Raw genomic sequence first — 144179 nt, 5'->3', positions numbered from 1 at the left:
AGTTACATGATGTGTTCCAGCTCACTTCAATAAAACTGAGCGTTGGTCAAAGAACTGAAAAATATCATGAAGTGTTGAAATGTAATCTTGTGAAATGTTGATTTAGAGGGGAAACTTGAATAAATGCGGTTTACAGGAATATAAAACAGATCTTAGAAAAGGATTTATGACCTCTAAAACATCACTAAAACACTAACTAGCTTTTAATACATCATTTAAAATACTAAAGCCAAGATATTTTATTTCCTAATCATTTAAACTTTGTTTTTAATATATATATATATATATATGCAAGACTGTACTGTAAGTTATCCATGACATACTGTAACTGCCGCACACACACACAAGGATGAGTTCAGGTTTCTTAAGCTGAAAGATGTAAAGTAGAGCACAGGGACACTCGGACACTGACTCGGCTTTGTGCTGTGAAAGCCTCGGCTGTAGTCAAGGAGCTGGTGATAAGTGACTATTCTTACTGCGATTCTTTCAGCATATCTGCTTTATCTCTTACAGTATCAGAGGAGTATCTTGACAGCTGCCAGAATTCCCTCTTGTATGACATGAAAGCTTTTTTTTTGGAGGTTTTACATCAGCATGTAGTGGGCTGCCGCACAGTCTTAATAAGACGAGATAAAGACATTTTCCTTTATCATTGAATCTTAGTTGGTATATTGGGACTGGTCCCACACAATCCTGAATAGGGATAAGAATGGATTAATGTAAGAACGACTGAATGCTGTTTTTTTTCTTCTTTTTTTTCAGAAGAAGCCTAATCTCTGCTTTATCTCTGCTTTCACCATTTATACGAAAAACATAAAATATCATGTAAATTGGATTAATGCAATTTGGGTAATGGTGGAGAGTGTGTATTTTTGAAAAAGTCAGCACATTATGGGCCCAATTTAATTATATTACATCATCTATTTCATTCTCTTATATCTTTCGTCGTCTTTTGTATGGACAAAGTTTGTTCAGGGGAGACTTTCCAAATCAACTCTCCCTTTCTCTTCCTCTCTGACAAACAGAGCACTGTCACCTCTGGACCATGATGTCGGCCTCTCGAAGCTGTCTCTAAAGCTCTCACCAACTCTCTTCCTCTAAGTGCAGTTTCTGTTTATTTTTAACTCAAGCAGCTGCAGCTTGTCTTTTCCTTTGCTCTTTTTTCAAACTCGGGCCGATGTTCAGATGGGCTCAGATGGAGGAGGTAAAGCAAACATTGCTCAGCGTAATGCACTCCTCTCCCGAAAGAGCAGTGAAGGAAAATACAGTAAAATATAATGGTCTTGTGTTTGTGTGTGTGGCGGTGGTGGTGCAGGTTATTATTTACAATAAAAGCATTGTATCTTATGTGACTACCACTTATTTCCACACAGTAGGGGAGCTGTTTTCTGCTTATCTAGGGACTTGAGTTACAAAAAAGACCAACGTGAGACTCCTGCGGAAATCATGAGTGCTTGGTGTGGAGTCATGGTTTTACCATAGACAGTTTAAAGGAAGTGGATGTAGTCACTGGGATGTCACCCATTGGTTTGTGGACTGGTGTTTTGAAGCCTTGAGTTTGCCATTTTGGCTGTTGCCATCTTGGTTTTTTGCAACCAGAAGTGACACGAGAGGGTGAAACTAAGTACAACTGAACGCTGCATAAGACATTTTAAGGCGACCAAAACAGCTACAATTAACTTGAACTGATGACACCCTGTGAAAGGGTTGAAGTTGTATCAGCAAAACAACACAAAACAACACTCAGACCAGACGATGTGTTGGTGGCAACCTGTCAATCACAAGGTAGCCACGCCCCCTAAAACATACCCTGGTTTATTGTCTATTTTACTCTAAATGGACCATAAATTACTAAAAGAACATCATGCTGTGTTAAAGAAGACTTGAAACTAGCGATTGAGACCAAGAACTGATTTTTAAAATGTTTCCTGAGGTAATAAATCAAGTGAGAAGTAGGGTCATTTTCTCATAGACTTCTATACAATCAGACTAGTCGCCCCCTGCTGGTCATTAGAAATAATTAAAGTTTAAGGCACTTCCATATTGGCTTCACCTGGAGGTTTAACTTAACGGAAGCTGAACAAATGTAAAATGTTTACCGTACAGAAAACAATAAGTTAAACAATAGATGAAATAATGACAAACCTACACTTACACTAACATATTTCCCTATAGTATACACAGTAGTATACAGTCTGATTAAGTATATTTTAGAAATAAAAGCTTATTCTTTCTGACGCACATAAGCTGCTAGGAGTTCAACTTTGTGTACGTAACTCAACAGTTTTGTTTGCTTTGTTTTAATGTTGTTTGTTCGTATGGAGTGGTTTGCATAAAGTTATTAATAAAATGAAAGCCTTTTTAATCACCTTATGGTGGCACCGTGACTCATTCTGGGAAAGTGTTGCCACATGTCACAATGTGTCTACAGCATTGTAATTAAGTGGTAATACTAATATAAAGTAGAAAACTGCCTGATTCAAATTGACAGATGGCAAAATTGTCCTGCCAATATAAACCCAGACGCCCCCGTCTCTGGAATCTGAAATCTCACCCCACCTGTGGAAAACCAGACTGCCTACTTGGTAAGGAGAAAAGAGGAAAGATCGGTTTTCCCTTGATGGTTTAGCCAGAGGCAGGGCCACATTGCCCTGGTTGGCAGTTCATTTCGCGAAGAGACAGGGCTATATTTTTTGGCATGCAGGGCGATAATACCTGGTCGGCAGGTTGGTAAACCAGATGCAACGCCATATTTCTCCCCTGCTGGGGGATTCTGCCTGGTTGCTACGCTCTTTTTCCAGAGGTAGGGAATATTTCTGCCATGCAAAGGCAACTGGTCAGCAGGTCGGTCTTCCAGAGGCAGAGCAACAGAGCATGAAGGCTGATTCTTTTACAGCTCTATTAAAAAAAATAAGAGCTTGGACACAAAAAGTGGTTCAGCTTTGACACTTACTGTAGCTGCCCTGACATCACGTTCCTGCCTCTCAAGCAATCTCACTTGAAATGGTGGTCAGTGGAGTTGATAATGAATCAGGCGACCTGCAGAAAGAAAGAAAGCCACAGGCAATTAGGAGAGGTGCCAGAGAAGGCTTACTGCACTCAATTATGTGTGAGTGTGATCCAAATTAAAATCTAATTTAAGGTAGCACCGAGATTTAAAAAAAAAAGGAAAATTAAAAAAGTGTTTCATTTATTCAATTTGCACAACTATTCCATTCCATTAGACATGTAATTTCTCCTCAACAGACACCGAGTGAAATAGGTGTCCCAAAGGAGAGCTTTTTTCACTTAAAGTAATTAGTCCTGGAGAACAGGGTTGAGCAAGCATGCATGCATGTGTGCATTTCACTACATGTGGGCAAGTGGAGGAAGATAGGGAGAGAAAAAGAGAGAGAAAAGAGCTGGGGGAAATTGCAATAAGGAGGCACTTTCTATGTAGTGATTGAGTTTTGTATCGATTCCGGTGTAGCATCTTTGAAAATATTGGACAACACAAGACAAAAGTCTCTTGACGAATGATTCATCCTTTTCTATCCACAGCATTGTATTTAGCCGACTAGATGAGCAAAACAATGCAAAATAACCAATGTTTTCATCTTCTTTTTCAAGTTTATACACCTCTCCCCTGCCTTTATTGTTCGCCATGTTCTAATCTCTCACAGCGGACACCAACACAACCTTCAGCTGCCACCGCCAGTGTCCCCATAGAAACACACGGATGAAAAGGTGCTGGTTTGTAGAGCTAAATAAGTGAGATCCTGCTGAGATGACCTGACTGCTGCCTACTCACTTTCAAAGCCTATTAGTCTGACTCACGATGTGGATGACCACGCTCATGCCCATTTACCAGCATCCAGAGGATATCTAGGCAGGGAGACCATGGTGGGTGGTGGACCTGTGATTTTCTTCTTTGTACTCAACCCACCAGCTTCTGACTCTGATTGGACTGATTGTGTTCTACCCCATATGAGGTCTCACTGATCCGGCCCTGTGACTCATGATCTGAAGCAGGAAGAAACAAGTTAAATCCAACTTAAAGCTCATCGCAGAACTAATAGTCTGGCGAAAAGAAAACGGTCAGAGACCACCAAACTGCACAACAGTAAACGGTTCGCTTAAAGCTACACAGTCTGTAACTTGGATATAAATAACTTGGGAGTCCTATTTTGCTTAAACTGTCACTAAATCCTGACAGCAGTGCACGAGGCACATAATCTGTTGAAAACATCAGGTTCCTAGCGCTCCTCATGGCATTTGAAAGAATCAAACCGGAGCAGAGGAGCAGAGGAGCAGAGGTGTCTCTTACGCAGCTGTTAATCTGCTGCTAGTGAGCTCGTGAACTCCGGTCAAACTGTCAAACTAGGCAGCGTTGATCCACTGTGAATTAAGATCGAGTTACTGCGTGGCCTATTTATTGCCTCGAATGTTTTCCAAAACATATTTTAGTTTTTGCCGTTCAGCTGTAAAATGAGAAATTTGGTGACCTGGCCGCCGTGTTGAACTGATGACGTTCAACCAGGACACCGGTGTTAATGTCCAAAAGTGTTTCTGAGTTATTTTCAAGTTACGTTAGTGATTTTTGTGACTACTTCTCCGTAGTGATGTTACGTTATGTTTACGCTTTACTTAGTTGCAGTACTTATTTCAAGCCCAATCGTGATGTTTTTTTTGTTGAGACCTAACTATAAAGGTTTTGTTGCCTCAAGATAAGCTGTAAGTGTTTTTGTTTGATTTCACCACCATGTAACCCAATTCTTTGCTGCGACCAATGCGCGTGGCTACCCAGAAGGTTAGAAAGTGACGCCAAGGGGTCTGGCAAAGTGTCAGCATGTGAGCAGTTGGTATGAGAGCGTGTTGGCTAAACAGCACACTAAAATATATTTCTGAAAACCTTTGAGGCAGGAAATAGTATCGTAGCGCAACTACAAATAGTGGGGTAACATATTTTGGCACCATGATATCAACACAAACTCCTTTGACCTTGGCATTCAGGGAAGAACCAGGCGGTAAGAAGAAAAGAGTCTGCAACTTCTGGGATCTATTGAAACGGCTTTCAAAATCTAAATTACTTTTTTCCCCCAAAAAAGATTGTTCAAAAGGTCAAACTAATGTCAATAGCATTAGTGTTTATAAAAAGATGTTATTGTCAAAGTACCAATTCTGATTCTATTTCTATTCTATTTGTTATTTTGGATCTGGAATCAGAGCTCCCGTCAAAACATACATTTGTGGTTTCTATAACTGTGAGGGAGAGCAGCAGCCCTTCTATTGTGCAGTTTGCTGGACATTGTTGAACGGAAAGAAGAGAAACAATGTACACCTACATCCACGAACAAACCAGCATGGTTACACTGAGCCACGGCTCGTCCTACTTCCTGGCTAGTTTACCACACAGACTATTGTTTCAAAAGTTAAGTCACAGACTAAGGCTACATAACTTAAAAGAAAACTATTCCCACACACATTCCACAGTTCAAAAGGCCGGGAAAAAAAACTGTATTCTCTTACATTCTGAGATGTTTTTTGTTCTGTAGGTTATTTCATATTTGGCAAGGTCAAACTCTGAGATCTGCAATTAGTGAAGGCATGAAAGACTACAACATGTACTGAAGCATATATATATTTCTTTCTTGTTAAGTTCTTTTCACTCTTGAGATTTTTTCTCACGAAAAACTTCGGCATGTCTTTAATCCCCTACGCACTGCAGTGTTTGTCCCTGCTATTGGCCTCGGCCGCCTCCGTGACACATGGTGTTGTCGGCCTTCTATAACCGGGAGGTCGTTATCACTTAGAAGGTGCACGCAGCCTCTTGTGGTAAATGGTAAATGGGCCGTACTTGTTTACCGCTTTTCTAGTCTTCCAACCACTCAAAGCGCTTTAACACTACATGTCATCATATACCCATTCATACTCATTCATACTCTGTAGGCACAGCTACGGGAGCAATTTGGGGTTACGTGTCTTGCCCCCACATCGACATTGAGTAACGGAGCCGGGGATCGAACTGCCGACCCTCTGAATGAAGGGCGACCTCTGCTCTAACACTGAGCCACCGTCGCCCCAACGCCGTGCAGCCACCAAGTGCAGCAACAAGGACGCCCACTTGCAAAACACGGTCTAATGTTTCCGTTGGAACGTACGAGAAGCTGCAGGTAACGCCAGCAGGAATTATGTCATTTTAATACAAGACAAATAAAAGACAAAATGGTAATGGCAGCTATGAAACCATTGTCTACACACCCAAACAGATGAATCGGATGAAATATTCCAGTAATCAACAGATGATTAGTTCAAGATCCTCAGAGTCTTTGTGCTCTCAAGAACATGGGGGGCACAGGAGCGCTGTGGGATTGATGCACCTGCAAAACACGAAACAATCGGTCACTGACCGACTCCCTTGTGGAGGGAAGCAGAGAGTGGGACGGCCAGCCGCAGAGAGCAGCATGCTCATACAGCGCGCCCTGTCAGCGCAGGCCCTGCCAGTTTGATTAAACTATGTACATCAACAGGCCAGCACCCCAGAGGCCCCCCCGGGTAACAGAAGGGCATGGCTCGATGGAGTGGGTAAAGGGTGTACACGGCTGCCTTTTGCCATCACTTTTCACTGCTGGTTTGTGTCAGACAAAAAAGAAAAAAAAAAAAACACAGACACGGGTAGGGACAAGCGGTGAGATCTCAAGTGGAATACTGTGGCATCAGAGCTGCGAGAGCAGGCACCAGCTGGCCTGTGAATGTTTTAGACCCACTGTGCTGCTGATGAATCTCTGCTCAGCTGTCTCTTACCGTGAAGCGTTTTATCTACCACGCCACACCCGCGGAACAAGATATTCTCGAAAGCCATCTCCTTCTCGCCCATGTTGGCGTTAAAGAGCACTACCTGGGGAATCTCGCATGACGCCTGAACCGGGCTGCGAGGCCTGACCCAGATATGGCGTCCCGGCGTCACACACAGCAGCCAGCGGTATCAGCAAAGCTCGACACCTCTCTCTCTCTCTCTCTCTCTCTCTCTCTCTCTCTATCTTTTTCCCGTTTCTCCTACCCAGTTTCCATCTAGAATTTATTTTCTTTTTTTCGACATAGAAAAAGATCTCCAGGGGTCCAAGAACGAGAGGCTTGCTAAAAGACGTCTGAAGAAAAATGTGCAAGCGCCCACTAAACAGTGAGGCAGTGGAGATATTGCTCCAGTTCAGCAAATTTGTTTTTTAGGGTATATATAATTATGGTTATTATAGTAATGTTTGGGGAAAAACCACTGGGAGAATAATAATGTTCATTTGCATAAATGGCAATGCGCTAAAGAGTTTAAGTCTCCTAGGTAAAAATTAGCTGCTCGAGCGTTCCTCACTAAATGCAATAAGCACCTCCAGTACTTTTCCTTTGAACATTTCAGAAGGTTTTCTGCAGACAACAAACCGTTTAAGTGAAATGAAATACCACCAGCACACGAAACACACAAAACATTTCTGAATTTCCTATTGGGGCATGAGTAAAAAAAAACACAAGTAAAAGTGGCACCTTTGGATGTGCAGACTAAAATGTTAGTTACATGGTGAATGACCTTCAATAAAATTGCACTGCCAGAAGCTTTTTGTCCTTTTAACCAATTCCACAAAAAAAAACGGAGAAATATACCATGAAGTAAGCATCCAGAAAATCCAGACGGGCCACTCAGAATGAGGAATGCTGTGGGTGAGAACGGGCTAATTTATCAGCATTAAGTCAAATAAGGAAGAGGCAGAGAGAAGTGGTTGTTGCGGAGGGTGGTGGTGGTGGTGGTGGTGGTGGTGGGGGGGGGGGGGGGGGGGGGGGCTGAGCAGTAGGACAGAAGCATTTAAAAGAGACGTCAGTAGATAATAACAGCATCCCCTCTCATCCTCAGTAAGTGTGCAGCTGTTTGTGGCACCCTGATAGGTCTACATTTACAGTACATGGAAGTATGGTAGACCTTTTTGGCAAACACATGCTTCTTTCAGCCCTTTTCCTTTCATCAAATGGCCGGTATTTTAAAAATCAGATTCAATTCAGGCAATCAAAACAGCAAAGAGGAGTTATTGTGTTATGCTAACACAGATGCATTGCTCTTTCTGCCTCTCTTTCACACATACACTCTCAGATAGATACAGGCTTATTGCCTTTTTCACACGCGCACACACACACACACACGCACTACTTCTCCTCCGCCATGGCGAAGGGATCAACGCTGACAGCGGTCGTGACAGATTCGTCAGTGGGCGGTGTGCGTGGGTGAGTTGATGTAGTGTGCGTGGGCAGACATGATTTAATACACACTGAAGCTAACCGCAGTGAGGCACGATGGCACTGCTGGTGGTACAAAATTGTTTAGGTCTAAAGTCAGTATGAGATTATGGCTCTTCATCCTCAACTGCTCTTTATTCTTGCTTTTGGAATGCTGTTATTCAGCACACTGCAGCTCTTAATCTAGCTATCTCATAATAATCTGTGGCGGACCACCAAGATTAGATTTTGTTGTTGATTGTCAGACTGTTTCTGTTAAGTGAAACTATAACGTGACTTTTATTCCTTTTGCATTATAAATGCTTTAAATCATTTCTCCTTTTACATTGCCTTTTGTGTCTGATATGTGAATGAAGTCGCCTCGTCAGTAAATACAGCCCAATTACTGCAAGAGTTTCTTGAAGAGGTGTGTATGTTATTAAGAGAACTATTGTTTACCATTCATAATGTTAGGACATTAAAATGTAAACTGTCAACAAGGGAAAAAAAAAAGTGAAGTCACAAAATAAAAATCACCAGAATTGGAGTTCCGAGGTGTTCAAATGACAGCTGTGATATGTATAGCTTTGCTTTGATTAAAGGTCGTCACTCCTTTGTGCCTTTGCTACGAGTTTGCTCTGGGCTCCAGCTGGGGTTCCTGACACCATCAAGCCACGGTTTATTCCCTCGCTCAGGAGGACAATCATCTTTCGACCCCGCGGTGCTCCTTGTAGTGAGGACGCAGAGAATAAATCACCGCTGCCCAGCCCAGAGACGAGGGGAAGGCTGTTACCAAGTGCGAGAGGAGCCCGGGGTGCTGTCCAGAGAGGGAGTCAAGGGTCAAAGCGTCACTGCTGGGTTAGTAGGTCAAGTCCTGACCAGGTAGGCGGGCATTTGCTTGAGCACTCTCTGGTTAAATGACGCACAATCCTGAGAGCAAAATACCAGGGCGAGTAAACGGACCGGTACAGACAAAATTACAACACTACCATGTTTCCTAACATGTCACTGGCTATGTCTGCGTTAGCAATTAGCTCACCGGACGCAGTGAGTCACCAAGCTTCAAGAACCAATTATTTTCTTTTTTTTTTGCTGTGTCACTTTGTGATGGAACCAAGCCTTAAAGGGGAACTGCGACCATTTTCTAAATTGCTTAATGTCACTCCTATGGTCTACTATTAGTACGCATGAACAACTCTAAATCCAACTATAATTACTGCCTTGTGGTTGTATGCCTCCTCCAACCAGTCATGTGTGGCAGTCTACATCCACGTCTGTCTAAAATGTCATCTCCTCGTCGTTTTAACTGAGGTTTGTGATGTCATCAAGTATGAAATGTGGAATTATGAATTATGAAATATGTTATATATGACACTGAGAGCAGCCAGGGGAATGTTCTGAGTATTCTAGTATATTGTGTGAACTGAGAACACAACAGTAGAATAAAGCTCATCTGTGGGTCCACAAAATCAGTCTCCCATTGATTGTCTATGGAGCGGCTCCAGAATTCATATTGGATGACATCGCAAGTCTGAGACTTACTGGCTTTGAGAGAGTGTAACTCATGTTCACGAGTACTGATTGAACTTTCCTAGCTCATGGAAATATTGGAATACTTTATTTAGGTGACGTTCGCCTTTAACAAAGACATCCCGACTGTAGTTTGGCCGTCAAAACAAGGTTTGTTGAAATGTTGTCCACCATAAGACCAGGTAAACCTATGAAGAAACAGACCTTTTCACAGCAGACTTTTCAACTTGTAGTAAGAATAAAGGAAAAACACAGGAGTTACTGATAACAGTAACAGTAACATTCTATTGAAGAGTCCCAGAGCGTAATGACCGAACAGTTAAACAAAGCAGTTGAATTTAGGCATCAAAATATACTATTAGGGGAGAATGCCTATGAAGACTTTTATTCAACAACTATGTGTTTGGCCTCTTACTTTTTGTAAAATGCTAATTTGGTAAAAAATACCCACACACAAAAAATAAATAATTATATATTCATTTGTTTACACATAGGAAGAACTGCGTAGAGAGGGAATGAAATGTTTTTCAGTCTAATAGAATTAAGTTCCTGCATGGTTAGCGCTTTCCTGCACTTTAGCTTTGTCAGTGTTTTAGTTCTTTGTTAGGCGAAGCACTTTGTGTCGCCTCATTCAGATTCTTCAAATTACTGTAAAAAAAAAATGATTAACAATGATAGCACAAAAGTTAAGGCTTTATTTTGAAAAATATGAATCTGTGGATTAGTGCCTCCAGTTCCATTTGACCATCACGTTCTGCATTTGGACAAAAGCTAAAAAGCTTTCACAGATAACAGCCACATTTCCACAGATAGTCCAATGATAGTAATCACCAAGGCCTGTTATATATTTATTTATATATATTTATTTTAAAAAGCATGCACTTATCATTTGCAGTCTGAACAATATTCAGCCCCTATGCAGTTACAGTACCAACTCTTCCAAGTCATTTGTTATTAAAGAAAAGAGAAAATCTGCTTTTTCAGCCAAATAAGTTATTTCAATTGCAGGGCTCTAATGAAAGCATTTCAAAAATAATTCCTTTCCTATTGTCTAATACCGGGATTAACCATTTTTGACATGGCATATTTCCCCCCCTTGTAAACATAACACAGTAGGAGATGATTACATGCCATAACACGTCTTCTGGTACTTGTATCAATATCAGTTATGTAGAGATGGATAAATAATTTGCCTGTTTAGAAAATAGGGAGAGGGTCATGGGTGTTACAGCGGGTGGAAACACTATTAATTCCAAACTGTTTAATGAAAACACAGTGGTATGTCTTCATATCAATTTCTAAGCAGTCGGCGGGTCTTGTGGCACCAGGAACATTTTTACCACAACAGTATGTTAATAAGTAACTATGAATCTCTCTCTCTATATAGAAATCTATGAATACGTATGCACACAGATATAGATGAGAATGTGTGCTTCAGAAACCGATCGGAAAGATTTATTCAAGTAACAATAATAAATGATTTTAACGTATCCGGACCTATCTGGTCTGTCTCCTACTTAACCTTTGACCTTCTGACCGGCTGTCTCTCTGGTATTCGTTCCTCGGCGCCGGAAGCCCTCGCTAACTCTTCTGATTCTGAACACATGTTGTCTGATCCTGCTAATACCTTCAGACTGGAGCATAGGACTTTTTGATTAGTGGTGACCTTATTAATTCATGATCAATTTGTTATCTTGCAGCGCGTCTGAACCTGCCGAGCCGACTCAATATCACCTCCCCTCAAAAAGCAATAAAGAGGATGTCAAAGTAGTAAAACATTTTACTTGAAGCCCGGCCAAACACATCTCATCACCTGAACATGAGCCTGTCGCTGAAGCGCCGGAGAACGTGTTGGATGTGCAGCACGCTAATGAATAGTGATGCAGACGCCTCATCTTTCATGGAGTCATTTCATCAGTTTTTGTCACTTGTGACATTGAACTGCGACGAAGTGTTATATTTTTTTTTACTTGCAACTTCTTTCTAGTTATTTCCTTTCTCAACATGCTAGGTGGGAATTTAATGTTTTTGGTGTTATTATTTGTTGGTAGTGTATCATTCTATCACAAATCCATTCATCGCCCCTATATGTTTCCAAGTGCGCCTCAGAATGTGGTTAAAGGCTTGTCTCGTTGAACACTACACCATATTAAATGGAAAATCACCTAGAGCCTAGAGCAGGGGTCGCCAATAGGCGGACCGCGGTCCGGATCCGGACCCAGACGTGTAACTGATGGATAATTGAGAATTATACATTTTGGCGGAGCGCTTCTATTTTAACCTGCACAGCTTTTCCAGCCTTTACGGCACTCGTTCAGCAGTCCAGGAAATACACCGACCAATCACATACGTTGTAAATCATCTCACGTGACGCTACTCAACCAATCAAATATCTTTATTCTGAAACGCATCGTGAGCCGAGTGAGATTTGCACATAGACACGGGAGACGGAGAGAGAGCAGTGGGAGAAGTTAAGTCAGAGAATTTTACACGGTGCTCTAAAAAGAGAAGTGGACCACGAGAACAGAGCTTTTAATAAAGAATGGACGAACTCTTTGTTCATTCTTCCTGCTGGCGCGACTCGTATGTTCAGATACCGTGGCCATTATCAAATGCGCCGATGTGAAACGCCACTACGAGACCAAACACACATCTTTAGACCAAACACTCCAGTCTGAACTGAGGGCAAGATGTTGAGATGTGTAGAGATTGTTTATTATAAAGTTCACTGAGACCGTTATGATTTGAAATGATTTAACAAAAGAGAAGAAAAGAGTTCACTCCAGCCACACAAAAATTCATTTGTGTATTTTATTTGTAGATGGATCCCTTATTTTACTTGAAATGAGGGAACATTTATTTATGTATTTCTATGTATTATTTATAATCCATCCAGTTAAATTTTAAAACGTAATTATATATTATATTTTAAAATGTAATTGATGTGTACTTTCTTTATTTGATTTCACAGTTGTTGACTACACAGATACGTTGTTACTACTACTAGGCTTCTTGAATATATATATTGCACTAAATAGCGCAAGTTAGATATTATTGTAATGTTCCGGACCTTTGCACGAGGAGATTTTCTCAATCTGGACCTTTCGGTATTTTAATTGAATACCCCTGGCCTAGAGTATTACATGTACTCATGTAGCTCCTCTTAAGGTCAGAATCTCCTGTTCCCGTTTCAATTGAACTGGCCGACTGCTTCGATGGGTGGCACAAATTGAAATATGTAATCAGCAAGAGCTTCATTTTAAAATGTTATTCTTATCTAGTACTTATTAGGACCCGCCTTTGTCTACTGTACAAAACAGCCTGAATCCTTCCCGGCCTTCATTTCACAAGATATACTGCAAACATCCAGAGGTTCTCTGTTGGCTTGAGATTGTGGGCCGTGTAGACCACGGGAGTAAAGAAAAGTCACCGCGGTGGTTTTTCACATATGTTTAAGTTAGGCTTTTTCACAACATAGAAGATAGTATCCATCTGACAATGGACGGATCCACTCCGTTAACCTGACCCGCCAGATGGTTTGTTACACGGAACCATCTGAGAAGCAGTCATTGGGAAATGTTTGGAAAAGGGGCAGGTGCTTTAAAAAAATACGTGGCAGGTGATTGTCAATCAAACTCAAGCCGAAGGCGGTCGGAAAAAGAGAAAAAACAACCACTGACGGTACTGCAGCATCTCAGCTAAACTCTTCGGGAGCCGCCATTGGTGTTTTAAATGCACAGTCGCTCCTCCATGTCGTCTCACCGACACCTAAGCCACGCCCATAGCTGCCAGCAGAAGTACGCAAGGACGCCGATTGGTCGGTGCTCTGGCTTACCGGACACAAACCCATTACTTAGAGTCTGACGAGAAGGATTTTTGTATGATGTGCGATCCCCGCTAATCTCGCGCGATCTCGTGCCGTCGCGAGAATCCAGCTGCAGCGCAAGCTAACCACTCTGTCAAATGATGCTCGGTGGTTACAGCCTGGTTTCAGACCCCTGAACTTCCCTGTTGCATTCAGTTGCATCCTGTCGTCTACTGGCGGCCTACATTTAGCTGGAGTGACTCTCCTCTGACTTCTTTCACAACAAAGCAGGACCGCTGCCGACTGGATGTTTCTCTATAAACATCCGAGAAGCATAAGGCCGGAAAATCCCAGGGGTGCTTGTGGTCGCAGGGTTTCTGAGATGCTGGAGGCATATCAGACGCCAGTCAACACGCCAAGTTGGTATCACATCTTGCCTATTTTAACATTTAGTCAAGCAGCAAATGTGCTGGTCAAACCTGTCTGCAAGCTTTATACGTTATTCATAAGGAACTGACTGACTGGAGGAGTGAGCTCCTTGTGTCGAGGGGGGGACCAAAACCAAATTGTAGTCAACTTTCATCACTTCAAAGTCATTTTCATTGCTTAAGACATTAAATTACCTCCATCCAAAGCCTGTGAACACAAACATTTTCAATTGCCCATCATAAGGCAATTACCATCTCATGTCTTGTCCTTGGATGTTCTTATTTTCTGAAATGAATAAATGATGTATTGGATTTGTCACAAGACTGAATGTGAATATCAAATGTGATGAAATTGCAATCAAGTACAAACCTTGCCGGGGAAACACACACACACACACACACACACACACACACACACACACACACACACACACACACACACACACAGAGCACATCTTCATTCAGAGTGGGTATCAAATTATTCAACTGTTTTCTGCGAATACTAAATAGGAGCACAGCATCTGTGGGCATCCAATGTTAAAGGAACACCATATCCCACCAAATCATCCATGTCTCATCAAGCCGTTCTCCACAGAAGAAACCCTGAAACCCAAATACTTTCCTAGTTATATTGACAGATGTAGAGTGTTCTTCTAAAATATCTTTCTCTTTGCAAGCAAACAAAAAAGTACAAGTTGGACAAAAAAATGCGCACAATGACCTTTAGATCTAATAACATGTTGTTGGCACAGGTTTCTAGAAGTTCAAAATGAGTTTCTGTCAAATTAAACCTGGAGGCAGGCACATTAATGTGGGTTTAACCCGCCACGGTCTCCGTAAAACTGCAGTGCTAAGTTTGGAAATTCACAACAGATTGTTCAGATATTCAAGACTTCTGCAAATCAGAGTAGCAATGTACCCATGACCAAGAAATGGAAAGCAGAACTAGTCTGCCAAAGCCCCTTTGGTCCAAAAACACACGCTGCCTTGGTATGGCAAAGCTATTACCATAAACACTGATAATGACTTCTCACTGAGAAACAGGGGCCCACGACGTGTTTTCCACAATAGCTACACCATCCAATTATCTGCAGATGTTAACTTCACAGAATGCTGGTTCGCCACATCTGTTTGTTGGTGGGGGATCTCATTAGAACGAGCCTCTTTTAAACCCCAGCATCAAGCACCGCTTGGCACATTTTATTGCAGCATGTTGAGCATTTACAGCAAACATTCCTCACTGTTGTAAAGGTTTGCATGTTACACTCGATGACTTCCAACAGTCAGTTAAATTCTCCTCATCGCTGCCGATTACGGTTGACAGTTTCCATGTCGACCTTTCCTCCGCGTTGTATCACTCAGTCACAAAGAGTCACAGTGGCTCTTTGTTTACACTGTTTTTCAATGTATCTATTATTCTGGCTGAAATCCAACGCTGCATCTGCATACAAACATTTTTTCCTTCTTCAAAATGTCCAATTATTTTGTTCTCAAATTGGACAAGCTGGGACCACAGACTATTTGTTTTTGCTAACAACTAATCAATTATTAATGAATTAATTTAGTATCCAACCAATCATTTCAGCTCTAAATTAAACCAACTTCCATTAAACAATAAACAGTCTACAGTACAACTACGCCAACGCATTGTGGTGAAACTGAAACTTGTTTTGTCAAGCTTTTTTTGTTAAAACTGAAAATGTCCAGAGGTTCCTCAAAGTCAGTCACACGTAGCGTCGTACGGAACAGAACAATGAGCTGGAAGCGGCTAAAAGCTGCAGGTTGCTTAAGATCAACTCTGGTTTGTTACAACGACATGGCAGTAATTGCTGCTATGTGGGAACACATAGGTGAAAACTAGATGGTAAAAAAACATTTTTTGGAAGAAATACAAAAGGAAGTGGGCGTACTGCAAATGTTAATAAAAATCCCTCACTGCACGGGGAAGCTGTGTGCACACAACATACTCTAAGTATAGGGCTACGTTGAAGCAGGAAGCTGGTCTGTTAACAGTGATGGATGATTATAACAAGATAATCATTTTGATTTCCACCTTCATTCTCTCTTTCAAATAATTCTTGCAGACTTCTCTTTAACAATGTTACCATGTTTCCAGATTCACTTAGGGGGATAAACTGCTGTTATTCTTAACAATAGGATTGATGAACAAATCTCAGAAAATAAGACCCGTGACATGTAACACATAAACTCTAATTATCCTTTAGTATGCGGGATCACTAGTATTGGTATTCCTCTAACAATGCAGCGATTCTTTTGATACAAAAGAATCAAATATGTCCAAACGGAGCTTGAAACGTTATTCAGGTCAATTCAAAAGCAAGTTTCACATTGAAGAACAACTTATTGCCACACCGTTCCCCATGAAAGACTCCCCCGTTGAAAAGGGAGGATGGGGTTGCCTGTCCCCTGTGGAGAACGTTCAACACCATGGTATCTTTGAAAATATACCTCTCACCCAAATTACAGAAATTGCAAAGTAGACATTCTCGCCCGCCAAGGACACAGTGGGAGCACGTGTGTGAAACCTCTTTTATTTCATTATGCCATCAGGACAAGCTATGTCAAGCGGAGGTCCCATGCTGATAATATAATTGGCTCCTTGTATGGCAGAAAGCGAAAGCTTCTGACACCGGGCTCCCCATGAGAAAGACGGGAAAATTGAGAGGGGGGGGGTAGCAAAACCTTGTTGCCGTGCACACTCGCGTACGTTTGTGACAAGTTACAGCGTTGGCGAGTAATTACTCTGCGTCTGCAACGAAAAAAGAAGCAAGAGTACACAACAGTTTGCAGGTTGTACTCAATTACTTCAAAACTTTTCTGATACCTGTAATGTTGGCGTAATCTTCAGAGATCTCTCAACGTCTTAGAGTGCAGATACTACAAACTGGGCCTTAGAGGGGCCACGCTGCATTCTACCCTCAGGTTCACTGCATAAATCACTGTAGAGTTGGAGGTTTGTGATGAATTTACATACACTGTTCGCAAACGGCGCTCTCTATACGGATCTTTGTAGGCACGGAGGCAGCAGAAAACATGACCTTTAAAAGCTGCTTTGTTGAGCAATCCATTGTTGCACGCACTGCAGTACCCGGCCTCCGTGTCCCCTGTAGAATTAGGTAGATTGAGCATGGCCTAAATTGGATCAACTATATCTTGCATGCCGGAACCCGGGGCTCGTTAAATCGCCTGGACTGTAAGGCGGCCAAATACTCGGCTGTTTAGTTGATGGGACGGTCTCCAACCCGAACGCCTGAGAGAGTTATAAACCCAGTGGTCTCTGGGACGACTGCTGTCAAACTGCATTTGCTCGAGAACTCGGTCTGTACCAAACCTACGCTCATCGTCATTGTTTGATCTTACTGTGAACGTCATCAAACTTGCAAAGTATTATAATTAAGTTACTATAATGACAAAGTGGCTATATTTTAAATTGACTGTATTTTGGCCACTCGTCGAACAAATAGTTCCACACACCAGCAGAATTAGCTCGACTTTGTGTCTGTTTTTGAGATTCAAGGAATTACTCATCTCATTAGTATTGGACGTCCACAGGGCAAGTGTATCAAAAGCTCTCAGGCTAACCACCCTTTAGAGTCGCATTACATGAAAGAGAGACAAATTTACAGCCTTACTTGGTGCCGCACTAACAAGTGTCTGCACCAATAAAAAAGACTCTTACCCTCCCTAAATGTAACCGCTGTAGAAGCCATTAGCATCAATCAGATCTCAGTGGAGAAGGCCATTTCAGAGAAAATGAGGCTCAAATCAGCTCTGCATAATAAAATTGATGTGAAGTATCAGGATTTATTGCGACTCTTAACGCCCCGGCCCCACCCTCAAACACACACACCTCCTTCTGTCAGTCGCTTTACGCTCTCGCTCTCTCTCTCTCTCTCTCTCTCTCTCTCTCTCTCTCTCTCTCTCTCTCTCCTTTCCCAAGTGTGCCCCTGCACTGCCTGCTGGTGCCTGGGCTGGGTAGACAGTCGCACAGCTGGGGGCTGGTGCAGAGAGGGGTGGCTGATGATCCGGGCTGCAGATGGAGATGTGCCATGGGAGATTAATCCCCCGCACAGTCAGAGGGGCTCCTGAGATTTTAATTATGCCACGAAAGAAAAAAAAAAGGAGAGAAACAAGAAAACGAAATGTGAGGAACGCTGTCACATGAATTATTCATGAGCAACAACAGATAGATGTATTTTTCTTTCTTTCTCAGTTGAGGGACTGTCGTTTCCCAACTGCATGGGACTTCTGTCAGACCTGTCCTCTCTGTGAGGGTTGCCTGGCGGTGGGTTATGGCGTAGTGGTGGCATTCAGCATATTAATGGGGGGGGGGGGGGGGGGGGAACAGAACATCACAGGAGGAAGTGATTTTGGCGTGTTAGAGGGTAATGGCTTTCCCTCAATGTTACCACTGCCTCGCAATGGTTGTCTGGGTTGCTAAAAGATGACCCATTTTGTAACCTGCCGACAGTAAAGACGGACAATTATGTAGCGCGATATACTGAAGACTTCAAGACATTTTGAAAGAGAATATTAATGTTGACCACTTTTGATCCCGCTTTGTTGAGTGTTCGGATCGGTGGAACTGCTGAGCCCCCGGGCAGGTGTGCAGGCTACTTGTTTAGATCCCTTGTGATTAATAATGGTGGAAAGACCTTCTCAAGAAAAATGTTGCCTTTAGCTGACATTCATTACTATTCAAATTGTCATGTAAAGATAAAGAGGATAAATTTTTGAGACTTATGTTCGGGGGGAAAAAAACGATCCGAACTTAATGACGCATAATATGATTTGCAATGCAAAATTCCATATTACGATGTACAAACAGCTGATGATAGTCATACTAATTGTTTCCAATATATGGTGGCTGATTACATTTCATTATAATAAAATGCTAAATCATTTAAATTGGAAAACACTACATGCCGCAAATCTCATCCCCCTTTCCCACTCTGCTGTTTGGGAAAGGTTCGTGAAAGTAAACTGCCTCTCGGTGAGGGGTAAATGCATGAATAAGTGCTATTTTTACTCCAGCAATTTGTAATATTGTAGAGAGGCTTTCAAGTACAAATGAGCTCATTTGTTTTCCCATTGAAAAGTCACTAAAACTGCTGCTCATAGAAATAATCTTAGCATGCCTCCAGGCTTTGTGAAGCTATTTGAACCTATTTAGTTGTATCTATTTGGTCAATTACCGATAACAATTATCTTTATTGCGTTAATAAACCATCACAATTTAGCCGTTACGTATCGAGGATATTCCTCATTGTACAGTATGCGGGGTTGACTGCTGAGCAGCCTTCTGCATGATGTATTCCAAAGGGCAATCGTGGCAATAATGCTGTAATGGACTGAAGACAAATAGCCAAATAATGAGACAAAGAAATCAATAAATAAGAAACGGGCATGAAATGAGCACATACACGCACAATTAGGGAGACACACACACACACACACACACACACACACACACACACACACACACACACTGGATAAAGAAAACCAGGACTTTAGAGTTAGAGCTGGCAGATTGCCCTGACCTGTATTCAGCAGAGTGACGTGCACACTGACAAAAAAGAAGCTGTTTAGCGCGTCTGACTCATGCAATTACGCATGTCTGCCTAATGAGGGCCGCCATTATTCACCATGAAAGGAGGGTGAGACAAAAGAGCCAGTGTTGGCTTTTAAGATACCATGTGGACAAGTCATCCTCACCGTCATCCTCTAACACAACACTTCTCTGTTTTCAAAAAGAAACATCACTTTTGACTCAGAGTGCGACACTGAAAAAAAAAGAAAAGGTTAGAATGTGTACCGCGAGGGTTTGGAGGTGTTGTGCCTCTAAAAGAGAGTGTGGATGTCAAAGTGGCTTGTGATACATTGGTGTTCTTCTATTTTCCAAAGTGTTGCCTTTGCTACTCGATTCCAAAATATCGAGAATATACAAACATACAAATTCAACTCAAGCGTACAGCGGCTTATGAATTCTTAATTGGTTCATGTGAGCAGCATCAGGCATGTGTGAAAAAGGGATGAACAAGAAATGAAAGTGTTAATGAACATAATGTGAAGCTTAGGTCCACAGAGAAGAGGTGTTTTTTCCTATTTTTTACTCTGCGGCTGACACAGAAGTCAAGTGGCGTAGCTATAGCTTGCGTAGCGGCATCAAAGCGAAGCAGCGGGAGGCACGTCTTTGTCCCTCTTGCCTCGCCGATCCCTCTGATGCTACGTTTAAAAGGTAGAGGCTATTAATTTGACCGGTTGGGATGATAAAAGGCCAAAGGGACTTTGACTTGGTTAAAGCGAGGCTCCAGAATTTAAATTGGCTGAGGGGACAGGATCAGGAGCAAAGCGGTCGGTTGGGGAGATAAGGTAAAGGGCCGCTAGATTGGATAGGATGAGGAGTCTGCAGTCCAGGCTGACGGAGGTGATGGAGTGCTGTGCTGCGTATGATGGGGGTGGATATGTCACCTGCCCCGGCTTCCCTCTCCACAGGGGAAAAGCCATTACTGTGATCGATTCCTCCTCGGTACTGGTGCTCTTATTTTTCCAGTCTCCGAACGGCGGCCGCCGATTGGCTGGGAGGCGGCGAAGGAAGTCGCTGCTTGGCCGGCTTAATGCTCTGTTGTGTAAAAGATACATTTGCTACGAGAACGGCGACGGGACTATTACTGCGTCTCTGTTTAATCATCATCAGACACCGGCGCTGTCGTCATTATCACCCTCTTCATCATTACCATCAAATTCAAAGTCAGCTCATTCTGAAATATCATCGGGGAGCATTGTGTTTTTCTTTTAATGCTGATCGCACCATATTGTGCTACACTTTCCACAGCTAACAAAATAAAATACACATTCCTACTTGAGAACAGTTGAACCTTGAATTCGTGAAGGATAAAAGCCACTGCGCCCAATTGTTGGTGTGCCTCACGGATACCAACGCAGCACTGAATGGTGCCAAGGACCATGTTAAAGCCTTCAAAGCGAGGTATTGTGCGGGGGTTAGTCAAGTCAAGGGCAGCATATTGTTCAGCTGAAAGGGAAAAAGCATTTCTACAACTGCGCTGCCCACCGTCTGCTAACGCTAACTTTAACCACAGCGATTTGAGATTGAATTAGCATGGTGGCTGGAACAGCGTCAGCCGACTCCTGGCCCCTTACAAAAGCACCAAACGTTACATTTCCCTCTTTATCTCCTGCTGCTATATCTTTCATTATTGCCTCAATCAAAACATGAAATAATGGCTTTGCCTCGGTGTTCAAGCACCCACCTCTCCTTTTCATTCTCTGTGAGCTGTGCATCAAATAGCGGGTGTCGTGACGATTCACCGGCTCTCGGGAGGGTTACGTGAACAGATGAAACCCTTACGTTTTGGTGTAAACCCCCCCCCCCCCCCTCCCCCTGCTCATTATCTCTTCTCTTCAGACTCCCGGCACCACTGTCCTGCCTCTGAGGAATGGATGGAAGCGATCCGCGCAGCCCACAAAGACCCGGGGAGATGGGTCTGAACAATAACCCGCTGCTCTCCGCGAGGCCCAGAGAGCTTTGGGTGTGGATGTTTAACACTTCATGTTACACAGCAGCCCACAGGCAGCTCCTTTGAACTGTCAGAAATGCACAGTGCATGGTCGCAGTGTGGAGGCTGTTTGTCTTCTTTCGGTGTTGCCTTTACATTCCCTTCAAAAGGCATTTTGACGTGTTCAAAAATATTTGGGCTTCGTTTCAAAGCAGTTCATTTGTCTAATATATAAATGGGGGGGGGGGGGGGGGGGGGGGAGATGGATGGATTGTTATTGCTTGCGTCCCCCCCCCCCCCCCCCCCCCCGGGTGGAGATAGGCGGACTCTCTGCACATGGCTCCGGCGACAGGTCGGGACCACTGACCAATTTCTCTTTGCTTAATGGAATTTACAAGCGCTGTGTGAGATAATTGCCACAAATGATCTTAAATCACTTCCGCGTGCCACTCCAAAACAAATCCGTTCGGATGAGCGGTTTCGCTTGAGGTCCATTGTCTCTCTAGTCGGGAGATTTTCTCTGCTTATGTGCACCACTGTTTTCACATTCTTTCATCACAGCATGTGGATTCCAGTGGGGCCTCTCTGCTTTATTTTTCTTGGATAAAAAACACAGGTTCGCTGTTTATCTGTACTATCAGCATCTGGCATTTATTATAGAGGGGATGAGAGTGCATGCTTGGATTATTAGGATTACTGGTGGATTGGTGGAAGGACGGGATTCATGGCAAGGTTAATAATAGCAAACTCTCCTTTTACCAACAGCAGATAGGCCGGCCCGCAAGGCTTTCCCTACATTACAAACGTCTGGGCCTGCCCCCACTTTTGGAATACAGTCCATGAGAAAAATCCTCTTGAGGCCTGCTTCGCTACCCGAGCGAACACGCACAATCAAAGACACACACACGAGCATGGTAACACAAAGAAAACGCAGGTGTGTATATAGGTTTTTACATAAACACGAAGATGACTCAATTCACAGCAATTCCCTTTAAAACAGAACACCTCGCCATCTGTTAAGCGCATTTACAGCTTCAACATTCCACGGTTACATTCTTACCATCTTGCTATGCTCTCAGCATGTTTATCAGTGTGTCCGCCATGGTGTGTGTGTGTGTGTGTGTGTGTGTGTGTGTGTGTGTGTGTGTTTAAGGGTGTGTACTGTACGCGCTATTCCTCAAGGCAGATATGAAAGGACCACTAATCCAGACCGACAGAGGAATAAACACAATCCCTAATCTCATTGATCCCTCGCAAAATCATTCAATTATACTCCACCAGCGAGTGTGGCACCGAGCACACAGAGGGAGAGGTAATAAAGGTAACAATCTCCTTCTGTCATTACCCAACGAGAGAGCCGGGACTCGAAGAAGCATGATAATGAAATGCCACACACGAGCAGAAAGACAGGCAGCTCTGCTCAAATCCTGCCATGCTGCTTTGCGATGTGCTGCAAAACCACCGGCAGTCAGACTCGGTGGTATATCACTGGAGAGGAATGTAGTCACCGTTATCAGGAGTGGGGGGGGGATAGTGGGTGGTATAGTTCTAGAGAGGAGTACTGGGGGCGTCGGCGCTCTGCTGGAGGATGAGCCTTTAAAAAAAGAAGATCTATATGAGGAGTGAGAACGAGAGAAGAAAAGAGACAAAAGGATGTGAGAGTCGAGGAGGAAGAATTTAGAGAGCTCCACAGATACATGCGCCACTAAGTGACCCAGTTTAACAGCCGAAAGCCTCCTACCTATTATCACAGGGGAAGACAGTTTTTCCTCCCGCAGTTTTGAGCATGGAGGGCAGACCTGCTCTGATATCAGTGTGACAGCTACAGGGTTGCTGCCGCCTGCTCATTGATTCGGGGGTTGTGTGTGTTTTTTTTTTTATCCCGTTCATTAGAGCTCTCTAAGCGGCTCGAGTGCTTGTAGGTTTGTGACATTTCAGCTAGTCACATCAAAGGCTTTGGCATGTGGGGATGTGTGGAGCAGTTCGGGGGTATGAGGGCTGTGAGCCTTAGGTTGGAACTGGTTTCACACACACACACACACACACACACACACACAAATGGATGAACAAGCATTCCTACGCACTTCTTTTCCCTCGTACTATGTTTCTCCTAAAAGCAAAAATAAGTAGAGTTCAGGGTTGGGAGCTAGTTTTTTACTTTTATATCGCTCAATCGTGCACATCTGATGTAGCTTTGACATTATAGAACCTTTAAGACTTTTGCAAGAAATACAGTGGAAGTACATGAATAAACATTCATAAAAGACTGAACATTTTATTTCAAATATCTAGAGAATTATGTCTTGAATTCCATTAAAATGATGGCTCTGTTTTAAAAGTCTGTGTGTCTGATGTTCGTTTAACATCAGGCCATTATCTTATCTTAGGTATCACAATCCAAATCACATCCAAAGCTAGGGTTGTACCAAATAGTTTTAACTGTTACATAAAGGGACTCCGAGGTCCAGAGGCAGAACAGGTTCTTGTATCTGCTTTTCCAAAGGTCGCTGCCAGTCCAAGAAGTGGACTCACAGAAACAAAGCGTGCAATAGTCCACCTTATCTTCCCCTCTCTCTCTCTCCAACACACACAGTGAGCATCGTGGCGCTCCTCGTCTCTGTAATTGTCTGTCCTACCCCATTTTAATAACATCTTAGTTCTGTATATTAGTTCAAATCCCCTCCGTATTGGTGTAGGAAAAAACATCGTCGATCATCCCTTCAATATGTTTTATACGATCCGATCGCCGAGTACAGTTCCACTTCTTGGACTGGCAGCGACCTTTGGAAAAGCAGGTACAAGAACCTGTTCTGCCTCCGGACCTCGGAGTCCCTTCCCCCCCCCACCAGTAAAGCAAATGTTAGTTTTAGAAGTTGGTTTGATCATTCTATCATTCAGCATGTGGGGCGTGGAACGTGGAGGAGCTAGTTTGATGTATGGCACCAGATGCCCGCTGCCAGATGTTGTACAGGCTGACTTGCAGGTCTGGCACGAGGCTACCTTTCATTGCTGGCCGTGAACTAATTAATCTACTCCCGCCCTGGTTTCACAGAAGGTCACACTAAAAATACGTGAGCTTGTGAATATCTGAATGTCTGAGTGTGCGTGTGTGTGTGAGTGTGTGTGTGTTTAGGAGTCTGGTATGAAATGCATATTTGAGCAAAAAAAGCTTTTGTGTCTGAGAATGCACCCATTCCCCAGCAGGGCTCACTAATAATACGCGATTGTGTCTAGCATATATACCGAGGATCCTCTTTGTGGGAGTATGTTATGGCCAAAGAGCATGTCTGCCAGTGAGAGGATAAATTGAAACAAGATGTGCTGGCCCCTCGCTCCTTTGAAGGTGTTCCACATCATACCTCTGATTCTGTGGAGGGTAGGAGTACTACCATAAAAGGACATTCTGTTTACCTTAACCTGCCAGCATCTGCTTGCCAGATGTTCTCAAAGTTTTTCTTTCATCTCCTCACACGAACCTTGTTTTCTTTTTCCTACAGCTAGTTTGTTACTCTACATTTTGCACCGATGAGAAAGAGGAAAAGTCAACGTTCTCCTGCTGGAGGGAGGAGAGGCTAAATTTGAACATTGTTTCTGTTTGCCTTAGAGAGCTCGCTGAGATTGAAGGATTTGGCTGGAGGGGCCGAGGGGGTCTCTGCTTCAGCCTCCGTGTACCGATGAGGACACCGATACCATAACCTATAAACATCCTCCATTAAGTCCTCTGCTTTGGCGAACTCATTTACACATGTCAGACTTTCTCTCAAAGTCCCTGCTATTCTATCAGAGGTGTTTCCTTTGGCTCGCTCACTAGCTGATTGCTGAGGACTGCTAATAGCTATTTAAAAGTCATTTGTAAATTTAGCACAAGGAACTGAATGGAAGAGGAAGATGAATGGAAATATACTGTATCAGTTCACCCAACCTTGAGTACGTTCTGCTTTAAAATCGCAATTTGTTTTGGAGTGAAAAGAGTAATAGAAAACAGCTTAAAACACATTATCTCTTCAGTTTATTACTTAGCGATGATGACCAATGAGCCTATAAATAAAACGTGGAGTAGATTAACCTTGCATTTGGCGTTATTCTCCTCTAAAGGATTGCATGCTGTCGGCTCTTATTTTACAGCATCTCGTGGAGCTGATGGTTTATGTTATGATGCGAGACCAACGTTATAAAGAGGGGAGTGACATCTTGGTTCAAAACGTACAAAGATTTCTTTTGAAATGAAGAAACATGTGGTTTGAGGTACGGCGCCCTCAATATTTTCCACATACAGAAACACTGGCACAACCCAGGAAAGACAGACGTTGTTTGTGAGCATGTTATTTTACATGTTAACCACTATGGCACACTAACACAAAACGGATATATACCGCATGTACTGGTCAAAGACGCAGTTTTATAGCATTTCTACTCTTATCAGGATGTTTAAATACGTTCAACGAATTCCCTCCGTTTTAATGTAATCAAGAGGAACACTTTTCATGGAACGGGTTTTAATGTAATTATTTATAATGAATTCTTAACCTTGAACCTCCAGTTATTTCGATTTGAAAGAGAGCCATTGAAATGCAGCGGCAGTTAAGACCAGTAATTACGGGGCCCTTAACTGAATAGTGAGGGGGAAAGAAGGAGAATAAGAGTAGAAGGTCAATCACTCGCTCTGCCTCTCTGCCATCAAAAACACTGTCGGAATAAATGTTTGCATGAATGAAGGTCTGACCAGAGAACTTCATCTAAACAGTACAGAGCACATGTTCAGTAGGTGTTATGGATTATGATGTAGCCTTGAGAATGAATGTATGTACTTGCTGCTGAATTCTCCAGATCTCGATATGGAACTGTGTGTTGTTGCAGTGGTGGAATGTAACTAAGTACATTCAGGCTACTCAAGTACTTTTTTGAGGTACTTGTCATGAGAGACTTTTCATTTTATGTATGGTAAATATTGTACTCTTAACTTCACTGCATTTATTTGACATGTAGTATACTTGATAGGCTACTTTACAGATTCAGATTCTTAATAGAAAATATGCATTAGCTAAGAAGCTATAATGTATTATTAAGTAGCATATAGCCTAACCTACATGCATCAATGATTATAATCCAATGATATAGGCTTACAGTAAATATATTTTTTGTAAAGGGCCATTCTGCATAATGAGTAAACTTTTACTTTTGGTACTTTAAGGTTTTTCTTTTTTAATTTGACTGAAGTAACATTCTGTAGGAAGTGCACCACGAGAATGTCAGCCAGCCCACCGGCTGACAAGTGTACAAATATTTTTCGTTTCATTATGAAACTGTGGCTGGACAAAAAAAAAAGAGTTTGGCGGGCCGCCACACTCTAGGTAATGTATAATAACTGAGATGATGTCACGACAGTTTCAAACTGCTTCGCTTTGGTGAGCGGCTGAGGGGCTACCATCTGTAGTGGAGTAGGAAATAGAGAAAAGGAACTTCTGCCAATAATGACTTGAATTCAAGTCGAGCCGAAGCATGCGGTGGAAATGAGGCATTAGTGGTTCCTTTGATGCTCACAGCAATTAATCATCAAGTCCATTATTCTGCAAGACAGCCTGCACCCCTGCTTCCTACGCACTACTGTATTTCGTTCCTTCGCTCCATCCTTTTGCACAACACCTGAAGAGAGGCTCCCTCTTCTTCTTCTTCAAAAAACTAAAATGCAAAATCCTACTCTCCTTTTGTCTTCCTATTGTTTCGGATGACACCTGAAACCCCCCTCTCACCCTGCTCTTTTTGCCGGGATAAAAGTGACGCTTTCAAAAGGCTGCTTGATTAGGCAGAGTGCAGCAGTCGCTGGGCCCTGCGGCTGTTGTCAGGCTCGTCTCTGCTCCGCTGCCTCTGCTGGTGCGATTTATCCTGTTTGTTTTGGTACAGTAGCAACATGTTTCTCTTTCCGTGCAGATAGGCACCTTCGCTCCCTCGAAAGAAAAACAACATTTTCACAGAAGGAGAAGAAGAGAGGCTGTGAGGCGGGTACCTGCGCGTCTTCCAGGAAGGAGTTCTCACCGGCAGATACAGTACACAACACATTAGGTGTTCCTTTTGTCTGCTCTGCTTTGAAGGCGCTTCCACACCTTTGTGTGAACACTGATTCACACAGTAACACCTGCCGTAGGATTGTACAGCACGAGCACAAAACGCTACTGCACATATAAGTCCTGCTCAGGGATCGCAGGGAAGACGGCGCCACAGGAAGTTATTATGTTGTTATGTTGTCAGTGTGTTTGTGTCAGGGGTATTCACACACACACACACACACACACATACAAGTTGTGACCGAACACGTTGTACAGTCGTGCGACTGATGTTCATTCGCGTTCACACAGAATAGTCATTATAATATATTTGCGCCCTGAATAAAGCAGGGAGTGCCGTTAAAGCGTGAATCCAGAGCGCTATGCCTGTCATCTTCTGCAGGGACGACGGGTGATTAAAACAGTGTTTGCATTGTTTGCCGTCGCTCGTTGTGGAGGCTTGTGTGGAAGCCTTCTGTTTATTTAAATCAGCCGTTACATAAAAGTAATTTAGAGAAAATGAGAAGAAGAAAAAAGACGCACCAGCTAGCAAAGCGTGATATTGCTGTGGTCGTGGGGCTTCTTTTGATGCAGGAGAAAACAAACGTGGTTTGAAAGGTGTCACTTTCATTGCGGACTGTATTGTCAACCAGTATGGGTGCAATTTCTCAAAAAAACATCCCAAACCACAATGAAAGTGCTTTTAAACCGTTAAAATTGATATAATAACAATATATCAATTGAACTATATCAATATTTCAGAGACTAGCTTTAAGGACATAATTGGCTGAAAATAAGGAGGTAGTGACCCTGGAGGGCCACAGGACTGGACAGATCATGCATTACCCGTCTGCTTTCTAAATGGATCCACATTTCTCAGAAGAACGACAGATTTAATAAAAAGGTTACAGCTGAATCTGGCACGAGGAGCATTTATGGCCCTATCCGCCATTCTGTGCATTTTTTATAATGACGACGATTTTTGGGGCGATGGAGTAGAACAGATAACTTAAAGGTAAAACGGTTTCACTTGTGACAGTTGCTCCTAAACAGGGAAATGCCTCAAGAGAAACCATCTGTCCAGGGCTTCTCTCGCTTTCCCGTAGAATCATTAAAAAAACACACACACACACACACACAGGGCGCCTTGAACAGCAGGGGAACAGTCCAGCCCTCTCTGTGATTCACATCACACGCAGCTAGTGTCTCTCATTAACGGTGCCACCGCGGCTATTGATGCTGCACTGGCCCGGGGTCACCTGTAGGCCAGCGCCGGCCCGTTCACTGCGGGGGGTCAACAAGCAGTTGAAAATGAAGTACCGTCTCCTTTCCAACGGCCCACTAATGATGAATATGAATGAGAGTCACTTTAATAGCCGGCTTGCTTCAGGAAGGACGGGTGTTAGCGTTAGCATCGCCTCTTAGCGTGCGTTCACTGAATCCAGGACAAAGTGTGAAAGACCGAGACCGGGAAGGAGAGAGGACAGGCTCACGTGAGGCCGGCCGTCTGTGCCCACCGAGTGTGAATTGCTGTGGCACGGAGCGATCGGCAGCTGCTCGACGCTAATTGCGGGCCTCAGGTGAGTTGGCAGCTGACGCCGTCTCAGACATCTGAACAACGCAAGCCGAAGTAAAGTCATCAGAGTACTGGAGCGGAACTGAGAAACCAGCTCTGAATGCACACACGTATCGGTCGACGTCATACTTCTGACTCGTGTGTGAACGTTCATATATGATCTCAAAAGCAGAAAGTAATCGCTATTTCACACTTGTCGTCTGAGCGCCGCACACACGCAAAAGTACATTGTTGTTTAGTATTTCCCTAGTAGTAGTTTCATTTTCAACCTTACAGTCGGTATTAGAATAACAAATGTGACAGCAAACCGTGTAAAAATGTGTGCCAAAACTCAGTCTGTCTGCTCATCGGTCACACCGAAGGCGTATGGGAGCAAATATATGCAGGTGTATCCTCATGTCCCACACAAACATCATTCACTGGCTACCATTTTAAACCATTTTGTCAACTAATGTTCTGTTGCTGCGAAATAAATGGAATCTGACAGCGCGCTGTATGCGAGCAGGAGGCAAAATATACAATCGTTTTTTTTTTCTTCAAATAACAGAGTCAAATAAATGACATATGCTAAAGACAGTAATGAGCTTTCTAATCGAGTATGACCTCTCCCGTGTGTGTGGGTGTGAGTGTGTTTTTTGTCCGCGCGAGAAAGAAAAGTGGAACAGAGGGAGGGAGAGGAGGAGGAGGAGGAAGGAGGAGGAAGGAGGAGGAAGGAGTTGTACTGTTTTGTATCCGCTACCCTGTTGCCCCGGGGCGATGACATGGTCTGTAGGAGTTTCTCCATTAGTACGCGCTGACCTAATGTAATAAACATCCAGGGCTGATTCCTCCCAGACCAGGGGTACTTTATCACAGATGATAAACCCTGTTCTGGTAAGGCTTGAGGGAGGAGTATTAAGGGGGGGGTGACTGGTGGGATTCTTAAAGGGTGAGCACGGCCATTACAAAGGGCAGAGACGGACTGTCATGCTTCTGCGTCAGCCCAAAAACCCCCTTTTTCTCTCTCGCTCTCTCTCTCCGTCTGCTTCAGTTGTCAGGAAAATTGGCAAGCGGTGGGAATAAAAAAAAAAAGAAAAGCAGATCAAGTTGAGCAAGCTCCCAACTTAGAGGCCTGCTCGGGCATTGAAAAAAAGTAAAGTGTCCTCCCACTTGACCAAGCAAGAGGAGGCAAAAAGAGAGAGCGGGCTATTTTTAGACCAGCCTTTACAGCTGTGAACATTTTATGCTGCAACAAAACGTTGCCTGTGTTGACGGTGCTGAGTCTCAGCATCTGAGAACCATATGAGGAATCATGACATATGATCAGGGCCCGGATTAGTTAAACTGCCTTGTTAACATCGCTGTATTTTCCAGCAGAGTTGTGATCAGATGGAAAAGTATTGGCCAGCGGTGGGTGGTGCTGTTATGTCCCCGGAGCGGCTAAACTTCAGAGTAAACCGTCCTTTCTATGAATGCTAAATGAGCTGTTAAAACACTATCGCGCTGCTCATCGCTCCCTAGAAACTCTCACTTTAAGAACTGCAGGTGCGGTGCAGAATGTGTGGTATCTGTCAGGAAGGAAGGTGTTTATCTTACTAGGGATTTTGCCAGTATGTGCACAAAAAGGATAAAAAAATAAAAAGGTTTAAACTCACAAACCTGAGGCACAGCCTGAACTTTACACACACACACACACACACACACACACACACACACACACACACACACATCTGCTCTCATCCTTTGAGCACTGCATCAATAAAAAAGAACACTCTTGCCTTGTGTTACTCAAGACTGACCCGTAGTCCTGTAAAAAAAACTAACCAGGTGGGCTCAGCATAAAAGCAAGGGAGGATTTTGTGTCCCCGTGTTGCTACAGCAACTCTTGAGCCTTGGTGATTAATATACCTCCCACGGTGTGCTCTCATTTACCAGACAGCTAGTGAGAACCGTGGGAACCTCTGCAATTGGGTCAAGTACTGTGTATACTCCTGTATTTTCACTCTCACTGTGTTAACTTACCTTGAACCCACTCTCGGAGAAGACAGTAAATATAAGACTTTTGGAACTGCGTCACACAAAGCACCTTGACTGTCATTCCACTGTTTTTAGTTTTTTTTTAAGCTTCGTTTCAATGCCCAAAGTTAACTAAAATAAACCCACGGAAAGCAATGGAAAGCAATTCAAACCACTGTGATGTGGCGGTACGCGCAACTGGTCAGAGACAAAGGTGATTACATTGGCGGGATTGGTCTAAAGAGCGGAGTACTCTTCTATAAATCTAGGAGCACACCTACAGCGGCGATGCTCTGTACGGTGACGCCGCAGCGAAACGGGAAAACACTCGCAGGAGGTCCGCCTGGCAGTGATCCAGCAGACATCTGCTGACAAAGAGACTGGAGCTGTCAGTGGGCCTCCACACATTACACAGCAACACTTAGTGATGCAGCACCTGATAAATGCCCCCCCCCCTCCCCGTTTAGCTGTCCAAAGGAAACCGCTGTGGTCTGTGTTTTTGTGGGTATTTGGTGGGTAACTAGAGTCGGGATAATACATTGTGGTGAACCCATTAGGAGCCATTGGTAAGTAATTGTCCGATAGGGGGGCAGTGCCCTGGAGGAGTTCACTCTTAATGGGATTGGCTGAGTTTTCTCTACCACCCATGTGTGTGTGTGCAGCCAACACGACACAGACGAAGGACAACCATGGGCTTATACTTCCTAAAATACACGGCCAGTTGGAGGGAGATTCTGGAGAGACACATTTCAATCGGTTGCTATAGGTGCAAAACGTGGAGGAGCAGTGTATGTTCCTCCAGTAGGTCCGGGAGGAGCTATACTGTCATGCTGCTGCTGCTGCTGCTGATCCACCTCCATGCTCACCATGAAATACCTGTGTTTGCACATTAAAGACTTGCTTATGTGTCACAAACTTGTGTTTCCTGAACCCCGGGTGCAGGGCAGAGAAGAGGATGCTAATGTTCGGTGCCGTGGCCTCCTCCTTCCATCGCCACTCCATAGCAGTGACTTGGAAAGCCTGCTTTGCTGCCGACTCAAAAGGCAGCAGCACTCCAGGGCGGACTTCACTAGCGGCGATGTATTTCTGCCCACTCATAAACACAGTGGCACATTCAAAGGGGTTCAAGGGCTGTGGAAAGCTCTTCAAGCGGGCTCCACCGGTCGGCTTTTTTAGGTCAAGGCACCATCCGCCCCTTTGTGTGACAGTTGAGGCTTGAGCTTGATGTTGCAAGGTGCGACTAGCGCAGCGGGGGTGAAAAAAGGACCACCCACGCTTCTTCACCAGGTTTTTTGCAATATTGTCATTTCAAACCTGGCTGCTGCCTCCTCCAACCACTCTGCGATGCCGGGTGCCGTGCGTCTGTCCTCCTGTGGCATGGTGGTGAGGCAGATTGACGCCATGTTCCAATCATGTCCAATGTAATGGCACGTAATGCCAAGGTGGGCTTCAGCGGCCACGATTCCACTGGCGGTGGCTTTCGTGGCACTTCTTGGGCTTTCTCTCCATCACCTCTCTCCATTACCTACTTACATTCCTAAATTACATCACTTTGGTGGAAAACGGTCCTTCAGGGAGGCGCGTAACCAGGGCTGAGGATGTGATTCATTTTTCTGAACCCTTCATCCTCCACTGTTGATCGCGGCCTCATGTCAGAAGCATAGCACCCACCCTCCGGTCCAATTTTGACAGCCCTGTATAGTGGACATGAAAAGCCAATTGAAACGCAGGCAAGTTTGGAAAAACCACAGAAATGCATTCACTGTATAAAGGGTGTGTGTTAATTTCCACCTCCATTAATACTAATACGTATATCAAGAAAGTCAGAGTGTAAAAGCAACAAAACAAGTGTTACATACGGATTGAAATCCACCTCTGGTGGTGGTCCGAGACACATTCTAGCCAGATGTTTAAAAGCTGTAAATGTGACCCACATGTAATTTGTAACCATTTCCAAGTGTGAGTACAGTGCAGTAGGTGAGTGAGCAGCCTGAGGAAGGTCCACACAGGTCTGTCCCAGTGGAAGCAACACTGGAGAGTAAATGGGGTCAGAGTTAGCAGGGATCGGTCCTCACATCGGGTATTTCTGGATTACATTATTCAATTAATATACGAGTGAAAACATTTTGACAGTGTTATTACATTATTACATTGTTATTACACTGTTTTACAGCTGCACGTACATTTGACTATCCTATACGATTTTATTATACATCCATAAAGCTTTCAAATTCCATCTATACTTGAAGTCAGGGAAATTATTGCTGTCATGATGATGTTTGACAGGGTAAGTGAAGCCTGCCATGATTCTGATTCTCAAAAACTAATTAAGAATTGTCCGAACAGAGCAGTTACAAACAGGAGTAAACGTTGCATTGTACGTGACCTTATTAACCAAATGGCGCTTTCTAAAAACATTCGGAAAGTTAAATTTATGTCCTTGTCAGTGTTTGACAGTGTTGTGGCAGCCGCACGGCCCTTCAAATGAAGTGTTGCCCCGTATTTCAGCTCTTCAAACCCGCTAAAGGCTCCTCACTTTGAGCCTCAGTTTTTTACCGCAATACTTTCAAACCTCTCTCCATGACAAGACAGCCGGGCGCACATCCTGCTAATATATTTGCATTTTCATACATCTTCTGACAAATCCTGGGGGATACAGGCCATTAGGAACCTGGGCTAAAAGGTACTATACAAGAATGCTAAATGAGCTGTTAAATAAAATCGCCTTGCTCATATTTCCTGTCCGCGGCGCTTGGCAAGCCCCCGTCGTACTGCTACAGCGGTGACGTATCGCTACAAATGTCTCACTTTCTGCAGAGCAGGGAAGGCATAGCCTGTCGTTTATGTTGCCAATGCATTATCTCTTAATGTTACTGTGATCAATGTATATTAAGGGAGTGTGCTTTGTATTTTGAAAGTAATAAAATGCTTTTTTATTATCTCTGTTACGGGCTATATTTATTTTTTAAGGAGGATTCATGAATTCTCGGAGTCCCGCTAGTTCGGCCGAGGCATATGAGAATATCCTGAGATGCATTTTGCTCATTTATTATTACCACTTGTGTGTTTTATGTCGATAAAAGAAACTTTCAGTTTATTCCTGTTCCTGACGATTCTTTGAAAGACATTCTCAAGAAGAAAACACCGCAAGGTTTTTGAATTGTTCTGCAACATGAAACTGTCAGTGAATCACAGTGGAAACGTCTGAACAAAGAGAAGAACCGCTTGGTTCCGGGTCTGATGCGTCCTTGTGTGCTTTACATTGGCAACAAAACTGCGAGTCTGCCCTCGTCTTCTGTTTTCATTGTGTTCAGTGTTGGTTGCCGAACATCAATAATTAAAGGTTTATGAAAACGACCTTTAGTGGGATGAGACTCTCAATGCGGATGTGATCTCCAGCGACTTTTCTTTGATTGCAGCTCTCGACTTTGAAAGGCTGTTCGAGAGCTTGAAAGCGTTAATTCTAAAACTTACTTGGCCTTAATAAACTTTATCCTTGCTTGCTCTCTCTCTCTGTCTACCCATCTAACCGCACATCAAAGCGCAGGCTGTTAAAGCCCTGTGATGAGCGCTCCAGAGGCCCAGCAGAGTCCGCGTCCGCTGAGGTGTCTGCATGTGAGGGAAGTTTAAAGAATCACCAGGACTCTCAACAACTTAGAGTCTTGTAAAAGTGGGATTATGATTTCTCATTCTCTTTTATATCCCTGAGTCTGACAGCGCTGTTGGCCTAATACCAACCAAAACAACCCATTGTTGAGTTCAACGGATAACTTCAGTCTCCGGGCGGTATCGAGGCCGACTAAGGAAACTGGATTTGACAGAACTTCCACTGAATAAAGCTATTTGGACACCGCCGCCTGGCCTTGCAGGTAAATACCAACCGGGTTTATATCATTATATTTGTCAAGGAAGTTCATACAATGTTTTGTCCATCCCTTCACGTCAGCAGCAGCAGCAGCTTGTATTTTGTTGAGGAACTGCAGACATTCTGCAAAGGTTAGTGCAGGGCGGTGTATTGAAGTCTGGAATGCACTAGAATTAAAGCCCAAAGAAAGAACATATAAGTGCATTTCAAGGACATGTCAAACCCATGGCAGTTGGATTTCATTTAGAAAGTATTTCTGGTACGAGGACTTCATTTCAAAATGTCATACGGATAACATCAGAACACGGTGTAAGAACCGTACAGTCATCAGGGTGTGATGATGGGATATTTTCTCCTTGCAACACATTTAAGTGCCCGTAACGAGTGGGCTTTACCTATACACTAATGCGGAATGTGTTACGCTCTTCATTACACGGATTGCTGACCATTACCATACGGCGCACACTGAAACAAATGGCAGTGTAATGTGTTAATTTTCCATGTAGTTATTGTAATCATCTTGACATGGTGGGTATGAAAACATATGCGGGTAAAACAAGGGAAAAGAGGGGGAGTGTTGAAGCTCTTCGTGTGTGCGCCTCGAGGCGCGCATAATTTCCATCTCTGTAAAAATATTCTCCTAATTGTGTTTCATAACCACTATTCTGCCAACCACACACTGGCAAGAGACAAGAGAAGATTAAATGTCTTCCACGTGATAACATTTCTGTTTATGACACATTTGATGAATGTAAAACATGGCCATATGGACACAATACCACCTACGTTATGTGTCCTTTTGCTACTACTGTATAAGTGCCGCATCATGGGTTTGTTTAAAAGAAGCCACAACTGTCTGCTCTGGATTAAAGTTGTGATTTTACAGAGGAACCTCTTGAACAACATTCTGTAGAAATTCCAGAAACGTTGGTGATTGACACAATGAATATCGGGCATCATACGTATATATAAACATGGACACAAACTGTTCGAGCCCCTTCCATCTGGCAGGAGGCTGCGTTCCATCAGCACCAAGACCTCATGCCACATGAACAGCTTCTTTCCGTCTTCAGTCGGGCTCATCAACAAAGCCTGGGACCCCCGCTGACTCTGACACTTTCCTACCAGTACACTCCCCTGCACATCCCTTCATATCTAAATACACTTGACACCTTACATTACACTTACATTAGACTTGTTTATAGTACTGTTATCTGTTTGTTGTGCACTTTATTTTATAGTCCTTTATATTCTATTGTACATTTCAATATGTTTCTATTTCTTGCACTGTGTTGATTGTTGTTGATTGTTTAATGTTATGCACCACCCGCCATGACAAATTCTCTGTATGCGCAACATACATTGGCAATAAACGGTTTCTGATTGAACGCCATGCGCTCTAAGAACGAAAAGGGTTGTGCTCGCTGACCTGCGAGCATCTCAAGTTGTTTTGCTGGATTTGTCAGTCAGTTGACTGCATTTGCCTGTATTTTTAGACAGATGAAAATAGCCTTAAAAAAAGCCAGCCTAAAATCTCCAGAATGCCTTTCAGACCTTGAAGAAGCCCCTGGGAGTGGATTATATTTTTAGTAACATAAATACATGTTTTGTCTCTAGGGGCAATTCTGTGAAGCAACAAAAAGGTAAATTATCTCAAAGACGCCCTGGTCGGCTCTTATATTTTTCATCTCGTTATCTATCATCATCACGTCTTGGTGCTGCTCTTGTAGTGACCAGCAGCAGGTCTTTCCGCGTCGGTCCATGTGTTTTACTGCCGTGTCTTTTGTGTTATTGATGTTTCGCCCGCTGCCTGCTGTAAGATAACTTTCCCTTCAAGGGACAATAATAACAGGGCGAAGTGAGAAGAAGTACATAATGTTCTGTCGTTATCTTGACAGTTCGATTTTAACCTTTGTAAATAATACCGTTGTTGCTGTGATGATAAGATGACCTCTGTCAGATCAAAAACACAATGAAGTCACAACTAAAATATTATTCAACTCAATCATTTACACTTCAAAATCAAGCTCGGTATCAGAAGGACATCTGTCTACTGAGATGAGTGGTGGTTTGTTGTTGCTCGTGTAGTTTATCCATCGTCTGTGTGACATCAGAAAAACACTTCCCTTACATTGTGACACAGTTTTGTTATCCACCTTACAAATTGGAAGTATTTAGGCCACATTATGCAACATGTTCCCAATGTCCCTGCAGGGATTGTTAAAGTTTAATCTAATTTAGTCGGAGACGGTTGGGAGAAATTTGCAAGATGTTGTACATAATGAGAAAACAGTAATTCACCATCCTTCATCAATATGTATAAACCTGGGCTTTTTTTAATTTGAGCAGTTACACGCACAATATGTTGACTGTTTAATGTCATACGTCCTATAATTGCATTAAAATGAACAAATTATGTCCATTAACCACACTGGATGCGGCAAATAAATGCCTAAGTTAAAGAAAATAAACACAGCACAGATGTAAACACGCAGAAATGTTGTGCTTCGTAGCAAAAAAAAAAAAAAAGATCCTTCAAATAGTTTGTAATCCCTGCTCAATAATTCATGACATTAAGACTTTCCACAAGCCAAAAGTATCACCTCTGAAGCTTTCCAGCTGACAATCAGATCTATTTGTCCCCTCGATGCTCTCATCACACTCTAAATGAAGACCGACGGATTCATATATTTGCATAATTTATTTCCTATATTAATTTGTTATTCATAGGATACAGCAAATTGATAAGAGTGTTTCCTCCTCCGTCTTCTCCAGATATCAGCACTTACAGCTCAAGAGCTGCAGATGTGTTTCACTGCTTGATTGAATGACAGTTCTTATGATCATTTCTCTGAAATTGCCAGGTCTGTCACCACATTTGTCCACTCCTATCAGCATTTATGAAACAGTCTTGCCTGATTTTGAGGCGCTTCCCTGCTCCCAGGTCAATGGCCGTGGTGCTACGGTTAGGTCACATCTGCATAATAACCATTCAGGGCTCAGCCAAGGAATCTCAGGTGATTTCTGTTTACCTTCTCTCTTTGTTTCCTGGGACGAGGCAACGCATTCTCAATGCGTCAAATAACACAGCTTGTTGAGCTTCAGACTATGACGCTCCAGGTACGTGTCAGTGACTGCGCGTCAATATAAGCTTGTTACACGCAAATTGTCTTTTCAAAACAAACTTACCGTCTTAGTTTTAGGCAACAAACCCTGCTTAGGTTTCGAGAAGAGCCTGGGTGACGTTATTTTAACGGACGAACGACTAGCGAGTGACAAACGAGCCATGTGACTCGCAACTCACGTGAGCCACGACACAACACAAACGGTTGACGTGACAAAATGTCAAATTGAATGGCGGTACTGCCCAATCACAGAACGACTATAAGCCTCTGGCGGCTATATGTTGTGGTTCCTGTGTAGCAAGCGGATCTATCCGAACTAAGACATCCTTCTCCGTGCGTTGCTCTTCCGTTTACAGTCCGATTAGCAAATCCAGACCGGAGTTGAGAGACGACATGTACGACCGGATAGTTTCAAAAGTCGCCAGTTGATCATTTTAGAGCAATACAAACATCGTCTGACGCTAGCAGGTGGGTCCTGAGATTGCATTTCTTTGTCCCGTAGGCCTGAGATGAGCACAGCGTGTAGCACTGACCAGGTTGTCGGAGGGAAACGATAGCTTTTAGCAAAAAAAAAGAGATGTGACTGTGGATGTCCTTGTCATGACTCAGCACCAGGAGAAATCACTCCGCTCAGGGGTATCAGCCTCTTCGACGACATCATTGTGACACAGCGGAAAACGTGTTTCGCAGTGTTCACATGCAACAAATGAAAGAAAAAGAATCGTAGCATTTCCTTGAGAAGTAATATTGGCCTCTAAAGTTTCATTCATTCATTGATTCCTCAAACCCGCCTGGTTAAAACATCTATAATAACGCAGGACTATATTTGCACTGTTGCATTATTACGTAGCTGTTTCAAAGGGGATATAATTAATAAAGGTGTGAAAACATATGCAGAATCATCTCAGCCTCCGCACGAGCTGCGGCGGTAAGACTGGCGTTCACATCCACCTCAGTATCCATTTGTAAACAGGCGTGAAAAATTGGTTGACGTGAGAAGGAGAATATAGTCTTCCTTTTTTTCTTTTTATTCCTGTCATTTTTCTTCTTCTAATACAGATAAATACCACCACAATATCAAAAAGCAATAAAACCCAGGTACAGTAGGCAGGCGGGTGCCCATCTTTTCCCACAGTGATAATTCTTCACTTCATCCACATCAGAGCACTGCCTCAGGAGACGGAGATGGGAAACACGGATAGAGCCTGTGTTCTTTCTTTCAGTGAGAGAGAAGCTGAAACTGGCAAATCAATCACGGCTTGTGTTTGGTGCAGCGGCATGAAGCAGTAAATCACACACTTGTGTCACCTTCTCATGAGAGTCTCGTAAGTGGCGACTTCAAATGGTATGCATTGTAATACGTGTCATCTACATGCACGGAGCTCTGTCCAAGGAGCAATAGCATCGCCGTACATTCAATAATTCATCGTGAGGGGTCGTCGGTCTGTCAAAGAGGACACAAACACAGGCCTGGAGTGTGATAATTGCAATCACAGTGTTTGTCTGAAAAGAAAACGGAATTACACATTTTCCTCAAAGTGTTCAGCCCTAATTATAACCGTCTACCGCCCGAATAAGCAACAGCTCACAGATGCTTTTATTCTCTCAAAAGAAACATACACATTCTGGTGCAGGAGACAGAAAACTTAAGAATATTGTATAATAGGAACTGCGTTGCTTTCATTTTTAAGCTGAAGCTTTCACTCTTTTGTGCTGCACACACACGGTGGAGCATATTCATTAAGCTACAGGGGTTGAATTCATAGAGCTTCCGAGCACAAAGAGTCGCTGAAAGTCTGATAAAATTCGCAGAATTGTGACGTTTTCTAAGAATGTCCCCTTAAAGTTATTACAACATCCCGGGAAAGGTCGAAGCTATTCACAGAGCATCTCGGAAAGACAAAGAGGTGGAATAAAAAATGTTCTCCAAATGCCCAATGCGAGTGAGTGAGGGACAATGTTGAGATGATCTCCCTCACCCAACGCAATGACGGCAGAAAAGAAAGTGATCGCAACACAAAAAAACTGCAGTTTAGATTTACATACCGGTACTTGTATACACTGAGCAGCGATCGCAGAAACTGATGAAAGCTCGGCCATTTTTCTCCGTTAAATATCAGATAAGATTGAGTACTAAAAACGTACGTAAATAAATATAAAGATGTGTGTTCAAACATTTTGTAGGTAACTTCTAAAGGCTTACAGTTCATTCAACAGAGATGTTCATGACAGAAAATAGCAATGTCTGAATAGAGACTAAATTATGTGATTAGGTCTCTGGATTTCACTCTTAGCTTTATTCCCACTATCAATAAGAGTTGTTTTCTTTTTCGATCAACCAATCTCATCTCTTAAAAAGAATGCTTCATACGTCCACCACACACACACACACACACACACAGGTCAAGGTTTTGTATTCTCAGAATGTTTGCGGCTACTTTTGCCGATGCTCTCATCTCTCAGTATCGCATTATGCAATCCTATCTTGAGGTCAATGCCCGAGCATCTTGTAATCATCACTTGAAAAGCGAATGAAGATTTTCAAGTATAGCGACTCATCCACGACGCTGCTGCGTCAACGTCAACGGATTAGCAGAAAGTGAAAAAGATTCGACAAGCTCCTGCTGCTGACTCAAGATTTCCATCCATGTCCCAATCACAGCTCCTGATTCAGGGATAATGGTTCCATACAGTCGTCTCTTGAGTACTGCTTCTACAGACCACTGGTTTAATATCGAATCAATCTGAATGAATCATGAGCTCCTTCTGGCTCTATTAGAAACACAGACTTGACCATTACATTTTTAATTAACCTCTAGTACAACATATTGGAGAGCCGTCCCAGATGTCACCATGTATAAGTCTGGCTAATAGAATGAAATGGCTTCACGTATTTCACTCATGCATAGATATTAAATAATATTGGAAAGTGAATGTCTTTGGCCAGACTAGAGCAGAGTTTGTGCTACTTATCAAGTGATTAAGGCGATCTCTTTATTCCACTCTAGTTTCCATGGAGACGCGGCTTGATTTGACGAGCACATTGTGTGTGTGTGTGTGTGTGTGTGTGTGCGTTTTTTGCCCAAAAGTCTGAAGCAGGAAAGAGATACAGCTGGAAGTAGACTCCTATTTCTTTCTTATCATAAAATGCACACACTGTAAGACTTTAGAATCCCGGTAACCACGGCAACCAGAAGCATGTAATGGGAGATATCCATACACTGTTAATATTAAAGGCGGCGCGTCGTTCAACTGCTGACCAAAAACACACCGACTGATTGAAAGTAAACCCGGTCTGGACGGCCAGATGTGACTTTAAATGAACCGAGGTTTTTAGTGCAAAAACAACAACTCTGAATGCTGCAGGGCGGAGAGCGCTACCAGAGGCGAGCCCGTTTGATGAATAATGCAGTCGTCTGTGATCAACAAAGTTGCAGCAATCCTTGCAGCACACGTTGGCACATGTTTCTCATGCTCGCTGTTAACGTCCATTCTGACACGGAGCGGTTTTGTTATTGTCACGCGAAGGGAGGAATACTGGAAACGTGTCCGACGCAACGCCGTATTAGCCGCAAAAGAAGTAAAATAAAAGATGGATTTCAGCGGGGGTTTTTATATTGCATTGCATGGGGGTTTCGTGAGGGGATATTAGTGTCGGTTGAGGATAATTACTCTTTGAAGTAGTTCATCAGAGACATTCAAAGGGTCCTTTGGTCACCGATAAAAGGTCAGTTAACACACCTGAACGTAGGGCTGTGTAAATAATTGAATTTCTATTCCAGTTACAATTTTGTCTTCCAGTGATTATGAAAACAAGGTAAAAAAAAAAAAAAAAAAAAAATGATCACGCTGCATTCGGTTTTGCTCTCATTTTGTCTTGTGTTATAAATCCAGCACACCCCTTTCCTTTTACAGCTGTTGGCTTTTGCCCTGCTCGGCGGGTCAGGGATGAGCACTCAGTGTGGGAGGATCGATATTCAGTCGGGAGAACGGCAGTAATGCTTTCTGGTTGCTGATGCCTGATAATGCTACTTTGTGAACAACTAAACTTGTTAGCAGCACCGGAGCTACCGGCCAACGTACGGTTCCATTCAGTGTTCGTGCTCTTTTCCTTAAAATGATGTGTTCAAATGTAAAAATGTAGCTTTTGGTGAGAAACCTGAATGAATCCAGTTGTTTGAAGGAGATGTTTTCACAGCAAAATAAAAACAGATATTAGAGAGGGAATTACGACCTCATTAACTTCCTAACACCGGCTCTAAGCAGCTTATAATACATCGGTAAAACTACTAAAACTCTTTTATTTACTAATCATTTGAATGCTGTGTTTTTATGCATATATTGCAGCCTATAGATGACTATAACAAAGTAAAAGGATTTTGCTGCATTCTATATACTTGATGTATATGTGCATGGTAGAAATACGGGTACTCATTACTGTTAACAGTGGTTGGTAGATTTGGATGCAAAGACTGTGGTGGGTGTTCTGAGAAACCCCACAGCGCCACACTGGGAGTCTTTTTTCCTGGCTGAACCCGACACAGATAAGACCTGCAGTGAGGGAGGACGCTCTGAGTCATGTGGTTAGTTTGAGTCCAGCGGGAAACTGGGAGGGTCTGTGTTTGCTTCTGGCCCCCCCGACGCCTGGGTACCGAATATTAATCGTGCACAAGACGTCAAACTTTTGGAGTTTAGGTTAAATACGTTTCCAATTTTCTCCATTGAAAGTTTTTTTTAAGATATACATTTTTTAATTCTTTATCTATCTTCCTTTACTGTAAAGCACTTTGTGCTGCATCTCTTGTGTGCTATACAAATAAAGTGTTATTAATATTATTATCATTATTATTACTTGAAACACAGACCCCCATCTTGTTTCCATGCTTTGTGGGAGCGACTTTCTTTTTGCCATGTCATCGCCATTAATATCTATACAACCACCATGTTTATGATTACATTGTGTTATATACTCTCCATCACACTCACACAAACATACTGCACATCTGCTCACATGCACTGGCTTGACCAATAGACAGAGAGAGAGAGAGAGAGAGAGAGAGAGAGAGAGAGAGAGGGGGCACTGCCTGAGGAGATACTGAATTTGCTTGATCCTAATTGCAGTGTCCTGCTGGGGAGAAAATACACGTCATTATAGCCATTAGTTATAATCATAGCCAATTAAGGCCAGAGCTGGCATGCACCAACACATACCAAAAGACATGGGCTCATGCGCCGGAGCTGGCAATGCCGAAATCGCCACAGGTGACGTGCCGCTCTCCTCGGGCCACTTTCCCAGGGCGATGTGGCAGCCTACTCCGATTTCCTCGCTCCCCCGTGGCATCGCATTGTAAGGTGTGGGAAATGCGATTCTTTCACGGGATAAAGTGATTTACGGCGACGGATGATTGGTAGATGGTTGCCATGTGTCACGGGTTAATGGCCACGTATGATGGATGGTGACGAAAGCTGGGTCACATTTCCACCGCTTAGAATGCCTTTGAAGAGTGAGGCTTTTGTGGCCTTAACTTCTCTTCCCGCTGACGGGACGCAAGCTCAACAAGTATTCCTGCGAGCCTTTCTTTATACTGGGCAAGCGTTATCTTCAAGAATCACACGCCGGCTTGAGTTGCCACGAGAGAGCCCCGGCGTAATCCTCGGAGCGCATCCTTTTCTTCCTGGTGCATCTATTACACTCCACTCTCAGGGTATCCACACACTGCAGCAGCGGAGGTCACCTGCAGTTCAGCATGCAATTAACTCCATGCAATTAATTGGTGATATCAGAGGAATAAACTGTTTTTGAAAAATAAGGCGCACTGTGGAATTTCGGAGGCTATGGTTTGATTGGCTTTCATGGCAGCTTAAGCTGAGACGGTTCATGCATAATGGCTAACACTGTGCATTAGCATGCCATTAGGTCGCCTTTTTCTGCATACGGGGACGAGCGTGCGTTTGGCAGGAATATACAATTAAATACGCCTTGTGTGTTTGAATTGCTGTAGAAAATAATTGCATTATTTGTGCGGGCTGCACATTAGTTATCCTTGACTTTCATACAAATTAATTTAGCCTTCAGCACCAAGAAGGAAGACTAAGCTATTCACTACGCATTGCCTGCTGCATTATGATTGCACAGTTCGTGCGCCAGCACAGGTCAAAGGTGGAGGTCAATTACAACCTCCAGCAGGCAAAACGTCATAAGACCTGCGTGAACCTGGGTTTGATCTCTAGAGAGCGGGGAGGGGAGGGGGGGGGGGGGGGGGGGGGGGAACAGAGGAGCTGACTTGTCAGTCAGGGCCACAATACAGACAATCAGGCCTCTTTGTCGAGTCCCTTTACAATTTGCTCAAGGCCTGTTTTTTTGTTTTTTTTTAACCAGAAGAAGAAGAAGAAAGGACACCCTGTTGATTCATTTGGGTAGAAAACAGTTTGCAGCCTTTGAACCATTTTTTAAATGACATGGAAGAAACTAAACACATTAAATCCAGCAGCCTCAAAGACAAGAGAGTAGACAGCTAATTTGTTTGGTTCCAGCCCCGGTCCAGGGTCCGGTCCAGGATGCTGATGCTGATGCTGTGTAATGATGAGAGAGCTGGAGTGCGACTGCCAGTGTGGCCCCGAGACCCAGAAGTTTCTAAAAGGCGTGGGAAGACACGGCAACCAAGCTCTCCCCCCACCACGACTTGACAATGTTTGGTTCGCCATCTGATATTTGACATAATGAGCAAAAGTATATGTGTGTGTGTGTTTATTTGTGCATGTGTGTGTCGGGCTATTAGTTTGTAGTCAGCGATGGGAAGACGTTAATAAATGGGGAAAAGGGAATCTGCTGCTAGGCACTACAACCTCCGCTGTCAACATTCCCTAATCACTGGAGACAGGCCCTATTAAAGGAAACAGACTGAGATGTCCGGCCCTCACCGGGGCCCCCTCTGAGTGCAAATCATTACCCTCCATGTGTTAAATAAAGAGATAGCTCTCTTGTCAGCACAGGCCATTAGCCAGAGTAAATATGTAACGCTGTGACATGTCGGCTGACACATAGGGTGTAATGTAAAAGCAAACTTAAAACTGAGGTGATTAGGAAAAAAGTCAAATGTGGGAAAATTAAATAAGAATGATCAAATAAATTCACGGTTTCCTGGTCAATAGAGAGCAAAGACGCCAAACCTAATTTAGACACGACCTTTAGCGACACCGTCTTTTTAACATTCGCACAGGGTCAGACAGGATTCACAGGAAGCGCTTAATTTCTCAGATAACAGTCCAGTTATCATTTAATTATATCGACTGTAGGTCTTTCATCATTTGTCACCTACTGTGGTATCATATCATTATGATAATTGGTGGCAATTCACAACACGCTCGGCATTAAAAAAAAACGCTGGCATTGTACATTTCTGAATGAAAAATATGTTTCATAAGAGGCTCGTATCACACGCTTGCAGAAACGCACAACGCACACGTGGTGATCGTTGTGAGATGATTGGTTAGGTTTAGGCAAAAACACTACTTGGTTATGGTTAGAAAAAGACATCGTGGTTTGTTTTACCCATCTACCACCACATCCTCCCACCCGCCTTTAGAGTACTTTGTCGCTTAATATTCGTTATCAACGTGACTGTTATCAACGTGACTGTTAACAACGCCCGCTCAATATACATCACTTGCTCTGACCAAATGTAAAACGAACAAAACAAAAAGTTGTCATTCAACGTATCCATGTATCCTGGCGACTGTACTGCCAGTCATTAGGCAGAAAGAGTTTTTTTTTTATGTGGTTGCTAATCAATTGGTATAAATAAATCTGGATATGTTCACTGTGCCATGCTTCTTTTAATACAGTATGTTAGTGATTGTTGTATTGACTACAGGCTCACCAAGGTGACGTAAGAACAAAGCACAGCTGACCCGCCTTGATCATCATGTCGTGGTTAAAAAACATGCATCTCAACCAATTCATAGTGAAATGTTTTTTAAATGACTTTTAAAGTTATGGGCAGAAATGACCACTTGGGAAAATACAGCTTTAATATTTCCTGTGGGCCACATGGACATACGTCGCTCTGTCATTTTTACGACTAGAAAATGATGCCTTTTATTGCAGACGTAATGAAAATGTACAGAGCAGAGAGATAGCAGGAGAATAAGCCCGTTTCTGATTGCTTTCCCCAAATTCTGGTTAAACAGGCATTTTGAGATCTAGTAATCAGCCGGGCTGCATCACACATGCCCCTCACTGCTTCACAGCACACTGCCGATGGCATGCAATTGTGCAAAAGGAAAGGCTGAAAGCTAAATGGGAATAACATTTCTCTGGAGTTTATGGTTTCATAATCAAAGGAAAATACAGAGCTGACAAATTCTTCTCGGTGCATTCACAATGCAAAAGTGGTTCTTGCTGTACTGGTAAAACGACACTATTGTGGAAAAGGGAAATGTATTAAGTTTGAAGTATGTAATCATCATCAATGCTTTAAGTGGTTGCCGACAATGAGCAAAAACAGCGGGCTGGAGCCGGAGAAGAACAAGCTAACCAGCTAGCCATCTGTGTCCCTGGAGCTGAGTCTATATCTTCCCGGCGAACTCTGACAACTAGTGGAGCACGGATCACCCCTCACGGTTAGGAACGCATGTGAACCACGGATTAATTACACAGTTGAACGGTATCCATCATAGCGTGAAATACAATTTTACTGATGATTGTTATCAGAAAAAGATGTGATCGGGACATCATTTATGCTTTTCTAGTCGTCGATCTCTGATATTGTTACATTGTAAACAACCACTCCGTGTTTAAACTGACAGGACGGCGGTCGCACCGCTAACGGCTAAAGTTCAGTTACATTATGATGCGTTCAGGCTCTGTTCAGTGAAAATGAGTATTGGGCCGAGGCCAATTATAACATATCCTGATGTGTTCACACGCAATCTCGTAAAATGTAGTGTTGGTGAGAAACTTGAATAAATACAGTTGTTTGAAGGAGATGTTTTCACAACATAAAAATATTAGAGAGGGAACTATAAGCCGTTTACAATACCTCTAAGCAGCTTATAATACATCAATAAAACTGCTGATAAGATTTTAGTTTTTAGCAATAAAAATACAAACTTTTATTTCCTCATCAATTTTTATGAAGAAAAAAACACTTTAAATGACTATAAGAAAGTAAAAGGATAACATTGTCACGATAGCAATTAACAACAATCCTCAATTTCTTTTCCTACCTCAAAAAGATTAAATATAAAAAAATATATAGATTGATATATATATAGATAGATTGAAGAATTGTAAGTCGGGTTGCGTCCGTCGATACCAGATGGAGTCAGCTTTTTCCCTCCCTCGGTCAGGTCCTCCATTTAATCTAGAGCGCTTTTACTTCAGGTTAATGTGTGCTGTTGAATGTGAGAGCTTATTGGTTTGCGTGTAAGTGGATTTGGCCGCGGCGATGACAATGGCTCGGCACCAAAGACCTTTCAGACAACACATTTGAGGCCAGAGAAAGCCCGCCCTGACTGCCGCTCAACTTAAAAGCCATTAAAACAACCAGCACGGGGAGAGATGCAGGGAGAATATTGACTAGTGCTGTGCCCCCGGGGGATAGCACAGCAGACTGAAAAGGAGGGATGTCAAAAGAAAAAGCTGAAGAGGGGGGAGACACAAGTTGGGATGTAAGACAAGACTGTTGGAGACAAACAGCTATAATATTGATGAAAAGTGGCAGCAACCTCTTCACCTCGTAGTCATTGCAGCTTGTGGTAACAGCAGGATTTAGTCTATTCCATTACTGAGAGACTTACCCATCCCACACCATATCTGCTACTCACCCACTCATTCATATCCGTAATATCCTTTAATGTTAGCTTTGCAGGATAAGCAATTTAGGAGTAAAAAAGGAAAAAAAGAGGGCAGCCTGTGTTAATTCCGCAAAGCTCCAAACTTTTAATTAGGACAAACCACGACACAACAACAACATTAACAATAGAATAGCAAACAATAAAAGGGTAATTATCGTGAAGCCATACTCTGGCCGCCGAGAACACCATAAAACTAATTACCGATGTCTGACAGCAGATGGTTTGGAGGTGGCAAGTGAAAACTAGGAAGGTATTTATATTTCGGTAGCATTTGCTTGTGCGTGTGTGTAAAAACAAGAGATTTAGATACCAAACAGAGCAGTGTTTAAAGTCCCAAGTATATGTCTTTATTGGAGCAACGATGCAGTTGGAGTGACAGAAAAGTAGAATGATTGACAGTTTCTCTTTAGACTTCAATGAAGGCAACGCGTTGGCAGGTTGCTGAGCGAGCTCTAACAAGAAGCGCCGTTCCGTTATTTGGATAGGAGCCGAGAGCGTAGGCTTTACAGAATCACGGAGCTCCGACGAGGACGGCGACGCTCGTCAACTTCAGACTTCCCTAGGCGGCCCTGTACAGCACATTTTGAATTGCCTTCAGATGTAACAGGCGGTACCGGTTCAAGCGGAGGTAAAAAGTTGGGGAAAGGTCATTATTCTGTCAATGAAAAGAGAAGAACAAGCAAACACGGCCCGGCCGAGGCAACCACCCTGGGAGTGATTTCCTGTTGACTTAAAACAGTTTGATGTACACTTTGTCAAACTATTAAGCCCTGTCCCGCTGACCCACGCAGCTCCAACTCTTCTCGAATGGAGAAACATATTTGTGTGTGTAAGGGTGGACTAATAACACATTGGCAGGTCGGCAGACATTCCGACAAAGCCGGTATTTCATTTAGTTCAGCGCTGTTGAGACTTTATCCGTCTTGCTTTTAAACCGTCTGTCTCTGTTCCTTATATGGCCGTGTCTGCAGATTGGAACAGGGCACTAACTTATTGAATTTCAGGACTGATCGCTCAGACCCATTTAAAAAGGCTGAACCTGGAACATGTTGAGGACACCACTTTGTATTCCTGAAAGCATCATGGCTGCATTCCAAAAGCACTGGAATAAATGTAATTAACAATTATGGTCTGCCCCGCTTGACATCTCATTATTTGAGCTTTCCTGATGTCCTTCACCTCTTCTGCCCGCGCACTTTTTTTTCCTCTCCGCCACAGAAATGTTTGAACACACAACGACAGCTGCGGGGTGAGACAGACAGGAGTCTGAGGCAACGCTCGTGTTTAAGTAGATTTTTGGCCTGCGCTTCAAATCTCGGGGTTGAAAGAACTTGCAGCAAACAAGTGGATTAGGAAATCCATTTGTGAGCCTTGACACTGTGCTGCCTGCTGATATTCTGCCATGAAAAGAGTAGGTGGGTACGTGCTATGCACACATCAAACACGCAGTCAAACATGCCTGTATGTGGCAAGCCATTAGGCTCAGGTGAAGTGGCTGATGGATGATATCTCCCGTCTGCCTCACATCCAGATCAGTTCAGAGCGTGACCGGACGAGGCCTTGCAGAAACTTCTCAAAGTCATGGAGTGAGCGGACCGCCTCGACTCGCTCACCTCTGAGCACGGTGACCGCAGCGCGGCTTTTATTCCCGCTGTACCGAAGCGGCTTGAAGTTCCTGCTTAACGTAATGCTACGCTTGGATTTTACATATCAATGCCATTCAAGTGGCAGAAAAAGGTGTTGGTGTATTGTGGCTGTGTGATATAGAAAGCTGTATATTTAAATTATGTTGTAATTAGCAATAGCTTTAAACGCCCTGTGCAGCACATCAGTTTCATGCACTGTCCCTGGCACTATTTTAAATTGCATCGTCCCCGTCACATAAGATTAAAAGAAATCCAAATCCCAAAAAGACAAACTGGAGGACAAGGTAAGGTGTACAGACATTTGAATGCCAGAAGGCTATCTACCTGAGGTATCTGCAGGCTAAAGGAAAACCTTGTCACTCACGTTAAAACATTACTCACCGTCGGCGGCCATGTGCATCAAAGGAGAATTATGCATGACTGATGAAACTCTTGCAAAATGACTTTCAAGCACACTACACTGATTTGACAGGGAGCGGTTCTAACATAGCCGTACAGAAGGCACTTCACTGCGCTACAGACGAGCTCACGCTTTGCTTTTAGGGCAACTCCACTTAAAAACTAAATTATTCAGTCTGTTTTGAAAAGAGGAAAGTGTGCGTCTTACGCGTGAGACGGGACTGGGCTTTCAAAAAAGGTGGCCACAAAACATGGTGTCCATAACGATGAAAGATCTGTTACAGGATTATAGCCTCAGCATGCTGGGAGAAAATGTTTCAAAAGCAGCTGATCACGGAACAATCAGCTGGTTGTTGAGACTCAGTGCCCACGGAAATCAATCAGAAAAGCATACCTCTTACTGTGGAATACCCAAACAATTTCACTGAAGAAATATTCATATCTTCTTGTTCCTTTAGCAACCTTGTGACACTCGAGTGTACGCCCAATCCCTTTGAAACAGGGCAACAGTGTACCGGCAATACAGAACCCTCTAAAGACGTCATATTTTCACATTTGAGATATGCCTGCTGATGAACAGGGTCTCTACTATTTACTCAGCAGTGTGGGTTGTTTGAATGTCTTAAACCAATTGAAATCATCAAAGGCAGATCTTGACCTCCCTCTATAGTATATACGATCAAAGCATTGGTCAAGGTTTTTGATCATTAGCATGTAGCACCTTTGTTTGAAATCTATTCCCTAGACTAAAGGGACTGCAGAAGCAAATTAGCTTAAGCTACAATCTGGTACAGTGCATCGAATGGTGACATTTATGTTTAAACTGTACATGGTCCCTTTTAAATAAATTGTATAGTGAATACAAAATCACTTAACATAATTGGTAATTTCATCATTCTATCTCAGCTTATCAAATTTCAATAAATAGCACATGTAACTGTGTAATATATATGTAAAATAAAATCTTTAAAAGCATATTATTCTCCAAGAAGTACATTTCCACCAAGTACATATCAGATTCTTCTATTCAAAACACAGTACTCTCCAGCAATTCATCTCTCCACTGCAGTGGTACCGCGCTGTGAAACATATTTACTTGCAATGCATCAGCTTAACACCGTTCTGCTGTACCGTATCAATGTTTACAGCTTGTCTGGATGTAAGACGTGTGGCGAGTGTGGCCCAGATAAGTGTGGGAGAGGGAGTGTTTTTTTTTTTTCCTCCTTCGCTGCTACAGAAATCCCTGCTCAGGGAGAAAGAAGAAGCAACGCTTAGGAGGGATCGATAGCGGCTCGGAAACCCAAGCGGAATGGACGACACGTCTGACCCGCCGAACGTGTCGGAACAGAAAGTCATCGGACCGGTGACGGAGCATTCGTGCAAGATGCTCAGAACAGCGGGGGGGGGGGGGGGGGGGGGGGGGGAGGGGGGGGGGGGGAGGACAGACCTTGAAGAGCAATCTGGTGACTCAAAAGTCAAAAAGATGTTGCAGGTTGCACCGTTCACCACTTCATGTGGCGATGTGCTTGCAAAGACATGTTGAATTATAAGGCAATTGTATTAAATAAGTGATAACAATAACATCATGTAGCTTTATTACACGACTGTGGGGCTATTAGAACTTTCCTACTGTCATATTAGGCTAATGTATTGCATGGCGGCCGGTCTGAATAAGCGAGTCTTAATTGATTTGATGAAGCCCGTTCATGTACCTCTTATTAAACATCCTCACCGTATTGATCAGGTGAAAATGTAGAATTGCCTCGCTCCTCCGCAAGAGAGGAATCACTCAGGGGGAAACTGTCCGATAATTAAGAACCTGCCCAAAACCATTAAACTGCTCAGTAGCTCAAGCCTCTTTAGTTTGGAGAGTACAGCCTCCGATAGTCCATTACTGTGATCTACAGGTCACAGAGGAACAAAACTCAATACGTCGGCTCAGATGGCGTTATGAGCTTTATCAAGTTCAGTTGGGCGCCGGTTGGAAAAATCCATGACTTTTCTACAGTATATCAGCTGCAATTTCTCAACGCGATAGAGAAAGGAGATAAAAAATTGCTTAAGACTGTCACAATGCATCAATTCTGTTATGCAGCTGAGCGGCTCCATGGTGACAGAATAAATGAATAGGAGCCCCCCCCCCCCCCCCTCTCCAAACAGCTCCATCTAAAGCCCCATGAAAACGATAACTGCATTTCGCCACATTAGAATTTCAGCGAGGTATTTGCTGATGGCGAGCCGTACTCTACACGCTGGCAGAGCTCTCCGCGCCGTATGAAAGAAGGTTCTATCATCCACTTCGACCGCGAGAGTGTACAGTGCAGAGCCAAGAGCTACAGCACTACAGTGGGGAAGATGAAACATAAACACATTGACAAGGACCAGGATGCATTTTTGAATACGAGATGCAGCCGTTTCATCTAGTTTACTTCCTCTTCCAACTCGTCACACTGTCATTTCCTTACTGTGAATTGCAATTATAACCTTTTCAGTCAACCTCATACATTTCCAAGACAATTTATTTATTGAAGAGGTCCCTTCATACAGCGTTAAGTCAAAAGATGCATCTGGAGGTTTCAGCGTTATGTATTTAGTAAGGACACTGGAAATGCACCATCCTTCTTATTGGGGGGTATATTGTGAGATTCTCTTTATGTCCGGACCACGCGCCTCCGCCAGAACTGCAGCAGAGAAAGAAGCATTCAGATCTTTTGCTCAAGTTAAAGTCGCAATACTACAGTATATAAATTAGAGGTGTGAATCTTGAGACTCTCCTGACAGCACATGGCTACTTTTTCATTAGTTTATACAAGCAGTCAGGTGAGACACAGCGATCAGAGGAGAGAAACAATTACGACAGACAGTAAGTGACAGGAGCCGCTCCCTATGTAGATACAAACGGCCCATTCTACGCTAATGGAAAAAAACAACGATTCTTATCTTCTTTATGAACTAATAAAAACATAGTTATGAATATTGCATCCCATTCTTCCAATAAAGCCTCCTGAATCCTACGCACTGTTCCTTTAAAGCTAGGGTAGGGAATTTATTTTAGCAGCATTTAATCGTTGAAATTCTCCTCAAATCCCGACAGCAATCAATAAATTCAATGCTCTGACAAAAACGAGGAAGGAAAATCCGGTATCTGTGTCTGTCACAGTGAGCCCGTCCAATCATTTCATTCGGCCTAAGTGAAATGATTGTTTGGAGGCCATGTTTGTTGTTTACGTTCACTATGATAATGTACATGTACTAGTGGTGCAACGGATCATAAAACTCACGTTTCGGATCACAGATCAGATCAGCACAAAAGAAAAAGAAAAGAGGAGCGGATATAACTTTTAGAGATCCCTGATCCCGTTTTGTTGTTTGCCGCCAATACTAATGGCCAATCATTGATGATCAGTATCGTTGTTTGATTACAGCAGCTGGTCTACGAGGCTCCAGAGTACTGTTTTTTGCCTGTAAACCATAAAACATTGTGTGAGTGTTATCCTTTTACTTAGTGTTTTTTTCCCCTCATAAAAACACATAATTCAAATGATAAGAAAATAAAAGATTATATTTTTATCGAGAAAAAAAAATCTTTTTAATGACGTATTTTAAGCTGCTCAGAGCTTTAACGGGTCATAAATCATCTCTAATATCTATTCAATATAGCTGTGGAAACATCTCCTTCATACCACTGGATATGTTCAAGTTTCTTACCAAAACTACATTTTACGAGATTACATGTGAACACATCAATGAGAACGTTATAATTGACCTTCTCCGGACACTCATTTTCACTTAACAGAGCATGAACGCATCATAATGCAACTGAAAGGAACCTTTGTTCTCCTCCTGTCAGTTTAAACACAGACAGATTGTTTACAATGTAACATTATCAGAGATCAGCGACTAGAAAAGCATAAATGCAAATGTCCTGATCACACTGTATTTCACACTGCGGTGATTAACGTTAAACTGTTTAGTTAATCCACGGTTCATGAGACTACTGGAGACGGTCAGCGATGACAACGCTACTCTCAAGGACTCGTTCCTCCAGCAGCGTTCATGCGTTATCGTGGACCTAACAAATCGTATGTGTTTTCACGCCTGCTTCAAGCTAAACGGGTATTATGTGCTGCCATGTTGTGTTAAGTAACTTGCTTGATGACGTACCCAATGTACCACTGGGTTCCGTTAGCATTTTGCTAACAAATAGAAGCTGTGCCACCGGTGTTGCCATTAACGGTTTCTTGCCAGACACAGACTATTACACTATTACACTCCAAAATGCAGAATCCAATTGTCAGTGGCATTCATTTGAACATAGTAATACATTGGAGATGCTATACAACCATATTTTGTAGTTCTGTACTTTGGGACATTTGAGCTCCACACCTCCCGAACATCAACTGAAATGCAAAACGGCACCAAGTCACACATATTCAGCGAAATTCTCCTTGAGCTTATGGTTTCACATATAGTTTTGGTCTGCTTTCTAATGTGTGTTATAAAGTGTACAATCATTCCGTATATTGGGTTCAAGTATTCAGTGTATCGTTCTGTTATTTTTCTTCAACTTTGCGTTGACTTCCATCATAAGGGTGAGTCGTAGAAATGGGAAAGCGGGAGAAACAGCAAATTTTCAAGAATCAAATCAAAAAGACTTATTATACCTATTAATTATTCAACTTGCCATATTTCTTAAACTTTGAAAGAAGCTTGGAGCAAGAATTTATTTGGTGAGAGGTAAAAAGAAACCTCAGCTAAAGGACTTCCTGGTACTGGCTGTTACAATGAATTGTTCTTTCACAAGCGGTGGGATTGGTAACAAGTGTTGCAAACTCACACTCCTACGGAATGTCATGGACATTCAGAAATAACAGCAGTAATAACCTGAAAAACCTCTCCAAGAATGCTTTCTTGTTGAAGGCTGCATGACTAAGAAAATGGATTTTAATAAAAGAAAATTTACAAAATGTCACTGCAATCTGTTAAGAATGTTTTTTTGAGATATGGTGCAAACAGCCATACTAAGAGACAAAGGAATTTGGATGAAAACACTGCGTCCTTGGTGGGGAGAAAACAAGGAAAGGGTGTAGGCAGAATGGAGAGTCTGCAGATACACAACCTGGCACAGAGCAAGGGAGCCATAAGTAATGATTGAGTAGTATAATTTAGCCTAATGCTGTTTCAAAGGGGATGCCTGCACAGCCTTGCGAGTATCCTTGAGCGCCGACGTTTATTCTAACCTGCTTCTCTGATTAACCCGTGATTTTTGTGTTTTTACTGCAAATGTGCCATGAAATTGCTCAAGAGTTATTAACCAAACATTCTAAAAGGAAGTGTTAAAAAAAAAATCTATTTCTTGTTATTGTTTACAGCGGCAGCGGGAATGATGTACTGCTTCAATCTCCAGAGCTCTTGCTCTGAGGGGACACCGCATGCGTACAGCAGTCCGGCGGGCTGTGTGTGGCTTCTCTGACCCGTTAACATGATCGCCGAAATGAAAAGCAAGAGGTTCTGTCACAAAACGGAACGGCAGTAGGCTGCACGTAACCATGGACGGCAATAACGGCGTGGGAGTGGCGTAGTTCATTGGGTGTCGCATCTAACTCGTTCTTTTGCGTGTGCTATAATCAAAACGTGTGTGCGTTTATCGCGATTAAGGCGGTATTTGAGCTCCATGTCGTGGCCAGACGAGACACCGCCCACCCCTTACCTGATGTCAGTACGATACTGATTTAAATTGCTGGATCGGTGACATTGGTGACGATGATCTGGTGGACCATTATTTTTTAGAAAAAACAATTCAGTACGTTTAAATGTGTTCATTTGTTACGTCTTGTTTTACAAAGTTTCTCTTTCACACAGTGAGGCCTACAGCTTATTGATTAAACACTGGTGTCGGATCAGTACTCGGTATCAGCTGATACACAAAGCCCAGGTATTGGCATCGGGGTAGAAAAAGTCAGATCGGTGCACCCCTAACAATTACTGGAATAATAGTACCATAAGACTAAGTCAGGGGTCGGCAACCCAGGGCTCCGGAGCCGCATGCGGCTCTTCGGCCCCTCTGTCAGTCCTCCGTCCACACGGTGTTTAAGCATCGTTTTCGAGATGATCTCCGTCCAGACTTAAACGCCTGAAAACGAATATCACGTGACTATTCACGTACACTGGGCATGCAGTGGGTGCCGGTCCTACTGGTTTTCAAACCTACTGGTTTCCCTTCCGTGCGTGTGTTGTGTTCGCATAACAGCAGCAGCTGTTTTCTGCCTCTGTTGCCAGATTCGTCACACATTCACGAACATATTGCTGAAGATCTAAAAGCCACATCTCATATATATTGCAGGGATTACGATTGTATAGGTGTGGCACTACATCACAGCCACGTATAAAGAAATACTTTGAAGAAAATATATTTATGGAAAGATCGCATCAACCTGGATTCCAACTCTGTCAAGCAAAATAGTAATATATTCAAAAGTGGCCGCGCTACGCGATCCGCCACTTGCATCTTACGTGACTGTCCCTGCAGGTGGCTGATCATGATCTGCAGAGCCTCGCCCTCGGTAAACTATCAATGGATAAATCCAAAAACGGAAAACTCACGGAGGAAAATAGAGTTTAATTCTGCGTGGACGTATTCATTTGCTTTCACTGCGAACGATGCTGGCTTACCTGTATGCTTGATATGTGGCGAGAAATTTACAAACAACAACAAATGTAATGTTGAAAGAGGCGTCCAGAACAAGCACACAACATTTGCTGGAAAGTATCACGCTGGAGATGAACGAAAAAGAGCGATTCCTCAACTGCTGCAGCAAACTCTCCTCTTCATAAGAGTTTGATATTGTTATAACACATACAATAGCAATAAAGTGTCTTTACTCTTGTTCTATAATTTCATAAATACAACAAACTATAGTTTTTGTATATATAATATAACTATATATAAAACTTTATAAACTGTGAAATCAAATAGCTTTTGCGGCTCCAGACGAATTTTATTTGGTGGAAAATAGAGCAAAATGGCTCTTTGGACAGTAAAGTTTGCCGACCCCTGGACTAAGTCATACAACTACCAGAGAAACAACTGATATTGTATCGTTAAATATCCACAGTGTCCTGTAATAAAACAGCATCTCATCCGGCTGAGGTATCAACATGCAACACGTGTACTGAAACTCCTTTAATGTGTTCACAAATTGGTTTTCAACTTTTCAAACAGTTGGGAAAAGCTCAAAGTGATTTGTCTCCGTAATTACCACCTTAATTCAGCAGCAGCAGCCGTCTGAAAAACCTCCTCGGCCTCCTGAACAGCAGCACCATTATGATATCTGATTACAGTGGTCTTAAAGCGCAGGTACAGTAAGTGGGAAATGATGCAGAGCTCGTCTCCCTACGGAGTGGAACGCCTCGACTACTGCAGTGAATTTGCGGGGGAGGGGGGTGGTGGTGGAAAAAAAGGGCTTGTGAGCTAATTATGTTATATTTCAGGGCAAATTTATGTAAATCAATCAGCACCAAAACAATAGCATCTAAGGCACAATTTACACTCTTTTGTTCCATTGGATTAAAAAGAAAAAGAAAAACGCCTGCCCTCCTTTTAGTGTTATCAGACTTTTTGCAGAAGAATAGAGGCCAAAAAAATCCCCCTTTATGCCCCGTCTAGTGAATGTTAAGTACCTGAGAAATGCTGCTCCGTCCTTTTGATGAGACAGGAAACTGCTTTATTGTTTAAGAGAGGTGGGAACCTTTATTTCCTCGAAATTCAAGTCCTGATTGAATGCGTCTTCTTTGAGGAAATTTAATCATATCAGTTATTAAGCGAGTAGATTTCCCATGTCAGGTGAACAGCAATATCCTTTTCACGATAGCGTACTCTGAATCCCGACTGTCATTGCATGTGACAACAGCGCCGGTCTTCGTCTGAGAACGCAGCATTTTTATTTTTTTGTAACGCCTTAATCAGCTCTGTTCTGTGACAGGTTGACACCAAAAGATGCTTTGATTTTCGTATCAAAAAGTCCTTTTCTACAATAAGCTCCCTGTTTTTGTTTCCCATATCGGAATGGCTTTGATGAGGATCATGCTCAACTAAATTTAGGCATCAAAAAATGCTTTGCTGCTCCTTTGAATTAGCCACACATACCCATTAGGTGCAATACGTATCCGAAGGGCACAGAGCACTATATCTCTTGTATCCAACTGTGGCCATGCTTTTCTCATTTTTAAATCTAATTCATTCCAAGTGCTGTGACATTTTATTAACCCGAGTCAACTCTTTGTGAAAACGGCATTTTAAACCGAATCTTCTCTCAGACAAATGAGAGGGCAGGATTCCCAGTGCAGAAGAACAATTAAAACCAGAGATCAAATGCAAAACTCCACAGATTTGTTAATTAGCTTCTTCTAGGTGTCTATGTTGTCGTTTGAGTGTAATGGGGACACTGTTCTGTGTGAGAACAGACGTGAGGCATTTTCCTATAATAAATATCACCGCTGCTTCTGTCTTTATATCAGAGGCCTTTGGTGTAATTTCATGCTGGGCTATTTGTTTTACCATTTACATGTGTTTTTTTGATCTGTTATTTGAATAGTTCAATATTGGTGCTTTATTATCGACTGGATAAATAACGTGCTAAAAAAAGGAAAAAGGCTTTGAGAAGTGGTCGATGGATAGTCGGTGCCTTCAGTGCCATCGAAAACAACAATTATTAGCAACAAAACAAAACCGAGCTGCGACATCACAGGAAGCCGAGACAATGTGGACAAAACATAACAAAATAATAGCCAGCAGAGAGACGTGTAGCAAACAGTATGTGATGCACTAATTTACCAACAGCAAAGCAGCGGGAGAGTGTCAGTGGGGGGGGGGGAACTAAACTAACTAGACTTTACTGACCATTAGACGTAGCTGAAGACTGCGGGGGGTCGGTGAGGAAACGTCGCAGGATAACTCTCCTCCAGGTCACGAGGGTACTTGCGGGTAAAGGTGTCTTCCGGCAGCTTCCCAGCATGAAGTAGCGTACAGACAATATTCGGTATAAAAATGTCCTCCAGTTAACACATTTGTTTACATGTGTTGTCACTTGTTGCACTTCCTTTGGCCACAACTTTATTCCTCAGCTGCTCCGGTTTCCCTAAAAAACAGCTTCCTAGAGACAAAACAACAATTCTCTAAAGACTTATTTAGCGCTAGCTAGCTTACTCGCGCAAGCTAAATGCTGTAACATTAATTATCGCCCCCAGCGGACAAAACCCGCACACTTTTAAGTTCCGCTCTGTCATTAATATGCCCAAATTAATTTGTGTAATAATTACTTTTGCATCACAACTTTTAGTTGATGCTTGAATATACATTGTTGACTTTTCTTGGGGGCGGGGTCACAAACTCTCTGAGCCTCAGCAGGTGTTTATCTAAATAAACTGCCACTTTCCGCTCATTGTTCAAAAGAACGTCACGTGTATGAATCCAACATTTAAAGGATAAAGGAGACTCCCTTTCCACTGAAGACTGTATTCAGGGTTGTAATACTGTACTTACTTTTGACTGCCATGTATCTGGTCTGCACTCCCCTCCTGTCATCACACTGAGCTGAAACACATGTGACTGTCGGCAGACTTAGTGCCAGGTCAGGGAGGATGTGTCACTGAAAGAAAAATAAAAAAGGCTCCTTTATCTCTGGGTGAAACTGATTTACTGCCAGCACTTTAGCAAAGTCTCCCAATCCCCGGAGCAGTTTCAGCCGGAACTTGAGTGAAAACCGGTAAGCTATTCAGCGTGTTAAGTATTTGTTCAGCCTATCTGACTAAGATTACTTCTGACCTTTTACTTTTTTATTGCATATTCCCAAAAGCTCTGCCACTTCACGGACGGGAGACTGATATCAGCTATTGACATCTGGAGCTTGGGAGCATAAGAAACGACAGAAAAGTAAATACGTGCTGCAAAGGAATGCGCTTACAGTATTTCTATTTATAGGATTTACAATAGAGCTCTCCAAGCGGTCGTTTCAACTTTCCATCCAAACGAAGGTGGATGGGAAATGCTGCTACGTTGTTGGATTGTTTGATTTCCAATAGGCCTGAAGTAAAGCCTGAGTCCAGCTGTTATTACTCCCCCAACTGGGAAATAATCACCTGGAAGTTTGCAGTGCACTTAACTGCAGTGCTCCATCTCAGGGCAGTCCTACGGGCTAAACGAGGCCAAACGTGGAGCCACCCGATTTCTCTATTTGTGGCATGTTTTACCAAGAGAGGCTGCAGAGAAAAAAAAACTCACCGGCTGAGATCAAGCACTCTCATTAAAAAGCAAACATTTGTGCTATTTCTCACGTTCCGATAAAGCCGCATTAAAGGCGACGTGAATGTGAAAGTCACAAGCAAATTGCTCGCACGTCTTTTGGATTGTGCTCGATGACCACGTGTAGTTGCACAAATATGCGGATATGCTATAATCGAGGTCCATTAGAAAAATCAGGGGGCGAATATTCGAAGCAATTATCTGAGCTGCAGCAACGGTATGCAAATGCTGCCAGGTAATTTGTTATTGTGCCAGCATTAGAGACATCCCATTGAACAAAGCGGTGAGGAGGAGCGGAGACGGTAAACAGCCGCAGACCGTCGCACGCTCCGACCGGACACCATCATCAGCAGATCAGCATGGTGTCGATGGCGCCTCGGCCACGAAGATGCATTCGTTTTTAGTTTTTTTTTAAACTGGAAAACAAGTGGACAACATTGTTAATCTTGCCGAACGCTGCAGCCCCCGAAAAAACATTCATCTTTTAGCACCGCATGTTAAGAGGAAGCGCTCAGACTTGGGCGTGCATGGGTCGATTATTCCAGAGATGTTGACAAATCAATAATGCTGACAACTTATTTTTCAATTCGCCTCATATGTCCTGTGCTCAGCCGTGTGGCTGCAGTCGCTATGGAAGATTTATTTTGTGATGAAATGCTGGATAATGGAGATCAGAAGCGGGATTTGAGGCACGCATTAAAGGCAGACTTTAGAAGAAGTTACCAACATGGTATGATAATAAGGAAGTACACGCTACCGGAGTTAGCCTTTGTTTTATTTCTGTTTCTTCTGACTAGCACAGCATCTGTAGATCTGGATATTTATCAATATTTCTGTTTCGCCCGACTACTTTAACAAGCAGCTTTGTGGTAACAAAGGAAATCAGTCCTCGTTGGGAAATAACTTCGGCCCAAATGTTCAACAACAATACATCAAGACAAAAAATCATTTTGACAAGATTGAGGAGCCCTGTGACACACCGGCTGCAAGATGTTTCCACTCCGTTGGCAGGATTAATGGTATAGGCATGATCACAGACATGAGTGCGGCCCATGAAGGACACTGGTAGGAGAAGCCTGTTTAACATGTCAGCGTACACATAAGAAATCTAATTAGCTATTTTAAGAAAACACATTTCCCCCCCCCTGCTTTGCATTCAGTGAGATGCCACATTGTCCTTTCAAATTGCAAAGTGGGAACACAAATTGAATTAACATCATAAATTTCGCAAGGACAATTTCCAGCATCCTATTGATAGCGTTCGTTATTTTCACCCAGCGGGCTGAACGGATCTCAGACGTCTGATGAGACACAGCAGACCTAATGCACGACGTGGAGTAAAGTGAGTTCCCGCACATGTTCAGACACATTTTTGACCTATTTTTTTCCCCCCAAACTCCGAAGGTTGGGAGAGGACAGCGAACATGTACGGCTTTTCAGCTCAAAGCTTTAGCGGGAGCCAGACGATGATGACAGGAAGCCACAAAGTTGCTTCTTGGCCTGTGTGACTAAGAGGCATCATCTCATCAGTGCCAATAGTATATCATTAAAAAAATAATAATGATATTTTAAGGGGGATTAAGCATCGGGATCAACGTGCCTTTGAAATAAATAATTGCAATCCTATGAGTAATAATACAGGTGGTAACAAGGTGATTCACAGCCTATATAGGACTTTTTTTTAAAATACGCAACTGAATCGCATAAAACAAGCTAAAAATAGGATTCTATTAACTGTTGTTAATTAAATTCTGAATTTAAACTGCAGCATATGAGCAAAGCGTTTCACAAAGACACAGTGAGTCGGGGACGGCTACAGTGAGAGCGAGCCTTTGCCAGAAGAACACAGAGTGAGAGGAGAAGGGAGATCAAAACAGCTCAGATGTTACAGTGCATGGAGGTTTTCTTCTAAGTTTCCTAAAAGCTGGCACTAAATGTAGACCGTAGGTTCCACATAGAGGGGGGGGGGGGGTTACACAAGATAGCACAGTCACCATTAGCTGCTTTATAGTTACAGAATTTGCTCAAAGAATTGCAAAGAAAATAAAATAAAGTGCAGGAGACGGGAAGTGGTAGAGCTCAGCATGGGTCCCTCCTCTTCTCCACCAGGATATTATGTGTTTCCAACAGGATGCCGTGGGGAGGCTGAATGTTAGACTCGTTCCAAGTTGATACTGTGGATGGGGAGGTTTGATAAGCACAGGAGCTTTTGGCTTTCATCTGACTGAAATAAAAGGCGCTCCGAGTTGGCTTTAAAAAAAAAATGTGTTCTTAGATTTTAAAAAACATATGGCACTTAAATGTGTGTCTACCCAAAATAAAAAAATAAAAATGGTCACAGGGGAAATGGGAAAAATCATGCTGTTCACACAGCGAGCAGTGCGGAAAAACCCGGAGAACTTAAAAAAAATCGCTTGGCAACGCCCGGCTCTTCCTCTCAGCGCTTGAAAGGCTTTCGGGCAAGCCTGTCAGGAGGGACCAGTCTCATGGCGCTGACTACCTCACTGCCACCTTGTTTGGCCCGAGCCGCCAATCTACAGCGAGCTAATGCGAGATGACACTTTGTCACCGGAATCCTAAACTCTTGCACACAATACAATTTGTCATCGACACTCAGGAGGCCGTGACATTCATGAGAGCTTCTCTGTCAGCATCGATTCCAGTCTTATTTCTAAAGGGGGGCCTGAGCCCTGGCGTTCTCGCCAACAGATGCTCGAACCGCGTCCCCGAGGTTTAAAACGCCGTTGAGTAAGCCAAAGAGTGCCCACAAGCCCTGACTGACAGCTGGTGATATCTATAGCATGAAAAGAAGATCTTTACTTCCTCTAGGTAAATAGTCAACCGTTGTGTGTTTCTTTTGCTTAATGTTGAGAGTGGTGCTTGTAGAACATATACACATCATCACACGCGCGCATGTTGATTTAATGCTGCATGCATTACTGACCTATGAAGCTTAAACTCTGCAACAGCAACGTCCAATCAAGGTGGCGTCTCTCTAATGTGAGGATTCATTTCTAGCGCTCGAGGGGGAGAAGAAAAAAAAAATAGATCATTAACATTTCAGCTCGTGACCCGGTCACCATTATACCAACATTTACATTGCTGTTTTCCGTATGGTGTGAAACGTGAAGAGGGTTTTTAATTGAAGGTTGATGTAACCTTTTCATGTGTAAGGCTGGGCGATCAGTCTTAATGTAGTGCGTAATGCTCGGTTAGCCCGCTAAGGTTACATCACTTCTAATATATCTACCGTTTGCAATCTGCGCGCATTAGAAAAGCAAAGTAAATGAAGTGAACATGGAACCTAATTAAAAGTTGACTGCGACTCTGTATGTCAAGAGGTCCGCAATCTGTCTCACTGTACGCTGGACCTCACGAAATGAACCCTGTCAAGTTGGATTAAGGAACACTTGCGGAAAAAACGCAGGAATGCAAATAGAAGCACCTCCTGGATTGAACTGGACGTGGCTTCAGAAGGTGATGCTGTAAGTTTCCCACGGCGAGGCCTGGCAAAGTGATTAATATTTCTATTTTTAGATCAGTTTCCTCTTGTGTTTTTTTTTTTTCTCCTATATTTTTTTTAATGGCAGACGGCAGCTCTGCCAACAGAAATACTTTGTCAGCAACTTGATTGCATTTACATGGTAGAGTGAAGCCAAAGCTGGAGCAAATTAGAGAGCTTAAGCCTTCGGCTCTGCTGGAATAACAGGCACTCCGAGAAACGCCATGAGAGGCGACTTCTCAAAATCAACACCTCAGGAATGTACTTTTTTTTTTTTCTTCTTTTTTAATTAACATGCCCTGAAATTCTTACCTCTCACCACATGGCATGTTCTCGCCATCTTTGCCTGTTTATTCACAAGCCAATTTGTAATCCTAAAAGAAAACTGAAACTGGAGAAGATACCATGAGAACTGCACACAGTAGCAGAAGATATGTATTTTTTTACCCAGCTGGATATTTCAATACGGTAGATATTTGATCACTCAGGACAGGAATTGTTGTCATGGTTTGTAATTTAGAGGTACTTCAGCCAGTGAGGCTATGACACCGTCCTTACGATAAAATGTTTAGCATTGATGTCTTTAATGACGCATTTGCTCGATGATGCTTTTCCGTTATTAAAAATATCAAGGTGACTTCCCTTCCCATCATTTATAGCAGTCCCACAATAACAGAATACATGGCTATGAAAAATTGTATGTTGCCAATAACTGTGTTTTAGAATGTTTTGGCCTAAAGCAGTATTAAATGATTTTTTTTTGGGCCACTCGAGGGCAACAAAATAAGCTGTAAACACACCATTGACATATTTTAACCTAATACAGTTGTTGAGACTAACTTGTAAGCAAACATTTGCTTATTTACACATCCAGCAGAGACCGATATTCACTCTCCATTTCGCTTAGCTTTGGTCTTTGGTCTTTCCTGAGGGAAATAACCGGCTCTTTAGCGGCTAAATGCTCCATTATCTTCACCCGCCAATCGCTAACTTTTTTTGACAGGGGTTTTGGGGCTGGGCAGGTATAGTAGTGGGTTTATCAGAGCTTTTTTTTTCTTTTTTTGATGAAGATTGACATGCCTGCTGGGACTGGAAAGGAGAGCAAGAGAGAGACTGAAACAGTAAAGGTGTGGGCCGTAAAACCAAAACAACGAGCTGAAAGACGCCTCAACTCTCCTGATGGGAACTGTTGGGTCATAAATGTCTGTGGGGTCGTCACTACCAGCAAACCCTTTCACATTTTTTGGGCATTTTGGGCCTTTATTTGACAATGAAGAGACATAGATTGGAAATGGGGGGGTGGAGGAGCGGTAAGACTGTAATCGAACCCGAGACGTGAAGGTAATGGGACATGCACAGTAACCCCTTGGCTACAAAGGTGGGTTGATCTTTCTTGTATTATTAATATCAGAATACTGATTTGTGCTGCTTTAAAGCCTTACCTTGTGATACATTCAACATGTTTGTACTATATCATTTAGTAGAGTGTAATGTGCTAATTTTAAGGTGCGAGTTTTAAAATTCAGAGCATATCTACTTCCTCCACACGGCTCTGAACATGGCGACAGTTGAGCTAATTGCTCGCAGCTAACGGTGCTAACAGCGCTAACGGTGCTAACAGCGCTAACGGTACAGACAATGCACTTCATTGAAGACATTACTCCACTATATCTTCACATAGCTAATAGTTGTAAGCTGCTATATTAATGCCTTGAACATTGTACAGAGAACATTAAAGTCATACTGGGGTGTACTTTATGTAATCATGAGGGCCCACAGTGCTCTTATGGATACAACATCTATTGTAAGATCTGGTTTCAGGTAGTTTATTTTTCAATGCGCTCCATGTATGCAAGTCTGCCCATTTTGTCCACTAAAATATAATGACATCTCCAAAATTAAACAAACCAGAGTTCACAAAATCCACCAGTGGCCCATGTAAATCTCAATCAAACAATGAGAGCCCAATTCAAATAGTGAGTTTGGATCACAGCACTGCGAATGCACCGGTTGAGTGAGGCTGATTCATGTAATATCCCCCTCTCTCCGGCTCCAGAGTCCCGCTGACACAGCAGCTGTGAGCAATACGTCCACGCGTGGGTGTGTGTGTGTGTTTGTGTGCGCACTTCTGCTCATGCGTGTCACTGTGCGTGTGCGTGTGTGTGTGTGTGTGTGTGTGTGTGTTTGTGTGTGCCCGTGCAGGTGGTGAGAGGGAGGGACAGCAATGCCTGCGAGCTGAATAACAAATCTAAAATGCTGCACACCTGAGGAGCTGTCACTGTCATAATCAGCCGTTTATAATGCATGGCAGAAGGGGGACAGGAGGCGAGAGGAGGAAATGAGGACACAGTCGGTATCAAAGCCTGTGTTATGTCCTATTCTTCTTATCCCTCTCTATTGGTGTATGTGGAATTGAAAAGGTTTTTTTCATTTTCACTCGCTGCTGGAATTTCCTTCAAGTTATTGCCTCTCTCTCTCTCTCTCTCTCTCTCTCTCTCTCTCTCTCTCTCTCTCTCTCTCTCTCTCATCCGAGTCACAGTTGTGGCGTACTGAAAGCTGGATTCCTAGCCTCCTTCTTCACACCCCGCCTGGCCCAGCATGTTGGAGCCCGGACACCTCCTCCAGAGAGCTCAAGGTGACACATGGTTACTCAGGCACAGATGAGTGGCTGTGTCCCCAGACCTCCTGAAGGCCACCAGTTGGCCCCCTTCACTCCCCCCCCCCCCCTGTGCTAGCGTCCCAGAGCACCGGGCACAACCCCTCCCTCCCGGAGCCTTTTGTTGTTTCTGTGTGACGCAGATCTCTGGTTTCTGCTGTGAGGGCCACGGGAGCGGCAGGTTGACTCACTTCCAGCTCACTGACACAATCATTCACTGCTTGTATTGGGGGTGCTGTGTTTGTGTGTGTGTGTGTGTGTGTGGGGGTGTGTGTGTAGCCTGTTAGACAGCCTGGCTGATATTTTTCTGCAGGGTCAGCAGAGACTTGGCCAAGCCAGCATCGTGGGGGAGTAAATCAATGAAACCCAATTAGGCACCAAGAAAGGTGAGTGAGGAATTGAGCGATTAGTTTGAGACGAAAAAGTGATCCCCCCCAGATTTTTGTTTTGTTTTTGTAAAAACACCTGACAGTAAATCAAACATCTCTGCAGTACCAACACATCCTCCCCTTATTTTTAACGGCGCTAAAGCTGATACTGAAAACGACATATGTGAAGACAGCTTCACTCACACTATTTCAGGAGCACTGTGTGGGACATGCTTTGTGTGCTGGGGGAGCGGGGATCGTGTGAGTCACGCCGACGCGTCACTCTGCTGCCCTTTAACCAAATAAAGCGCTGCTATGACTGCGAGGGGCTTTTGATATCGCAATGTTCACGAACAAACACTGGGAAGACACCTGAAATACCTCAACTGGCTCACTTCAGATGTTTCGCTGCGTCCTGCTGACCCTTTGATATTTGCGTTGCCGAATACCCCAGCGGGTGGCGGTTGAAGGGAGCAGTCGTGTGTGTGTGTGTGTGGAGGGCGAGAGTAAAGGCAATATGTCTCATGATCACCTCCTGAGCGAGCCAAATGAGGCACCCTTCGCTCTGAGCAGCCTGCCACTAACATCTGCTGCTTTGGCCGCAAAATGCCCTTCTGGGGTTAGCCTATATAAATCGTGTTCTGCTTATTGGTTTGACCCATTGTCTATGCCGCGAGGATGAAAACCTCAAATAAAACCTGTGCTACTTCTCAATCTTTTCTTGATTTGAATTATTGGCATTTGTGGCTGGCAGGACTTTGCTTGACTGAAAGTCAAAAGCAAGAGCAACAGCGGAAAGTCTTATCAGTGGGCGCAATGCAGGCAGGATCACTCTAAGCAGCAACAATGTGGTTTACATGTTGCATATTGTTGGTATGACAGTGTATGCCAAAGAAAAACAGCACCGTAATCTGCTGACTGCTCATCAGCTGTGGAGACTGCATTATGCACCAGATAATAATCCTGTTCACATTGACTGGGGGAAAGGAAATAGATACGCATTACCCACAGGCAGGTGTGTTGGAACAGGTATCTATGGCAATTATTGTGAATTAGGATCATATTTCTCATTGAAACACTATATGTTGTGTCAAATCAAAAATAGCGTCAGCTGTAAAAGAAACATATTTTAAAAAAACACATAATGCTCTTTATTATGTAGCTGTTTGATAAAAGGTTTTTCATCTGTAATGTTTAAATATTACAGATGTTTAAAATAAGCTGGCTATATATGCCACCATGATAAAGGCAACTGAAATAATAATAATTATGCATCCATGTTTAATTTATTATGGTGGAATATTAACTTGCCTTTTATCATATCTTTCATCCTGATTTTAATTATTTTAATGAACACACTGTACTTCTTTATGCAGCCGAGCAAGCCGACCCTTTGCCACCTTCTTGAGCCCACAGTAATTATTCACGCAGTTTTTGTAATCAGGCTTCTGCGCCTTTTGCATGAAAGCAATCGTAACAAACGTGGAAACTAAACTCTCCCCGCTGAACACATTAGGATAACCAAAACAGAAGAAAAAAAAAATGAAGCATTTATTGAAGTAACCTAATAATCTCATTACCTCTGTGATTATAAAAACAAACAAAAAGTGGCTCATTGCCTGACTGCCTCCAAAATGAAGCTCTTGATAGGAAAGCCCAGAGTGAGACAGAGGAAGGCACTCGGGTGGATCAGCAGCAGCAACAGCCCTCGTATAAATCCATCCAGGCCCCTGTGCTCAGACAGGCTGTTGGTCTAAACCAGACAGGCCAGGCCTGCACGGCCAGAGACCTTGTCGTCTTCTCGCAGATCAATAGTGATAAGGGGAAATACAGTTTGAGCTGCAAACAGTGAGGACACCAAAGAGGCACTCAGGACACAAGGAGCTCCATACGCACTTTCTTTTTCAACGTTATGCTGGGAATATCACACCATGGAAGATGATGGTTTGGTCATCTTTGCTCATGTGGATAACATGAGGATAACTTGTCATTGAGGTGATGTGTTGTTATGCACATTATGGTTTTGCTGTACTTGTTTGATGCAATATGAAATATGTCTGTGCAATGATGTCTATACGACGTATATCATATTCACATATATATATATATATATATATATATATATATATATAATGCGCTGCTATTAGTGCATGTTTGTGCATGCGATCGTGCACCATTGGCTAGCTCACGGCCGCTGTTGTGCACTGCGCTCATACGCCGGTTACAGCTGATTTAGCGCCTTTAACTCTGAATTGCCTGTAGGTGCGAATGTTTTTGGATTAGTTACGTGGTATAATAACGAGTACAGTATAAAAAGCGAGAGTCCACTGAGGGCGGATGGCTGAGTCAAACAAACACAAGACGTTACGTAAGAAAGTCCGCTATGTGCAATACTGGTCAGTGAGTTAGTTTACCGTTTTGATCCAGACAACTCTCAACAATATCTCAACAACAGCTGAACAAACACCTGCAAAACTAATGATATAAAATGCTAAACTGAAAGTGAACATGGTCAACGTTATACCTGCTAAACATCAGCATGTTGGCATTGTCATTGCCATCTTATCGTTGTATATTAGTATCATAAGTACGGTATGTCCTTGATACAATGATGAACAAATAAACAAGAAACAATTTACATGCAAAACAAGCTTTTGGACGTGATTTGTTCGTAAGGAAATACAGGATAATGAGAGAGCAATGAATAATTGAGACGACTGGCTTTTTGCACACATGCGCCGTTACAAATCAATAGCCTCACTTTTATTGCATCACTAACTGAGGATGCTCTTTCTCTTCTTGGGTTGCTCTGGAGTTCAACACAATTTCCCTTAATCAGGCAATCAATCACTATTAGATCTGTGTGCCACACCATCACGCAGCAGGCAGATGTGGCCCCCAGCGAAGAAACTACAGTCCCTAAATTGGGGCAGACACACACTTGTATGAGCCCTGTGACTCAGTAGATGTTGCCAGAGCTGCTGCCGAAACTCACAAAGCAGCATTTTGTCTTTTTGTTAGTCGACAAGGGGGGCGGCACCAAGCCGCTTTACTGACACGTCTTTTCACAAGAAATGACAGAGAAAAAAAATGTTCAGCGGAAATTGCACGTCTCTGTCACTGTCACTTTGCATATAATACAATATAATCAGATCCCTTTTAAGGTTACACATGTTCAGCAAAGTGATCACGCAATACTTTTGCCATGCATTATCTTTGTGGAGCACAACATGTTGCTACCTTGCTGTGAAATTCTTGTGAAAGCCAGAAACAACATCAGGCACCATACATTTACACATATTTGTATATGTGTGCGTGTGTGTGTGTGTGTGTGTGTGTGTCCTATTACACACATAGCTCTATTTGCCTCCATTGTTCAAATGGCAAAAAGGATTGAATGAGACGATCTGGCACAAGAGGAGAATAATCAGAGCAATACTGTGGTCCTCAGAGATCTGTTATTGAATGCATGACAATGGCGCTTGATTGGAATTGATGATGGCTTTGAGGACTAGGTCGCTCCTTTCCAGTCACTAATTTGCTCCAAAGCGACCTTTGACTTGCACAGGATTGTCAATGACAAGATAATAAGCCAAGTTGAGAGGGGTCAAAACATGTGTGTTCACACCAAAGGAGAAAACATTCTCCCTGTCCGATGGAATACTGAGTGTCATTTCTAAACACAGTATCCGTGCCTCTGTCTATTTACATAAGTAGCCAATGAATTCAAGAGAAGTAGGCTATGTGCATGTGTTTTCGCGCGGGCTGACATCTATATTTGGCTTACAGCACGAATGACTGAGCTCTGTATTACAGTATGCGGGAGCGTGAGTGTGAACTGTGTGATATTCCTGTATCAACACAGAGTCAGCATGAGGAAGTGCCGCGGATGTGAAAGTGCTGCTGACCTCACCCATTTTTCTTCCAGTGCCATCAAGGCCGCTGAGCCGCTGCGCTCCGCGCCCGCATCCAATTGTGCGGAGCGAAAGGTGTTGAATGGAGGGCCCCTCCGGGCCAACCAGCCCCTCGGCCACGGACGCTTATGAGAGTCAACAGCAGTGTCAGCAGCGCGACCAACATGCATCACGCGGCTGCCTCACACATGCCCCGCGAAGCAACGCTATCTGTCCACACACAGTACAGGCCGGAGAATACATTACCCACAGGCCGCACGGCGACCTTGAAGGTCAACGTTTCTCCTGCGACTGCAGATTTTAGAGCGTGCCAAATTCAGGTGTATGCTGCACACAGAGTTCTCTGGGGGGGGGTTGGGGGGGGTTGGCGCCTCAGTTTGGTCTTATGAATCATGCAACATGATATTCTTTGATTGAAAGCACCAAGTCCAAATTGGATTCCCACTAACCCCCTCCCCCCCCATCCCCCCCTTCTAGACAAGTGCCGATGAAAGATAACCGCCTCTGCATTAATCAAAAAGATGGAGCATTTTGATCCCCCTTTCAATTAGATTACGTTACATAAATTTGTACAAAACACGATATCAATTATCAACAGGTCATTCAGTTTGATCTCTTGCCCGATTCTGCCAAAAGTGCACATTGAATCTGACTGCCTCGGGTGAAAACATGATTATGTGAAGTTTCTTAATAGCTGTGGGGAAAACCGGCTGTGGGAAACCATTACCACGAAAAAAGTCTTTCTTTGACGCTACCTTAATGTTGTTTATATCTTAACTGTCTGAACTTTCTTCTTTTGACTGCATTCATTTCCTCCAGAGAGAGTTTGACTATTTTAAAACGTGGATGATCGGGCTTGCTGCAATGACAAGAGTGTTAAGTGACATGAGGGTCTTATTACAAGACGCAAGTGTCTGTGTCTGTGTGTGTGTGTGTGTGTGTGTGTGTGTCTGTCTGTAAGTGGGGTGTGATAGTGCTCACTGTTTGTTAAGGATTACAAGACACTCTCAGGACCGGATGGTTTGATTTGTAGGAGGAGGGGAGCAGCATCGCTCCCATCACACACTCACATGCGCCACAAAACGCCAATAACTTGGAAAACAACAGATTGCCCAGGAGGAGGTGAACGAAGAGTCAGCCCTTGTTTATTATTTGGAGATGGAATAAGTATATATATATATATATATATATATTTCTTCTCCTCTGCCAAAGTGAAATATCTCGGTGTCACAGATGCAATCTCTTCCACGGAGCCGTCTCTTGGTAGTTAATTAGATGTCAGCAGCACAACCAAGGTAATTTAACCTTCATCAGCCTGTATCACATGAGAAGATAATGTTAGGGAATTATTCATTGCATATTTTAGTGAGACATGAAAAAAAGCTTTACTCACGGATTCGAGGATTAAGTCAAGATGAATGAATAGAATGCAAAATTCCACCGTGACAGTAGTTTATGAAACAGTGAGCTTTTTTTGGTAACAATGGGGGAGACGTGTGTGCGTGTGTGTGTGTGTGTGTGTGTGTGTGTGTGTGTGTGTGTGTGTGTGTGTGTGAGAGAGAGAGAGGAAGACACACACACATATGCACAGATCTGGCACCAAAACATTGACTATTAATAATCCTTAAGATCAAATGTGCAGTAAACAGCAATTATCTAAGGGCAATGTGATCCAAATCTCCCACCTTATGATCAATAGAGGCTACTCTTTATGCAGGCAGAGAGACAACTGATTGAATCCTGAATTACTCATGCCCGTGACATTCAGAAAGCGCTCTGAGAGCAGAGGAGTCTGGAGCTAATAACCATAGAATTTAAATGAAAAACCAACATGGAAATAGATTACAACCCGGTGTGTCATGATCAGAGACAACACGATGCCATTTGATGACGTCAAACGTAACTTTTAAAATGAGAGGTTGAAAACACGGGCGTTCCAGAGTAGTATGACAAGATGTAAATACTGTTAAAGTTGTAAGACTTTCACGTACACAGCAATGTCTTGTTTTTATTTGTCTGTGCTCGCATTTCCATGCCAGTCTCATTTAAATATAAAGCGCTTGAGTAAGCGAAACCAGACAATAAGCAAATAAACGGTGACCTCAAACTGACTGCGGGGTGTTGTGATCCCAGCTGGTGAGACGTGGTCTTTCCAGAGGTGATTTAGTTTGGACTGGAAGGACAGCTTGGTCACATCAATGAGAGTCACATTACAATTGGTTGGTATCGATATTGTTTAAATCAGGAAGCACCGAAGCCTTATCAGCAGTTTTGCATTTTCTATCTAAAATAGCCTATGGCCATATAAAAAATAAATAAAATACAGATGAATTAATTAATTATAATTACTTTACAGATCCAAGATGAGTCGCGACAACAGAAATAAATAAACAAAAACAAAAAAATGCCATAATGTATGGTAAGACCACCGTGAACTTAACAGTGACTGCCACACACTGTGAGTGAACACCACTATTATGTGTAAATGTTATAATACTCTGTCATTTGGGATGACGCTCTAACATAGGGGGGCTGCAGTGAAATTGGCTGTGTGACCAGTAGGGAGAGACAGTGAGATGGGCGGCTTATAGACTAGTGGCTGGGGCTCTTTCTGTGTTTTGTGTCGGACTGGGTGGGAGGGAGCAGCAGCCTCAGTACCAGGCGCCGCTCTCCCTCAGTGCTGACTGGATAGACATAGAGGAGGAGGCTGCCGCCGACGCCACCTCTCCTGCTGCTGCTGCCTTTTGTCGTAAAGCGGACCTGTTCTTTTTTCTTCTTCTCCACCGCGGCCACGCTTGAGCCAGACGGATATTGTTTTGCTTTTTTTTTTCCCCACCTGTATTTTCTAACATTTTTTTTTTTGGTGTACACGGATTCCGACAAGAAGAGGGGAATTAAGCAGTCGCGGGCGTACCAATGTACTCACTACACGAGGGCAGCGGTCTGTTTCTGCTGCTGGTCTTGGCAGGACTGCAGGTAAATGTGATTTCAGAGCGGGGGTTTACGAGCGGAGTGCCACCGGACAGTTTACGGTGCTCGGTGTTGTTCGGTGGCGACATTTGTTGAGTTTACGAGCCCCGTCGAGCCCCGCTAGCTCCCCGACGGGCACTTTACACAGCAGTGCAGGTTTTTGTGCCATGTATGTACTCAAAAGAAATTCCCGGTAAAGTAGGTCTAGCACGTGCTGTATTTGCTGGCTAACGGTTCTTTTTTTTAAAATCACATGCGCACGAGATGCATATGTGTTGTTTAAACTGCTATACGCACATTTGAGTGAATTCTTACAGCTACAAGAGTTCAAATTGGGCAATGGCGTAGCGTCATTTAAGAGTTGAAATAGCTTAATCTTTTATTGTCGGGAAGTTACGGGGCGACACGGGCCCACGTTAACCTAGTTCTCACTTGGTTATATTTAGTTTAGGTTCAATATTTATGTAGATTGCTGCAGCGTGCCCCCCCCCCCCCTGGCGAGTTAATTGCCTTTCTGGTAAAAGCCGTTGTGAGCAACGATGAAAAGTAGCCCACTGCAAACACAGGTTACCTATAGCCTACCATCACCGTTACACGGAGGAATAGCGACTGTTGTTGAACCCTTAGAACGGGAACCTGGCGGTGCAGTGAAGTGTTCTGTTAATTTTGAGGAAATCACAGTGATTATGTGGCTGCGTTGTTAAACATTTGTGCAATTAGCAACAGAAAGAAAGCCCCAACACTGTAAAAATAATGCAGCTTTGGCAGCTGAAACAGTTGTTGTGAAGGACTGGCGTCTGTATGGACACTTATATCGAGAGCCCCCCCCCCCCCCCCCCCCCCCCCCACCATCCCTCTGCATTTTCTATTTAAATTCCTGTGATTAAAAATGGCAAGTGGCACGGATACCCACAATGCTCTCTTTTTTTTGTTGTCTCTTCACAGTCTTTTGAGATGTGCATGCAAAGAAACAGGGCCAGGCCTCTGAGTCAGTGCTGAGGGTTGTGTGGTGGGAGTATATTTGAACATGCCTGGTCTTACTGTTCGTGATTTGTTTATCTACTGCAAAATTCATGCTGAAGGGAAACACCAGCCCCAGTGATTCAGATACTTTCTTTTTTCTTTGCGTTGCAACATCCCCATTATTCCCCAAATCTTTTGTGTTGACACCCTAAGCAGAGTTTTCCTTTTCAAGACGAGGCAACAGCAACAGAAAAGAAGCACTAAATTGATCACAGTGATCGCCTTGCAGTCTCGTTAGACGTCAGCGGTTGTCCTGTCTTGTTTATTCAGACGTTTACACTTAAATGTTTATTCCCACAACAGTGGATCGTTAGCATTTACTTTTTATTGCTTTGTTCCTGCATCACAAAGTGTGAGTGTTTGTCCAGAGTAAGAGTGTGTCGATCAGAGGGACTCGGCCCTTCCCCGGGCCCCGGGCCCCTCCAGGGGTACAAATGGAGCTTGTTCTTGCCTAGCCATGCTTTTTGGCTAATGCTTAACCCTTTTGGCCTCATTATCCTAATTGCGGTCCCCGCTGGAAAAACAACAGATGCTTTTGTACAACTGTGGGGACTTCGGAACGTGACCAAGAGGTTTTTTTTGTTTTTGGAGGCAACAGAGTGCATATTTGTTTCAAGGTTGATTTATGACTCATTGTTGCCCCCCCCCCCCCCCCCCCCCCACAACCCTCCACCCAATCCCCTCCCCCCCACCATTACAGATTGCAGCAGAGGGCAGGGGCACCCCACCATGCAGACCAGGCTTCTCTGAAGATGTATACAAGGTTGTGGTGCCAGATATCATGGAGGAGGGACATCCCCTTTTCAACGGTGAGTGGTGAAATATTCCGAGTGCTGGATGCTTGTTACGTCTGTGTTTGCTTGAGTGTGTGTGTTTTTGCGTACGTGCATGCTGCCATGTGTTACATTTCTGGGAGGATCAGAACAAGCCTGACATATTTAAACAATTAGCTTCGGTGTAGCCGTGTTGTACTGCGAGTGGTGTAGTTTGCCTTGTAAAGCAGCTCCAATGTGGTTCAACTTAACTCTGTCGCTCCTGTCGGCTTTGCTTACATGCTGCTTTTTCGTTCTTTTTAGCTGACTCAAACATATGCTCGTTGTTACCTCATGGCTAGCTTATACATTTTGTGTTTTTGCAGTTTACATTTCAATGCGAGGAAAATATTAACCATTGTCATTAAAAGTATGGAAAACTGTGTTGATTGCACTGGGGACCTGGTTACTAAAAAGTGGATAACACACAGATTTTAATACTTGCACAACTTTGATCAAGCGAGAAACCTAGCTGTGAAACATCGCATTCCTTGTGCTGGTGCGTTTCATTATTTTTAACAACCATATGCCATTATTCTGCATTAGTCTTGTTCTAACTCACCACCACTTGAGTACAGATTCAAACCATATGTGGGGCGTATTTCCGTTTCTTTTAAACGTGTTTATGCCTAAAGGTTCCCAGCTTGAATCACATGGTGATGTATTCATTCACAGTGTTACACTGCTAAGCCCACTCCATGGCAGTAATAACAGCAATTTAATAATATTTCAAAATGTTGGTTACAGCAGTCGTCTTTCTGTGCGAAACCCAGATGTAGCAGCTTTATAAAATGTACACTGGTGCAAAGAAGAAAGTGAAAAATAATGATTTTTTTATTTTTTTGTGCAGTAGCCCCATTACACTGCAGCAAGCGCAAAATGAGGATGCAGCAACCATGAAAGAGTACGCAGGCCTACAGACGGCAATAAAAACGGGAATATATCACCAGCGTGCTATTAGAGAGGTTAGAGCCTTGAGGTCATTTGGACCAGGAGGCATTCTCACTTGTGTTGGATTTCACAGTGTGTGCCTAAAACTTGCACGCTGTCGTTGGTGTGAGTCAGATAGGGGGGAGGGGGGGGGGGGGTCAATGACGAGAGAAGAAAGGGGAGCGGCAAGAGAGTGATTGCTGTGGGTGGGTACGGCTTTCACTGGGCTTTACCTTGTGCGCAAGTTTTTCCGTTTGATCCCGCAGGTGATGGATTTCCCTCTGTTGGCTTGTGGATGAGCCGTGACCTGGGGTAATCAGGTTCCCTTTTGTTTGCTACCCCTGCCCCCCCACCCCTGCCCCCCCCACCCCCCACCCTCCCCAGAGAGCTGTTGCTCTGTGGAGACTTCCTTGACAGAGAGGGGCACTCCTGTGTCATTGTCATGCAGCGTGGGATGATGTTAATGAAACTGCATTCTCTAATGAAAAGCTCCTGTGGCATGTTTTGAAAGACAAAGCCCCCACAGTGTGGTGGTGGGGGGGGGGGGGGGGGGGTGCCCAAAGTTTTTCAACCTTGCTTCCACCATGCTGGTCGGAGATATTGTTGTTGACCAGGAGCTGAGGGTTTTTTTTTAATTCATATTGATGCTTCTGTAGCCGCATGTAGCCTGCTTTAGCTTTAGCTTTCCTTGCATTTCATTAGCGTTGTCAATGGTGGCCTGAGAGGTCTTAGATAAAGAATAGAGACGCATTAAGGGAATCCTATTGGGCTCGTTTTAATAACAATACCTGAAGGTCTGAACCCGTTTCAACAGATAAGCTTTGTCGCCTTAGAAATAACCCAGTCGGCTAATTCCAGTACACTGAAACGTCTCCATGTGTTGTTGGTTGGTAGTTTAACTCCGTTGGAGTGGGACTTGCTTGCATATCTGTGTAATACAATCTGTACGTCGTGTAAGGTGTCCATTGCTCGTATTGTATTGCTTGTGACCCTGGTATGTGTGTGAGACGCAGCAGGCGGGGAGCTGTTAGCTATCTTTGTCCCATCTAATTGCAGCCTCTCCTTTGTTACTGATAGAGAATACACATCATGCAGTTTGTAAAACCTGGAAATGGGGGCCCGTTTGCATGTAAACAGCTGACATTGTATGTGCTACACTGAAAGGCGTCCTGTGGATTTTGATGGCAATTGTGGCCAAGCAGTTACCACATCTATTTGATTGTAAGATTTAATCACACTCCCGGGGGGGGGGGGGGGGGGCGTAGACTAGACTTTAACTTTTAGTTGGCCAAGTGATGCCCCATTGATTTTCAATAGATTTGTTCAAATGCATTTCTTAAAAGTCGCTTGGCAGAGCAGCGATGGAGAAAAGCCAGGAAAGGACAATTATTCCTGTTATGAGAACTCCTCTCCGGTGATCCATTAAAGGGAGGTTACGCTCATTGTTTGCAGATGCAGGACCCTCGTCAGGATTAGGGGGTTACCCACTGTCTGGGGCCCACATGACCTTGCTTTTAATCTTTGAAATATTTGCTCTGGCCTGATACTGAGCGGAGGGGGAAGCGGCCGAACACGGTTAATCATTATCAGGCCATCATGCAGATGAAGGCAGTCTTTAAACATTTGTGCGGCGTTTCCTCTTATCTTGTTTAGTCGCTTGATAAAGTCACTTGTTTTATTAAATTACATTTAATTTCAGGTAGGCTGCGGGTGGTTTGCCTCTGGGTGTCTAATGGAATTCTGGTGGCTTTGGAGAGTCGACACACATTATTATTATTTTTTACCAGATGAGGCCTTTAAAGTGGGGTTGCAAAGTGAGTCAGTCGGAGCACTATTCAGCTGAGGTTTCCCTAAAAAGTGGGTTAATGAAAAGCCCAAAAGCCTAATTGAGCTTAATAAACTCTCTTATGCTGCTGCCCCCCCCCCCCCCCCCAACCATGTATTCTGCTTTAATTTCTCTTAACTCCAGCCCACAGCCCCGTTTCTTTGCTGCTTTTTCCTGACAATTATGGGAGCACTGGTGATAAAAAAAAAAAGAGATGTATGGCTTGTTGTCTGCTTTAGCTCTGGTTCAAGTGCTTTAAATGTGAGCGTGTAGGGGGGGGGGTTCACAGATGAGTCGAGGGGGGGAAGGGGATTTACAGTTGTCCAGTTTAATAACGTGATTGTAACAATTAGTGTCAACGTCAGCAGCGAGAACATGAACTCCAAAGTGCTGTTAGGCTATATATATATCTATATTTATATATAGATATATATATCTATATATCATAATTTTTCATTTAATCTATCATTATGTGTAATTACCTCTCTTTGCCGTGTTTATTTAAGGCAACCCTTTTAAACAAACCGAATTTCACCCTCTTGACAAGAACAACACAGCGTTCGTGAAATCCGGACTTGTGCGTCGACTGGAACCATTTCTGATGTCGTTCTGGTTGTCTGCGCCCTGTTTAGGATTCCGACGGCCCCTGGGTACAGCTGGGGCCACTCAGATGTGTTTAAGGGGCCCCAGTGTTTGGCGATACGTGACCCTGCTCGACCCTCTCCTGTAAACTGGGGCCGAGTGCTCAGCAACATACTCAGCCCCTTTTTCCTGCTCTCTAGATTCGGGATGAGGCTGGTGGGCGGGGGGGGGGGGGGGGGGGGTTCCTGGTGAGGTGTAGATGAATGAAAGACCAGCCCAAGAGGTCCTGACCCGTCACCGGGGGGGGGAGGCACCACCACCTCATGTTGTTCTGACCTACGGAGTCGACCGCTCATCACTTGAAAAAACAGACGAAGGCAAATTTAAAAAGCCCACGCTTTCAAGCACGAGTTTAAGTGTTTTTCGTCCAACAGCATGTCAGACATTAACTCACTGTTATGGCCCCTGTAATATGGACCAAAGACTATAATGGACTATCTCTGGAACATTGCAGAATTTCCATTTCACGCAGCTCTGTTATCTATTGAAATATTCAGTGTTGGTTGAGGAATCGCCAGGAAGAGCCGCTCTAGTCCGGTGTCGTAAAAAGAGCGGCTGCCGTTGAGATCTTTGTGTTTGAGATGTATGAGGTCTTCATCGCTGAATAATTCAACAGTCATGACTTTCTTAATATTCAAATCCCCGTTCACAATGAGATCCATGAAGCAAGATGAAGAGCAACATGAGGACCCTCCCCCCCACACACTCACACACACACACACTCCCTTTTCTTTTTTTCTGGAAGTGGATCAATGAATCCAGGGTTTTCGTTTGCAGCGATCGATATATTGTAATGTAGGCAGCGCTCCAATTCCCAGCTGAAGCATCGCTGGCTGGTTGGAGTTGAATTAGTTTTATTCCTTATTGTTATCAGCCTGCAAACATTTATTTTCATTTCCTGTCACTGTCTTTTACAAAAAGTCTTTTTCTTGGGAGCACCATGGCCTAGATAACCGCCACATATTGTGACAGCAGATTGAATCTTGGCAGTGCACGCTTTTGGGAAGTAACCTTTGATGCAGTTTGCCTCCAGTGTAACGGCGAAGGAGAGTCGCTCGAGTGCCGGTGTTAGGGACACCACGGCCATTTGTCAGAGGATCGCCGCCTCCGCCGCAGTCCTGAGGCCATATTGTGAAAATGAAAGAGTAATGTTAGCGCATTAAAGCCATCTGTGGCTAATTTGAGGGTGTGTTTTCTGTGCCTACTGGCTGGCGTGACGGAATGAGACATAGTTTATGCATGTCTGAGCTTTTTTTAGACGCTTTTAAGTTCCTGAATAACGGTCGTCTGATGATAATGCCTCCACATTTTGAGGCAGGCAGGTACTTGAGCAACGGCTAAATGTAGATAAAGCAGGGCCGACACCAACCTGATGGCTTCTCATCACCTCTGTTCGTATCGCTCTTATCAGCTACAGGCCCTGCCCTCTGCCACTGGCACCTCACAGTGTGCGGCTCTGACATTGGGCTCTAGTTTAGGTGTCCCTCTCTCATGCCTGCGTGAATGTGTGGGGGGTTGTCCTTGGAATATAATTAGCTTGTTCAATCCAGACGGCTCTTGGTGGTGGTGGTGGTGGTGTTGGAGGTGTTGAAGGGCGGCTCCTGGTAACAGAGACTTCTATAACTAGCTGGTGGAGGTTAATTCGCCTCGATCGCCTCTATCAGCACAACACTTGACAAATCATCAGCGCCGTGTAATCCGACTGTGACTGGTTAGATGCCGGTTGTAATTTGTCTTTCCACAAGGTTGCATGTAACTACATTTGCCGATTGAGAATCGTCCATCATGCCCCGCAGGGTCCGGATGCGGATGTGAGAAAGCTCCTTTGCTCCTTCACACAGTCATGTGAAGGTTAGAGGGGTTTTATAGGTTATTTGGTTCTAGATCACACCTGGGCCCCTGCAGCCCTGGTGCCGTATTGCTACGTTTTTTTATTTTTTTTAAATTGATGTGTGCGCTTCCATTTACAAGGCTGTCAAAGGAGAAGAGATTTATTTTATTCCGTTAAAACAATAATTTCCTGTTCGCAGTTTGGCCTCGACATGAGAGGGAGCCGGAGTCGTGCTCGCCGATTTGTTGTGTTGTTGCGCAGCCGGCACACCGGCGGGTTTTTATTTAACGTGAAGAAAAACAAAACCACCCAGGAAGTGCATAAGATCACCGTCACTATGTAATGAGGCCGTGTATAAATAGCAGTATTGACCTGGCTTTCTGCATACATGCCTCCTGTATAACTAGGCTGAGCCATGTTTTTTTTTCCAAATGCTAGGACAAGTGTGGAAAAGGTAATGCCAGCCTGCACCTCGAAGACAATACATCAGCACTACGGAGTGACTTGTTTACTTTACCTGAGACTGATTTGTGGATTTCAGGGCCATTTCTCTTCCGTGAGACAGACCTTTTTTGGGGGGGGGGGGGGGGGGGGGGGGGGGGGCTGGTAGAGCAAACAGCTCCATATCTCTTTCACAGATCCTGTCTCTACAAAGAGAGCTCTGTTTGCAGTGTTGCCCCAGCTGTTTATTGTGCAATACCCCCCCCCCATTCGATTTTTGCCCAGAGTTTCTCCCTCCGCCTGGCTTGTGCTTTTCCTCATTACGTTTGAATAAGTGAGAGTATAGAGAGCCTCGGTTTCACTTTTTACATCGGCAGACCTGTGAGGTGAAGCCACTCCCAGTCCCCACTACTTTCTCTCTCTCTCTCTCTCTCTCTCTCTCTCTCTCTCTCTCTCTCTCTCTCTCTCTCTCTCTCTCTCTCTCTCTCTCTCTCTCCTCTCTCCTCTCTCCTCTCTCCTCTCTCTCTCATGAAATGTTTTGTTCTTTAAGGCAATGCGTTTTGGCTTCTTGCTTTGTTGCTTTAAGACAAGAATGCATTCACTGGCTGCCCAGATATAAATTCAACAGCACTAAACTACAGACAACAGGCAGACACAAGGTCTTTTTTGTGCAGGGTCAAACCGGGAAGCCAATACGCGAATGAATATATTAATGAGAGTCTGAGCAAACGTAGAAAACAGAACCAGCCTTGTCTTCAGCCTCCTTCCTCATGCGAGTGACACACATTGCTCACATTTTCAGAACCTCACGCTGCGTTTGAGTCGGCACGCCATTATTCCTCCTGCCAACAAAAGAGAAATTTGAAGCAGGGGACGCGTTAATTGACCCAGATACTGTAACCATGTTCACAAAAGCCAATATCCTGCCTCGGGGGGGGGGGGGAGACGTCTGCCTCCTGCGGGGGGCCACGCCGACTATTGTGTTCCGGTGGTGGGGCTTCAATTTCAACGCACCAGCGCCTCTCTGGACACCGGCCTCTGATGAGTCGCTGGGTCATATCTCGTGACATTGTCCATGCATCCTCCTTCCTATCCGGCCCTCCATCACCTCCACCGCTCCCTGCCCTTCGCTTTCCGTCCCCCGTCCCCCGTCCCCGCTCTCCACGTGAGCTTTAAGATGGAGCAGCTCTCTTGGCTCTGTACAATGATTGATGTGACTTAATTGAGTAATGCAAGGACGGTACTGCAGCATTTAGTGCTTCATTCTTTCACCGAGTTCGTCTCGTGGAGTGACATCGGTCGCTCCACGGCTTCGGCAGTGAGTGTGATGTGGGATTTTAGTGGTGTTGGTAGTATGTCGTGATGGATGGATGTCTGAGTTTTTTTGGAACTTGTGTTGTTGTTTTTTTTACCATAAGCTGTTGTGTTTTACGCTAACTTTTGTGTGTGTCTCAAGACATAAGATATAACGAATATCATTATTTAACTTGCAGTAAATTCCTCTTTTCATTCGATATTGATTGGATTGGTCGATCCCCCCCCCTCCCCCGAGCTGTTGACTCATCACATAAGCATGCAGCCCGTCCTATTACTTGTCTCAAGTGATCTACTGTTACTAGGTCTTGCTGACACCAGTGTCTGCCATCACCGCGTGGATATTATGATTGACCCGCAGCAATATCTGGTCTCCATTTGAGCGCACACCGCGGCAGCGAGCAACACATCGCTCTGTAGCCCGTGTTGTCTGAGTTTATATTATCTCTGCCTCCGTCGATATTTACTGAGGCATTAAAGAGCGTGCAGCATGTCGCCACTTTATTTCCTGTAGCACTGCCTGCTCAGCAGGACAGGAGCTTGTGGGGGGGGGGGATTCCTGCTGAAGGGTGTAACTGCTGCTACAAGATGAAGGCCTGCTAATTTCCAAAACATGTCGTGTCTGAACAAATGAGTTGGCTCAGACAAAGACATATGGCATAACAGTTTAATTGTGATTTTGATTTGAATTTCTCCGGTTGTAAATGACTTCCTGCCTCAAGTTGTGAGCACAATGAAGGGTATTTTGGAGACGATACAGCAACGGTTCTATCACCAGTTGCTCGAAGTGGCTGCGTTCGTAAATCAAGTTGCACTAAAGACTTCGTCACAAACCTCACGACAATTAAAATGTCTTCATCAGCTTCTTGTTGTTTTTGTGTCTCGGCTCTCTGCTCTGTCATCCTGGCTAGGCAGGTAAAATCTCGCTCGTTGAGGTTGTGAGCTGGTGGAGGCCGTCCGTTAGAGCTGCGGGATTAATTGTGTTCAAATCAATATTTACATTCACATCTCATTCGTACTTGACAATGATTTTGCTTGTGTTTGGATTAGAAGGAGATCATCATTTCGCTCTAAATTGCAAACGGAGATCGAAATGAGTAAACCCGCTGGCGAAGAAATAAATGTCTTCAATCCAATCCAGTGTCCTCTGCTTACAGTTTGGCAACATAAAGGTTACATTTGCATGAACACGTCGAGACTATAAGACGATGACGACATGTCAAAAGCATTGCTGTTAGCTGCTAACACGATGAAGCGAGAAGATCTCAGAGGATCTAATCCGATTGTGTTTAGAGGAGAGAAGAAAGACATTGCCTCAGCAAACATTGTTGCATTGCATTATGGGGTAAAGGTGATGCTGTTTTACTGTGCACCGCGAGCTCGGCAACAGTAACGCAGGTTTCCGAATGTTTACCAGCATCCCGTCCAACTGATTCCGCCAAAGTGCAACGCACTCAATCTTATATAGATCATGTGTCAGCCCTTCACTCTCACACTAAGTGTTCTAAGCACTGTGACCTTTGTAGAAGATAAGCTTTCTTCGGCCGACTTGGAAGAGTTCGGAAATAACGGCGTCGACCAATAATTTATGGCATTGCTAACCATATGAGGGCTATGAGCCAAGGTTATTGACCTTTCACGCCTGTCACTAGTGATAGAGGGAGCGAGACCCAGCAGGGAAATGAATTGGGCTTATTAAGGAGCTAGGCTTTGAACCAAACCGAGGGGCGCAACTTTACTCTCCAGTTTTCTTTTTCATTTAAATCATTACTTTCATTTTTTTTACACCGTTTGACCAGTTGATAGCAGGAGCTACACTGAATGGTAATGCTTCCCTGGCTGTGTCTGGGAGAGATCCGGGCGCGGTGCATGAAATGCCCGACGGATTAACACTTGGAGCACAAAACGCATTACAGAAGCACATCTTCAGCCGAGGTCATTATTATCAGATGAGGGATTCTGTGGACTCGCTAATCAAAGCTTCGACGCAGAGGCGATTTTGCGCGACTAGACTTTGCCGTTTCATTTCAATCCCAAATCTTTTTTTTTTTTTTGCCGTTGTGGGTCTTAGCTTGTGATTTGCTTTGGTTTGTAGCTGTGAGACAAAGGGGGAGAAGCTGCACAGGCATGAAAAAAACCCCAACAACATTTGAATAAAATAAAGCATGTAAAGAATGTCGTGCGAGTGCATGTTGTTTCAGCCCTGTCCTCCCCCAGAGCTCCCGGTCTGTAAAACCCTGGTGGGAGGCAAGGGAGGCAAGCATTTATATTGGATCAACATGCTATGATGTTCTTTTTTTTCCAGCTCCACTTGTGTTTATAATCATACCCGCTCCCTTGTGGCGTTCAACTAAAACCATTTTTATTAACTCTTGAGAAGCTTATCTCTGCCGGATGCATTGTTTGTACATAGGACCACAATCGCATCCTGGTGGATAAAAAAAAAAAGCAAAGGACTTGTTCCCGTAAATGTGCTTCTGTCCCCCTTGAGGTCCAACTTTAAGGACATTTTTAATATTGCGCATTTGTTCCGTTCATACACACACCTCAGATATTACAAGAGGGCTCAGCTATAACCTCATTAAGGGAGCGAGAACGGAGACGGAGCCACTGATGGTGCTTCAGCCGTCCTCCGTAGTATTCATTTAGAGCAGCTTGTTGAATTGTTTTCAAGTGTTTGTTTATCTGCAGCGAGATAGCCAGCGGATGAGGTAAAGGGACTATTGCGTGAGGATTGTGTGCACTCGAGAGCGCCGTTTGTAAATGCGAGGCTCACTCGTGTGTTTGTGGGGGACTTATTTGCATGCTGAGGTGGACTACTTATCAAAATGGACAGCGTGTGCAACAAAAAAAAGCAAAGAAAAACAAGTTCTCGCTGCCTGTGGGTAACGGTGGAACGTATGAGTGGGAGGGCTATTTTGGACCAGAAAAGCTCCATATCGCAAAAGCTCATAGCTCGAGGGTGGACTGTGGACAAGTGGGTGCCAGCTGATTGGGCAAACATGCTCTCCGGGTATGATCGCAGCGCGGCCAAATATGGTTGTCACTCCTAAGCTCCAGTTCACACACAGTTCAGTTGCAAAAGTGATACTTCTTCAGCAAGTGCTGAAAAAAGAAAGCGAGAAAAGAGAACGCTTGACATTTCTTTGCATTAGAACGCAACTAGAAGTCGGCGACATCACCTTCCCCCCTCCCTCCTTTGAGGTGCGAGATGCCGGTTCCTCGTAAAGATGGAGGTGAGGTTTAACTCCGGCACGTTTTCAAACCTGTCGGGCCTTCTCCTCTGCTGCTGCGCCCCCATGCGGGACAATGCTGCACTTTACACCGAGCGCTGTCCTTAAAGGCACTACATTTGTCAGGAGGAAAAAAAGCACACAAAGTCACCGTCTGTTTAGCACAAGCTGATGCATGAAATCACACCTTTTTGTTTGTTTGAGCAAACCGAAAGCTGACAACCCCCCCCCCCCCCCCCCCCCCCCCCCCCCCCAAACTTCAGAGCGCGAGTGGTGGCACCGTTCTTTGAGCGGTGCAAATGTCGCTGTGGTTACGGGTGTTAGTAATGGATTAAGACCTTTTATTGCGTTTCCCTGACTCATCGTGCTCTGATGTATTTAGTGATTTAACATCCCTGTAAGTGGTTGATGGAGCTGTCAATCATCAACTCAGTGAGAACGTCAGGGCCGCTCCCCTGTAGTCATTTTAGTCAAAGATTTTCTTTTCTGGAGAATGAGTCGGTATCCGTTATACATCCCTGGAAACCTGTTGGGTACAAGTAGGACTGAGCAACATATCGATATTGTATTGATCATGATGTGAGACTAGATATCGTCTTAGGATATGGATATCGTGATATGTTGTGTTGTCTGTTTTAAAGGCTGCATTACAGTCGAGTGATGTAACTTCCTGAGCTCACCAGACTGCTCGAGCTCTTCTATTTGCGTTTACACACTTCACGTCATTATTACTGATGATTATATATCAAAAATATCATTGTGTAAATATTCTGTAAAAGCACCAATGTCGATATCAAAGTATTTAAATCAAAAATTGCCCATCCCTAGCAACGATAATGTTAGCGACACATTTTGACAGATTTTTCAGTTAAATCATGTAAAAGATGAACTTCTTACTGGTGGAGAAAAAGAGCCGAGAACAAAGAACCTTCGTTACGTAAACTATGGATGACTTAATGCCAAGAACATAAACCATCAGGTTGTCATGGCATTATTACCTCAGTATTCAGTGTTTGTTTAAAGCAGCTCCCCCAGCCTTAGTGCTCTCACACACACACACGTCTTTTAAAGGCGATCTTATTGGATAACTAGCAGAACAACAACTGTGGTGAACCCGTTAGAATGTGTCCCCTCTGTCCCACCAAGAATGTGTTGTCTAGGAGGGCCGGGGTCAGAGGACACAAACAAGGCTTTGTTCTGTATCACCGGGCTTATTCTGGGCAGAGCGTCGGTAGCGGGCAACACTGGCACACATTGTTCTTTCATGCATCCGTTGATAGATCGGTTAGCTGATCGAAAGGGAATATTTATTCATGAGCTTTATTCATTATTACTTATTCATTTAGAGACGCACTCTTGTCTTCCAAATTGGAATAAACCGAAGTTGTGCATTTCAAAAAAACAATCCCAACAGTATTCGTGACCCACAGTAGCTGCACATTGATGTGTGGAAGAGATCTGTGGCCTTTCAGTGTCATAGAAATTGGATGACACGAGATGGAGTACAACAAGAATCCACTTGTGTTTCATATTTTAGACTATAGATGTAATGCTAGGATGACTTCAGGCTTGAATATTAACACCATCCCATTCTGAAGATGATTGGTCCACAGCTTTGCGCCGCTGACGAGTACAATCGGTTCAGTCTCACAGGAAAAACAGTGAGGCCGTTGTTGCTTTTAACGGGTGGACGACCTACCAACCAGAGCCCTCTCACGCTGCGCACCTTATGAACAGGGCTGCTGCGGCATTAAAGGGTACCAGTGTGTAGCAGTAGGTGTTGGACCTCGCTGACAGCTGGAACAGCATCGCACGGAGCTTTGGTCACAGCCAACGCGGTGTCTAGCCTCTCCTCGACCTATCCTCCGATTCCCCCCGGGCCTCCGCTTATTGGCTGTCTTGCGGTGTGCTCGGAAAATGCAATTGCACCAACATTGATTTGCGTCTCTTTGAAATAATAAGGCGGTCCAGACACTGGGCACATGCATAAATGGGAGTTCTTTTTCTCTCTCTCTCTCTCTCATTCTCTCTCCTTTTCCATCCCTATCTCTCTCCCCCACTTGTCGCTAAACCAGTCTCAGTGCGAGGCGACGGTTCCTCAGCCGCTTATCGTGCCGTCCGCCCAGACCACCAAAGGGGTCTGAGCATGTGTACACAGGCAGCTGTGCACCGCTGCTAAAGTCCACTCTGTGTGGGATAAGTGGGGATTGGCATGTACTCTGCCCGTCAGAGCGGGTTTTCATCTGCTCAGAAATGCGACAGCTGGGCAGAGTTTGCTCCTCCCACACGAGAAAGACGGACAGAAGTGAGGCGCAGAGAGACACGCAATGAGATGAGAGGAGGGACGTGGCGAGCCAGGGGCTGCCGCAGCTTTCCTGGCTGCGGCTCGGGGGCAAAGCAAATGTTGGCACAAGTGTTATGAGTTAGCGCTGACATAAGTGTTTTTAAGAGCGGCCGAACACATTAAGGATGTGTGGCTGGCTCCCTTACGTTCTTCCTTTTTGCTCTTCGTGCTGTAAACCCTGAACAGCAACGTGAGGAAGGGCATAAGAAGAGTAATTTATGTGCGGAGAAAGCCTCAGATGAGTCCTCCCTCCGGGATTAATGGGAGTCTCTGTTCACAGGAAATATGAAAGGCCCTTTGTTGGTAAAGGGGCTTTCTGCTGCCAGCAAATAACTACCCCCCTCCCCCAACATATCGAAAGCCCCCCCCCCCTCCCACCACCTCTAAATTCATTGAATCCTCTGCCGCTCATCCTTTTCTTTCTATAAGCCTGTGTTTTCTGTCAAAGTCGCTCATTTCTGATTTCTACGCTGCGCCTGCTGTACAGAAGCCCAGGAGACACTCGCTCACAGTTGTTAGTATTCACTGTCACTTCTAGAGTTCCGGCCATCGGCTTGAGCAGAAGGAAGAGTGGGAGAACTAGTGCTGTACAGGTGGTGATTCATACTCTCACCGCGTTCAATCCTTTCCCTCATCCTGTTTCCCCCCCCCGTCCGATGTGTTTAATTTCTAGACTGGTTATCATATCCGTCGGGGAATAACTAGTTTTCCGTAGTGAACGTGTGACCTGCTGCGCCGGTGGTATCGGTTTATTTTTAGTGTTGGTCCTGTCTGCGGTGTGGCTAAAGCGTAGCTCCTTAGGCTAGGCTAAATAAAGAATGGCCTATCGGTGAGGGGAAATGACTGTTTGGCACTACTCCGGCAGTGTGTCTTTCATCAGGTCACACATTGGTCTCCTCACACCTGCGGCTCAGGACAGGACGGTGAAAAGCTGTTGGCAGGTGTTAATTGCTTTCTCCTGAGCTGATATTTTCAAACTGCTAAATATAATTGTATCATTCTGAAACTCAAATGGAGGAATGAAGTACCTCACAATCGACTGTTCTGTTCTTCTTGGGCCTTGTTATTTGAATTTCCTCTTTGCTCAACGCGTCAACAAAGAACAGATTAATATGTTTGTACAAAAAGAAAACCTTTGAGTATCTCTGAGGCTCTCTCACATGGCCAGCATTTCATTTCAGCACAAAGCCTTTTAAAAAAAAAAAATGTAAAAAGAGGATTTCATTGCCCGAAAGAAAAAACAGTTCACTCATCGCCTGAATGAATCTGAACAGACTGATGTGAAGAGAAATTGCAGTTGAATTGTTTGGTTTTCTTTTTCAAAATACCAGCTCTTTCCTAATATATATATATATATATATTGCCTTAGATTAATAAAAAGCTTGCCACAGTTGTTTTGAGCTGCCTGTGATAGTTGTGTTTGCGTTGCCTGCCTCAGGAGCTCCACAGTGAATCTATTGGCTCCATATTGACTTCCTCAGGCTGTCTCCATCGCATTGGACACGGATAACGCAGTTGTGTTTGTAACCAGGCGGGGGGAGGGGACTTAATAAAGGCAGGAGAACCCCCAACTGAAAAAAAAAAAAAGGGAGGGAGGGAGGGAGGAAGAGTGAAATGAAGAAGAGGGGAACTCAAATGAAGAGGGCTCAACTTGGCAAAAGCCATCGGTTGTCAGGGGCAACTGAAATGGCTCTTGCCCCCCCCCCCCCCCCTTTCAAGACAGCCCAGATGTAGGCGTATATAGTAGGACTGAATATGAGCCCGACACTGAAAAGGGTGAAACTAAATACACATTGGATGTCTGCCTTCTTTTATAAATGATTTGTAATTGAGTTTTTGCCGGGCTGAGCTCGGAGAGGAGATGGAGTCGGGCTTTAATGAGCCTCATAGTTTCATGTTATTATATGCTTTTGATTGTAATACTGAAGACGCCATTCATTTGTTTAATTCACTAGACTGGGAGCCGATGGCTGGGCTGGCATGGTGGTGGTGGGGGGGGGTTAATGGCCATCCTCTGGAAAGGATAAGGCTTATTAGGTCTGATGGGCCTCCTGTCTCATATAACCTAATGTGGCCATGATAGACAGAGGATTCTGGGTTTGGCTACATCGGAACTATAAATCGAAGCATTTTCCCAGACCCTGGACTTGGTAATGGCCCATTATGAGCCATGTTTGTAGATGGAGGGGCCAGATGTCCCTGATGTGGCGGAGGGTCCAAGGTGGGCTTTGAGGCAGCATGCTGTTAAAGGAGCGGGGGAGCAGGGACTGGACATTGCCCCTCATTAAAGCGTGCTCGCTGCAAGGAGACCCATAAAAAGAAAAAAAAAAGCCTTTAATGGTCTTACCGGGGAAGATCCACAATTTGCCCACAATTCCACAGCCGTAAAAGAAGGGAATCGAATTCCATATGAATTCTCTGCCGTCATAGCTCACGGCACCAGCTGTCTGTCCGTGTTAAAATCTAAACCCTGGGCGCCACTCCCTCCCAGTTTGGTGTGTTCCATATGTTGCATTGATCTAGAAAGCTCGGCTCCCACTGGTCTACTTGAGCGGAGGACCTTAGCCTGATTGACTGGGACACGTGCAAGGGCAACATCAAACATTTCACTGTTTGGTGTAAGATCACATGGCCTTGGTGATGTTACTGTGATTGATTTATGACGCAAATTTGCTTTCCCTCGTGTTACCACGCGTCTCATTTCTCATCCCCATCCCGTCTTTCTTAGTATATATACTTTAAAAGAGCGCTTGATTCCATTGAACTGGCTGTCACGAAATGGTGATTTCATTGAACCCGGGCACACCGTCGTGGATCGTGGGTCGGGTGTCGTACTGTACATCCATCTCTTGCACCCTATCTCTTGTTTGTGTTTGGGCTGTGAACCCCCGAGCACAGCTGCCGGGGCACGTATATGTGGTTGAGGGGGGGGGTGGTTTGCGTAATGCCGATGACCTCCTAATGTGGATTCCAGTCAGGCAGAAAGGCAAATGTTTGTGCTTCCAGATCTTCCTGGTATCCCGGGTCGCTACAGCTGTCATGTTATCCCCTATCTCACCCGAGCCTTCCAGCTCGGGATGCAACGCAATATCTGCTAGCGAGCCCAGCTGCCGACACTTTAAGATATCTGCTGTTATTTTGACAGAAGCCTGCATACTTAATCAGCAGGCTTCCGGCTCAATGCCCCCCCTCTCCCCTCCCCTTTTGAGGCTCAAGTCCCAACCGGAAAACAACAACTGTACTTTTCAAGGAAGGAATCTGATTTAATGCCCTGTCTATTAATCCCATTGGACTTTATATGAATTTTAAATAATGTACGATGTTATTCAGGGTAGGAGGTAGTAAACTCTCTGCTTAGATACGCTTGGTTAGTCCGCAAAAATCCTCCCTGCCCTTTGATTCCATTGTTTTCCTTCCCGTGGAATGTTATGGCCTTGTTTGTATGCCGGGCATGACGAGTGCCAATGGAAATCTTATTTACACTAGATGGGTTTAGGAGTTCTGGCCAGCGCGGTGGAAAGTGTCCCCTCTTTGCTGGTCTGCGGGGACCACACTGAACCCTGTTTCTGACGGATGGGTCGTTTAATGTGACAACTGAAAGAAGCCCCGCCGTTTTCTGCCATGGATCGGGACACAATAAAACGGTTACTAGTGGAGCTCTTGTTTTACCCCCCTCCTCCTCTTTCTCTTTGTTTCACAAGGGCTTTTTCTTTCTTCCTGGCCTTATATTCTTTCCTTCTCCTCTCCTCCACAGCTCGCCTTACTCTCGGTCGAAAACTGATGTGCAATAGACGGCTTCAGGTTACAGTGCAGGCTGCGAGATTCTTTTCAAATGTTAAACTCTGAATAGGATGCAGGAGAGGTGCGGGTATAGGGATGGAGGAAGGCAGCACCAGGGGAGGAGCCGCTCTCCCCTTTGCCGCTAGGCTAAAAGCATTCAGCTCCTGCCCATTGTGAGTCCTCACTCAAAGGGATTTGAGATGGGGCTGATCTTTGACCCCTCTACGCCCACAGTATGTAAATGAATGTACAAAAGAGGGGGATGATGTGATTATTTTCCTACACACACACACAATTTAGTTGTGCGTTGATTTTTTTGTGAGTTTGCACACGATGAATCCAAACCGATGGGACATTATGTCTTTGTGGGGACATTATGTCTTTGTGAACGAGCAGAATTTCAACAGTCTGCTTAGCTTTTAGTACGTGTGTTTATGTTTACTGCTTAGCAATCCGTGTCCTGAAGCGTCTCAACAGCATGGAGAGGAAGATGGGTGAAGATGGACCTGTTGTCATGTACTGAGCTTCCTCCATATGTTGTTATGGAAGTGGTTGGGAAGGTAACCGGACCCCCCCCCCCCCCCCCCCCCCCCCCCCCCCCCCCCCGGCCCAAACTCTGTTATTGTCCCTGTGCACAAAAGGATAGGGGGGGATGTGTAACACAAGATGAAGCAACACGCTGAGGTTCATGGACAACGCCCTTTCCCAGACCGCATCTCAGCGTATCAACTGACCATTTTTGGTCATAGAAGTCTTCTGTTTCAGTTTTCTGACCCTGGTCCTTGTCTGTGTTTCTGCCTGATTTTGGTATGAACGTAAATCATGCAACTGTACCATTGCAACACGGTTATTGTACTAAGCCTCTAGTTGATATACCCTTGACCTGTATTTAATGGTGACAGCTTCTACTGTATGTCAGCCACTAAGGGGAAATGAACCCTCCTCTACAAACCTCGACCGTTCTAACGGATGTGGAGACTAACTGGTCGAGTAATACAAGGTTTTATTTACGCTTCAGAGGTGATGCTGACTTCAGAGCTGACCCAGTGCTTACATGTGACTAATATGGTTTACATGTGGCTTGAACCTGTGTACAGTATCCTGGTTGAGAGGGTCAAAGGGACAGCGGCCTCCAATCAGTGACTCATTAGTTTTCTAACATGTTCTGAAGAAAAGAACCTGTTTGCTGTGTTGGTGGTTCCAAGAGGCTGAAAAGCAGTCGTCCGCAGCCTTTTGTGTGCGAGGTTAATGAATACAACAGCACCCTTCTTCACACTTCAGTAGTGGAAAGTCCACAGCTGGACGGAATGGCTCTCAGTATACAGCAATGGCTTCTTTTTTTGCACCTTTTGTCTGCTTTTATGTTGTTTAGCTCAGTTTAGCGATGTGCTGTAGAATAATGCATTTGAAGAAAGGATGGCCAAACTCGATGAATTAAAGAAGCAGTTTTACCTCTTGTGTGACCGCCAGCTGTTGGTCAATGTGTGTCTCCATCTGAGCATGTGCAAGAGGAGGTGGGGACTTTTTGTTGTTGCTTTTAACAGCTTGTAGTGTAACAGTGGATGGTCTTATAAACCATTTACTGAGCTAATGAAAATGGGCTGTGATAGCTGTATTTAATTTCAACCACTTTGATTTCTTGAATATTTCCCACCTGAACAGCATTTTTGTTAAAGAGCCAAATCCGTGTGATTTGTTTCACCGCACTTACAGTCAACCTCACTGTCACATGCTGTTAAGATTTTAATCTAAAACGGTTAACACTGAAATAGTTAGCAAAGTAGATTTTTATTTCCTGCTTTTGAATTATGTGGTCTCCTAAGCACAGTGTCAGCGTTTCTGCACGTCAAGAAGCATTTAATGAGGCCGTCTTCAGGATTTGAATGACTCCAGCGTTTTGCAAGTACATGGAACCATCGCTTGTTTTCAAAACTCAGTATGACTCTGATGTTCTTGATTGGAACCACATGTTGAAGGGGCTTGAAAGGGTTTCTGCAGCATCAACAGACCCAGCTGGATCTCATAGCGTGCCGCGTTTGCCATGTTTTGCTGCGCTCGTCGGCCTCGCCAAAGCCTATCCTCCGCTAACTAATCGTTTGCCCGCGCATGCCTGGCGGATCTCGTGCCAAGGGGGCGACCTTCACAAGTAACCGGGGCCATTACCGAAAAAAGAAGGTGGTGAATCAGACGAGGTGGCGAGTTTTGGGTGGCATGCTTATGAAAACCAGTTGAATCGTGGTTATTTATGCTGTGGAGGAACTTCTCTCCCATGTGCACATATAGCATGAGAATTAAAGTGCGCGTCGGCAGTGGACAGTGAGTTACAGCCTAACTGCTCTCAGCGCTGATCATTAACGGTTCTAACACACTAGGATATTAAAGTTTGTTTTACTGCTCCCATCAACTACCATGCAGGGCTACAGACGCGTGCTATCGAATTCATATAATGTGAGTTACTAGGCCGTACATCTCGGGCATCCGTGTATATTGCCTGATCTGTCCGGCGTGCTCCTAGAGGATATAGAGTATCGGAGGAGAACATATTGGTTAATAAGCAGCTGTGCCATAGAGACCAAAGAAATCTAAGGTTATTATTGTTATTATTATCACCCCTGGACTGCTTGTTTAAATCCCTGCATCCATCTGAGCACGCTCACACGCCCGCTGCAGATAGACTTTGTGCACAACAATAAATAATACGCTTACTTTTAGAGTAGGGTTTCATCAGCCAATGAAAGTAATGAGATTAAGAAAACAAAAAAAACATAATTCCTGCACCCACTCCAGTGAATCGGAGGCATGTGGGGAGAACAGCCTTAGATGGGAAGCGGTGTAGGTAAGAAAAACAAGCCGTGAACCATGTGATGCGACCCCCGGCCTTCCTGTTCGTCTGTTCCTGCGCCTTTTAAAAAAAACAACAGGATCAATTCCAGCCCTATGGAGCGGACGTTTAAAGGCACGGTTTCACCCGTGATCTAGTCAAACTTTGAGTAGTAACTGTTACAGTTAAAGTGAATTTCATGTGCGAGAGAGAGAGAGAGCGAGAGAGAGAGAGAGACCTACAGGCAGCCTTGTAACCAAGTTTGAGAAAGTACAGCGTTGCCTGAGCGACGAGGAAGCTTATCGACGTCCTTTCAAACCGAAATAGCATTTCATCATTGAGTTAGCTGTAGCTTTTCTTGTTAGCAAGTAAACTGTAACAAAGGAACATCTCCTGTGTTACAAAGCCATGCTGCCACTTTTTCAAATGCATCTTATTGTGGGATTAATTCCAGGTAGTGTGAGGAAACGGGCTCGCCTCTACTTGTATGTTTACGTGACGGAAGAAAGCGAGACAAACAGGGTGCAACTGTGCGGTTTGATGTTTGAACACTCCTCGTGCGTAAGCTCTTCTAAGGGGATAGAGAGGCTTTTCAGTAAGCTCTAATGGTAGTGGGATGTCTTCCCCAGGAATCTTGCCTCCGCTGGCATAACGCGCTGTGAACCTGCATTTTGTGTTCGCCTGAGAGCTTCCTCTGAAGCAGAATGACAGGACAAACATGGCAGCTCGCTTCTCGACCCTCTCTGGGTCACTTAGTGGCGACTCAGGTGGAGGCGCTGTGAAAAAAAAGCCCACCTCACAGCAGCGTAGATGCACCGTCAGGCCTGGCCTGAAAGCATTGTGTAATCACGCTGCTTAATGACAGACCGGGCTGCTTTTAAAGCAAAGAAACATTAAGGACCGGCACGTCACTCGCTGTTTAACTAAGGGCCAAAATAACTAAAGCACAGATTGTTTCCCCGAGACGCACACGGCGACCGACGGCACCAGAAGCCGGGTCACGTTCGTGCCACCTGCTTGTTTGGGTCGACACTAGCGCGATCCCCCCCAGTGAACATCGGTATCGACTGCGAGGCGACGGACTATTCCTACGAGCCCTCGCGTTAAAAAAACCCAAAAACCCCAAGGTCTGGAAAACGTTTCCGCAGGCGGCCTTTCCAAGCGGAGACAGATTTGTACATGGTCGTGCTTGTGGTTTGGTGTTATAGCTGCAGACAAACCGAGGACAGATGTGTTTGGAGTCATTTTCTACCCCCCCCCCCCCCCCCCCCCCCCCAACCCCCCACCCACACACAAATCTTCCCCCTCTCTCGCTCTCCCTCCCCTCCCTCTCCAGTTCCAGTTCCTAATCTGGGACTCATTGTGTCTGTAATAAAGCACAGCTGCACAGATCCTTCTCTGAACCCACTCAGTTCAGCTGATTACATGGGAGTAAGAGGGCTCTCCTCTCTCAGAGCCCAGTCACACAGCCATGCTCCCCACATGGTAACGCTCCGCTGGTCCCTGAACACAGATAAGGCCGGAGGAGACGCTTCCTTCTGCTGGACGGGTGCCAACACTAATTGTTCACACCTGATGTTGCATTTGCACCAGGCGACGGTTACAGTTGTGGGACCCGTCGTATGCATTTCTTCTTGGAATGCGTAAAGCAGATGTTGCTTACATGAGGGAAACCATGTTCATTCTTTATCGACATGAAAATGTTTAAAAATCCATATTTTATCTTCGCAGAGAGCAGATGTGTTTTTTCTTTTTTTCAGCCGGAGTGTATTTTAATGGAAAACTTTTAAAACAAATTAGTTTGTGCGGTTTATAACGCTACTCAATCACGACTCCGATGCAATATGCAAGTTTGTGGAGTTGTGTTGAATTGCTTCTGCTCAGAAATACCAAAAAGAAGTCATGCATATGAAAGCGAGCAGCCCTAATAGAATGATGTGTCTCTCTTACAAATTGATCGCCGCATTGAGCGTCAGAGGCTGAACTTCAGCATTAAAGATTTAAAAAGAAAAAAACAAGAAAACTGCAACTGGGATCAATAACAGCTTTGGATTGTGCTTGAGACGTCTGTATCACGCAACTTACCAACTTCCTATCCCATTTAGAAGAACACTTTCCAGTCCTCATAGTCTACAAACAGCCCGCATTCGTAAAAACAAAGCATTAAAATGGATTTATTTGCCTACTGGAAGTATATGTGTTTTCTATCAATATGAAAATATGACTCATTCAGCCTTGAGAGGGTCATGATTTGCTTTGCGCGGATGGATTTTATACCATCATCCATCCACAGAAGAACCTGCCTGCCCTCCTTTTTATTACTTTTTTTTCCCTCCCCATTCCGCCCAGTCGATCTCTTCTGAGCACCGGCTACATGTGGGGGAGGGTCATGCGGGTCAAAGTAGGTTAGTAGCTCGATACCTCCAGGAACCTGACGACGCACTGCAAAGGGATGAGCGTCGCTGACGCGCCACGACAGCATACGTACAAAAGCACACTTTTCCCGGAGCAGCACATAACAAGCTGTCATGCGTCTGAAAAAAGCGACGTGTATGTGTGTTGAATGTTGAACGCTTTTGAGAGGAACACTGGGGCTCGTCTTTTTAATCTCGACTCTGTGTATTTTGTCGTCTTCTCCTTTTTAAGCGCGGGCTAATTGTGTTTCAAGCGGAATTTGAAACGTATTGATTCAAATGCGCACAGCCCGTGTATTGGCAGCTGCCCTAATCCCTCTCTTTGAAGAAGCTTCTCTTTTTCTTTTTTTTTCTTGCAGTCATTGTTTTGCGGATGGATTTCTTTTTTTTTATTTTTCTGTTCTCCTCAACCTTTCAGAGGAGGAATGCTTCTAAATCCAGTGACGCTACAGCCAGGGGGTTTGTTTTGGTCTCATGATGGGGTTTAGAGCATCTCGTGATGTGCGGCGTGGGGCAGGAGAGTAAAACGAGGATAATGGTTGGTAGCTGTGATTGTAATGGTTTGCCCACCACAATGATTCAAGACAAGCATCCTCATTATCCGTATGGCCTCTTCAGAAAAATAGTTTGTCTTGTTTTCCTCTTTAATCTAGGAATATTACAGTTTACACAGGCTGCTGTAAGCAGTAAGGCAGAATATACTGTGTTTTTATTATTTTCTGTGTGTGCAAATGACTGAGTAAATCATTTTTCTTTATTCGGAGAGAGAGACGCAGAAACAACCCCCATCTTACAGTATAATAGTCCTCTCCAGAGGCTGTCAGCCTCATCTTCCTTTGTCTGCCGCTTTGTTTCCCAGCCAAAGAGGATTCACATGCCTTCTCCTTGTTTCTCCCCGCGCCTCGACTCCTCCAAAGGAAAAAGGCAAAGAAGCAGGAATTCCATTAGCTTTGTTCTTAAAAACTCGGCATGAACTCGTGACTGTGATACACATGACATAATGGCCCCCAGAACTGGTCCCAGATCCCCTTTTTTTTCCTCCTCCTGCAGCTTTTATTTTACATCTCATGCTGTAGGTGAGTGCATCTCCTCCTGCCGTGTCTTTTCTTGTTACAGCCACTACTGCGTTGAATAAAATCCTTCACTTTTTGAACGTGGCTCCAATTGCTGCACCTTTCTGCTTCGAGTGCACGGAAAGGATAAAGGAAAAGTGTGTGTGTGCGTGCCAGTGTGTGTGTATGTGTGTGTGTGCATGTTTAAAAAGAAAAGGGGGAGGGAGTGGACAGAAATTGTATGTTTGTGTGGTTGGGTTTGTAATTGGATTCAGTGGACCGTATCAGTCTTTACCTGAGCTAGTCATTTGCATGGGTTTGATTGACAACAGAGCTATGCAAAGCAGGCGCCAGCATTATTCCCTACGAAGGTAAAGAAGATGCACAGACCATGCCTTTCTCATAGCTATTACTTTCTTGTTAATTGGTATTGAGTCATTATTGCCGAGAAAATGGCTGAAATGTAATTTGCATGAATGTCATATCAAAGCGAACCAGCCACGGAGTGTGTGTGTGTGTGTGTTTGTGTGTGTGTTTTAGCCGATTAGATCTCACCGCCTATACATTTGCCTTTGTCATCAAACTTGACATACTCCGAAGAAAAGGTGCAAGATCCAAGATTGGGAGCACTTCGTTTTGCCTCTCGACGGCTCTCAACATGTCGGCGGTGAGCCGGCAGCTTGCTGCTAACAGCGCAAACTGTGGCAAAAGTGCTGACGGAGCTAACGGTGTTTAGCTGATGAGGAACTGAGGAGGAACTGAGAGGGTGGGTGTGCTACGCTGTTGGTCGGGACGGCGTTATCAGCTGTAACCAACCATATGAGAGCGGCTGTGAGCTAGCCGGTGCGGTGCGCTCACATGCACTAAAAGGCACGCCCGGCCGGCTACGCCAACAGAGCATAGAGGAGCTCGGATAACGACACACACACGGAGGGAGAGCGACTTCACTCTCTGCTCAGGTCGACTTTACTCCACTATATCTTTACATGGATAATAGTTGTTTGCTTCTTTGTTAATGTTCAGAATGTTAACTACTGCTCCTTTGCAGCAAAGCTAAAAACTAAAATGCATGTGTTTGTGCACAATCTTAATCCTTCTCTTCTGAATACAGATCTAATACACAGGATGTTATTTTACACCCATGGTAACAAGCGGCCTTGACATCTGGTCACCCGTGCATGTGTGACAATGACGCACCAAAACGGATCATTCAAACTGGAATATTATTCATAAGACTCTTTTTGCTGTGCCTTGAATATCACAACGTCCTTGCAGTTTGTTTTTTGTGCGAGCTGGTCATTCGTGTGGCACCATGTAATGAAAGTTTAAATGCGTTTTAAATATAGTGAGGCGATCGAAATGGTTACATGGCTCAGCGGACAGGAAGCAGGTGAGGACTTTAGGATTAGGATTAACCACGTGCTGCTGTTACGCTGCGCGCGTTCCATATGGAGAGAGGGCGCCCGCCCGTGTCACGCGCGGTGGTTATCATTTACGGTGGCTGAACCTGCCTCCCGTCAGTATTAAATGAACTCCGTGTCAAGTAATGACACAGGAGGTTAGACAATTTGTCTGAATTTAATCGCGCCCCCACATACATCTGTTTTTAATTTTATTAAAAACGATAACGTACAAATAGCTTCCTCGGTGGTCCGTCTCCCGGGAAATGTCTTTGTCTTCTTGAACATTAATTTGCACAACCTTTGCCCCGTTCAAATCAAAGTTTTAATGAAGCGTTTAGCTAACCGTGCTTTGTTTTCTCCCAGCAGAGGTCCCCGTCTGTCTTCTAACCTGTCTCGGAACATATCCCATAATCAATGTGATCAAACTCTTCTTTCTTAATTCAGTTTTCTTTGTTCAGTTTACTTTATATATAGATGTATATATATATATATATAGATATATATATATATATCTATATATATATATCTATATTCTGCTTCACAGAGAACTGGTAACACATTTGTTTTTTTAAAGAATTTAAAAAGCCGTTGAAGCTTCACCAACCATTCATTCCTCAGCTGTATGCCCAGAAAAGTGGCTAAAAACACAGCTTCCGTTTGCCACTCGCTCATTGTGCGAGTGGTCAGGATTATAATTGATACAGTATGTTTCCACCCTCGACTGAAGCCTGCAACGTTTTCACCCAAACTGTCATTTCTGTCTGGCACCAGCCGCCTTCCACCGCAGAGACGCCGATGGTGTGTTTTGTGCAGTGATAACAGTTTACTCTCTTTCTGAAATGAGTGAGTACCTTCAGCGATTGTTGATGTAATTTCCATAAACATGCCCTGCTGAGTTAAAATGGCAGGAGATCCTGTGCCAGCGCCGAGCCGCAGCATTGGTGTTTGACAGACAATATTTACTACAGCTAGAGACGGAGAAGCCGGAGCCTATACCCTAACAATGTGTGTTTTCAACACTGTTACTTTTCCACTTGGTGAGAGCAGAGGGAGCTACTGACATCATTGCATAAGTCACCTATTCAGTTGTTTCCCTCCCCAACAAGAGCCCCGGATAATGATTGTCCCTGCGGAACAATGATTGGTAGAGTTCTGGGCAGAGGGATATATATTTGTGTCTCTTCCCTCGGCAACAAATCCAATACGAGACACTTTCTGCTGCTGTAATTTAAAAAAAAAGTCTTACAAGGCCCGGCGAACATGCCAGCAGAGGTTACCTCACCACTGGTCACTGCCTCCTTCTTTGTCTCTTTGATTTTCCTGAGGGTATTTTGATGGGAATGATCAAGGGGAGGAACTAAATAGCTCTGAGTCCGTGCTTTCGAGATCAAAAGGAACTAATAATGTCACATTACAGGTTGCACCGAGGCAGTTTTAGTGCCCGGCCCTCGTCACGAGCCCTCTTCACAAAAGCTCAGCTCGGGGGGGGGGGGGGCTCATAGTGATCGGCTGAGGTAGCTGTTGGCTGCTGTCCTTTTTTTAAAATTGCCTTCTTTTGAACCTTAACTGCCAAATATATCCAAGAGCCTATATATATATATATATATATATATATATATATATATATATATATATATATATATATATATATATATATATATATATATATACCACCACTTCTTTCACCTGATTCGAGCACATTCTTCACCGTGGGTTTCACACATCAAAATGTATTTGTGTTTGTTGTGGAATCTGACTGGGCGTGACGCTCGGGCTCTTTTCTTTTTAAGTAGCATCTTTGCTTGCATCTCAGTGGATGCATAATAAATGAAAGCGATCGATATCGGATGTTTAATATTCATGCTTGTTTCTCACCCAATGCGAGCCTCAGACATGAGTTAGCTTCCTGTCTACCGAGTACTGAGCGCTGAAACATCAGCACTGTGGCCACGGCGGAGATGGATGGCTGCACGTCCCCTAAAAAATGTGTATTACTGCGGTGTACGATCACCAGAGTGACCTCCGTCATGCAGGAACAATACAAAAGAAAAGATGACAGTGGCCACCTTTTTTAAATGGACAATCATTCACACTGTGATTTCTAAAAGAAACCTTGAGCCACCACTGGCCTCCAGCCTCACACATATTGCTTTATTTTTACCTTCTACCTGCTTTTGTTCTCCGTCCCTCCGCTAATCACAAAAGCCTTTTGTAGATTGAACAAAGTGACCACTGCCAGCAGTTATCAGGTGAAAAAGAGAATAGAGAGCAATTAAAAACCTCTGACCTTCTAGTGGGAGCACAAAAGGCGGTCAAAGTTCAGCTGTTGTGGTCATGAAGTTCAACACCTCATTTTAATATAACTCTGATTTACATCGGAGACGTTGTGGACAGAAAGGCTTCTGTGATTTCGAGACAGGAGGCTACATCGTTATGTATGGTCACATTTACCTAACACTCAGCCCCATCATAGTCCACAGTAATTAGACGTTTCATTCTAGAGCATCAATTATTGTCCCTTTGAACTCGAAAGAGAAAGGACACTGAAGCAGTTTGGTGTCTCCAGCAGAACCATTGTGCTGCTTTTCACAAGGACCTGCAAGCGTCCGCCGAGCTCATCTGAAAGGCATCTCAAAGAGCGAGCAGGGGTTTGACATCCCGCTAAAGCCTACGTATCAAGCCGCTCGTCTCGATAACTCGCGGAGCAAAAATCCCAGTAGCTCCGCGCTGATAACTGCAGAAGGCTGTAGCTTAGCCTTATCAGCGCTTGGCTCCAGTGACACAGTAATCCACACAATGCTCGGCTGTCATTGTACTGGAAAAACACAGAATCATTTCATTTACCCAACAAAAGGCATGAGAATAATTGTGATGTCTCCCCCCCCGCCCCCTCCTATGCTCTTCCCCTCCACTACCAACCCCTCCAGATTGCTAATTTTCAAAAGGGCAAATATTACTTATTCAAAAGAGCCCGACTGTCAACATGCTTTTTTTTTCTTCTCCTGCGCAGAGAAACCTGTTTTGCTACAGGAATAAGAGGCTTTTAATGAATGTCACAGCGGCCGGATGCTTTCAGCTAGCTTTTCTTTTTCTCAGTCAGAACTCAGCAGGTATCTACCGAGCATGTAGCTGATGTGTAGCCATGAAAACAGCCAGTGGGAGAGGGTGGTGGTAGTTCACTAAAGGCCACAGAGAACAGTGTTGCCACTCTAAAAGGAAATGGAGGTGACTCGCGGGGGAGTCGGCACACTTTTTTTTTAATTGTCCTTTTTAAATACGGTGTTTGTCAAACGAGATTGCTGTGCCCTGGGTGAGCCAATGACCATGTGCAAATAGGATATAAATGCACGTTTTAAAAAGGAAAGAGAGCGTCAAAACACATGAAAATAGTTTCCCTCTCCTCGGGGCCTGTTTTTCTACATCAGCGGGAGCTTAAAAATCTTTTAGGTTGGAGCAAACTCCCGGCCGTACCCGCTCAGACGTCCATGCTTCTTGAATGTTTCGCTGTGAGGTGAGGGAAGGTAGTATCGACACGTCTTTTTGAGGGCCTCTTCAAAATTCTCTAATTGAGGCACCAGTTTTTAGAGAGGAAAACTAGCTCCAACAATATGCATGAACCACACAAACCAAGTGTTTGGGGGGGGTTTGGTCACTGCAATCACGCTGGGTAAGCGAGCCAGCCGCTTATTAAATGTGTTTATGCTCTGGTGCATCCCGCTTTAGTTTTCTTAATTGCTAGAGACACTGAACAGAGTACAAACACTGCGTGTTTTTTTCATGCAAATCCCTTACATATTTTAGGCCCAGCTATAAATGCATGGAATGCTTTGCGCGTTTGAAGTGCGGTGCATTAGCAAAACGCCTTCAAGGGCTTAGTCTGGCAAAAGGCAGTATCATCATTCCCAGATCCAAAGCTTCAGCTACAAACAGTTTACCTCCTCTGAAGAATACACTATTTTCTGAAAACAGAAAACAGTCTTTGTCTCGTCCCCTGCATCTCATCTTCTTAGAATGCGTGGATATTTTAGACATGTCTCGAGTCAGCGGTGCAACATAGCATCACCTCAAGCCCCTCTACCAGCGCTGGTTGTTTTATTAAAAAAAGATTGATGTCTTCACAGGCCGGCGTTTATCGGCTTCCTTCTTCACACAGTAGAGCGCTGCAGGAATGAGTCCTGAAACATGGGAATGAGGTCACATTTCTGTTGTTGTTGGCTTTTTTTTAATTGGCTTTTTGATGAGATGCCTGAAATACGGTCTGTAGTTAACACAAGCTAAACACCTAGACGTTTGTTCTGCGGTATAAAATACATCAGTGAATGCCGCTCATATTCATTTTGAAGCTTAACGCTAACGTCATCACGCTAACTAGTCCGCCCTCGCTGTGTATACTGGCGCTCATGGGACCGTGGCGTAGTTCCTTTGTAGCCTAATGTTGGCTTTTTACTTCAGCGGATTGTATTCAGAGTTTTGAGGATTATCTTAACAAAACGTGTCGGTATCATAAACTTGTGTTAGTCACAGAGTTTATTTTCTGCAAAAAACCCAATGGAAATATCCCGTTGACTTTTTGTTGAGGGAACCCGTGCCAGGCTAATTTCTGGGGTTGGCCTCCAAAAAACATTATCCCCGCAGCACTCTATTGATAATAGTATTTTTACATTATTAATTTAAATGCGCATAATTTATAAAAATCCATCTTTATGTATTGCATCAGATGAGAGAGCAACAACACAGTCATTTTCAAGGATAAGACTCACTTTTAAAAAGTGTTCTTGAAGCATCTACTTGGAAATCGCCATAATTGTGAAGAATAGAATGTAATAAGTTGCTTACCGGCCTTGAAGCTGTAGAATAGACATAATAATAAAAAAAAAAGTACGGTTAAAGAGAATAACATATGCATAGCAAGCAGTCATTTTATAAGAATTAGAGAAAGAAAAACATGTGTATTGTGCTTTTAGCGTTTTGTTCAATAATTGGAATACGAACACGCTGTGAAGGATGTTTGTGTTGTCGGGGCACAAAGTCCGTACGCTGTAAAAGAGTGCTGACCCTAATTTGGCGTGTTCGCCCCACAATTTCTGGACTGGATTACAATTTCATATCACAGCAGTTGTTATTGAGGTAGCCGAGTGCGAGCTCCACCGGGGCTTAACCGGATCTTATAAACAGCGGCGCTGGCATGGATGTCTCGCATTCAGCTGGAGCCTCCGCTTCATATCGCATTGTCTGGTCACCGGTTCAGGCCACCGTACTAAACCTGGTCACATTCATTTGCGAATAATGCATTTTTTCGGGGTTGTTGCACCATTAGCCGGGGTCGGGCGGGAGGGCCGCCGCTGGGGCATTTGCCTGGGTCTGCATTTATCCTCGACCACTGATGAAACACCTACGCTGAGTATTTCTCAACTGCCAGTCACCTCACTTCCCCGGCAAAATGAGTGAGGGTGTATTGGGATGATCTCACATGAGAGCTTTCAGTCTTGTCACATTAGAGGGACTTTCAGCTGGCGTGTATATATTTGGCGGGCGGGCGTAAAAAGCCGAGATCGTGCAACGCTTTCTTTGCCTCGGCACATCTCGGAGCCCACATTCCATGTTTCAAATTAAATGTATCTCTCTCTCTCTCTCTCTCTCTCGCTCCCTAACTATTTGTGTCTGTCTGAGTTAGAGTTATCACGTGACGGAGCAGACAATAGAGAGGCACTCTGGCACTACGGAGAGGTTAGCCGGGGGTTTTGTGTTGCTTGTCAGTAGGGGGGGGGGGGCATCTAAGCTGTGAATAGAACCATTGAGTCGGAGGTAATTTTGGGCCCCGGTGCAGGGTATTAGTTGGACAGACCGTTCTGCTGACAGGCCTGTTTTTTCTTCTCTCTCCTCCCCCCACCCTCCCTCTTTTTTTTTTTTTAACCCCCAATCCCCAGGCCCCCCGGCTGCTGCATCGGCATTTCTGTCCAAACCAAAAGGCCTTTATCGTAGCGGCCATGACGACATGTCTGATAGGGCGTGGCAGCCAAGATCCTCCTCTCGCCCTGCAGCTTAGGGAGCCCATACATCGAGATAGATATGGAGAGGTTGCAGCAGCCAGGGTTCTACCGGTGCCGCGCTACACATTCCCGTGGTTTTATAAGCCACCAGAGCACGTCTGATAAATGAATAGACACATGCTGGACACGCTCATTCATTATCATTGGGACTGGCCGCGCCTGCTGGGAGTTTGTGTAGCGATTGGCGGGGGGGGGGGGGGGGGGGGGCTGGCCGGCCGCTGAAGAGGCCTCTCGGAGGTTGTCTTGATGGCCAAATTTCAGACAATGTTAAAGAGCCGGAGCTCAGCTCTGGGGCTAAAATAACTCACAAGGGGAGCGCTGCTGTCAAGTGCACCGCAACACACGTTCAGAAAAAAAAATGTGTAGTCAAGAGTGCCTGTAGGACAGAACATGGAAGCACATGGGCTTCAGTGCTTGACGCTGAAATGCAGTTGGTGATGGTTGTGCTGATAAGTAGTCGGTTTAAAAGCATAAATGTTTTGTCTGAAACAATATAAATCAAACTAACTGAGGCAGATTGACATCTGTAGTCTATAAATGACTGTTTTAAGATCGGACAAGTCAGTGTTGCATTATGGGAGTCCTGTTAGTACTTAGTGGCAAACTGAGGACTGGAATGGCCGAAGAAGTTATTATAATTAGCAAGCGCTACCCAAACTCGTACCTGCAGGCAACTCCTTTACCTGAAAGCAACTCATTTATAGAAGCGGAAATTACTATTGCCATTAGGAATTAATTTACCGCTTATTTTCCAGCTTCCTGTCAAATTTAGTCTGTAAAACATCAGAAAAATGTGATAATTGATAATCATATGTTATCTGACCAACAGCCCAAATATCTTTAGTGAATTTAATGATGGATTAAGCGACTAATTGTTTTGGCTCTAGTTACGCCTGCTGTATAACATGACATAGCATTGACACCTCAGCCAGAGTAGTGTGAGTGAGACATTACTCAGCTGTGGACTGTCTTCTGCTGCATTGTGAGCTCTTCTGACAGTCCACTCTGTATTCCTCCTCTGTCTGAGGATCTGCTGACTTTGGCTGGCCGGTGATTGCCTGAAGGCTTTGAGTTTACAGGCGGTTGGCTTTAGGGAAAAACCTCCAGAGAAAGAAGGTCATCTATCTGATGTAAGCTTTGCCGGGTTCAAAGAGGAGGAAAAAAAAGAAAAAGCTAATTGGTCAAGGGTAATTGAGCAAAGGCAGGCGGGGCGGAGATGGTCAATATCAAGTGTATTCCAGTACGGAGGGAAAGATCTTGTCGTGATCTTCCATCTTCATTATTGGAACCACTGGCTGTCCTGCGATGCTGTTTCACCTTGTTGAGCAATATTGAGACGACTTTGCAAACTTCGTAGTGAAGTTCTGTTCTCGTTTCGTGAGTGTTTAAATCTTTTAGCGGAAGCCAGTGACGGAGTGCAGCTCATGGTCTTTTCAGAAGATTTGTTCTCCCTGTTTTGTATGGCAAGATTGCAGTTTTCATTCATCAGGGTCGATAACTTTTCAACTACACTGCATGACAAAGTTCCCTCATGCGCCCTTCTATTTCGGATTCATTCTCTCTTTCTTGCTTGCTTTCTATTTCCCACATTCAAAAAAACAGGCTTTTTTAAAACCACATTCTCCTTCATGATTCCTTCTGCTCTGTTGATTTCAGCCATTCTGCCTTTAGATGCTCACTAAGAACACCGGTACATCTGGGACCAAAGGGTACCTACCTGGAAACATTGGCCTCGACTGCTGTTTCAAGCTACAGGCGCCCAGTTCAGCCGCTCTTTGGCAGTAGGTCATTGTGATGTGAAGCTTCCCTGTAGTCACGCTTCGTTTCACCTGTCAGCGAACCTCGATACATCTCAATGTATCGCATCCTCAATTTTTTTTTTCTATATTACAGCTCACGGCTACTGTTTCCACAGTTATTACAAGCAGTCAGATAGATGTGAACTCCTTCGTTATTTAGACAAAAGCTGCATCTAATACAAGCATCTGTGTGAGCCACCTCAGTACATCAACATTACAGAAATTCAACACAAATCCTTCTGCTGTGCATTACAAGTGTGCTGTAATTTGCAAAAATATGTTGTTTTTTTACATAGCAGCACTGAAAGCGTATGGCCTTTCACACTGCATGAATTAGCCTAGCGGCCAGCGGACTTTTACTCGCTCAATGCTCTTCTTCTCTTACTTGGTTTTAAGTCACTGAACTGAAACCAAACTCCATATTGTGTTCCGTCACCTCGGAGTCGTTGCATCTCCCCCCACCTCAGATAGCGACGGGTGCACTTTAGGACAATAGATTGCATGTGTTTATGTGATGCTATTAAATTAGGTATGGGGGCTACACTTATGACTTCCTCTGGACCCTGAGTGGATCTGCTGCATCCTCTCCCCGAGCCCAGAGGAACTCGACGCGCCTCCGAGTGCACGCGGCGCTCTGGAGACATCTGTGGGTCTCCAAGGTAGCAGCACAAAGGAAGATTAGGCACCCTGCTTCAAGGCTTTTGTTAAGTAATTCCACATCTCCTTTAATAATTCAAAGCGGCACCAGCCGAGCCTCCACACAAGCGGTATACGGTGTGATCTCTGTGGCCGGAAGGGATTTTTATATTTTCCTTTATGCCGTTTTGTGTGCCCTAAACATGGGGGAGGGGTGGTTTCAGGGAAACGTATCCACACAAAAGGATCAGACAATGATGCTCTTAGGTGTTGAGTTGTGTGTTTGTGTGTGTATACATAGCCACGTAGGCTGTGCTGTAGTGTCACTCACTTGAAACATGAACCGGTGTCGTGCCACTGAGGCACCGGTGGGACTCCAGCCCCCATGAGCCACCTGTCTGCAGTGTATGTTTGCATGCGCGAGTTTCTGTGTTTTTGTTTTTTGTTTTGTTCTTTTTCTTCCTGTGTGAACATGCTGATGAAATAAACATCACACAGACTTCTCTCTCTCTGTCTCTCTCTCTCTGGAGGAGCTGCAGATCGGCAGCCATCCATGGAAGGCAACCCTGTATGTCATGGGGGGACAAAGCTAGCATGTGATGGCCTTATAGCTGGAAACAAAACAGCACAATCCTGGACACGTGTTTATACACGCTGCATGTATTTCCTCAAATACAAGCAGAGTGGGGGCATTTAGACAGTCTAATTTACACTTCAGGTTGTTAATGCAATGTTTGGGGGGTTTAGGGTTCTCATTTAATAGGCCTTAAGGGGCACACTTCGCTTTTTTTTTTTCTTTACTTTTCTCTCCCTCCAACTCTCTCCTCCACTGCACCTGTTTTGAGCAATACCTTAGAGGCACAGCTTGAGGTGAATAATGTATGAGCGAGAGGGAAAATCAGAAAACCTTTGTGGACCCTCTGTGTCTGGCTGGCTGTCTGTCTTCCACCTCCTTTGTCTCTATCGCTAGTTTTACCCTCCAGGTTTCTCCCTCCAGGTTTCTCCCTCACTTCTGGGCTCATTTATTTATATATATTTGTTTCTCCGTCTCTCTCTCTCGCAGTGAGGTTCGTCGACTGTGGCCGAGGGGGTCTGGTGCGGTTTGAATGCAGTAACCCGTCTGACTTCCGGATAGAGGCCGACGGAGTGGTCTACGCCGCCAGGACCATCCGGCACTCCACGCCCGCCGCGTCGCCGCTGCTGATCAAGGCCAGCGACGGCGCCACTCAGCAGCAATGGGTGGCCCAAGTCAGGCTGACGGCCTCCACGCCCTCCAGCCAGCAGGTGAATGCGCCTTAACCACTTCCACGACATCTCCGACTTGTTTGTTGACTGATGTTACCGCCGCAGAAAGGTGGAATGATCCATTCTCCCCCCCCGCATCCAATAACTCACGCTTATTAGGCACACCGCACATTCACAGATGACTAGTTCCCTAAATTGTAGCAGGTGTTCCGAGAGACTGGATGGATGCTCGCTAATTAAAACTTAATGTGTCAATTTAGTAGGAGCACAAACATATACTCTACACGGTCAGCGGGTAGCGAGAGCAGATGCAAAACGGCTCCTCGTAAAGTTGATTTTCAGCGAGCGTGCCGTGCGATTGTGAGGTTATTGCCTTATCATCCAAACGGGGACACGCCTCTCTCAGTGCTGTGGAAGACGGGAAGCATCTGTCTGAGCTGTGGAGAAAGCGCTCTTACTGTTCCGCTGGACGTGTTGCGCAGTCATCTGCAATTAGTTAGAATGGCCTCGTGCTCATGTGTCAACATGGCGGCTGGCCGTGGATCAGAGGAAGTGCACACAAAAAAAAAACCAAGCGCTGCACATGTCCTTTCTGTCCGCCCGGTGAAAAGAAGCGCAGAGAGGCCGTGTTATTGTCGAGGTCTCTAACTTCAGTGCCAGTGGATTATGTGATCCTGCTCAATTAGATAATATCTAAAACTATGTATTTGTTTGTCTATTTATTTCTAAAAAAAACTATTTATGAATCTGTATCTAACGTCGCTAAATCTAGTTGTGTGGCTGTGACAATAGGAGGCTCACTGCCTGTGCCACTGTGTGCACGACGCTAATCATCGCGTGGCTCGTGCGTATATATCTGACCGGCAGAGAATCTGCGTTATCTGAGACTGACCATCCGGTCATCGGTCATGCCAGATCAAAATGGGCGGATCGATTGGTGCGTCTCTGCTGTTCTCTCCACTGTGTGCTGCTCTCTACCCTGAGTGAGCCTTTATGTGCATACGTTAATGATCATTGCCATAAGATCTTAAATCATTAGCCTTCTGGCATCTTAATGAACACAAAAGCAATAATAGTGTTTGTTTTATAAAGAGCGATGTGCGTCTCTCTCTCCTTCTTCATCCCTGTAATACACTTAAGCAAATGGCCACAAGTGGCCATTCCTAAACGGGCTGCAAAGCAGATAATCTGAGGAAAGGCGGGTGTTTTATTGTGCGTGGGTGCAGATTAAAAGTTAACACCAACAGTTATTGTGTAGTTACTGTCTGCTGGGCCCAAATTAAACCTGTGGCCGGTAATGATTCCATGGCTTTACAAAACACCGTCGTTAGCCACTGACACTCATTTACTATTGGGACTGCTGCAGGTATGTGCCTTTAATGGGACCATTACTCACTGTTGTCGGCCGGTCAAAGGCAAATACATACTTGTCCCAAGTAGAGTTTTTTTTCTCTTAGTTTTCCAATAAAAATCACAAGTCCACATTGTTGTACAAATGATCAGCTGCATCAGCAGCAGCTGCTTACTGATCAGTATCTGTGGACGGCGGTTGGGTTTGCCCCCTCTGATTTGTCCGTAATGAAATCTAGGATTGACTTTCCCATATCTCCCACGGTTATGAGGTCATGAGCGGTTATCTTCCCCCTCAGCACAATTATTGTCATGAATCATCACGTATCTCTTAATCACATAAGTGATTTGCATTTTTTTTTTTTTTTTATTGGTCCATGATTGCGGCAGCCTTGGGGGAAACATTTTAATCAATGACAACCAAACAATATCCTCATTAACATGAGTGTCCTCGGCCTCCGTCTTCACCTCTATTACAACCCCGGAGTCCGTGAGGAGAAAACATGTCGGTATCTGAAAGGGAGAATTTTTCTAAAAAGGGCAAATAGACACATGCCTAATCCCCCCCACACACACACACACACAAACACACACGCAGGTCATCACTCAGTCGAACACTCTCCTGGACTCTAAAGTAGACTGCTAGTGGGAAGATGGAGGGGGGGGGGTTGTGAGAGCGTAGATAGGCGCGGGACCTCCAGCACGCCACAGATAGATGCGTGTTGGGCTGAACGCACCCAGCATGCCATTCATCATTCCAGGCGCGGGTTGCAGATAATTACTGCCCTCACTCGCGCCCATTCTAATAGGGTAATAGATATTTCTGAAGCATGCTCCCTCGCTATCTGTCCGCTCGCCTCTCTGCATTTCCGATGTGTGAAAGCAGTATAATCGGATTTCAAACATGATTAGTGGAAGCTCTGCGACAGCTCCCCAGATGTTAGGAGGTGGGGGGGGAGGGGCGATATGGGTCACGCTATAAGGTGACAAAGGGGTAATTAATTTCTGTATTTGCATAGGACACTTTGTAGTATTCTGTAGGACTTGACTACCTCACAACCAATCAACATTTGAATAATTACAGGCAACAGTAGGGAAGATACTTCAAGGGACTTGAACGCTCCATTGAAATCCCAGCTATCATTCATTGACATTGACGGATTTTACATATTGTTTTTCTGTTTTCCTTCCCGCCTCATTTCGTTCAAGGTTATTTTAACTTTCCCTGGCACTACTTCAGTCTCCTCAGTCTCTGGAGCGGCATTGGCAATTTGAGCCATCTGTGTGTTTAGTGTCTGGCTTGCAGGTACCATCCTCCTTTGTTTCAAATCTCATTCATTACAGCCGAGGGAGGATGGCAGATCCATTATGGAAGCTGCTCTGTCTGTGTGGGCGCATTTTATCAGGACATAAGAAGGGGTCTGCCGTTTAAAGCAAAGAGGGCTGGCCGTGTGCGGCTGCTGCCGTAACCACACCAAAGCATTTCAAGGCATATCATCACATGTTGTACTGTAGATATTTTAAGCTACAAAGAAAGTCGCAAAAAAAAATGCATTGTGTGGTTGATCACACATTTCTGAATACGTATTGAATGGCATTTGGAAGAGCTTATTAGTTTTGCAGGAAATTGCAGCCGGTTTGCTTTTATCACCACATCAATTTCCTTTGATGGAACCAAAATGGAAGAGTCTTCAGTCAGCCCGCAATACAGCTCATTGCCGTTAGGTGTCGCGACAGTATTTGGGTTGATTGTAGCTTAATGGATACATGATCGGGCTTTAATTTCATTCCCGCAGGACAAACATAATAACAAGACTAAGAGTCTACAGCAATGCTAGCATTTATGTGTGGTTGACTTTAGGCCAGGGGCGTCAAACACCCGGCCCGCGGGCCGGACACGGCCCGCCACTTCATTTTATGTGGCCCGCAAATCCGCCAGCAAAAAATAAATAAATGTAAAAGTCAGGCAATTATCCAATGCTCTCTGTATCGCGCACAGCGGAGGTCGTCCTCGATCCGCGCGCGCACACACAGATGCAGCAGTCAGTCTTCGGGGGCAACTATGACGCTGATGTGGCCCCAGAGTGAAAATGAGTTTGACACCCCTGCTTTAGGCACAGCAGTGCTTTATCCACCGTCTTAGTTTAGCATGTTTGCCAACTAGCTAACAAAATGACTAACATGCCATTAGGTTTGTACATAGGTATTGGATGTATGGAAATGTTGACCTGATTATGGCGCTAGATTAAAGGATAAGGAATGCTTGAGGAGATCACTGAAGCCATAGGATTCATCCTCTGGAGACCACGAATGCCCGTATAACATTTCATGACTATCCGTCCAACAGCTGTCGCGCCATTTTCAGTCTGCCACCCGTAGAGCCATGCCTCTAGCGTGATTTAAAAATGAATGTAATGAATGTACTCGTATGTTGTTTTTTTTTCCTGCAAAGATATGATCACTGCCCAGCCCTTGAACTTAATCATTTCCTTTTCACAGGTCCAGCAAGTTGCTGCCCCTCCAGTCATGTCGAAGGATTTGAAGGAAATAGCGTTTCCATCCCGAAACGCGGACAGCCCACTCAAACGCATGAAGAGAGACTGGGTCATCCCCCCAATCAATGTCCCAGAGAACTCACGAGGCCCATTCCCACAAGAGCTTGTCCGGGTAACGTAGCTCACCCAAGCGCACACGCACACGCACACGCACACGCACACGCACACACACCACTCTCACAACATGAAAGAAAATGCATTTTGCTAGATATGACAACCTTGTAGCTCCCACTCAGAGGGTCACAGACATTGGACGTGTGCCTTCTCCAAATGCTTCATATTTGCAGCACTTTGCTTAAGGTCGGGGCTCTTATTATTTATCTGTTGTTTAAGGGCCGGTCGCCGGTCGGTATTGATGTAACCTGGCATTACTTAGAAGCAGAGAGAAATCTGAAGTGGCCGCCAGCACAATTGTTCCTTGGTTGCCTGTTGAGATATTATACTCCTTTTTATCATGGCTCAAGGACACTTGACCAAATTAATTTGCTGCCACTCTCTGCTCGGGGCTGGGTGTAGATGGTTCACAGAGGACAAGCAACACTCCCAGGGACAGCTAAGAAGTAGATGTTAAGCTGACTTCCGAACCAAGTTTTTAAGTCCTGTACATGCTTTTATATTTAATCCGGTCATATTAGAAGGATGTTTCTGGGCTGTAATGGATGATACCAGGATGAGGAAATATTCTGTGCCTACACCCTCGATCCATGCTGAGCAAACAGAGGGTCTCGGCTTACATGGCAAACAGGATAGAAGGCCCAGAACATCCGTACACAGACGCACACACACTCTTCATATGCACTCTTTTACTTACACGGCAACCTATTTTTAAACCAATACCGTGATTGGTGCTGAAATAAACATTGCATGAACACATAGACTTTGCTACAAGTGTTTATATGTCGATGTCAAAAGGGAACTATCAGTCCATGTTGTTATCAGATATGATATCGGCTTTAAAGAAAATCAAGTGGTAGCCCGGGTACGGCATTGCTTTTGCAGCTAATCATTAATAAATCTTTCCACCCACAGATCCGGTCGGACCACGACAAAAACCGGTCCCTCAGATACAGTGTGACGGGTCCTGGAGCTGACCAGCCCCCCACCGGCATGTTCATCATTGAACCAATCTCTGGAGAGCTATCTGTCAACAAGCCTCTGGATCGAGAGCACATCTCCAACTTCCATGTACGTCAGACAAAAAAAAAAAAAAAAAATCTCTTTATGATATCCTCATAATTGGAAAATGGTGTTCTCTTTGTCCGTGCTGTACATTCCTGCCAGTTGTCATGTGCCCGAGGGTCATGTGTAGCCTATACAGTCTGCTCAGACCCAATAAAGACCGGGGTCTCCCAGGAAGTCTGACTTATCCGTCTGAGAATGTAGAGGACTTAGCGTGATGTTTTGGAGTGAACCGAGTGTGTTGGATGCATTATGATAACCTCTGGCTCCTTCAGAGCTGCTTTATTCATTAGTGGTTCTTCCATTACATTGCGGTGGTCTTTAAATGATATAGCGTAACTTTTAATGCTATTCAAGCATGTGCTTCAACACAAAACGGTAGACATCAAGCAGAGCTGTAGTTAAAGTGATCGAGTCTACTTACGTGATCTTTGAAAGGCACGAAAGACTTTCACGACAAACCTTCAGACCCTCAAAACTGAACTGTGACCTGCAGATCAATGAGGAGCTGACTTGTGAGTCATATTTACTATTAAACTTACGGTCTGCACTCCACATTGATTTATTTCCACTTAAACTAGACTTTAAGGCATTACATCTGAAGGATTCTGTTCATAGTCTTTGTAATAAACGTTACCTATATTTATTAAAGAGACTGAATGCAGTCAATTGAACTCCTGTGCGAGGGACCAACCTTGCGGGTGTGTGTGTATGCAGGAGAGATGTACTTGAAGTGCAAAGAAACGCAGCAAATCAGTTGTTTTGCTAAAACAGAAGTGAACCTGTGTTGAACGAGTGTAGGCAACGGTACTCAATGAAATCAGTTTGTTTTTCAAGAGACGGCCGTGAAAACGCAGCTAAACGGCTCGTGTTGTTGACAACTGGCAGGTATCTCCATAAAAACAACAAATCGCGTGTTTCTCTTTTGAAAGAATTTAGTCTTTACGAAACCAGAATTGCATGCAGAGCTCAGTGGGTGACATTGAGCGAATGGTTCGCTCTCTGTCCCAATATGTATTGTTTGCACAGTCGAGAATCGTCCCCGCTCGAACGCGTTCTACAGCCCAGATGTGTTTGTGTTTCCTCCAGCTGAGAGCCCATGCGGTGGACCTGAACGGCAACCAGGTAGAAAACCCTATTGACATTGTGATCAATGTGATCGACATGAACGACAACAGACCCGAGTTCACTCATCAGATCTGGAACGGCACCGTTCCAGAGGGTTCCAAGCCAGGTAATGCACCACGCGAAGCCTCCCACCGTAGCAGCGACCGATTGGCTGTAGTCTGAGCCCGCCGGCTTCACATGCCGCCGTAGCGTTGGCGGACCAAACGGCATCGACGGCCACTGTGTTGACTTTGCATTAAAGCGTTTATGGGTATTTTAAGATCACGAGGAAAGAACATTGGATTCCATTGGATAAACGAATGAGTTAAACGTGTTTGCTCTCTGTCTTCCTGTCCTCTAGGAACATTTGTCATGACGGTGACGTCCGTCGACAAAGACGACCCGAAATCAGCCAATGGGATGCTGCGTTACAAGATCCTGTCTCAGAACCCAGAGAGCCCGACCTCCAACATGTACACCATCAACAATAAGACGGGAGGCATCATCACGGTGGCGGCAGGCCTGGACAGAGAGGTGCTTGATGCGTCGTCTTTCCTACAAATTGTTTCTGGTCCATCAGTTTATGACTTAGCTTTCTAGAAACTCAATGTTCATGAACGTAGACTTGATTGTTTCAGCATTTAAGTGAGACTATTATATTGGTTGATTATCCTCTTGCATTTGTCGCCTGTTTATATCAACGCATCCCTGTTTACATAAATGGGCTGAACATTTCTTTTTTTTCTCGATATGACAAAACACAGCTTGAGTGTATTTCCTAATATCCAGACTGTCTGAGGGCTAATGAGCCCAAGTGAATTTAGTAGATTACTGACTAAATGAGAAGCAGAAATGGACTTGGCTCTTTCACACTTATTTACTCTTACAAGGAGGCAGCGTGCATCACTGAGCAGCTAAATGTTTCCTTTCCTTCACTCTCGCCCTCTCCGTCTTTCTTTCTCTAAAGCAATAGCTTTACTCCCATTTTCCTCTCTCTATCCCCGGCTACACCCCCCCCCTCCCCCAACACACCTTTTCATTTAATTGGATCGCATGGCTGTTTGAGAAAATAAATAAAAATAAATATAGAAAGCCAAAGCCAGTTGGTGCAATTCTACTGAGGGCAATCTGGCTAGGTGGCTGCTCAATCACTTCCGCCCTGGGGCCGCCGTTTTATGTCCGCCAGTTGCCACCATGAAAGTAATTTGCCCCGACTCTCATTACCTAGCAACTGGTCCATCACCTGAGTGGCTTTTAATGTGAAGAGAGTCATTTGTTAGCTTCATGATGGTGCACATAGCAGAGGCGCAAGTTTCACACATACACTCGCAAACTGGCATCCCCCATAGAGAATGAATGGGATTTATACAAAAAGCCACCATTAGTCATCATAATTGAGAAGCTGGCCAGGTTTGTTTCATTTGAGGTTGGACACAGTCGTACCGATGTGCATTGAGGTGCCAGTTGATTAGGGACACGTGTGTAGTCCATTGCAAAATCATCGTTATTTTGCTGACAATTTGTTAAGAAAACCTTTGTCCTCATTTACATACAAACTGACAATTCAGTGAGATTTTTTCAAACACGGCTACAGAATAGATTTTATGGTTGAAAGAAGAAAGAATCGTGCTTTAATTCCTGCTATTGCCTCGCTTCCCTTTCCCTCCAGAAAGTGCCTCAGTACACGCTGATCATCCAGGCCACGGACATGGAGGGCAACCCCATGTACGGCCTCTCCAACACAGCCACCGCTGTCATCAGGGTCACGGACGTTAACGACAATCCGCCAGAGTTTACTGCTGAGACGGTAAGAAACAAATTCATATCCGAGACGGCAACGAGGCGATCTTAGCCCAGGGAGAGCAGCCCGAGGACCCCCGTTTCACCCCGAGTATGCACTCAGCCGCCAGTTCTGCTCACTTACCTAGTTCTGCTTGACCAGCGTTTGTGAAGCCGTACAGATATGCAAGTAGCCAGCCGTGCGTAAAGTGTTATATCAAATGTTGACACATGCAACTACTGGGATGCATGCCTGAGTGAAAGAGGCACTTACTGTGTATTTGTACTGCGAATGAGATGACCATGACCACATGATGAGTTGCCTTAGATGTCTGTTTATCCAAGACCGGTCCTGCCGTGCCGTGCCGTGCCGTGTGAGGCCCGGGCTCGGGAATATTTTTTTTCTGCCGCCGCAGCAGTATCACTAACGGCTCGCTGTTTCTGTACCTTCATGGTTTATTCATGCAGTTTTTCGGCGAGGTGCCTGAGAACCGCGTGAATGTCATCGTGGCCAACCTGACTGTGACTGACAAGGACCAGCCCAACACGCCGGCCTGGAACGCCGTCTACAAGATCACCGGGGGCGACCCCACCGGCAGGTTCTCCGTGCCCACCGATCCGACCACTAACGAGGGCCTGGTGACGGTCGTCAAGGTGAGGCCTCTTCTTCAAACTCCGCCCCCTGTCATCCCTCAGAGAGGCATGGGAGACTAAACATGTAACACATATTCACTGTATTGTGTGTTGCCGCGTGCATTTTGTCACAAACGGCCTGATTATTACAAGATGAGGAAGAAGTGAACATTTGTTACACTTGATCAAGTTATAACATGATGTGGTGTTATTAGAGAGTGTTTGGTTTTTGGTCGTCTCTCCATTTATATCTGGCAGTGAGAAGCATTTTGTGTAACACGGTTCACTGGAGACCAGTACTGACTAAACTCAAGGTCACTGCAGCAGATTTGTCACATATATCATCATAGTTTCCAATCAGTTTTCTGACAATCATTAGTTCAGTGTAATTGTTCTGGCGAATTCTCACCTTGGAATATATGTAAATGTGAAAATGCATAATTAATACTTGTAGCGTGATTTTAACGTTGTGTACGCTTTAACTGATCACATATGGTAACTGATCACATATGGACACAGTCTCTTTATTGCATCTCATTATATTATATCATATTATATATATATATACATATTATGAGCTTTAACGATACAACGTTTCAAGCTAGAGGAAGAACAAAAGCTTGAGTTCTCTTGGTTTGCGCTCTCACCAGTTTCACGTTCCCAAAAATGTAACGTGATTCCCTGCATCTCCATTCACACCCTCTACCTGTTTCTTCCAGCCCATTGACTATGAGACCAGCAGGACGTATGTGCTGACGGTGGAGGCGAGGAACGAGGTGCCCCTGGCCCGAGGCATCCACTCTCCTCGACAGTCCACCGCCACCGTCTCCATCAGAGTGATCGACGTCAACGAGAGTCCCTACTTCGAGCCCAACCCCGAACTCATTAGACGGGACGAGGGCATTTTGTCCGGGTCAACGCTGTCCTCCTTCACTGCACAGGACCCGGATCGCTTCATGAAGCAAAGCATCAGGTAGAGTTTACAGCAAAAATGGAGTCGAGTCCATTTCATAGCTGAATTTCCTAGAATGTCTGATCTCCCTTAAACATCCAGCACAGATGTGTTATCACACATTCAGCGACAGCTGAAATGAAGATGCCGGTAGGTTTATCACTGATTATATAGTCCTCTAAGTGTGAAATAGGAGTGACATGATTGCGATGACTGGCCACTTTCTGCTTCATTCCTCCTCGAATAGCACCACGCTGCCAACAACCCCTATTATTTCCCCCTGTTCATCATCAAACGGCCTTTTCCTCGCAGCTGTTTGGCCGCGATAGAGTTTATCAGCCCCAAAACAGTCCATGTGAAATAAGCTAGCTTTGTAATTCCTCGGTTTGTCCTACAAATTAGTTTGAGCTGCTGATAACGAGCCAGTTTGGTCTCCGATGTGAGGCTGTTCTCAAAAGTTAGCATTATGTAAAATGCATGATGTCTGAAATATTTATTCTGTGTACAAATAAAAACAAAAGGCGTTTCTTTAGAAGATGCCAGAGCTGGAAAAGACTAAATTCACCAGCAAGATTTCCTTCTGATGAAAACACAACCTTCTCACTACTTAAAAAAAAAAAAGATCTTGCAGATTAACTCCTGGTTTAAAATTCAGCTTAAAGTAAGTATTATAACTCTCTCTCTCCTTCCCTCAGATACTCCAAACTGTCAGATCCAGCCAACTGGCTGAGGATTGACCCGAACACCGGTCGCATCACGACAACTGCCGTTTTGGACCGAGAGTCGCCCTTTGTGAAGAACAGCTTGTACAATGCAACGTTCCTGGCGTCTGACGACGGTAAGTAACCATTCAAGCGCCGCCGCATTTCCGAAAAAATACCTTGTTGAGCGCAGCGGTCGCGCTGTCAAGGTGTTTCAGTCGGGCTCGTTACATGAGCACTCTGTTCCGTGCCATTGTTGTTGAGAGCATTCAGGAGGAGATAATGCTGCCTTCTTTCAAAAGAAAAACCTTGCAGATGTCTCCAGTAGCCTACCTTTCAAAGGTCAATCTTCCACCGAGCATCACTTTGACTTCCACTGTGATACATCTGAAGCCAGTCCACCAACGCACCATATCTGTTGAAAGAAAGAAATAAAAAAACAACAAACTAAGTTACAGCCGCAAATACATCCACTAAGCTTGAAGGTCAACGTTGTACCAGGCACTTGGCACGTCTGGAACGCTGACCACCTTAGTCCAAGGTTAATGTGCTAGCAATCCCAGAGCCATCCGGCCTGTGGATACATTCACCTCTTCCCCCGCGCTGGCGGGATTTACCTCTGTTCAGGTTTACCCTGTTCTGCGGAGCATAGCTTAGGGGCCAATAGGCTTAAAAACTCTACCAATAAAGAGGTTTCTCAGCATTAATGGGTCAGGATTGGATGACTAGCTCCTTTGAGCGTGGCCTGAATGGTAAAAAAAAAAAAAAAAAAAAGCCTCTTAGCGGAGCGAATACATAGAGGAGCCTGAGAGGAGCGACAGTGGGCTCTGTTTGCCTGCTTTAGTATTCCCATACCGTGTCCTGCGTCAGGAAGGCGTTCTTCAGGCGCGCGCACACACACACACACACACACACACACACACACACACACACACACACACACACACACACACACACACACACACACACACACACACACACACACACACTGCCCAAATGTTCTGATATCTCCCTCTTTCTGTCTGCCTCCTCACTTGAGATTAGATTCTCAGATCAGTATGCAGTTTGGATGGGTCTTCTCCCACTAGAGTAAATGGCTGTTTAGAGTGTCTTATTAAAGCATGAGAGCCAAAGAATAAACTCCATACTTTACTTTTCTCTGTCGCCTGCATAATGACTGCGAAAATGAGAAACGGCATTTCAATGGTATATATTCCCGTCCATGTGTACTCCATAAATATGTATGTGCTGAGTGTGTGTGTGCTTGTCCTTCTCTGGTCCAGGTGCGCCTCCAGCGAGCGGCACGGGCACTCTGCAGATCTACCTGATAGACATCAACGACAACGCTCCCAAGGTGTTCCCTCAGGAGACCGAGGTGTGCGAGAAGCCGGAGCCGAACGCCATCAACATCACCGCGCTGGACGGAGACCTGAACCCCAACGCCGGGCCCTTCGCCTTCGAGCTGGCCCACCGGCCCATTGACGTTCGGAGAAACTGGACCATCATAAGAGTCAGCGGTAAGACGCAGAGCAACTCTGGTATGAAGTCATCGTCACGCTGAGTTTTTCAGTTGAATTTGTGACTGGAAAATGAAAAAAAGAGAAGCCCTTTTCAGCTTTTTTTTTTTTTTTTTTTTTTTTAAATTAATCACGATTATTAATTAGAAAGCAATATGGTTATAACATTCAGCGGCCTGTTGTTCAGTAATTAAAGCTCGAGCAATCGTTGAAAACACTATGGAGACGTGTAAATAGCCCACTGCAGAGAGGTCAGGTACAGACACTAAAATATATGAACATCACCATGAAGTCATTAATTGTTTATGCTAATTTGAAATACATTTAAAAGAGAAAAAAAACACGAGTGGTTCGGGTGTTTAGCTATTAGATAGTGTCAGTTGAGCAGCAGTGAATATATCTTAATAGGATAATGGCATTTGGATTTATTGCAGCTGGGAATTGAGCCTAAGCAGCATTATCAAAAAGGTATTCAGTAGATTTATAAGCTCCAAATCTAAATCCCGACCATGTTTTGGATTAGATATGCTGATGCAACTTCCAGGTAGGAATTTACGCCGCATATTTGCCGTAAAAGGAGCGTAATCTTGCTGTGAAACACGGCCTATACAGACGACTATTCACAGTTTTGATTTAATCCCCTCTTAAAGAAGCTGAAGAAACATGATGTTATTTTATTTCCATACACATTGAGCAACTTAATCTCTCGTCTCAGCACTGCTTACGCGTTCGCTCTGAAACGGGCACCGCCGTGGATCAGCCGCTCACGCTTCCTGTCGTCTTTTCCTCTCTCAGGTGACTACGCTCAGGTGAGCCTGAAGATCGGCTTCCTGGAGAGCGGTCTCTACGAGATCCCCATCATAATCACGGACTCGGGCAACCTGCCCATGTCCAACACCTCCTATCTGCGCATCAAAGTGTGCCAGTGCGACATGAACGGAGACTGCACCGACCAGCAGCACATCATGGCCGCCGGCCTGGGCACCGGGGCCATCATCTCCATCCTCCTCTGCATCATCATCCTCCTCAGTGAGTTTCTCAGCCGGGGCCCTCTCGAACGGGGACGTACACAGGGATTACAAAGGCAGCTAAACGTTATCCGAGATACGGCTAGATTACCGTGGGATTACCAAAAAGATAGACGTGATCGGGCGCCCGTCCATGCTCTAAAACACCGGATCCGATTACATTTGTCTGAAAACATGTCAGTTATTATGTTTTGTAATATGACATCTCTCTCTCTCCCTCCGTCCATCAGTTCTCGTGCTGATGTTCGTGGTGTGGATGAAGCGCCGCGACAAAGAGCGTCAGGCCAAGCAGCTCCTCATCGACCCCGAGGACGATGTGCGAGACAACATTCTCAAGTACGACGAGGAAGGCGGGGGAGAAGAGGATCAGGTGAGAAGGATGTGGTAAACACAGAGCGCACACTCCTCAATATGCTCATCACTATAAGCGACCGTGTCCCACATTACCGAGTTTCTTTTTGTTTCCCCCCAAATGAAGGTATTTTGAATGGGGGGGGGGGTGGGGAACGGTCTGCTCTGTCTCAGTGAGATGTTACATACACACTTGTAGCACCAATTTCTCGAAGATGGCAGAAAAAGATACAGTTTTGGTTTCAGCATATAAAAATGTCAAACAGCACCCGGACAAACGCACCGTGAAGCTGTGCAGCGTTGCTGAAAGGGTGACATAAGGCGAGTGCGTTGGGGAGAAACATTCAGGTCACATCGACACTATGCAGCAGAGTAGCAGTTTGTGTGTAACCGAAGCAGTCTACGGACAAAAGGGGGGGGCACCTAGACACGCATCCGCTTCCAATGCATTCCTTCTAGTCCCGCTTGTCATGCTGCGCCGAGACACGCTTCACACAGCCACAATGAGGAGGCAGAGCGTTTCCATTGGAACCTGGAACCTGAAAAGAAAGGAGCTGGGAATCGAAGTCTGGAATCGATGAGACAAACACATTTTCAATCGGTCTCTGGAAATATTTGAACTGCTTCCTCAACTGGAACTGGCTCCCGCTTCACACAAACGCACGACAGGAAATGCAGTGCCACAGGCATCAATAAAGTCCCATCTCTTCATTCGCTTTGTGCTGATCAGGCAAACACAGACACAAACTCAATTGTCCTAATGGCCCCTTGTTAGCACAACGGAATCATTTTATATAAAATAACTGCAGTAATATACCAAATGGGCTGTTTTCTTGCCGCTGGCTGAAACGCTCCGGTCGGCTTAGGTCGAGCAGATCCGAGCGGGAGACCCCGGTCTGACCCAGCACAGTTCCAAATTAGCCTCGGAGACTTGTAATTGGTGAGCTGATGCCATTCGGAGAGAGACATCTGCTGCGGCACAATAACGAAGCTCCGTCTTAAGGTGACAATATGACTGGAAGGCCATTAAACATCGGCCGGCGATTAGGCAGGTGGGAGTGCACCCACTCGCTCATCGGCGTCCTCGTTTTCACACAGCGAATGGTGGAACCCGTGGACCAGAACATGTTGCATGATAAAAAAAAAACACTTCAATTTGTAGAGGGGAGAGCAAGCTTCCATTCTTTGAGTGACACAGAGGAGGACAGAGCGAAGGGAGAAAATGGTCTCGTCTGTGGAGTCAGGAGGGGGGGGGGGGGGGTGATGTGGTCTTTGTAATGCCCACCTCTGTTCTCCCTATCTCCCTAGGAAATTGAAGTGTCAGGCCATTGGGCGCACTCTTGAGTATATGATTTTAGTCGCCGCTGCCATCGCACCGACCTTGTTTTGGTTTGTGAAGCACTCGTTTCATCAAAAGGCAGACAGCTGATCAGGACACGGAAAAAAAATAACAATGGAGAAATAAAAGCAGATCAGGTTGTCGTGCAGAGGTTTGCAGGTTAAAAACAAAAATGCATGTAAGAAAGGGGATCGGCTTCTTCAAACGACCTGAGAATGATTTGATGCATAACCTCAGACAACGAGGCTTTGGAGGCTTTGTTTTTCAATCCCATGCAGTGAGTGGAACTACGCAAATCAGACCTGCTTATGCAGGGATTTTGTTTAACATGTCGGAGGAACTGTAACATCTCTAATATCAACGAGATAATTCTGGCTTATCACAATCTGAGGCTTATTTTTTATTTGCACCTCTGGTCATTAGAGACTGTGTACGGTTAATATGAAGCTTAACTCGGGGGGGCCCCCCCACTCTTTCCTAGAGATCATTTTCCAGGACCTTGTCAGTGATGAGAGCTGGTATGACAGACGGGGATCGCGCCACACACTAATATGTTCCTCTCTGTGGACGTCGGATCTAAAAGACGTGCGGTCTGTAATCTAGTGCACATTTACACGGGCGCTTTTTTCCTCCTTCATTCTCAAATCAGAAATCCTGTCCAGACGAGCGTGGTTTTGAAAATCTCTACGCTAAAACACAAATGTAGCTCTTTCAAAGCCAGGTTGGGACACACACACACACACACACACACACACACACACACACACACACACACACACACTCATCTATGATCATCTCCTATGAGCTTGGAAATTATGACGAAGTGATCATAGAAAAATGTAGGCAAAACAAGCTAGCAAGCACCACAGCTGGTGGGGCGGTGTCCTGCCCGTGTCAGCGTGGGTTTCCTCCGTACTGAATGGTGGTCTGTCTCCGTACGTCAGCCCTGCGATAGTCTGGCGACCTGTCCATTGTGTACCCTGCGTCCGCCTGATGTCTGCACATTGCTGATCCCGCGACCCTGACACAGGATGAGCGGTTACGGATAATGGATGGGAATGGATAAATACAAGTTGGGAAGAAAAGCAACGTTGTGTAATGTCATCCAGCCCTCACGCGCTAACATGTGACGTGACTTTAAGGAGCGCTCACAGCGGTTCAACATAACCGAGAGCAGCCTCGTCAAAATCCTCTCATTTGTAAGCTTTGATTTTAACGTTAAAATGCTCCGGAACATAACTCGGTCCTTTCAGGAGGCAAATCTGTGTTGGTGGAGCTCTGATACATAGATTAGTATTTCATTCTCAGCAAAAGGAAAACAGTAGAATGTTGAAATCATTTTCAGGGACAAGACAAGGTTTTACAGGACATTTGAGTTGGGTTTTTTCGCATTATTTCAATGTCTGGAAAAGTGTGAACCCTGAAACTCAGCATACAGTCTGGCCAAAGAGGGAGACCGCTAGCTGCTTAGTCCAAAGGTTACAGCATCTGTCTACTGGCACGTCTGTTCCCAGTTTTCATGCTAAGCTAAGCTGACCGGCTGCTGGCTCTAGTCTTATGTTGAACAGACAGACAGAGGTAGTGGTATACATCCAAGTCTGTGGATTCCCAACATGTCGATCTATTTATTTAAGACATGTTAATGCCAGATTATATAAACTATTATATTTGGTAGGTAGAGCCAAAAGTGAGCACAGAGGACATGTTTGTAATAATCCATCACCGCACAGGAAACCTGCGTGTGCTCAGACTTGCACCTGGAGCTCTCTCTATAAACGGCCGGTGTGATCATGTGACTGTTTCTTGCCCCATTGGATTTCATTTTTTTTGGGTGAAGTTACCGCTCTTCCAGATTCCAGAATAAAATGTGTGTGTACGATGTTACCAGTAGGAATTATGGCAAAAAAAAACGACGAAATCGATAAACTCAGTTCTGTGTTTTTAAATGGTTCAGCTGTGCCTCATAGCAGATCAAGTGTGTAAGGCAGTCTGCCATGTTTGAATGTGGGTCGTTAAGGCCGGGGGCGGCCATTCCAGCCGGCCAGAGTACATGTGAGGAGTCAATTCCCAGGAGGGGGACTGGTATGTCATTAGACCTTCCTGCTGAGTCGGGCCATTATACGCCTCTGTTGCCATTCCCGTTAACCGGCTCCTGACCCCTCCGGTGTGCGACCTCATGAGAAGGTCAGACAGTAGTTGGCCTGAAACGGACCAAAGATGATAGATGCTCGTCAGCGAGTGATGAGTGCTGACCGTTGTTCTTCTTCTTCTTCTCCAGCCAGCCTCGGGGTCTGCCGCCATTCCCCATGAAATCAAATTACACATGCATAATCAATGTGCTTGTTTTGGATTGGCCGTGGCACTTACTGGTGTGGACTTGAGTTGGCGTTTGTCAAGTGGCCACATGCTCTGTTCGTGTTTGTCTATCCGGGCTGTTTGTGCAGCATCACGGGGTTTATATTTATTCTTCCTGTTTATTTTTACATTGGCGCGTCTTGCAGCCGTTTCCTTATTCCCCTGGGAGTGGAGCGTGCGGGCGTCTTTGTGTGTAGGTGCATGTACAACTGAGCAAAGGCAATTTTGAAGGGGGATATTAGAGATGGATGGATTACCGAAAATCTTCTAAAGAGGGACAATCCATCATGCATGCTTATTAGGCACACACACACACACACACACACACACACACACACACACACACACACACCCTGATTCTCAAATGGCATTTTCTCCATCATACCTGCTGTCACCAGGACACTCCAGTCGCTCTGCTCTTCACCGTGGCCTCTTTCTCTTCCCCCAACTCCTTTTTTCCTCTCTTCACTATTTCCCCTCCCCCTCCCCCCCTTCTTCTGCCCATGACTTTGCACAAACTGCGAGCCATTCAGGTTGCCTTGGTAATGTTAATAGGATTAGCGATGGCTTATGCATATCCACCATCCCGTGTCTGGGCATTGATTAGAGCAAAGCAGTCGCCTGCACGTCCTTCCTGCAGCACACCGCGCAAGTACAAACACTCGGCAGGCGTATGATGTGGTCCTCAGCTTGGACCCCCTCGGTGCCGGCTCTCTGGATGTGTCAAATTGTCCCTGGGCTTGTGCTTCACAGACAAGAAGATTTAAAGTTTCCCCTCGGGTACCCTCAACTCTTCCCGCTGCATTCCAACTTTAAAATCTCTTTTCCCCTCCACTCAGCTCAACTTCCTCATCCTCTGTGCAGAGCAGGATGTGTTTACCTATTTGGATAATCACGCTCCACTTCGGGGTCTCGTCGCGCCCGCTTAGCTAACTCCCATCTGTCTATGTGTGTGTATGTGTGTCCCCCCTCCACAGGATTACGACCTGAGTCAGCTCCAGCAGCCGGACACGATAGAGCCTGATGCCATCAAGCCGGTGGGAATCCGCCGTCTAGACGAGAGACCCCTCCACCCTGAGCCACAGTACCCCATGAGGTCAGCAGCACCCCACCCTGGAGACATCGGAGACTTCATCAATGAGGTAAAAAAATCCAGCACACACACACACACACACACACACACAGAGTACTTGGTAAACTGAGATTGTTTTGTTGAAATTAAATCCCAGGAAATCAGATGAAGTGAAAGAATCTGTGCGGTTACAAAGCTGGAATTTCATTTTCAAGCTGAATGACTTTTATTATCATAAACTTGTATCTAAATAAACAATTTGGTTTATAGGACTCATCAAGCAGTTGCGCGTCGCCTTGTAGCGCGGGGGGGGGGGGGGGGACTTTAAATTTAATCTATTATTATTATTATTATTATTATTATTATTATTAGAATTGTTTTCATCGTTCCCCAGCAGAAGGCAAGATGCTTTTCCCTCATCGCACACGCTTCCACTGAGACGCGTGGAAAAGAGTACATGACGCTAACTCACTTAGACGTAATTGTTTTTCTCCTCACTTTCCGCCAAAGTAGAGTTATAGATGTGTCAGCATAGAAATAGGAGATGAGAGAAGCAATGCATTGGCTTTCTATCGGAGTGCTCTATTCAGAGTGCCTTGGTTTGCCTGGGGCCATCATTGACTCCAGCATGAAGGGAGAATGTAAAATGAAAAGAGCAGTCATGTATTTTTCACAAGCTCCAACAGACAAGAGTTTCACAGCATTACAAATGGAGTTCTCTCCTGGTTTTTTTTGGATGGCGCCCATGTTTTTAAATTAGAACTTGCTCTTTCAGCGCTGCTCCCCGGCAATCCGTCTCTCAGATCCCCTTTGCCCAGACGCCGCTCGTTTTCGCTCTGGCCGCGTGTCGTGAACACACATAATGCATTTTGTCGCGGCGGCCGATTGAGCCGAGTGGAAATGTAATGTTTCCCCCGCCGCTCGACGAGGAACAGTTTGACAACGCGCGCCCATCCTTCATCAGGCTTGTTATTTTAACGTTCTCACAAGACCTTTCGAAACACTCCCCGAGTCTGAGCATCCTGACCCAGAAAAAAACAGAAAGCTCACCGCAACCAGACAGCGCTGATCTGTTTCCAGTCCCACATTTGACTGTCGCTAAAAGCTCAGTCACGGCGGCTCACACGGAGCTGCAATCTGACCTCACTGATAAGGACTCGCCGGCAGAGGAGTGGGGGAAGACGGTGAGGGGGGGAGGAGGGGAGGCGTCTGATCTCCATCCTGAATTGTGCACACGCCCCCAGGAGCTTGTGGCGCCTAATTAAATTAGAGGGACAAATACATTAGGCAGAGGTTTAGCATAAGGACTTTAACCTCACAGTCGGACAAACAAAGGTCTATTAGGCAACTGGTCTGTTCTCACAAAGGGTGGGGGGGGGCGGGGGCACCAACTTGACATGACCTTGGTTGGTCACAGGTGGACACAGTGCCAACCAGAGGGAGACAAAGCTGAAGTGATTGCGTTCATTGTTTTTTGTTTTTTGTGGCAAGGTTGTTCTCCGAATGGAAACACCAGTGGGTTTTATTACACGACTCTGTTGTTATCTGTGGGACGGAGCAACTCCAACCAGTGGGGGGGGGGGGGGAGAGATTCAACATCTCACCGAGAGTCGTGACCACGAGGCTGAGTTCTGTGATTGACTAACCTTATGAAACTGCCAGCGGGGGGGTATTTTTTGGTTGGAGATGGAGCGGACCATAACTAGCGGAGCGATTATGGTTGTAATTGTAATGAACGATCCATCTGTCATATTTCCCACCAAATTATCAGCATCGCAGCCCTGAGCAAATACTTAACGGAAGCTAACAAGTGGAAAATAATCGCTAAGTGCCCGGGCACTTTAATTCAATCCGTCTCTTTATTTGAGAGCATTTCAGCGCTGTAATAGCAGCGCAGAGGAAACTATAAATCTTTGACAAGTTCCCAATGGGCAGAGGTCTTGGTTTTTTTTTTGTTCTGTGTTACGTTGCTCCACTTCTGTTAATTCATTTCTTATTTGTTGGGTTACCTGGCAGAAACCAGGCTGAGATCCAAAGTGGTTCATGGCCAAAGCACATCTCAACTCCTAGATTAGCAATCCATCACGTCCCATGAGTCCCGGCTGGAAATCGATAACAATCCATAAGGACCTCTCATGCCGCGGCGAGGATTTCTGGGAATGTAGAGCACAATCTTCGGAATAGACCCCGAGATAACACATGGCCCCTCTCGTCTTAAACTACTGTTTAGGCAGGACTCGGATAGAATACCATATATTAAAGATGTTGCTATCTATATTAAAAGACAACGAGCAGGAATTGTTCTGACGCTTGTGAAGAGGACGTGGGGGGGGGGCTTGCACAGAGAGCGCTGGGGGAGGGGGAGGTGATTCCAGTCATCTGAGGCTGCTGCATATGCTCAATCTTGGCTTTCGATCAAGCAGCAGATAATCCGACATCCCAGAAAGAGTTCAGAGCCGAAGACAGCGGGAACTCACAGGAACACTAGAGCCTGATTAATCTGACTTCCTGAAGTGGAGGTAGAACCATCCACTGGGTTTGCAGGACGGATTAGTCTGCTTGTGTGCAGAAGTGTTGTTACGCAGACTTGATTTAATCTCCTCATCTAACCGCGGTTTTGCTTCCTTCCGTGCAGGGACTTAAGGCGGCAGACAACGACCCCACCGCCCCCCCCTACGACTCCCTGCTCGTGTTCGACTACGAGGGCAGCGGCTCCACGGCCGGCTCCCTCAGCTCCCTCAACTCCTCCAGCAGCGGGGGCGACCAGGACTACGATTACCTCAACGACTGGGGCCCGCGCTTCAGGAAACTGGCGGACATGTACGGTGGAAGTGATGACTAGAGCCCGCGAAGGAAGAAAGAGATGCGAGAGAAAAGAAAGAAGAAGAAGAAGAAAAAGAAAAAAAACGAGGGAAAGATTTCCTGTTGATGGACACGGACGGCTTCTGATATTCCCCGAGAGTGACGGAACTGTGACAGAAAAAATACAAAAAAAAAAAAAGAAATAAACATTGATTCAGAATTTTTTTCAAAAACAACCAACCTAGGCTTATTGTTGTAGTCTACGCATACATATGCTTGTTGAAAGCTTAGGCATAGGCTGTGGTCCGGTTATGGAGGCTGTGGGGAGGGAACACTGGTGGGCTGTCGCCACTCGGATTGTCGGTATTGAATGCGCTCAGTTACACTTGAATTTCACAGTACAGAAGCACTGGGATATATTGTGCCTTTTTGTACATTTTTTGGATCTAAATGATTAGTTTTATGTTCAAGGCTTTAATGGTACTGACTTTTGGAGTGATTTCAGACAAAGTATGTTACACTCTGGTATGCTTCTACATGCTTTTTTTTCCTCTTTGGTTCCACAACGCTTCTGTTTGTTGAAGATTATTTAAGTAAACTACAAAGACGAAGAACTGAAGGATCTTCTGTTAGCTTGGACAGAAAGAACGTCAATTAAGAACAGCACTGTACATTACGCTAGACTTCTAGACTTTTTCACTAAAAAAAAAAAAAAGTATGCAGCTGGTTGCAAATAAAGGGAGTTATGAATCATACTTTTGTAGCAGATTTTTTTTTTTTTCTTCATTTGTTTCTGAGGTGATGTAGTATTTTACAAAAAAAAAAAAAACAGCTGTTTCGGTCTAATCTATGTACACTTCATTTGCCTTAGTCATCATCTGATATTTTCAACTTTACTTCACTGTAAAAAGATGTGTGTACATAATGTTTCTTTTTTTCTCCTTTGATCTTTTTCTTTTATTGTAGTACATGAAAAAGTGCAAAAGGTTCCAAACTTGTAAATGTATAATTTGGACTACAAATTCAAGTTTTTTGCATGTTTTTATCTTTTCATGACAACAGAAATGAAAAATGTTGCTTCCCAAATTTATTTACAAGGTGAAAAAAAAAATAAAAAATCTGGGTGACATTAAATGTGTAGAAGTTAAGTTTTTTTTTTGTATAAAACGTGAAGAAAAATGCATTGATAAAAATGGAAAAGTAGTGATCTTGTCAGCACAACTGTTGAATTTGTACCAAAAAGGGGGAGGGGGGGGGGGGGGGGGGGGTGGGGTGACATGCTAGGCACTAATTGCTGAATCAGCTTTAAGACTGGAGAAGGTTTTGGACTTAAGCCTTGAGGAGAACCATGTGTACTGGAAAGCAAACTATACATCTCTGACCCCGACCATCCAAATAAAATGCAAATTTTGGAGCTAAAAACTAAACTGCCTCTTCGTTTATTTGGTTTTACTCAAACTCAGCAGTGTTGCAGAGGCGTAATTAGATTGCGAATTGTGCAATCTATCTCTAAGGACAATAGCTTTAAACGAAACAACAACAAAAAGGGTACATATTGTATTCTACAATATTTTACCAGAGGGGAGAATAAATCATTTACACCCTTATTTATCCGTACGCTGTACACAATCCAAACTCTTTAGGCCAAGCGGTTAGATGATAAGAAGTAAACAACAAACTCACTCTGGAACACTCTATGTGTGTTGCTAAGCCAAGTCAAGGTCAAAATCTCGTGCAAAATGCCAAATCCATGCGGCACCTGTCTGCCATCAGCCGTGTGTACTGTACAGTACTGTAGGTCGGCTCGGACTTGACCTCAAAATCAAGCACGCCTCCAAAAACTGACTCTAGAGACTCCGCACGCTGCCCCCCTGGGACACGTGGAAGGATGAAGACGAGACTTGACACGTGTGTGTGTGTGTGTGTGTGTGTGTGTGGTGCGGTAACGACCTGCTCTGCCGTTGTGCGGTGAATCTCGGTGATGAAAGTCGGCCGTTTAGCCTTCACCTGCCCTCCTCTTTCCCCTCCCCTCCTCTGTCACACAGCCCTCCCCCCTTGCACCCGGCTGAATAGATGTGGACATGGCTTATTAATTCAACCAAATTAGACGGGAGCAAGTCTGGTTTTGTAGTCCTCGCACGAGAACCCAGACGCACGTCTGTTAAGAGAGTGACCGGTGAACCGTACCTGCCTTTTTGTTTTTCAGCCGGTGTAATCGGTGTAGCTGCTCCACACACCCGGTAGCTCTGAAGAACACCAGTCTGTTTCATACATCCTCCTGCGTGAGGCGAGGGCTTTGTGTGTTATTATTTTACAGACTTGTTTTCAGGTGACCTTGTCTGGCGCATATCACTTATCTCAAAGTATGCAAAGCTGCGCACTCCATTAGCCAGAAGCAACATGGCATTTTTCTTTATCGTCGGGTGAAATGTCAAACAACAAACTATGCCAGACCGCAAAGGTGCTGTTTCAACTGCAGCGGAGTCAGATTTGTGTTTCTTTTGCCAATTTACTTCCTTAAACTCTTGAGGTTTTCAAACCAGACGGCTGGCTTTTGTTTCGGCTTTGCCAAACGAGTGATTACACCACTTAAAGCTCCGCCTAAATGCTTTCTTTGCTTTGATCTCTGGTCGGCACAGATGTGCTCCGTGACTCAACGTCTCAAAAGGGCTTCGACCATATGCTTTTTACGGCTCAGACGTAAAGAACTACTTAACTACTGTGCAGCCGAGCGGGACATATTTCCAGAGGAGGGATTTTACGGCATTAAACGGAGTAGTTAAGACATTTTGTACATTTAACGGACGGATTTGGGAGTTATATCGATCTAACTCTGCGCCAGACAATCCCGACTGTCAAACCACTGCTTTGAATTACACACAAAAAGATGAGTAGCTTTACAGTTGCAGCATGGGGGCTACAGAGTGCATTCACTTTCTGAAGCTTTAACTCCTCTCCAGTTAAAGCTGTAGAGGACAATACCGCTCCGCCGTATTGTCATCACGATGTTCAGATTGCTCCAACGGGTTCATATCCACCAAGCAGTAAAGTCCTCTCTCTCTTCTTCTTCTTCTTCTTCTTTTTTTTTATTAACCCTCAGCAGGGGGAGAAAGAAAAAGAATTGATATTCCAGCACTGTACTTCAATTTCACAACATGGATTATCCCCGAAGGAAAGCCGGCAATCCAAGAGAGCCCAGGACATGAAGGCAGGCCGCTACACGGCTCCTTCACCATCCACGCCCCGTTCATAGACACGCGGCGCCGTCGCACAACGCCAGCAAAGAAAGAGTGTGTCTTATGGGAAGTTAAAGGACGACGTAGTTTGAGGATTATCGTCATTGACGTTGACTGAGAGAGCGCTAATTGGAATGGCTTATTGTGTGAGAAGTGTGTTTTCATCGTTTTATTTGCCATATGGTCCTGTATGGATGGGTGAAATAATTGCTCGAAATAGTATCTTGTTTTTGCATATTTTAGCGCGTTGGACAAATGGATAAAAATAGTAATGCAAGGAAATGCAAATGGTCTGGGATTATTTGCAAAGCTAATTAAGTTGGATGGGAACGACATCGGTTTCATCTGCCAGTTTGTGTCTTTGACATACCAAATGCACATTTTTTTAAAAACAGCAAACACCTCAGGAATACAAAGATAAATAAATAATGAGCCGTTATGTGTTGGCTAGCATTTGTGGGCTTTGTTGTGCATCCTTCTGTCTCCCGTGTGCACATTGCATTCCAGTGACTCCGTTGCCTTTTCCCATTCGATACTGCAATATGTGCCCGGCACATTAATATATATATATATATATTTCAAAATATTAACTCCAAATGCGGGTAGCAGCTCGACTTATAACCCTCCCCCCTGAGTACTCCCAAGATGTTCTCTTTGGAAAATGGCTGCAGATTGCTGTTCTTACAAGCACCCCAGGGCCCCTTTTATTGACTGTGAAACAATGCTTCCACCGACGCCCCCTCACCATCGCAGATTTACTAGACAGCCGTCCTCAGCTCCTCGGCGCGCGCGCGCGTGTGTGTGTGTGTGTGTGTGGATGGCTGAGCAAAGTGTCACGGATCCAACCCGGCCTCCGTGGGGGGGGAGGGGGGGGTTGGCTGTCAGTAAACATGCAGAATACAGACTAGGATCCGACGCAAACCAGCTTCTAAGTTATGCTGCTCTTGACCTTTGGTGGACTTTGGGAAGATGGATGCTACCCGGGCTATCGATAGAAATTTTCTAGCCCGCAGCAGCGAGCCCATATTTCTTCTGGTCCCCGGTCCCTGCATGCTACCTTTGAATGAATAAGTAAGCAGGCTCTGGATGACAGCGAGTGCACACGCGGGGCAGGTGCAGTCTTTAATGTATTTGTGTATAGACCTAGTCGCTTGTGTGGAATCAATCAATTTCATTTCTACGCCGCTGCCTTCTAAGTGTGATATTAGATCGATTCGTTTGGATTGCTTCACCCACGGAGACCTGCTCCTGAAGTCCCGGGTTCTTTGCGCGGCGGTCGCACCAAAACATCCAGATCCGTGATCTACGGCTCCCCCGTATTCCCACTGACTGCAGGCAGATATGTGTGGAACGGCTCTCCCTCTGCTTCAGCAGATATTGTTTCTGCCTCCGTCGACGACTCTTGATTTATCAGCCTTCATTTATCAGGGGCCCCGTCCTGCCGTTCCTCTCGGTCCACGCGCGGCCGTGACACCGTGGTCACGGGACCGGGTGAGGGAGGGAGGGATGGGGGAGGGCGGGGCACACTGAGAGGAAACTGATGAACGCCGGTTCTCTCTTAAGATGCATATCGGCTGAGCATGAGCTTTTCAGCTTGTGTATGGACGTTCAATGTCACTGCGGCGCCCGCGAGGGCACCGAAGGACATTATTCATCTCGCCGCGGTTTCCTCTTGCATGAATGGTTGATGTGCTCCACCAAAAGGACATGTAATCATAAACCATACACATCCCAACCTTCCATCTCGCTCTCTAACTCTCGCTCTGTTTCTATTCCTCTCTCTCTCTCACACACAGACACAGAGATGCTCTTACCTTCTTTATCACAACCTGAAAAAAAAACCCAAAAACAATTACATCAAGCAAAGCCAAACGGCAACTGGGCCCTCTAGAGAAATACTCTTTTATTCTCCTTTGAAATCAAATATGCAAAAGTGGAGTGAGGAAAAGAGAACGGCATGCAGGGAAAACAAAGACTCCCTCGACAGCCTTTGCGATTTATTCATGCTTTTAAACACTTGACATTCCATCACCCTCTTGTCATTAAGGCTTTATGTCCCCCGGCTACGGCCACACAATAACCAGATCATTTCGTCCAATGAGAACAAATATGTCGCCCGTTCTCCCTGCCGACTAGTGAGGGCCTTCCATGATCGGTGGCTAATAAATGTGCCCGAGGGCCAGACGTCCCCCGAGATCAATGTGCAGTCGATTGTACAACGGGGTCGTTCCATTGTGGTCCACGTGGAGGAGAAAGGAGGCCACTGGGCAGGCCAGTGTTTCCTGTCTACTGACTCTAGTGTAGTCACCCATTCGCATGGGTGCAGCCCAGGGCGAGAGTGACAAGCCATCAGCCGAGCACGGTCCGTCTAAAGAACATCAGCTCTTCACACACACACACACACACACAGAGAGAATGAGCGCACGTCCATACAAGTGCGTTCCAATCAGCCTATTATTATCATGAGACATCTGTAAAAATGGGATACACGAAATACATCTCATTACTGTAACACAGTGATAAATTAGCAGCTGAAAAAAATCATCAGTCAACACTGCCGTGTATGTGAACGCATCCTCTGTGATGGTAATAAAAGAAAATGCGATTACAGGCTCTCTTTAATCCCAAAATTCAATTGGCAAAACTTCCACGAGATGATGAATAGCTCAAACTGGTATTTCCTGCTAATATGTCGTTGCCCCAGCAACTCTCATAAAGGTGCAAAACAGATTTCACACTGCGACTGGATGATGTCAGATGAGCTTTCAGCCGACGCCGACTAATTTCTCTTCGGGGCCATCGTTTTTTAACAAATGCCTTCTTCTCTCGGTTTGACCCTTTAGCCTCAATTCGAGGCGGAGAGGAGCTTCAAAAGCGGGGCGGCTTACACTCGGAACCTCTTCTCTCTCTGCCGCAAGAAACTTTTTACAAGCTCTGTCCTTTAGAAGTCCAAAGTCCAAGCGCAGATTTTACTCCGGGGAGATTTCACAAGTGTCACATTGGGCCTTATTGCCACCGAGTCATCGGCTCATTTGCATCATGTCCCTTGTGGGTGGAAGAGATACAAAAATACACGCTATGACTGCACGAGAGGAAATCCTGGTATACAGTCTGCACATTATAGTTAAATTACTTTTTAGGGCGAATCTTGACGCCTTAATAACTCCCACACTGAAGGGGAGCCCGAGAGTGGGAATGAAATAATAATAATAATAATAAAGAACATGAATTTCTCTCTCTCTCTCTCTCTTTCTTATTGTTTTCTGTTTGTCCACACAAGTATTTTTAGCACACGAAAAAAACAAACAGGGCTGACTAGCAGCACAAAGAAAGGCAGCGAGAGGACCGCCGCCTCGCTCGTCTTGTTTGCGGCGTGGAAGAATTCTTTGATGGGCAAAACAAATACACAGAGAGGAAAGAAGCTTCCCACTCCCACAATGTAGAGGTGTGCAGGTGTGCAAGCGCGAGGCCGGAGCTGACATTATTATGAACCACTTCACTGTCTAGATTAACCTTCCCCCCTCTTATCTCGTCTTATTGGTCAAACTGTTCTTTTGTTGTTGTTGTGCTGCGCTGTCCAAAACCCGCTGCCAGCTCAGTCAGCCTGTATCTTTAAGCGCCTCCACTCACCGGCTTTAAGAAACAATGTTAAGATGTTTTGTTTTCTCCTGCAGCGTAGAGATTATTCCAGAAGAAGAGAAAATAAAAGGAACGGTACAGACAGACAGATGAAGACAAGCAGTGCCAAAGCTAAGAACCCCATAAAGTGTTCATTTTATAAACAAGTAGAAATGCATGCCTGCCAAGACGGATAAATCATCTTCACGGCTTCGGAGCCGCAGAACCCCAGAACCACTATTATCAGTACGGAGAACATAGTGGAAGTGGTTTCGGTCAGGCACACAAACAAAAGTCACAACGCACAAAGACGAAGACGCGACGGTGCAAGGCGTGCTGTTTGAATATTGTGCCGTCTGGCAGCAGGAATGCACTAGGAGACAGCCAATAAATACAAACACAGTATAGCGGCAGTGTGTGAACGGAGCCAGCTCCACAGTTTAGGTGCCAAAGCATTGAAGGGCTGCTTGAGTGTGAGTAAAATAAAGAAGTGAAAAGATGGATTAATTCATTCGATTCAGTGTATTTTGTGACATTGTTTACGCGGTGTCTTACGGTCCCCCCCTTTTCATCCACCGTTCCTTGTTTAATTAGAGAGCCGGCACTGTGACAAAAGTGCAAATTCATTCTAATTACGTGTGTAAAATATGGCGAAGATGACGCCCACCGTTCAAGCCGAACCATAGCAATATCAGCTCATTATCCTCGCGTATCGACGGCCCGGTCACGGGAATGAAACTCTGCGGGTATTGTTTTCGTTGATTTGACTCGATATGGACAACAGATTGCACACATTGCCGCGGAAAGCGTCTGCGTGACAGCACAGCCTGGTGCGTTTGGGCCTCGGACACGCTTCACGACCTCGGTGAAAATCATCAATAACAAGGTATCCGAGAACTGAGACGTCAATTGCATATGAGCCGGCGATCGATAATTCATTTAATACAACACACCACGGTTTGAGATCCGTTACTGCCTATTAGTGTCCTAAATAGGAACCATAGAGATGTCATTAAGGCACATTAGGCTTGAAATGACTATGCAAAGCCAATAATTCCTTGGTTGTGGTCGTGGATGGGGAGCTAGTCATTAAACATTCATATGCAAAACAGGCTTTCAAAAGGATCTTAACCCCGTTTTTATCCGTGGCAGTGAAGAATCCAAATTTGTAATAATAGTCCATCTAAGTGGAAAGATTTGGAAGTGAGTCAGAGGCGGCGGGTATTGCCACCCTGTCAAGGAACAGCACTGCACAATGGGGGTAGCATGACCTTGTTATCACGGTGTCTCCGTGTGAGCTCCAACACCATTAATGGCATTCTTTCTTTCTATCTTTCTTTTTTGATCTCAGAGCACATAAAGAGGAACATGCAAGGAAAAGATGTAGATAATAACAGAATATATAAGGGAGAAAAGAAGCCTATAAAGGCATATCACCAGTTTGAAATAATTGTGTTTTGAAAAAAAACACACAAATAAGAAAATTAAAATGAAACTTAATAATCATAAAAGAAAAAAAGAATACCAGCAAGTAACTACGGATAAACCTTAACGTGTCATTCTGGAGGATCTTTCAACCACACGAACCACATGAGGCAACATGATGGCGACCCCGGCCCATGACCCATCGATGAAAGCGCCGCACATTCATATACTTGCAGAACTACAAAATGATACCGGGGATAAAAGCCCGCCGCATAATAAGAAAGAGGTGAAGCTCGTCTCTGTCCTTCAGCGGATTCTCTCTCCCACCTGCATCTCTGTTGTGCTCCTTCTCTCATGCTTTCTGACTCACGCTGCAGGTTTTATAGCTTCACTGTACCGCAGTGGGGGTTTTTAGCAATGAGTCAATATGTGAAAACCTGCATTTCTCAGTGTATTTTGGATTTTATTTTTTTTCTCAGGGAGATGCAGGTGTCATTTTGAGACCAAGAGCCACCTGTCATAGTGTAACTCCTCAGACTCTACTGTGGCTTCCAGTGGCACCTTGATGTATCACTAATAAGAGGTGGGAAGGAAAGAGGACACTCTAGCAGACGTTCATGTTAAAAGACATGGATACTCAGAAGGTAAGACAGAAAGAGCGATGTTCAAATCATTTATAGAAACATCAGAATATCATTGTAATTTACACGTGCAGTCGAGTGTGAACGCATCGCTGCAAACTCGAAGAGGAAAATTCTAATTAGAGTATCTAACTTGGGAACGTCTTCTCTGGGGACTTGCTGTGTTTTCAGCACACCGACAGAAATGTGTGCGTTAGGTATATTTAAAGCATTCTACAAACAAAGAGAGAAAGGAAAGGGATTACCTATATAATTATGTCATCTTTTTTGACAGAAATCTCCAGCGGCTTTAAAAATGCACCACTGTACGGCACCACAGATAATCTGATCTCCAACCGAACGCGAGCGGCGAAATGGCTTTACGAACACTGCAGGAATCCCATTTAATAAAGCGCGCCGTATGCACGAGTGATCCTGAAATCATTACCAAACAACATCCAACAGGTAGGCATGAATATTTGTCTTTATTTATTCAATCTGCTCGCGCCTGCCCTGGTACACAGAAGAAGAACGACCTGAGCAGAATGACAACCTCTGCAGCCGATGAGCATGTTGGGAGGAGCGTCGAATAACACACGGGTGGATCACTGGCCATCTATCATCATTGCCGGACTATTGGGCACAACCTTATCAAGGGCGACATTCATGTTTACACACTGGAAACTACCTCGGATGAATATCTGACATGGCATTCTCTGGCGTATTACACAAGCTTCACTGACAATAAAGTGCTAGCCAATAGCTATGGAAGATAACCTCAGAGAAAACATTGTCTTAGACCCGTGACACAAGGAGGAAGAGTACACCATGCATGCATTAAAAGTGCTATTAGTTACGGTTGCATGGAAACACAGAAAAATAACTCATTTAGAGATGTATGCAGATGTATGCAGATGTATGCATGGATTAATTAAATGGGTTTTTTTCTGCAAATGGTAACCTAGGTGCTAGTGTTGGGGTAAATGGATCTCCATATGGTTTAGAACTAACCATATGGAGGCACCCACACACTTGACATGGCATCATGACAGGTCACTTAGATTATTGATGCTAATGATGGTATTGCCAGAGCAAAGGAAAAATGTCTACACAGTGTAGATTGTGTTCAATTGTGACGAATTGTGACAATATGATTAGAACTATCCCGTCATCTAAAGCAAGAAAATAGGGAGCCCTAAAGTTTTTCAATAATATATCATGTCAATAATTATATAAACAACTGTGAACTCCGGTTAGCACAACTAGAGCAATACCAATGTCTCGGTCATTTTGAATCAACCAACTCATTTGCCCACTGTTTCATTTAGCTTAGCAAGGCTGCACATGCTACCTACCTGCAGTAGCTAATTAGCTAGGCTGGGCTGTAAGCTGTATTTATTACTGGGTGAAGAGCTGCTGTTAGCACTGTTAGCTAGCTCCTGTTGGCTAGTGAGACTGTGTCTTTATTTCAGGAACAGCTTTAGCTAGCTAGTTAAACGGCTAGCTATGGTAGCATGTGCAACTTATGCTTGTTATGCTTAATTAAAGCAGTGGGTTGTCACCGTGTCTGTGCACTGTGTCTATTTATAGCAGCAGTATCTAGTTGGTTGATTCTGAGTTATTTTTGAATTGTTGAAGCTAACAGGGGCTAACTGGCAACATTCGGCAGCAGTTTTGGAGCTTGCTTGCTTGATTGTTCGGATTATTTGAAGTGGGGTCATAGGAGCCAGAAGGAGGCGGGAGTCTATGTGCTGTGGACCAATGTTTTTTAGCCGCCTAAAAGAAAGACCCACCTAAAAAAAATCTATATCAGCGTGTGCTTTATTTAGAATAGTTTTTACCGCTTTCTCTTGCTGTCACACAGCCCTTTCTGATGGGGAGCTGAACAGAAAGTAATACTTATCTTTGCGCTCTTCAAAGCCAACAGACTTTTAGCTACCTGTATATATATATATATATATATATATATATATATATATATATATATATATATATACAGTACGTTAGCTTTATATATATATATATATATACAGTGTACACTTAAAATGATGCTGAATTCATTTAGCTTTCTTTAAGGTGGCTAAAATATGTTTTACTGCTGCCCTCCCTCCACACAGTGCATTGCTTTGCTCCCGTGCTGTCTGCAAACTGGGGGGCGTGCCAACTGCCATAATACACTACTATGGATAATTCCCTCATACAAGTCCTCTACAAATAAGGGTTGTGTTAAGAGGCAGCACATACCATCGCCTCATTCGGTTCTCACTTTTTCTCCTCATGAATTCTCAGCACAGGAGCTCTTTCTCATCATCCAACTGTTCCATATTCTTTCCCCCACAGCTGTGAAGTTGTCTCGGACCAAACTTATATGGAACTATTGAATCCCACCTTTCTAATAAATCCGCCTGACAAAGGACTTGAAAACGGCAGGTCCATATCAAAAAAGAAATGCTCCATACTGTACCTGCCTGCCGCTCGCAAGAGGTGCCCGCAGCAGCAGCAGCCTGCACAGAATGCATAGGTGCACAGCCGCAGACGTATAAATAAGACATAAGGGGGACGTGGAAATAAAATGTGACAAAATAAAACTGCCAAAGGGGGAAAATGCTGTTATGAATCAAAAACTGCATTAATAGCTTATTGTTCGCAAATAACTGATTAAATTGTGTATTTTACAAAACTCAATGTGGTCATTTATTTCATATATTCATCCAATATTGGACACCTTTGGGGCTTTATGAGTAAACACCAAGATTGGACATCAAGCCGTGTATAAAGTCTATCACCTAAATGGTTTACTTGATGTGAGAATATGACTGGCTATATTCCACCAGTAACCCTTCAGTGTTTGGCAGGGGGGGAAACATTGTCATCTAGGCACTTGACTGGAATCTTCCTCTGAGGTTTGATCATCCTCCACATGAAGGAGAGCGAGGGACTGAGGGCGCTCAAGCAAAGGCACTCGTCTCTTTTTTTGCCAATACCAGCAGTCTGCATCTCCCTGCACCCAGAGACAGTATTAAGGTGGACACGCTCCTTTGTGTTTCAGACACTGTGATGGCTGCCAGGACCGATTGGCAAAGAGAGGGGAACCTTTGGATGTGTGTGGGTAGGATGGAGTGGAAGAACCAATAGGAGGTCCTTCTTACTTGAGAGGACACCCACAGACTCTGGTGGGAGATGCTCTGACTGAGCAGCCTACAAAAGCTGGGGGTGGAGAGAAGAAAAACATAAAAAGCAGAGGGAAAAAAAAAAATAAAGTAGATTATTTGACTCCAGAAGACAAACTGTGGGATACCAGGTGTTAAAGAATCTTCTCATATCCTGCTTCGCTTTCTCAAAATAACCCAATTTAGACGATGGTATACAGCACCAGGGAATCGGGCTCTCCCGGGGCCCTGCAGGCGAATTAGCGGGACACTTGTACCTGCATGGCAATGCTTACAGGGATGCTATTCAGCATTCAGAGCGCAGGGAAACACATTAGACAAGGTAACAATTTGTGACTTTGGTACGGACGCCAGCTTTCACTCTCTGACACAGCTTTCTTCACGACGAGTGGAAAATGTTTCTTAACAGCCAAATTCTTCCTTTCACGAATCGCTTCGGGGTAAGATATTGCAACATTGCAACTACAAATTATGCTTAGAATGTGTTATCATACAGTGCTGTGATGATTTGCAGCAATCATCACAGCAGAGGGAAGAGTGGTACATTTGTTTTTGTTTCTCCTTGAAAACAGACAAAGGCCTAGAAGATATATAAAAATAAGAGAATGAAATTGAAAAGAAATGCATTGTATGCTTGAAGAAAACGCACTCACGCCTCTCCCACTTGGCTGCGTGCGGTGTTTGAGATGCTGGAGTAAATTAGTCGTGCTTTAGTTTAGTTTAATTAGTTTACTTTTAGTTGCCACAGACGTTAGGCAAACGTTCCAGTGGACAGCGGTTTGCTTCAGGTTGCTGAGGAGACAGTGCCTTTTTATAGGAAAGAACACCACACTTTAATTAGCATGCTGCCGCGCTGATGCTCTACCTGTGTCTGAAGCGGTCAGAAGAGAACTTGCACGTCAACTATGAACTACTGGAGCAAAGGGAGGCGGTGGCTGTTCTGTAGCATTATTAGCGAAGTTCAAGTGAAAATGTTCCTTTTTAAACGCCGTCCTTAACCATGATTTCCAGTAAATATATCAAATCAATTTATTGCCCAGATCTTTGTTCACATCACCATATATGGCGCTCAGAAGACTCAACACTGAAGCTGCTGTAAACAATCATGTAATGCCTTGAGCACCTCTGCTACGAGCACAGGGGAACAAATTACTAGCTTTACCGTGTGTAGAGCTGCCTTCCTCAACAGAAACACAACATGAACCTATATTTATGGTTGCAGGAAAGGTCCTTCCTGCTTTATGGGGACATTAATATTGCAGGCCTCTCTAAACCCATATGTTTTTCTACAGGTGAGCAGGGAGGTGAAGAGGCACTGACCCACTTCAATAATGAGGTGCAATGAGATCCGTCCGAAAGCCGGCGAGGGAAGGGGGTTTGACCATGACTCGTGCGCAGTCTATATTTTATTCATATGGATATTAACAACTGTGCTGGAGCGGGGATAGAGACAATGATTAATATCAATATCTTGACAAAGGAAGTGTCTCTAAAACGGTTGGCTAATTTGTGCTCCACAGAAACACTTTTATGGAAAAGACAAAAAGCCGGGTGATTAGTTAGGGCTCATTGGTCTCGGAGCTTGGAAACAAATGAGAAATACTTTATACACCCCGTCCCTTCTTAAGGCCCCAAACCCCCAAAACACACACACACACACACACACACCACTTTGTCCCACTCAAAAAGTGCTACCCGCGTTTAGAGCTCCATTAGTCGAGCACAGGGGAGGTTTAGCTCTGGACCGCCCCAGATTCATGGCGGCGGTGGCCCACGCGCCAGTGAACCCTCTTCAGGCTGGCCCTTTGTAAGGGTCCACCATAGATACAGTTAATGGATGCACACAATGGGCCTCGATGGCCCCGCGATGATGGATCTGGGGCATTGTGTGGAAAGCTCTACAGGCTAACCAGGTATTTCAGATGCCTGTCACCCAAACGTAGAGGTGGGAGGAGAGGGAGAGGAGTGCCCTCTGCAGAAACGTAGCCGGGAATATTTTGGAGGAATATAATTGGTACACGGTGAAGTATTCCTGAGCGGTGTT

General features: G+C 44.5%; 1 protein-coding gene across 1 annotated transcript; it reads left to right on the top strand.

Moving 5' to 3' along the window:
• Nucleotides 1–73623: 73623 nt before the first annotated feature.
• cdh2 (cadherin 2, type 1, N-cadherin (neuronal)) lies at nucleotides 73624–130302 on the top strand. Its single transcript, XM_079173532.1, has 16 exons — nucleotides 73624–73757; nucleotides 75475–75583; nucleotides 109165–109385; nucleotides 113196–113363; nucleotides 114281–114436; nucleotides 115520–115664; nucleotides 115899–116071; nucleotides 117207–117344; nucleotides 117785–117970; nucleotides 118669–118922; nucleotides 119597–119739; nucleotides 120886–121119; nucleotides 121915–122148; nucleotides 122378–122517; nucleotides 127170–127334; nucleotides 129900–130302. The coding sequence occupies exons 1-16, from the start codon at nucleotides 73698–73700 to the stop codon at nucleotides 130104–130106; spliced, it is 2733 nt and encodes a 910-aa protein (XP_079029658.1). The 5' UTR covers nucleotides 73624–73697; the 3' UTR covers nucleotides 130107–130302.
• Nucleotides 130303–144179: the final 13877 nt, after the last annotated feature.

The sequence above is a fragment of the Pholis gunnellus genome, assembly GCF_910591455.1.
Source record: "Pholis gunnellus genome assembly, chromosome: 14".
Taxonomy (NCBI): domain Eukaryota; kingdom Metazoa; phylum Chordata; class Actinopteri; order Perciformes; family Pholidae; genus Pholis; species Pholis gunnellus.
Note: the sequence above shows the minus strand (reverse complement) of the source record. Positions and strands in the feature narration are given on the sequence as shown.

Excerpts from the sequence above, each read along its gene's own strand:
- cdh2 (XM_079173532.1), top strand. The coding sequence starts at position 73,698 with ATGTACTCACTACACGAGGGCAGCGGTCTGTTTCTGCTGCTGGTCTTG. Across the intron at positions 109,386-113,195 it reads CCACGCCCTCCAGCCAGCAG|GTCCAGCAAGTTGCTGCCCC; the intron begins GTGAATGCGCCT and ends TCCTTTTCACAG. Across the intron at positions 117,345-117,784 it reads CAGAGTTTACTGCTGAGACG|TTTTTCGGCGAGGTGCCTGA; the intron begins GTAAGAAACAAA and ends TTATTCATGCAG.